The 120,949-nt window shown below is 41.2% G+C and overlaps 6 protein-coding genes across 7 annotated transcripts; 5 read left to right on the plus strand and 1 right to left on the minus strand.

Annotated features, from left to right (window-relative positions):
• Positions 1-7,192: 7,192 nt before the first annotated feature.
• fabp3 (fatty acid binding protein 3, muscle and heart) lies at positions 7,193-11,936 on the plus strand. The gene is made up of 4 exons (XM_053334897.1): positions 7,193-7,407; positions 9,279-9,451; positions 10,578-10,679; positions 10,784-11,936. The coding sequence occupies exons 1-4, from the start codon at positions 7,335-7,337 to the stop codon at positions 10,835-10,837; spliced, it is 402 nt and encodes a 133-aa protein (XP_053190872.1). The 5' UTR covers positions 7,193-7,334; the 3' UTR covers positions 10,838-11,936.
• Positions 11,937-14,145: 2,209 nt separating this feature from the next.
• Positions 14,146-19,090, minus strand: zcchc17 (zinc finger, CCHC domain containing 17). Its single transcript, XM_053334895.1, has 7 exons — positions 19,054-19,090; positions 17,636-17,814; positions 16,331-16,431; positions 16,154-16,245; positions 15,959-16,059; positions 15,683-15,825; positions 14,146-15,347 (listed from the first exon to the last, which is right to left on the minus strand). The coding sequence occupies exons 2-7, from the start codon at positions 17,772-17,774 to the stop codon at positions 15,177-15,179; spliced, it is 747 nt and encodes a 248-aa protein (XP_053190870.1). The 5' UTR covers positions 17,775-17,814; positions 19,054-19,090; the 3' UTR covers positions 14,146-15,176.
• Positions 19,091-19,255: 165 nt separating this feature from the next.
• snrnp40 (small nuclear ribonucleoprotein 40 (U5)) lies at positions 19,256-27,523 on the plus strand. Its single transcript, XM_053334892.1, has 10 exons — positions 19,256-19,464; positions 21,710-21,839; positions 21,967-22,060; positions 22,835-23,000; positions 23,221-23,343; positions 24,226-24,346; positions 24,497-24,579; positions 24,860-24,921; positions 26,814-26,917; positions 27,227-27,523. The coding sequence occupies exons 1-10, from the start codon at positions 19,354-19,356 to the stop codon at positions 27,274-27,276; spliced, it is 1,044 nt and encodes a 347-aa protein (XP_053190867.1). The 5' UTR covers positions 19,256-19,353; the 3' UTR covers positions 27,277-27,523.
• A 1,773-nt stretch (positions 27,524-29,296) lies between these two features.
• On the plus strand, positions 29,297-35,118 carry nkain1 (sodium/potassium transporting ATPase interacting 1). The gene is made up of 8 exons (XM_053334896.1): positions 29,297-29,364; positions 29,694-30,097; positions 30,927-31,064; positions 31,179-31,259; positions 31,871-32,068; positions 32,286-32,346; positions 34,101-34,182; positions 34,726-35,118. Exons 2-8 carry the CDS (start codon positions 30,044-30,046, stop codon positions 34,733-34,735), a joined length of 624 nt encoding a protein of 207 aa, XP_053190871.1. The 5' UTR covers positions 29,297-29,364; positions 29,694-30,043; the 3' UTR covers positions 34,736-35,118.
• A 3,392-nt stretch (positions 35,119-38,510) lies between these two features.
• Positions 38,511-68,991, plus strand: pum1 (pumilio RNA-binding family member 1). Of its 2 annotated transcripts, none has more exons than XM_053334865.1 (23): positions 38,511-38,627; positions 44,466-44,638; positions 49,875-49,997; positions 50,466-50,534; positions 51,759-51,864; positions 53,133-53,326; positions 53,680-53,852; positions 54,047-54,311; positions 54,402-54,495; positions 55,099-55,197; positions 55,368-55,510; positions 55,893-56,031; positions 56,285-56,419; positions 56,888-57,187; positions 57,417-57,659; positions 59,237-59,507; positions 62,211-62,340; positions 62,541-62,675; positions 63,704-63,841; positions 64,596-64,721; positions 64,925-65,046; positions 65,189-65,381; positions 67,180-68,991. In XM_053334865.1, the coding sequence occupies exons 2-23, from the start codon at positions 44,477-44,479 to the stop codon at positions 67,309-67,311; spliced, it is 3,492 nt and encodes a 1,163-aa protein (XP_053190840.1). In that variant the 5' UTR covers positions 38,511-38,627; positions 44,466-44,476; the 3' UTR covers positions 67,312-68,991. The 2 variants fall into 2 exon arrangements, with proteins under 2 accessions (XP_053190840.1, XP_053190841.1); XM_053334866.1 differs by having other exon boundaries at positions 51,762-51,864.
• Positions 68,992-71,517: 2,526 nt separating this feature from the next.
• sdc3 (syndecan 3) lies at positions 71,518-107,666 on the plus strand. The gene is made up of 5 exons (XM_053334887.1): positions 71,518-71,920; positions 98,207-98,300; positions 100,339-101,126; positions 102,793-102,994; positions 105,742-107,666. The coding sequence occupies exons 1-5, from the start codon at positions 71,867-71,869 to the stop codon at positions 105,906-105,908; spliced, it is 1,305 nt and encodes a 434-aa protein (XP_053190862.1). The 5' UTR covers positions 71,518-71,866; the 3' UTR covers positions 105,909-107,666.
• Positions 107,667-120,949: the final 13,283 nt, after the last annotated feature.

The following is a 120,949-nucleotide window of genomic DNA, read 5'->3' on the forward strand; positions in this document are numbered from 1 at the left end:
TATTTTTAATTATATTTAAATGTCTTTTTATAATGTGCTCCTTTTGCATTAAAAAAATCTTATCTCTTTTGGATCAGTGGTTAAGGTTACGGTAGGAAGTAGGCTAGTGGTTATGGTTAGGGGTAGGGTAAGTCTCAAGGAACTGTATGTACCTAAAAGTGACCTAGGACAACACTCGTGTGTGTGCGTGTAGGGGGTGTGGTGAGGAACAGGTAGCCTATTGTAATATCCCCATATAGGGCCACAGCTTTGTATTTTTTGTTTTTTTTAAAGTTTGAATGCCCTCAGTCTTGTTGTTATTATAGGCTATCAAATCTATCTATAACTTACAGACAATTATAAAAGTAATGTGTATACAAAAAAAGTGTGTATCAATTTTTATTGACTCTTGACAGCAAAAATCTGCAATTTTACTAAAAATCCATTCCCTGAGACTCACCTGCAGTTCTCCATTTACGCGCCGCTTCACACCCGTACCGGACTTTTTGTGATGACGTCATGTGTCTCCAAAACGACACTGACACTGAAAAAAGTGTGACACTTTATTTCTTCATTCAGTTTTACTCCTCAGTCAGCTGCTGTGTTTATTCCCTCTGCTGCCAGCCTACAGGAAAAGTAACGGGATGCGGCTGAGAGGAGCTGACCGGACCTGGTGTACAGTGGTTGTCATGGATACACGTCAAGTTAAAGGCTGTAGGGGGGGACAAATGACCGGAAGCTACGTTTGCATTCAAAGTAAAGCATTTATGATAACTTAATACTGTGCTTTGGGTGGCTTAGCTACCAGACAGGACACTTTTTAATGCGTTTAATGTTCCTCAATTGCAGAGTTTAATGACAGAATCACCTGCACCATTTTCAAGATGGTTGACGATGCTCATTAATAAGGGTTTTATTTATTTTATTTTTTATAAATTATGACCGGAATGTGTTTATTGTGTAAACGTTTTCAAAACAGTCCACACAGCCTTAAGGATGCTTCTACCCTTAATTTAAAAAACATTATCTGCAGGCAAGCTTTGTCAGATCATGTGACTAGGTTGATTTGATTTGATGAAACATTTGCAGCTACCCTATGCGGCCAGAAAGCCACAATAACTACAGCACCTCGCTTGTGTGTCTAGCCTCCCTGAGATATTAGGCTATATTAACCAATTCTAAAGTGCAAAAAAGGAAATTCAAAAAAGTTAGAGACAAATACTCCTGTTAAGCACCATATGCACTATGGGTTATTTAAAAAAAAAAGTGGACTGCTCCCATGCAATATCCCACATCTCTATTATGAGAAAATATGATTGCTTTGCTTATTTCAAAAAGCAAATCAGACCACAACTAAAGTGTTATTAATTATATTATATTATTATTAATATTAGCCTATACTAATTTCAGGAGATTCTCCTGTACCCCTGTCTGTGAACTATCTTATGTTTACAACTACCAACACAACCTACAACAGAAACCTAAAATAACTGACTGGTTATATTGCTAGTTAGTTGTGTTACTCAATCAGGTCTGTTGAAGAGATACTCCATATGTATATAGCCAGGGATTAAAATGCTGAAGTCAGCTGTCCAAATTCACCACCTCACCCCTACCTATTTTACAAGTTGCCTAAAAGACACACTGCAGTTATATTTTCTGCCTAAGTTTCTCTCCTTTAAGTGATAGGTAACTTCAAACTCCATTGTAAGGCATTTTACCACAAAATAAACTTTACATTACTTTTTTAAAATGTTATTATAATTTTACTTTATTTGACCTAGAGCACTCAAATTCAGAGATTTGATCTTTAAAAGAACATGAGGTGGCATCCCTGCGAACCCTGGGGGTTCAATATGCTGACAGTTTGACAGTAACAGTTAACTGGGGACCTTTGTTGCATGTCATAACCTATCTCTCTTGCTCCTCTCTTTTCTTTTTAGCATTCCACTGCAACTATCAAAGGTAAAATGCCCACTCAAAATACTTGGAAGGCGAATATAAGCAAATGCAAAAGCGTGAGGCTTAAAAACCCATAATATGTCTATAATTGTAAAAAATAAACTCCTTGTTGTGTCTTAAAAAATCTCCAAATTCCCAGAAACAATGCCCACACCGTGATTCTGGCGACATCTCTGGTTGACACTTTTTATGTATTAGTGTAAAACATCACTGAATGCCTGCACAAAACACTCTAAATGGCAATGACCGGAAGTGAAAAAATACACAGACAAGAGGGGGAGGGACCACCAGAGACAGTTACCATAGTTTCATTGATGGAATCTAATACGCGGCCTCAAACACTCACTGATCTGTTAATACACTGCCCCCCATGGTGCTGTCTCCAAGGATACAGTTAATATTGGATCAGGAAATTTGTCCGGCTCCATATCCTGGTCTCACTGCTGAGACCCAAATGTTGTTTATCATCAGTCAACTAATCATACCTTTTTTCCTTATAGTTTAAAGTGTTTTTTTCCTTTTTTCAAGTATTTTATATCTTTATTAGAAAGTGATAGTAGGAAAGTCGGGGAATGACATGCAACAAAAGGTCCCCAGCTAAATTTGAACCAGGGTTATAGCAATAACATACCAACACCTGAAACTCTTTAATTACCAGTGTGCCCAGTTTCTTCTTCTTTATAAGCTCATAGTAAATATAATTAAGACTTCAGGTGTATTAATATTGATTATTATGTCATATGTTTGGGGGTCTTTTTTTGTAATTTTGAATCACTTTTCAAACTTGTGAACACAGTTGTGATAGCATTGACTCTGTTTTGAAGTAGAAACACTGACTAAATAATAACTCATCAATTTGATCAGTGATGATTTAATTATTTCAGTATCTTGTCCACCACTGCCAAGTGATTATGTGGCCTGTATGCAGTACCAGTGTTTGGCCAGCAGAGGAGGAAAGTGTACATCCCAGCACCCAGACAGGAGTTGCAACCAGGAAAAAGCTGGAAGAACTTTCTGTCATGAGTCAATTTATATTTTGAGATTAAGTTCATATCCCAAAAAAAGGAAATCTGACTCACTTTGGTGCCCTTCAGTAACTCTTTTTGTTTATGTCTTCCTCTTTTCGTACTTGCTGATGGCCCACCGGGGGATTAATGGAACAAATCAAGAAGTGCTGTCTTTTGCCCCTCTGCAGAAGTAACACAAAATGCAAACAAATAAAGACGACTCTGCAGCTGCTCAGTGTATGTCAGCAACTGCTGCAATACAGTAAGTGATACCATTTTGGAATAGAGCAACCTATATAAAAGTTGTAATGGAAGGCTTAATCAATGGTAAATAAATGCTTTATAAATCAGTTATAAGACATAATATGAACAACTTTTGGGTTGCCAGGTTGTGTAAAAATCCTTTAGGCTGGTATCTACCCTCTTCAAGCATGACTTATTTGTCTTTTAACAAGCTCTTTAAACAAATAGCTTGACATGTTTTGAAATATGTTGGGCTAAAAGAATTTTTCCCAAAATGTTGCACTATTCCTTTAATTAATCAGAAAGCCTCTCTGCAATGAACCACCAACTTATTTACATACTGACATTAATGGACTAGTCTAAGTGGTCATCAATCATTAATAAAGCCATGGTGTTACAATAAATAAATGCATGTTTGAAACTCTACCATTCATCCTTTAAGCTGAGTCATGCAGACTCGTGATGCCATCCAAGCTTTCATGCCTTCATTCATGTAATCAACTCCTTGTTTAATTACACATGCTGATATAGATAGGGGAGAGTGAGTGAGTGCACATAAGTGTGTTATGATATGTGAGCACAGCTTGACAAATAGCAAAGGGAAGCTGCTGAAGGAAAGAAATAATTAATTAATGAATGAGTGCTGAAGGGAGTGGCAATGTCCAGCTGTTTAAGTAGTTGTATTTCTCATCCACATGAAAGGCCTTCGAGAGCTGGAAGACAGATCAACATTCCTTAGTTTATAGCTTTCCCATTCTTTTAACCTTTTGCGGAATGGGGGTCAAAAGTGTGTGTGTGTGTGTGTGTGTGTGTGTGTGTGTGTGTGTGTGTGTGTGTGTGTGTGTGTGGTAAAGACAAACATACATGCTGCATTTCCCTGGACAGTAACAGGCTCTTGTGTACACACAGATCTGAGAAGTTGAACTCAATAAAAAGAGAGATGAGATAATTACATTCTGCACAAACAGCATGAAGACGTATCATGTAATTGCTAATACATCAGTGTTAATTCACGTGATAGATGGAGCTTATTTAGCACCGCAGTTCAGGGTTTTATCGAGCCTAGCTAAAACATTCTTCACGCATGCTTTATAAATGTGCCGAAGAGGGTGTGTGCAGGGGGTTTCAACTGAAAAAGTGTCAAAGAAAATCCAACTTTATGTGAGTTATGACCACACTGGCATCGCAGAACATTATATTACAGGATTGCATAAGATCAAACACACACCCACATACTGAAACACACTTGCACAGCCACAGGCAACTTGTGGATATATTCTAGGCCAGAGATGAACGATTTCAACCTTTCCCCTCCTCTCTCTCTCTCTCTCTCTCTCTCTCTCTCTCTCTCTCTCTCTCCCTCCCCCCGTCTCTCTTTTTCCATGTGTCTCTCTCACACCTGTTTATGTCAAATATCAGAGTAAAGCACACCACAGGTTTGATCCATCACATGTGTCAGTTTAGGCATGCTGCACTATAAGAAGGAATGGAGGCCATTGGGGGACAAGGGCAGTGGCACAGTATGTAACATGATGGGGTGTGATGTAACAGCGTTCGCTATTGACCCCCCTCTCCCCCACACACATCTTTTTTTTTAAGAGCAAAAGAGTGTGTATGAGTGTGTGTGTTTGTGGTGGGACAGGGTGTTTTATGTGTGTTTGAGTTATTACACAACTTCCAAAGATCATCTGACCATCTGCAGATAGGGGAATTCATCAGACGGGGAGTCAGACGGACCTAAAGTCAACATTTGTGCTTTTGAATGAATGCTGTGTGTGTGTGTGTGTGTGTGTGTGTGTGTGGGTCTGTGTGATTGTGTGTGTACGTGCTCTTGTACATCTGTGCTTGTGATGACCATTTTGAGTTTCAACCCCTGAGAGAATAAGAAATCTTTTGCAAGTGAGGACATGTTAGTCTGGCCTCACTTCTACAAAGAGCTCTGGAAAGTTTGCGTTTGGCTTTAGGGTTAAAGTAATTAGTTTACAGGAAAGATTTGCAGGAGAGTTAGATGAGAAGGCTGATAATACTCTCCTGTTTGTATGCTAAATATGGAGCTACAGGTATCAGCTGGTTACTTTGACTTAGCATTAGCAAAGGGATTGGAAAATTACTGCACTCAGCCAAGAAATTGAAGAATAAACAGTAACATGTAATTTTTTCTTGTATTTTATTTCTTTTTGTATAACATGTTATTTAGAGGGCTTTAGATTTGTATTTGTATTTACCTTTTGACAGACCAGGCTCTTTATGCTAAGCTAAGCTAATCAGGCCAGAGATGAACGACACTCTGGAAGTGAAAAAGCATATTTCCCAAAATTTCTAACTTTTCTTTTAAGATAAGGTTTAGAGTACTTCACCACTACTGTGACTGACACAAAAAACCCAGTTGCAATATGTGCAAGAGTGTGGTTCAATGGTGTAATATGTGTAATACTGTAATAGTTTTTGGGCAATAATTGAGCTCTAAGTCACAGAGGAATTACTGTTGATATTTCAGGCTTATAATTTTTGTTCAGCAACTCATAGATTATTTTAGTCATTTTATAATAGAATAACGCCAGTCTTGTCCTTTAATTCAAACTTTTTCTTTTTGGTTGAGGTTATGGTAAGTACCCAGGGAATTAGTCAAGCCAAAGAAATGTTCTCCTTAAATGACATATCGTCCTTAAAAACAGGTTGATGTGTGCCAAATCATTGTAGCAATACCCTTTAACCTTCCAACACCCTTATCTCCACACTCATGACTGTAGCTCACTCGGCTATCATGTGCATGTGTGTTTACAAGTGGGAACACACACACACACACACACACACACACACACACACACACACACACACACAGGGTTTCTGCCACCATCTTTCTCCTCAGTAGGCCAGCTTCATGTCATTAAAGGTCAAACAACTACAAAACTGGAGCACAGAGGCGAAACGACGTGAGGGCTACCATGACATTCTCTTCAACTTTCTGCCCCCACCCCTCACAAAAAAATCAATCAACCCCCCTCCCCCCTCAGGCTCAATCTGTTTTTCTTCTCTTTCTCTCTGTCTGACAGTGGGGGCCTGTTCATCAACCGCTCCCTGCTCTTCCTCCGCCTCGTCCTCCCCCTCCCCCCCTATTTTCTTTACTCTGCCTTTTATTCTCTTTAAGCCAGGGTTTCTATACTGAGGCCCTGTTGCTCTTTGTGATCCTCCCTCTCTCACTCTTTCTCAGCATTTCTCAAATGCTCAAGCTTAAAGTCTACAAATGGTTAACACACAGTACTACATACAATCACATTACTATACTCAGGGTGGGAAGGTTACTTTGGAAATGTAATCAGTTACAGATCAAAATGTAATAAGTAATGTCATTATTTCAATTATTTAATCAAAGTTATGTAACTTATAACATTTCAAAATTTCCAACAAATGTTTTCAACTGTCAGGGTAAGTGTTCCCATTAAGCTCACCAAAATCGAACTGCAGGTATCTTTTATGGATATTGACATGATGTATAAGGGAGATAATTTATGTGAAAAACAAGATTTACCTCTCATTTGAAAATGTATTAATGTATTTTTGAATATAAAATTTAAAAAAGACAAAAGTCTGGCATGGGTTTAACTGGTACTGTGACATCATTTAAGCCCATGTTATTACTTATTTATAACATTTAAACATGTTGATTTCAAATAATCAAAAATAGCAATATAGCTAGCATATGTATTCAGTAACATATTAAATATTAAATAAAGAGGAAACCCTTCTCCCTAGCACTACAACACTGACAATAATACATAGAATAAAACAACTAAATCATTCAAAAACTTCACATTCAAATACACTTCATTTGAACGGTAGCTTTTTTGTTGTTGCTCCATGAAATCAAGTATATCACTCCCTCTCCATCTCGCCCCCACTTCATCCCCCCCCCCCCGCACTGCCTGATGACATCACGAACAGCCGGTATAAATCCAGCCAGTAGGATCACAGCACAGCGTGGTGGTGCTGCTGACTACACTCTCTCTCTCCCTCTCTCCCTCTCTCTCTCTCTCTCTGCCGCTCTCCCTCTTCTGTGGCTCCCTCGCTTTTCCAGCCTCACTCAGTCTCACACACCCTCACACACAGTCTCTCGCACCTTCATTCCTCCACACCACTGCAGATATGGCCGAGTCTTTCGTTGGCACATGGAACCTCAAGGAGTCCGAAAAATTTGATGAGTACATGAAGGAGCTGGGTAAGTGTGCTTTCTTTTCTTTTTTTTTTTTTTACAGTGTGAGCGTTGGAGTGAAGTGCGCATGCGTGTGTAAGAGGAGAGGATGCAGTGGTGCCAGTGCTGCATGTGAGCACATGTGAATATGGGGTTGAAAGGATTTAAAAAAAAAAAAAAAAAAAAAGGCGTGTGTGTTTAAACAGTTTAAGTAGCTGCTACTGCAGGGCGGGGGAAAAAGTAAAAAGGCAAACAGAGAGAGAGAGACAATGGAGGGGTAAATAAGGGAGGAATCAAGATGAAGAATGAACAACACTTAGAAGGAGGGTGGGAAAAGGGGGAAAAGAGACAGGAAGAAAGCTAGAGAAGATGGGAACAGGAAGGGGGAGGAATAAAAGAAGAGTGGTTGACCGCATGGCCCAAGTGCTGAACAAGAGGGAGGGGCTCTTTCTTAGCGGAGGAATGAAAATCAACCCTACTGTGAGAAACTCTGAATGGTCGGCAGCTGGCACACACACACACACTTGAGTGTAATGTGGGTGACCTTAGCTGAAAGCTGGTCATTGTTTGCGGCCATGGGAGAGGTTGAATGTTACGATGGTCTGGATGCTAGTGGGAAAAGAATGTGCAGATAAAGTGAGTTTCAAAATATCTCACACACACACACACACACACACACATACTGCAGTCTGTATATGAGTGTGTGTGATGGGGGCAGGTGTAGGGATTTTTACAGCTGTGAGGAATGACACTTAACTATTTGACTTTATGAGCTTGTGTGTGTGTGTGTATATGTGTGTGTGTGTGTGTGTGTGTGAGTGTGTGAGAGAGAGAGAGAGATTCACACCCAGTGACCTTAGAGACATATTACCTTTGACCTGTCTGCTCTGGTCACCATAGAAACCAGAGACCCTTTAACCTCTAACCCCAATCTTCTTGATCAATGAGGCATTTGCACACACACACACACACACACACACACACACACACACACACACACACAAAGTGGTTTTCGCAGTATTGATTGTGGGGAAAGAAGCTATCAGCCTGAGAAAGAGCAGATTATTTGCTTGCTTGTCTAAGAAAGGGTGTGAGTCACTGTTAGCCAATGAAATTAGCTCTTGATCAAATCTCTTGATCCCTCATGAAGTCATACACATGTGAGCGCGCACACACATATATACACACCCACCCTTTAAGGAAAGCCAGTTATAATTTTCATGACATGCATGCCCAGACACGCAGTCAGGTCAACGAGACCCTGCATTGTTTGAAGAACATGCTGCAGGTTTGGACAGTCGACAAATAGAGATTAGAGTGTGTGACAGTTGAAGGAGACCTAAAGGGCAAATCCATTAGTACTGTTCACAACTTTTCTCAATATACACCATTTAATACCTCCCCTCTGGTAATATTAATCATGGAGACATTTACAGTAATTTATGAATGAATGAGACCCTTCAACAGCCGTTTAACACATATATAAATGAAAGACTCGAGGGATGTTGGTTGCACCGCTTGTTATAGAGTTAATATCTCTGCAGTTTTTAGATGGATTATTATCAAATTTTGTGCATACATTCACACATCTCAGAGCATGATTCTTACCGACTTTGTTGATCCTCTGACTTATCATCCAGCGCCACCAGCAGGTCAGCGTTGTATTAGTCTAATGTGAACAAATACCTGCAAAACAAATGACATTCCCATCATCCTCAGGTGTTTAGTGTGTTTACTGCTAACTTGCATTTAGCTTAGTTTAGCTACGTGCAGTTGACAGAAGGCGTCGTCAGTTTGTTTGATTTGTTCATCTGTTCAAGACAGCAGTATACCCACCCCACCCCAACCCGTCCAAACACATTACAATACTCATGTGTCTTTTTTTTTTTTTTCTCCAGGTGTTGGTTTTGCTACACGTAAGGTGGGCAACCTGACCAAGCCCACCACTATTATCGCAGTGGACGGTGACAAGGTGACAGTGAAGACTCAGAGCACCATTAAGAACACAGAGCTCAACTTCACGCTGGGAGAGGAGTTCGACGAGACCACCGCTGATGACAGGAAGGTCAAGGTGAGAAGTCAGGGTCTTTGAGGAACTGGAGGGGCAAAACCTCCAGTTATAATTTAATAATGTTTCCTCTTTAATAAAGAAGGTTTAAATGGTCTTTTTAAAGAACATCAGTCACCTCAAAACCTACTAATACACTTTAAAAAAAATACAAAAGTGTCAACAGTCATGAGGATGATGGATGGCCATTCTTGTTTCGAATTTTCAGAGGTGAAGGTGGGTCAGTGAGGAATCGGGGGTGAGAGGTGATTGTCAGACAAGATGGATTTGTCATAATGTGGAAACAAAATTAGATCAGAGCCACAGCAACCTCAGAAAAATGAGATCAGCTGATGCCTCACTTATTGGAAACAAGCCGCAGAGGGGAAATGTACTCGTTTCTGGGTCATTGAGAGTCAAATCAATTCTCACTAAGTCACAACTCTCCACACACAGAACATGTGGGGAGCCCATACAAAACCACTTCAAGAAGATGTTTCTTTGGTAGTACAGATATAAAAAGTACTTTTTATAAAGAAAATGGCCCACATGAATATTATTATTATATTATTATTATTATTATTATTATATACTGCCTTAAAGTGACACTATGCACATTTTGAAAGAAGAAGTAACACATTGTTCCTCTTATATATGAAAGCTGCATTTACAACAAATCAAACTCACCATTACTCACTTTAATACATTCGGGGTTTTTTGCTGATACAGCCTCACTTGGTCTGATATGACTAATGGCAAATGTTAATAAAGTTTAGATTAGATAGATTAACTTCTCTACTTATGCTACATTTTTAGCATTTTCCTTCATCTTGTAAATGCTACTAGCTGAAAAAAGTATTTCTTTAAGGTCATCATCTGTTTTACATATGAAAAACAAAAGCTGCCGTGTAACTATAGCTGTTAAATAAACTCAGTGGAGTAAAAGATACAGAATTAGTCTCTGAAAAGTAGAAAGTATGAGCATAATAACCAGTAAAATACAAGTACTATGATATTGTACTTACTGTAAATACAGATCTTGAGTAATATACCTACATTCCACCAGTGCACCAAACATTGTTCACTGATATGATCTAGTATGTAAACTTGACTGTAATTCATTCCCTTTGTGTCTCTCTTTTTGCTTCAGTCCCTTGTGACAATAGATGGTGGGAAGATGGTGCACGTACAGAAGTGGGACGGCAAAGAGACCAGTCTGGTCCGGGAAGTCAGCGGAAACGCTCTCACACTGGTCAGTGCTCAGTTAAAACACATTCATACTTACATGTGTGCCTGCTTTCATGCATCTGTGTGCATTTTTGTTGTATTTGAACTTTTCTTCTCTCTCCATCACAGACACTCACAATGGGAAATGTCGTATGCACACGTCGCTACGAGAAGGCAGAGTAAAACAACACTGAGCCCCCTCCCCTCTCCAACTTACATCAGCTGAAGCCCTCCACCCCCTAACTACTATAACACCATCTCAGAGCCACACTAAGCAAACCCCGTGTAAGGGTGTTGATTCCTTCAATGTTCCTTCTTCCTCTATGTTCAGTATTAACGTTACTGTTGACTGTGGCCCCTTCCCTACAGCCACCTTTTCTCCCTTTCTTTCTCTTTATACTGTTGTTCATTCTACTGTAAGAAACACTGAATAAATTCCAATGATTTGTTGTTGTTTTCTCTCAAGGGGCCACATGCGTAAAACTCTGTATATTCATGACTAAATCTGTGTGTGCGCACAAAACCACAAACACGCATACGCATTCTTTTCTTTACGCATGCTTGTGTTTTATAAAGCTCAGTCATCGAGGGCGCATGTGCACAAGCCTCATTTTCCACTCTCACAATTAGTCATCATAAGTGGATTAAGACACACCTTTTAACCAACTGTTTTCATATCAACATGCTCCACCTCTTTACAAATGAGAAAGGAGATGTGTAGTTTCAGATTGTGTTTCGTTGGTGAGGTTCTGCAACAGCTCAACAGCTGTCATAACCCATGACCATTATGCACAGCTGTGTGGTTCTTATAGCGTCCATATGGACCTGTAAACCATCTCAGAAATGTGATCTGTGATCTGTTTACGGCTCTCATATCTGAACCGATTTTACACGGTGTGTCACGACTATAGATAAAATAAAAGGAATATAAACAGCAAAATACAATGTTGGCAATGAGTGCAGCTGGTTGTCACTGGCGTCTCATCAAGCTCAGATTGCTTTAGAAAAACGTGTATGTCTGGTCTGAAGAATGTGTGAGGTGAGCACGCTTAGCTTTTATAAATACCAGTTTATGTGCAGGAATGGCGTATGCATGGTTTTTGTGCGTACTCATTGTTTATGCATGTGGCTCCAGGATTACTTTTTTTGTCTTATTTAGAAAATGAGATATGCATGGTGCCAATGATGAGCCTGGAACAGTGTTTGTTTGACTTTTAAAGTTTGACTATTGAGACCTTAAAAATAACAATAAAAATGTCCTGTTGGACGAGATGAAAAAAAATGGCTCCAGCTTGTTTCCTCTCCCCCTCCATTTGTTAACATTGACCCTGAAGTCTACAAACACAGAAATCAACAAATATCCACACACACACCACATCATTCTTAACTATTTAAGTTTAGTTCAGGCTTTGGCCAAAGGGCGTTTCAAAGCCTACAGTCTTAAATTCAGAGGTGAACTTTGTGAGTTTGGGGTTTCTGAAACAGTTCCAGCCAGAGCCATCATCGGTTGTGTTTGGCTAAAGGGTTCATAAGTGCAACTCAATTGTACACATCGGAATAGATCCAAAGAGTGAGACCACAGTTTCCATCACAGCCGGTGTCACAGGGACTCACAGAAAGGTTTAATTATAACTCTGGTGGGTGTTTATATAAATGTGTGTCTTACTTGTGCCCTGGCTAGGTGAGGGGAAAGTTTCGTTTAAGCTTGAACTAGGTGTGCAGCTACTGTGTCCTGTACTTGTGTGTATGACGTGTGTGTTTCTAAATTCGGATCATTCCTTCCCACAGGAGATGGGTGTCATATGTTAGCAACAGACTGCCAAGTAGAGGCAGGGTGAAGAGGTTAAAGTCCCAGGATGAGATGGGGTGCCTTTGAAATCACCTTAAACTGATATGATACACAATCCAAAACAAACAGAAATTATAAATAGCCTTATTGTATCATAACTACTGTATATCCACATGGTTTGTGTTTAGGAGCAAAGTAAATGCACTAATAGCAAGCAAAGAGAAAAAGCTGAAGTACACACAGTATAAATAGATCATATTAATGGATTAACTGTTGAAATGTCCAGCTTCTGCCATGCCAAGAGTTATTATACCAAACCACTTTAAACAAAGAAACAAAGCATGAACATCAATAATTCCAGGATATCCTTCATGTATCTGAGAGGAAAATCATAACACATTTCCTCAAAGCCAGTCGCATCTATTGAAGGAGTATGAGGAGGATGTACTTGAGCTGCAGTTATTGGAGAATGTCCAACAAAAAAAGTTGTCAGAGTCATTCCTACAGGTGTTGTTAAAAAAGATATTTATACTCTAAAAATGTGAGTCCACTCTTATTTCAAGAAGACATTATCGTATAAACATCAAACACATCACACACCTTCAATAATTATTTAATTTGAAAGTTATTTCCAGACATTTTTAAGTCTAAACGGTAAAAGTCAAGGGACACTTACTAGCATTTTCGAGAGCTTTCAACTACATGTCACAGTCTTTATCAGAAGAAGATGGAATTTGCAGAAGTTTATGAGGTTTAGTGGAAAGATTTGGAAAGAAAAGAGAAAATGGATCTTTATGATCTTTTGGGCCCAAACCACAAATTCATCTAATCAAGTGAAAATGTTTAAAAAGGTAAAACTCCAAATACAATGTGTGTGGGAACAAGTATTAGCCTTCCTTACGCAATGTGATGCATTTCAAATATTCAATCCTGACTTCTGAAATCAACTCCTCTACACTCTGTAAAAGAAATTGTTTGATTATCTTGAGAAACGTGCTTTTTCGTGCTCTGGCAACATCTTGCATCAAACAAACATGATGCAACATCTTAATATGTGTGCTTTAGAGATGCTACTAGCTATTTTGTGTTTACAGTCATTATGCTAAACTAAGCTAACTGTCTCATAATTAACAGACAAATACAGACTGGTATTGCTTCATCAACAAAGCAAACTCATAGCCTGGAGGCCAATAAGCGTACCTCACAAAAGATCACACCATCTTCAGGTTTCCACCCCCCCCCCCCCTCCAAATCCTTCCAACACAATCTACAAAGACTGATAAATTATGGCAGCAGAAAGTTCACATTTTTCAAGGATATACAGTAAAAAACCTTTCAGATCCCTCAAGGTCAAATTAAACATTGTAATACAAGCTGAACAAGTAGATCCCATTTTAACATTTTCTGTTCTGTAGTTATATTCACATAATTGCAAGCTTCAGGGTCACGCTGAATGTTCAACAGGCCATATTAAAGTCATCTTGTACATTTACTGGATCCAACTTTTCTTTTGTTTTTTTTATTAGGAGAAATTACCAATTGAAGAAAAATGCAAACGAGTCCTGACACTGACCAAAGAAGCAGAAGCACTGCCAGGGGAATGCACTGAATTCATGCCAAACCACTACAGCTGGAAAACATTTCTGCACACACTAGCAAGTAGATGCGTCACCTTATCTTGTCTTCCATTGACGAGGGGGTTATCTCTTAAAAAGAAAAAAAACATGCTTTTCTGTCTGTTTTTGTGTCAACTTCGACCTTGTGGGACATAACCCTGCCACGAGACACTTTCCTCATTTGAAAACATTAACTTAATATGACCCCGTGGTGGAGCAGACCCCCCACCTGAGAATTTTTGATGTACGTGAGTATGTGTGTGTGTGTGTGTTTCATGATCCCCCAGGGGCTGACTGTTACAGAAAGAGTTCAAGGTCCAGGAACAAAGACATCAAGAGGCGTTTTTTTTTTTTTTAACCTTTACAAATATAAACATGCTTTAATGAAATTAACAGTTGACATGCAGGAAGAGGTGTGTGTGTGTGTGTGTGTGTGTGCTGTGAGCAGACCCCGGAGGCAAGATACACAAACACACACATGTATGTACACTGAAAAGCACAATAAGCGGCAGAGAACTTCAGGATATCACCATAGCTTGAGCTTCCCGTCACGCTTATGTGTGCGGCATTACACTTCCTGTTTGTGTCTTTACTATTTCCTATGTGTGTGTGTGTGTGTGTGTGTGTGTGTGTGTGTATTTTTCTTCATTCAATATTTCAAGGATTTCATGTCTGAGTCCCCCAGAGCCAGCTTTACTGTCCTCACGTCTGTTTAACTGATTCCCCAGATCGTAAGAAACTGGATAGCTGTAAACAATATCTGGGTCTCAGGAGGGATAGCTGCTTGCAGCCATATAGCTTACACCTCTCTGGTTACGTATGATCATGTGTAAACTCCTTCTTCTGTGAGAGAGCTAAATGTTATTTCAGGGCAAGTGTCTCCTGATTTATTTTACATCACTTTTGGACTATTTTCCCTTTGTTAAAAGTTGTGGACTTGATGTATTTCTAATTATACTTAAATGGATAAAGTTTCTATAATGGGATGATTGATGGAGCATGTATTAAAAGATGTACAACTGGAAGTCCATCTGTTGCCAACCACTTCCTGTTGTGTGTGTCTGATAGCTGCACTGTGTGTGTGTAACTACAGAAGTGGGGTTGGTTTGTGTGGCTATCAGCTGTGTCTGTGAGATTTGTGTTTCTTGTGTTTCTTCTTCTTTTTGTCCTCGCTGTCATGAGTGTGGTCGCGGCGTCTCTTCTTGGATTTGCACTCGTCACTGCTGCTGTTGGTGTCGCTCGCCGAATCCTTTTTCTCCCTCTTCCTCTTCTTCTTCATTTTCTTCTCCTGGGGGATAAACACATGGAAAGAAAAAAAAAACAAAACGTGTCAATGAAGAGTTTGTGTGTGTGTGTGTCTGTCCCAAGAAGAGTAAACTTGAACAATGATGCTGAAAAAAAGGCATTAAAGAAACAAACATTATTTTTCATTACACTGGCTCATTTGACAGCTCTGATAAAGCTCCCCTGTATCTCTCTGTGTTAGGCAACCACACATATACTGTCATTCTGATAGGATATGTGTGGGTTGTGCATCAGATGACTCACAGTCACAAAGAGCAAGGCACACCAACAAAATAAGGAAGTGACGACTTCTTGGGACATTAACTGTCAAACCTTCACCTTCTTTTTCTTTTTCTTTTTCTCTGAGTCTAGCTGTGGTGCGACTGACGGTGTCTGCTGTTGACGTGGCTCTTCATTGTCCTCTTCTGGCAGAAGAGCGTACTGCAAGCCCGGAGCAGAGAAACAATCCTTTGTAAAGTGACCTGAAAAGAATCATGATTTATTCAAACAACTGCATGTATTCAAAGTGATTTCAAACATCCCGGTACGTTCTGCCTCTCTTGTATTTTGTTGTTTCAATACTTAAAAGTTTTATTGCTCATATTGTTGTCGTACCCCTGCAGCCGCACTTTGAGCATGTTGTGTTGAGTACAGCATCCAGTGTGATCCTGTTGCCTGTGTGGTCTCTAAAATTCCTTCGTCGCCTTGCATCCTGCCTACAAACACACACACAGGTGATAAGAACACACACACACACACACACACATACATGCACAGACACATATTAATATTAATACGGTAAGCACTTACTCTGCCATAACGTTGTTGGGGTCCAAGTCCCGCCCTGTTCCCTGATTGACAGCTTTCATTGAGAAGGACAACTTTATCTTTTCTCCTTGAATCTGAGAGGCAGAGGGCAAAGATTCAGTAATCCATACTGAGTGTTACATACGTATATACTTTGTGTGTGTCTGCGTGTGTCAGTACCTCTCTCCCAATGACTTTAATCCACACCTGTTCCCCGACATCGACAATCTCTGAGGCATTCTCAACCCGTGAGGCTGACATCTCACTCACATGTACCAGGCCTGTAAGTGTCAGGAAGGGGAGTTAAGATATTAAGCTACAAACAACACAACTTTTTGTTTTTAATTATCGGCAAAAGATTTAGACAAACACATTTTTAAAGTGAAATTCATTAAAAAATGAAATTAATACCCTCATTCTGTCAAAACCCTAAGACGGCAATGTTCTGCTTTCTGACATTAAAAACTCATGCAAAATGTTACTGCCAGAATATCAGCTGAACGGAGGAAATTTGTTCACGACTCCCAATTCAAGAGATATAGCTTTCAAAATTAATTTCTAGATAAACTCCATCTTTAAATCAAAAACTAGTTCTGTCATACAGCAATATTAAAAAATACACAAGAATGCCATCTGCTTCTCAGCATTTCAGGCGTTGATTTATCCTGTTAAACTTGACTCAGTTTGCCCTCCAGTGGTTAAAATGAGTATTATGTACTATGTCAGTTTCATTCTCGGTCTTCATTTTATCAACTCAGCCCAACCTCAAACCTTTCCTACTCTCTCCTTCTCTACATGCACAATATCTTAGATTTTTGACACAGTATCCTGGAAAAAAAACTCAAACCAGGTGCAAAATTAAGCTTAACAGTGATTAAGTTTAGAAGACACACGTTTACATATTAAAAATCTTTAGCTTGCATTATAATATTTATCCTCTCAGATCATCTGCTCAATGTTGCCTCATCCCCTCAATTTGCAGGATGTTGTTACAGTCTCTTAAACAATCGGAGGAGGAATTGCTGTGGAGATGTTAAAATCCAAACTCAAGACCTGCCTGTTCCTTCTCTCATACAACTGAGTCATCAAGCACTATATTTCATCATCATCATCATGGCTGCCAGCTGTTTCCTGCTTCTCTTGCACTCAGTCTGAATTGCTTTCGACTCTGGTCAATAATTGGCAGTGAACCAGTTGCTGACTTAACATCTCTGTGCCGATGTGTGTTCCTCTGGCTTATAGTTTTGTTTTATCATTACCCATGATACATTAGATTTTACTGTTTTGTGCCAACACCTATTACACATCCTCCTATTTTTGCCTCAGTAGCATTTTCTTGGGTTATGCTCCTACTACATACTAATCTGTCTTGTGTTCTTTTGGACTTACTCAGTTTTCTTTTGTGACCATTTCCTTCTGATAAGTGAGATACATTTAAGTAAATTCTTTCAATATACAGAAAACTGAATTTCATCTCCCACTCACCTTCCTTTTTGTATCCTGGAAGGCGCACAAAAGCTCCATAGGTCTGCACAGAGACCACCTCTCCCTTGCAAATAAGTAACAGTGGCGGCAGACCGTCCAGTCCAGCAGGCTCCGGTGGAGGACCATCACTGTCAGACATTGTCTCAATGACCACTGGTATCTTTAGGTGAATCTAGATGCTTGATGATGAAATATATTTCATTATTAATAGTCCTGTATGTTGAATATAAAATAATCCACTTTATACAACCTTAAATGAACAGGCATATAAGAAACTTATTTAAATTCATTTTTTACATTTTATATTGTGCAAATCTACTAGAGAACCAGTCAAAAGTCTGGACTGTTACAGTATGTATTTGTACTTTTATTTTTAGAATAAAAACTTGGGAAGAAAATCAGGCACCATAAACTCATATTTTGTAAGTTGTTTAAGAAAACAAAGTATCCTACTTAAAATGGTTTTGAGACTTTTATGTTTATTATTTTAACTTGAAAATATATTTTTGTATTATTGATAGTTGTCACATCCAAAAAAGAAAAGAAAAATTGTGTATCAATATATATTCATGTATGTATATGTATCTATTTATCTATGGAGCAGATTGTTCAGATATCAACATTGAATACACTGAATTCTGACATCCATGAACAACCATGGACCTTTCAACCGCAGCAGTATGCACCTGACCATCCCATTTACTTTTGTTTATATTTGAGTTAGTTTATTTGGTTATTGTGTATAATTTAGCTTTTAATTGCATTTGTGTCTTCTACGTTTTTTTAACCTCATTGTTGGCTGCTGTAACCTTTTAATTTCCCTTTGGTTATCTACTTTACATTCATAGTGAAACTCAAAGTGTTACAGTATTAATAACATAGAACACACACCACTAATAATAATAATAATAATGATAAAAAATTATAATGATGATAGAAAGAAGAAAAAAAGAGTTAAGCTGAACCTTTTTTATCTTTTGTGATTTTATTATAAATTCTAAATACGTTGTGTTATGTTTCTGCTGTATTTATTTGAATTCGTTTAAGTATAAAACATTACAAAATACATCAAAACTTTAACTTTAGAGGGACCTCAACAACATGAACAGATATTTAATTTATAATTTTCATACTTTTTGCTATTTCAGAAAAATCTGATTAAATTACTACTCTCTTCTGCAATGGTATTCTTTCACATGAGGCGCACATTAGTTTGAGATTAAGACCATATCGCATCGAGGCTAATGTTAGCTACATTAAAGCATTGTGCGTCAATTTACAGACAAGGTTCAAACAACAAAAACACATAAACGGAATAATTGATCAGCATATTAAATCTAAATTAGAGTGTATGAAGGACAAACATTGCACAGGGTAACAAAAGGTCATAAGGAAATATAAAATAAACATGTTATTACCTTTCGTATTTGCAGGACTAGCGTAGCTTTCACATCCGGTTCACCTCAGTTCAACAACAACAACCCGAGTAGCCAATCACAGGAGCCGGTATGAACCTCGACCAATCAGACTCCCCATAGCAGCTGCTGTAAACCTCGACCAATCAGAGTCCTGATTGCTAGCGGAAGTAGTTCGTCTGTGTTCTCCCTCGCTTAACGACGTGCCACTGTGAAAGACGTCCGTTCATTCCTATTTTTTACTTTTGTAAATTAAACCAGCAATATTCATCGCGTTGGCTGCTGGTTTTCGAAAACGTCGGAATGATTGAACCCAAAAAGAGGGCGGCGGACATGGCGGTGATTCCAGCTGCCGTGAAGCGGCCGCGGACGGAGCTGGTGGCGGCGGCTCAGTCCCAGCAGCTCGTGGCCTCGGTACGTAGACTCAGCTGCTGAAAGGAGCAGTGCAGTGTTTCAGTGTTAAAAACAAATACATGTTTAGTTTAGGGCTCTAAAGTACATACAAGTGGCCCGGAAAGTACTTTTAAGTGTATACACTGGTGCATCAGTGCTAAACGGATGAGTAGGAAATGAAAGTAACATTACAATGACTCACAATTAGTTTGCAAACATACAAAGATGGTGTCATTACCTTTTCTTTCTACAAATGCAACATAGAATAATACAAATATCACAAAAGTAACGTAATGATAACAATGCCCAATTTCCACCAATGTGATGAAAACAAAAGATCCAGTAACTCCAAATATTGACTTAATAACTCAAAAAAATGACATGTAAATAAGTCATAATAACATCACAGTCATTATTTTGAGATAGCTTCTCATTATAATGACTTTGACTTTGACTTTTTTTCCATCACATTGGCGAAAATGGGCTTCCATACATTAATAACAAAGTAATGTTTGAAGTTAAATGATTTTTTACAGAATGGGCTTATAATATTTTTTATTAATATAGAACTGAAATATTGACTGTACAAAGGAAATGTACAAATTAACTATGAAATATATGAAGAGGACAACAAAAACAATGAAATGTGACATACGCAATAAATAATGAAAGTAAATATGAACTTCTTGGTAATTGAACTGTACCTATATAGCACTTTTCTAGTCTTTTTGACCACTCAAAGCACTTTTACACTATATGTCACATTCACCCATTCACACATGTTCATACACTGATGACAGGGGCTACCTAACAGGGTGCCAACCTGCTCATCAGATGGAAACTAACTATTCCCACACACATTCATTCACGGTTGGTGCAGCCATCGGGAGCAACTTGGGCTTAAGTATCTTGTGCTAGGATGCATCAACCTGTGGACTGGAGGACCCGGGACTTTGAACTGCCGATCTTCCAATTGGTGGATGACTGGTCTACCTAGATACATAGATAAAGCCTGTATGAGTGAGAACGGGATGGATCGGAGATGATCTTGCTTGCACACTGCCTGGCTCTGGAGGAGTACAGCTGATCAGTGAGGGGGAAATTTCAGTCGATGGTCTTCTCGGCTGAGTAAATGATGCGCTGCAGCCTCTAAACATCCTGTTTGTGATTGATGATGTGAGAATAGACTCAACGTGGCAGTGTAAAACTGGATGCTGGAGCTTCATCAGCTGCCTCAGGAAGAGCATCCTCTGTTGGGCCTTCTCGGTTATATAGCTGATGTTGATAGCAATGCTCAGTGAGGATGGAATAATATTTACAATATAATGATTTGATATCGTGGTAGGTTTCTGGTGGGACTTTTGTTCTTTTATTCACATCATTTTCTGAATGAAAATGTTTGTCATGAATACAAACTAAAAGAGATACTGTGAAACACTACAGATTTAGAAAAAAATGAAGGTGATAATGTTCAGGCTGTATTGACACGAGCAACATTGATTCAACCTTATTGTCATTTTGCGGAGAGAAGATTGCATTAGTTTAGCTGGGTGCACTGAACTTACTACTGAGTGTACATTGCTCTTATGAAAGTGTATCGTTATAATTGGCTGGTGGGTTTTTGTCCTTCACCATTAATGTCATCTTCCAACTCAAATTTCTTCCACAATGATTTTACAGTTCCTTAAAATGCAAAAAGCCTTGTTTGACTTCTTATTTCCATGCTGCCCGCTGTAATTAACATCAACTGAACAACTTACTTTGCCTAAGGCGAAACTGCAAAACTCTACTGAGATTCAAAATAGACTAGCTGATAGCGGATTCTTTTTGACCTATAATAATATTTAAGATTTACAGAATCCTACAAGAAATGATAAATATTAGTTTTTTAACATTATGACACAAAATGAACAAATATTTTTGATGAGCATCCCTTAAATCAGGTGATAAAAGATGAAAATATGAACTAAGCTGAACATGTCACAGTTAGTGAATAAACTTGTCAGAGCTCTGTCACGGGCTGTTTCTAAATGACCTCATAACATATTTTTGGCATTTCTGTACCACAGTTTCTTGTTACTTACTGCAGGCAGCAGGTATCAGTATAAAATTGATCAAACTAATATTGAGCTGTCAGGCTCTAATAATAAACAACAGTCTTTGTTATTTGTTTAAACCTGTTTTGTACTGTACACATCACCCAGTCCTGGTCTCAGTTTTCACGCACTATATTTGACCTTTGGTGATGTCACGTCTCTCCATTTAGGGACCCCCACGGACCTCCAGCCTGCAGGCTCCCATCATGCTGATGTCTGGCCATGATGGTGAGGTCTACTGCTGCAAGTTTCACCCCAACGGAGCCACTCTGGCCTCATCAGGATTTGACAGGCTCATATGTAAGTAATTAACACTTATGATTAAACTACATCAGACAAACCCACTGGTCTCACAGCTTTGTGAAAACGTATTATTACTCCAAGTTACAGTCCATAATATGTTGTACACTGTGTTTCTTTGCTGCAGTGATGTGGAATGTATATGGAGATTGTGAAAATTATGCAACTCTGAAGGGTCACAGCGGAGCAGTGATGGAGCTGCACTACAACACAGACGGCAGGTAAGAACAAAACACTGATGAAATTCATTCTGCTGGACAAAACTTCAGTATAAATAAATTAGCTTTGTTCACCAAAATCAAGACGGATAAACACACAGGATGGGAGAGATAAAAACAAACATATTTTTTTGGTCACAAAATCTGATATCAGAGCACCTTGGTAGTCAAGTGGTTACTGCACATGCCACATAATGGCAGCGTCTCTGGTTCAATTCTGGCAAAGGGACCTTTGCTGTAGGTCCCTTCTTTCTCTGACTGTTTCCTGTTGGACTCTATGCCATTTACTTTCAAATAAAAGGCAAAAAATCGGATATCATTTAGTTTGTACTGAATATGAATGGATATCTTCCTGATTTTCTTTGTAATCAAACCTCTGCCATCCAATTATCTGCTAATGTTATCTGTAAGCCCCCCTCCCCCCCAAAATATTCAGTTTCAGCAGTAATTACAATCTGTACACCTTCAATTCAAACAGAGATTGCTTTTGATATGATGGTGAAATTGTTATTTTTTGTCCATTCAACAATTCAGAAATTAGTACAGAATCCTGGAGAGGTTTGATATCTGTAACATTATCAGGCATCTAACAACATATTGGTCTAAACCAAGGAAGTTTTTATAGTCAATGGAGATCAACATGCCAGGAGACATTTTAAACTTCCTCCTGCTTCTGAGTTCATGGATGAATCTATCTAGTATAAACACCATGTATTTTTGTTGTTGAGGTACACATGTAGAAAGGACTTGCTAACTGTTTCTTGCTGTGTGTTTCAGTACCCTGTTCTCAGCAAGCACAGACAAGACTGTAGGTGTGTGGGACAGCGAAACAGGTGAGAGGATCAAGCGTCTGAAGGGTCACACCTCCTTCGTTAACACCTGCTACCCGGCCCGCCGAGGGCCCCAACTGGTCTGCACCGGCAGTGATGACGGGACAGTGAAGGTGAGCTTTTCAGCTGCTAATTAGCATAATTTTATTCATTTTTAGGAGACTTGACCTCTCATTGCTCTGTAGGCACAGGTAAGAATGATGTTTTGGGAAGTAAGTGGTTCGTTGATACCAATATTTGTCTTAACCATCACTCTCTATAGTTTCATTGTTGTGGTGAAAGCTCTATATTGGTCTGATAATGGTTTTGTGTATGTGTTTGTCACTGTGGTAGCTGTGGGACGTCCGCAAGAAAGGGGCAATCCACACTTTCCAAAATACCTATCAGGTGCTGGCCGTCACCTTCAACGACACCAGTGATCAGATTCTGTCTGGAGGCATCGACAACGACATCAAGGTACCAGCAGGTCTCCAGCATACACAGAAAACCCTGGAAATAATGTGCATTCAAAATGACTATGAACATTTTGTTAAAAACTAATTCAAGCTAGTTTTTAAAACTGCAAACCATGCATACTTTAAATGCTGAATATGTTGTGGGCAGTTTAAATAAAATCAGACATCAACAGTAAATTGTGAATAGTAATTTCTTTTTTGAAAGCACTTGAGAAAACTTAACTTACTTAATTATTATAGCCACATTACTGATGATTGCTTATCACAAATCTCATTGTGTAAACATTTTGTGAATGCTTTTGTGGCTCAACTCAAACTTCTGATGAAGCGAATGAGTTCAGTCCTGTAGGATAGTGTCACTATAAAGCCACAGACTAATATCTGTAGGTGGTGAGAAACAGTGCATTTTTCATTCGGGCATGAGTAAAATAAGGCGTTTGAATACAGTATTATTATTTTCATCACCTGAGGGAGGATGGTTCACAGCATGCTGACTCATGCTGTGAACCATCTTCCCTCAGGTGCTGCAAAACACTTACACATAAAACAACAAATTCATTGCTTCCTGTTCTCTTGCATTTTGTTAAATAATGATGTGCAAGGATCATACTTGTGTTTTATGTGCCTGACTCTGGTACTTAATTATAGTTAAAAACTCTGCTGCAAGGTCCTCTTTGATTGCTTAGCTGACAGTCGTTGTCAAGTTGTATTGTGGTCATGCTCTGTAAGAACATCACTTTACTCTTTTTATCCCCATGGCTCCAAACAAAATGACAGATTCTTGGCCTCTGGATTTAGATACAGACAAGAATGACATACCAGCATACTCTTATCTCTATATGTTATCCTTTTGTAAGACACTGTTGCTGTGTATGTTGTGCAGGTGTGGGACCTGAGGCAGAATAAGCTGATCTACAGTATGCATGGGCACAGTGACTCAGTTACTGGACTCAGTCTGAGCTCTGAGGGATCTTATCTTCTTTCCAACTCCATGGACAACACAGGTAATGTGTGTGTGTGTCTGTGTCTGTGTCTGTGTCTGTGTGTGTGTGTGTGTGTGTGTGTGTGTGTCTGTCTGTGCAAAAAATCAGTTTTTAGATAATAACAGTGGATTTTATGAGTTCTGTTCGACTTTTATTTGTGTCTCTGTGTAGTGCGTATTTGGGATGTTCGACCATTTGCACCCAAGGAGAGATGTGTGAAGATTTTCCAAGGCAACGTTCACAACTTTGAAAAGGTATTTTTTATATATGTATGTATGTGTGTATTTATATATATATATAATGCAAAGACAGTTCAAACAAAATGTATTCCTAAAAGTGACTAACAGCTGCAGTCCTGCTGGCGGTGTTTACGCATGTTGTTGACCACGGTTATGTGACATGGTCTTTCATCCTCTCTCGCCTTTCCCATCACTCTCTGCTGTCTTTTCTAACGACATGCAATAGTAGCTCACATATAGAAATGTTTGTGTCATGTTGCTAACACAGCGTCAAACATCTGCTCCTGTCTTTCAGAATTTGCTGAGGTGCTCCTGGTCTACTGACGGCAGTAAGATAGCTGCAGGCTCGGCTGACAGGTGAGAAGAATCCGGTGAAGGGAAATTCTTCAGTGACTGTAAAGAGCTGAGGTCCTGATGTTCCCTCTGGGCTAGCTGCAGTTCTGCTAGCGTCTGTAATTCAATGCAATGCCCTACCGCACAAATCTTTCATTAGTCTTTCTGAAAAAGTGAAACACGATCTGCGGTTTACTATCCATGTTCATTGGTATGTGTAGAAGGAATGTATTAGAGTAAGACACCTCAGTGATTTTGACAAAGTTAAACAATTCATTTGATCGTAGGAGAATGATTATTTTCATCATCAATTAATATACAGATTATTTGATTTATCGCTTTATTTATAAAATGTTTAAAAAAAACCTACTGTATTATAATTTCTTGGAACCCATGGAGACACCCTCAAATGTCTGATTAACAGTCAAAAATCTAAAGATATTCATTTTATTATCATGTATGACACAAAAAAAGTATTAAATCATCACATGTAGGAGGCTGCACACAGCAAATTTGATATTTTTCATCAAATACTAAAACGATGATTCAGTTTTTATTCAAAATAATTACTGATTCATTTTCTGTCGATCGATTACTTGACTAATGGTTGCAGCTTCATTTATTGCATATACAAAAAAACGTGCATACTTGTGTCATCGTAACTTTGTTTCTTCCATATCTACCAACACCTACTATTAAAGGAGCAGTGTGTAGAATTTACTGCCATCCAGTGGAAGGGACTTGGCAGAAATTGTATATATGTAGTAATATATTTTAATTTGTGTAAAATAATCGTGTTTTTATTACTTTAGAATGAGCCCTTCATATCTGCATAGGGAGCGAGCCTAGACTGTAAAAAAAGAAAAAGAAAAGGATGTACCCACCGTGATGTCACCCATTAGTTTGTTGACTCATGTTTTGAAGCCATCTTGGATTTTTGGAGCCAGATGTGACCATATTTGGATGAGAGGGTGGAGCTAACCCTGACACTGCTAGCTGGGTTAGCACAGTGTCTATGGTTAACTGTGATAATACTAATGCTAATTTGAAAAACAAGCTTAAAACCATTAAAACAAAATATATTAACTGAAAAAACTGAACGTCTGAGTCCTTGTAGGATGTTTTGGTACAACCAGACACTGAACAAAACTTTTTTAGGCAACCAAAGAGTTTAATTAACTAGCTTATTTAACTTTCATGAACTAAAAACAGTGAAATAGCAATGCCCACTGTGTTGCACTGGCATGTTTTTTCAGGAGGCCAGAACAGACAAACAAACACTGGCTCTAGTGAACGCATTTGCAGTTATCGTAGATTCTCCTACATGCTTGAAAGGGGAGGATGAGGGGTATACAGCTGGTTGCAATCTGCAGCCTCACCACTAGATGTCATTACATTCTACACACTGCTCCTTTAATTTATAATTTTCCCCAATGTTTAAGCTGTAATCTCTGCTGTCTAAAAAAACAAAAATGAGGCAAGTCCATGGGTGAACTGGTGTTCATGAAAGGCAATTAAAAACATATATTAACATTCTTAAAAAAACAACAACTTTTAATCATCTCTGTGTTAATGGCTATGTTCAGGGCTAGATTTTTATTAACTTGCATTATTACAAATTTTTATGTGATTAGGGTGATTTAGAATAAAGTTTTCCTCTTTCACTTTGCTCTCTGAAACATTTTCTGTCTGTAAACCACAAACCGCTTACAGCCACCAACCACAAACCAAGTCCCCCATGAACAGTGTGGCAGCTTGCATAATTGTGTCATTGTAACTTTGTTTCTTCCATATCTATCATAACAGCTTAATTCACAACAAAAAAAGTACAATAAATAAAATAATCATCCTGTTTGACATGTCTCAGATTTGCATCAGGAGCTGTACTAACCATTTATGTTTGGCTGTCTTTTTAGGTTTGTGTATATTTGGGACACAACATCCCGTAGGATCCTGTACAAGCTGCCAGGCCACGCCGGTTCTGTTAATGAAGTGGCCTTTCACCCAGAGGAGCCAATAGGTGAGTGGCACTACTGCTTTAGTCTCAGATTACGAGCTGTTATACATGTTAGAAGAATAGAACAGAGATATTTGAAGACTCGAGGAACAGGTTCGTTTTTTAAGATGTAAAGAACATAAAGAAAAGCTAATGTGAGAGGAGAGTGAAGGGTATGTTAAGGAACAGGGTTTTCATATCCAGAACTCCTACTTTTGGCTTTATTTAACATTATCAATTGATCTTGTTAGTTCACCTTAAGTATACTCACAAAACGTGACTAACAATCAGAGTTTAATCATGTTTTTTTTTTTTGTTTGTCTCCTTGAACAGTGCTGTCTGGCGGCAGTGATAAACGGCTCTACATGGGTGAAATTCAGTAGGATGTGTGTATACTCTTGGATGTGTGCGTGTGCGTTAGTATGTTTGTGTGTCCTGCAAAAGAGGGTCCAACCCGTGGAAGTGGGTGGTGTTAAAGACCAGGTTAGGAGTCTCTAATGTGCTAATCTCATGTGCTTCAGCTTGTCACAACAACCTCAGGACGTGTGTTTGAAGTCTGTGATACACGACAAAACCTACAAAATGATTTGTTTTTTATGCTGATTTTCTTTTTAATAAACTTTAGTATTCTGTAAAAAAGAGTGTCTCAGATCCTTTTTGTCATTTTGATGCTTTTCTGTCTCCACATGTAACCTGTTTTTGGTTTTATCCTCCAAACCTGAGTAAAAACAGCGTGGCCTGTTTTATTTTATACCATCCATCCTCTGCTGCTTCAAAATGAAAATATGAATCCTTCTACCCCACTACTTCTTTTTTCTGATAAATCATATAGAAAGCAAAATCCACTTCTAGGCTGTTTTCTTTTGAATGAATCTGACAGCACCCCCTCTGGTCAGAGATACGGGTTTAAATCACGTTAAATTATTTGCATATCACAAATTAGCCTGGGAGCTTTACAATCTATACAGCAATATAACATCCTCTCTCCTTACACCTCTAGTTCACCACTCAAAGCGCTTTATGCTGCATGCCAACATTCACCCATTCACATACTCATGGCAGGGGAAACACTCACTCCCACACTGACGCCACAGCCTTTGGGAGCAATTTAGGTTTCAGTATCTCACCCAAGGACACTTTGACATGAGGACCAGAGGAGCCAGGGGTTGAACTGCCAATCTTCAGATTAGTGGGCAACTCGGTCTACCTCCTGAGCCACTGCGGCCCCCTAAATAAAGACACTTCAAATAAACTTATTCTAAATATATATACTTCTATTCAAATATACATCTTAATTCCCCAAACTAACTATTTATCTTTGCTACAGTTTTTAAATAAACCTTTTCCAGTTTACCCTCTATGGTGTATAATTAACATACTTTTAGTGCTGTGTTATGTTGTTTTGCTGTTTTTGTTGGTTTTTAAAATTGCTTTGCTGCAAAATGATTCCCTTATGTGTGACAAACAATGAGCTGAAATGAAGATTCAACTCTGAAAGGAGCCTGAAGAGTGTCTGCAATTACTGATACTTTTAACAGCTTGTATTTTCTTTTAAAATGAATGAAGAGCAGAGCTGAGATTGTTCAACCTCTGGATTAGTCAATCTATAGTGAGATTATATGAATTAGGTCAATTTAGTTTGCACTATATTGAGTTACTATGTGACTGCAGCTGTACTAAGATTTTCTCCCAACTGATTTTGGGTCACCATCTAATCTATTACAATCAGATATTTCTTGTATGAGTAATGCACTGTAGCAAGACACTATAAAATATTGCAGCTCTTTACTAACAGCACAGTTCTGGTAATACACGTTTTATTTGGGACACGAGGAGAAAAAAAAATCGCTGGTAGAGATTGTAGTAAACTGAATATTAAATGGTTTGTTTTCCATTGATTGTGACTGGGCTGCGATAAACAACAAGGCTTGCATTATCTTCCTTTCCAAGTAGTTTATCTTTATTGCTCACTTTATTGCTGATGGTGAGTAGATGAGATTAAACAGGGTTGTTAATTGTGTTTCACCCCCTCCCCTCCTTCCCGCTCTGGATAACCGCAGGCCAAGAAGAGAGCAGCACCGCGGGCCAGAGCTGCTCTCTTCTCGGCCTCTCTCTCTCTCCCGGAGGTGCGGAGCGAGCAGACTTTATTATTTTCGCCTGTCTGAGCCTCCTCCTCCTCCTCGAGCCCCCCAGTTTCTTTTGTGCTCCTTTTCTCGGGGCGCGCGCACGCACGCAAAGCAATCACGCACGCGGGTTTGCAGAATCCATGCAGCTCCTCCTCGCGGGGGTCGCGGTGACTGAGAGCCCCCACCCCCTCCTCTTTCTCTCTCTCTCTGTCTCTCTCCTTCTCTCCCTCCCTCTCTCTCTCTCTCTCTCTCTCTCCCCCCCGGCTCCTCCTGCGCACGCCCCGGCACCGATTGTTGACAAAAGACGCTGCGAGACGGAGCGAAGGAGCCCGTTCCCCGGTACCGGTGAGCAGATCTGCCCGTTAACTTGACTTCTTTCCTTGAACAGCTCGAGGAGAAGAGGATCGGGGCGACTGGAGGGGGGTTTGTGGTGGTGGTAGACGATTACTCTTCCGCTCCTAGAAAACCGTGAGTCACAACGGGCTGCTTTGTGTCCATAGCGGATTGCAAGTAGCCCGACGTTAGCCGTAGTAACACTGCGGGGTCGGCCCCCTCCTCCCCGCCGCCCCCGTGTGATCCGGTATCATATGATGTTCATTTCTGTCTGTAGCCTCGGGCGGATTATGACAGCCTTCCGTCTCTCTTTGTGCCTTTGTGTGTCCCCTCTCCGGAAGGTGTGGCCGAGGTGAATCGGTTGTCGGTGGTGGTCGGACCGCAGCAGGCCGGTGTGAAGTGGACGCCCCCTCCTCCTCCTCCTCCGCCTCCTCTTCCTCTCCCTCTCCTCTTGCCTTCCTAAAAAAGAAAAACACCCGTTATTGGTATTTACCGACAAAACCAAAAGATGGGTCACCCAGTGTGAGTGGACGCGCCGGACCAGCGTTTCAGGAGGAGGCGGCGGCCTTGGGCAGGTCTATTCAGCCGGGAATGGTGTGAGCTGAGACAGTTAGGCAGTCTGGATCTGACCGGGGACCCGTCATTCCCCCGGAGCCTCCGCGGCTCCAAGCCGCGTCCTGAGCCCTCCAAGATGGGGAAGTGCGATGGAAGATGCACGCTGCTGGTGATATGTTCACTGCAGTTGGTGAGTGTGTGTGTGTGTGTGTGTGTATGTGTTGCCTCTCTCCTCACTCAGCATGAAGATATAATTACAGACCCGCACGTTGTAATCAGACATTTTTTTGTCCAGCCTATCTGTACAGTCTCACCAAAAAAGCTTTGAGCTGCAGCTGCCGGGGTGCCATGCCACATTACAGGCGAGGGTGTGTGTCTTTGAAGCAGGGGCAGCAGGGCAGGGGGGTGTCAGGGTGGTCTATAGAGAGAAAGGGGGTGATAGGCCCAATCTGGCAAAACCATGTGAATGTTAAGCACAGGAGGGACAATGTTCACCATCTGGTCTCCATTCTCAAGTTAAAGTTAGCTGCTCCTTGTGTCTACAAATAGCTTGAGACTGTTGCTCTAAAATGTAATAAGAGTGTAATATGAGACTCTATCAGTTATTCCTGTAGTGAGTATGATGCAGGCATGAGCAGCAGCAGTGTGAGGGCTGTTGTTTGCAGGGCTGATGAGTTGTTGTTGCAGGGGGATCCGGCCCATAGATTCTCATTAGTTTGGGGGAGCTTTTGGGGGGGTGCTCCTCTTTTACAGTCACTGGACTGGCTGGTGCTCCAGGCAGTTACCATGGAAACAACTGCGGCAGATGTATGTGTGTCCCTGTCACTGTCTGTGTGTGTGTATGTGTGTGTGTATGTGTGTGTGTGTGTGTGTGTGTGTGTGTGTGTGTGTGTGTGTGTGTGTGTGTGTGTGTGTGTAAAACCTTGATTACCCGTGTGTGTTGTTTTTGTGTATATGTGTGTTTGTCCGTATTCTAATGTGTGTGTTTGCATGTGACCCCCCCTCTCCATGTCCCATAGGTGGCAGCCCTGCAAAGGCAGGTGTTTGATTTTCTGGGCTACCAGTGGGCTCCCATCCTGGCCAACTTCCTGCACATCATGGCCGTCATCCTGGGCATGTTCGGCACCGTGCAGTTCCGTTTCAGATACCTCATCTTTGTGAGTTAATTCATCAATCACTTCTACTGATGCCTGAAATGGATAGAGCACAAATACAGTATATATGAGTGTGAGTCACTTTGAAATCAACACTGATTTGTGTGTGTTTGGCAGTATGCAGTATGGCTGGTCCTCTGGGTGGGCTGGAACTCCTTCATCATCTGTTTCTACCTGGAAGTTGGAAACCTGTCTCAGGTACGTTACTTGTGGTTGTGGAGGCACCTTGAAAAACTTGGATATTTGCTCTAATACAAAACACTGTCTTCTTCAGTGCTTAGACTATTATTTTATTAATCAGTTAATGATTTTGATAATTATTAGTTTTAGTCACTCGTTTCCAACTTTTATGGCGTATGACCCCTTAAATAAAGCAGTGTCTATTTGCAACTTCTCAGATCAGTCTGTATATACAGAATCTACAGGGTGTTACCCGTTTACTTAATGAGTGATTATTTCTTCTCCAATAGTTTTAACTGAATAGTTTTTAGAGGCCTAAATATGTAAAAGTATCCAGTAAGTTGTGAGAAAAAGAAGATTTGAGGAAAGTCTGAAAAATCAACCTAATTTCATGTAGCTGAATTTTTTTTTGTTTATTTGTTTTTTATACTGTCTGATCATTATAATCATGTAGCCACTGCTACTGCACTGCATGTATCAAGCAATAATGTCTAACAGTCTCTGGGCTCATTTTGGGACATTTTGTGGACTAAACAATTCATTGATTAATTGAAAACATAATTCTCAAAGGAATTAATAATGAGAGTAATAAGTGGTTGCAGCCTGATTTTCTGTTTGGGTGTGTTCAGGACAAGGACTTGCTCATGACGTTCAACACGTCACTTCATCGCTCATGGTGGATGGAGCATGGTCCTGGTTGCCTGGTAACGCCAGTGCTGGACTCTCACATGGCCCCTGATGACCACCATGTCATCACTGTCTCTGGGTGTCTCCTTGACTACCAGTACATCGAGGTGTTGAGCTCAGCCATTCAGGTCCTATTGGCTGTAAGTATCTTGAAGAGTTTGGCAGATCCTAATACACACACCCACACATTTAATCACACACTGTGTATTGTTTCATTCATTTGGCTTTAGTACACCACAAACACATAAACACATATTATAAAGCAATTATGAACCCTCATTCTTCTGCTATAAGTCAGCAGTGATTCAGTCAATGCAACAAAAGTCACTTTCTCACTAATCATTTCTTCTTTAACAGCTCTTTGGCTTTGTATATGCCTGCTACGTGAGCAAAGTCTTCCAGGATGACGAGGACAGCTGTGAGTGTTTTTGTCTTCTCCTAAAGTAGTGTTTATCCTCTCTGAGCGCCTTGCTCAGCCGATTAGGTCTACTGATTAGGTGCTGTTAGTTCATTGTTTTCTCCGCCCAAATCACACTGAGCGATATCGTGGCAGAGGATTCCCTCTGAGTGAACTTAGCGCTCCATCTGTGGGGAGTATTACAGACGTCTGCCAGAGTATTCCCGTCGTCAGGGTGTCCGGCTGTCTGCTGGCTAGTGCTTGTCTGTTAGCTTGGCTTTGCCATCTGTGTGTCTGAGTGATACTTCTCCTCATGTGCCTCTTGTGGGTGTTTAACTCTCACTCAGCAAAGGAGATTACTTCCTGTAGTGGAAATATGACATCATAAGCCTGATTTCCTGGAAAAGGAAAGGCATGCTGTACTTAATGAAGTCTGATCTGTATGCCTTGTCATAACATTGTGGTAATGATCAAAACACTGACACGCATCATCATTACCTTGTATTTGTGAGGCATTATTACTATAGCCTGACTATTACGGGATTTGGAAGCTGGTACAGTATTGATATGAGATAAGATAAAAACAACATAAACCAATGTTTTATTAATTCTTTAAAGAATTGTGAGTGACCAACTTACATTCACCAAGCACTTTTTTAGGAACACCTGGGCAATCAAATGCAATCCAATACATCAATTCTGTCATGTAATTTTAATGATATAATAAGAATCCTAATTTTAAAAAAAAAGCGTTTATGTTTTCTGTTTTTGTTGATATTATCAGAAAGGTAATAATGCGATTTTATGTTTATTATTGAGGTTGTAGTGTGCAGTTGTAAAGTGTTCCTTATATATTGCTCCCCCTCGTGTAATGGAATGGACGTATTAGGAACACTTTTCAATGTAATGCACTCCAGTATACCATCACCACCTGCTACGATCTCAATAATCAACATTAAGTAGAATGATCAACTACCTGAAAATGTCAACAAAAACTGTAAATGTATAAGCTTCATAAAAGTAGAATTTGAAGATTTGTTGTTTTGGATGCTATTAAATTGTACAGGTGTTCCTAATAAAGTGCTCGATGAGTGTACTCAGTGGGAAACTTTACAGTTAAAAAAATTTACTTACATTTAGCATTCCTGTTTTGCAGTTTCTTGATACTTGTATCTGTATATACTGTGATACCGATATATCTGCAATATTCATACTAATTAATTAATTAATTCTGCCAGCTGTTTATTTGGTTACATGTAAAACATTTTGTAAGTAAAAGAAAATCATGGTGGTTTTCTACCTTGTTCATGCCTTACCTTAAACCTAAACACGAAAGAATTGCAACAGTACAATGTCAAAGGAATATTATAGATTTTGCCTTTGGAGAAAAGACAATGTTGTTATCTTTGTCCACAGAAGTCTAACCTGTGGTCCACATTTATACTGATGCTGAAATCTAGGGATTAGTTTCTTTATCAGCTGACACCACATAAGTGTGTTCCTCTGAATCGATGGAGAAAGATAAGAACAATGTATCAGTGACATAGAGATAGTGGGACTGATGATGTATTTGTGCATCTATACAGATACTGATGTCACAATGGGTTTATAGTGTTATAAAAAAGTTTGCTGAAAGCTTTCTGATATAATCTGATGCCTTAATAGATTTAGATGTCAAACAGAATATGATCTTGAAAAACAACACTTGTTTAAAAAAAACTAATTTCAGAAAAAGTGGAATGATGTCATTCTTTTCTTTCTCTTTCCTTTTGAAGTTGATTTCATTGGTGGCTTTGACTCTTACGGCTACCAGCCTCCTCAGAAGTCTTCTCATCTGCAACTGCAGCCTCTCTACACGTGAGTCACAAATATATCCTAACATACTCCAGCTTTTTCTACTTCTTATTTTTCATCTTATTGTTGAACATTCATTTTTCAAGGGGCACTCCAACACATTTTTGTTGCACTGCCATAAAACTGAGGGACTAACAAGAGACAGATTTAAAAAATAATGGTCAAGATCAAAGCAGCAGTAGCTGAGATAGCCCCACTTTAGTCTGTAGTATGAATCAAGCTTCAGAAACACTGCCCATATTTATCTCAATAGCATCTTTATTTAGACACCCTGCATCCTAAATGCCCTCTTTCACACCAAACACCTTCAAGCTTTCTGTTAAAATGTTAAGTCTCAAGATCAAGCTGAATTTTTTTTTAAACTGTGGAAAGCTCTTCCAGAACTAAAGAAGGCACAACACAGCTGTTGTATTACTGCTCAGGATGAGTAAACTGAACATGTGTAAAACTGGTGGAGTGCCCCTTTCATGCAATTATAACAGAGTCCACTATGACTTATGTCTGACTATGTGATTCTCCGGCTCTTGTCCCCTTTCTGCATCCCAGGGCTGGTTAACTGTTGGTAGCGCGCCCTTCAGGCCAAACCCTGACAGTGTCACTGTGGATGGAACGCGGCAGTCGCCCTGATTACACTCACTCTGTGTGTCACAGTTTACCCGAGGAATGGACTTAACCCCACCCAGAGGGAGATCGAAATGTCTGTGTGTGCGCGTGTGTGTGTGCATGTGTGTGTGTGTCTGAGTATACAGCCCTGAATAGAATGTACAGAGCTCAGGGAAGAACCAGCATGCCAGGTGGTACGATACGATCAACGAGAAGGAGGAGACAGGGGAGGGACAGGAGAAATACAACAAACAAGAGCTGGGGACACCTCTGTCAAATCACCGAAGACACACTTCACGAAACTGCCAGCTCTCAACACTCCCACAAGTGTGTATGTGTGTGTGTGTGTGTGTGTGTATGTGTGTAATATGTATGTGTGACTGTGTACCTTCACAGGACTAGCTGGTGCTTTATGGTTGCACCCTGGACTCTTACCACTCAGTGCCCCTGTGAATTTTTTTTGGGGGTGCTTATATGTGTGTGTGCGTGTGTGAGCGCGAGTGGGGGTGGAAATGTGGGTGGGGTCACATAATAAAAAGAGGCACGGCTCGTACCTGTTGTCGTTTTAGAATGTGGTGATGTCAAACTAGAGCAGTCTTACGATTCCTGATCCTAAAGCCATCTCTCCCTCTTCCGTCGCAGTTAAACCCACTACTGACATTCAAGCTTTGTAACTTACAGCCCGGACCTGTTGAGGTAATAAAGCAGAGTCACTGGAGCACAAAGGAGGAACTGCTTTAAGGATTAAACTGGCAATATGTTTTTTTTTTGTCATTGTCAAAAAAAAAAAGAAAAGAAAAAAAAGAAATCCCATGAAAAACCAAAACTAAGAAAGCGTTCATCTGTAAACTTTCCAAACCCATTTGTTCCTGGAGGGATGTCACAGATATATGCTTACTAAATAAATTCCCCAAACTTCCAGGCACTGTAGATTTTTAGCAAATGTCACTTAAACTGTTTAAACTGATTTGGTGTTCTAGTGAGTTATTTACAGCAGCAGGATGATGTGGGATTGACTTAAATGAAACTACAATTCCTATGTTCACCATAATGAAGGACCACATAGTACAACAGTGTGGCTCACAAATGTGTTTTTAATTGAGTTTGGATTGATTTATTTGTGTGTTGGGTCTTAGGATTTATTTGTCAGTAAGACAAATGTAGGATATCAATTTCAGAATTGCTGTAAAAACAACAAATCAAATGTCAAATGCCAGACTATCTTATTTCAACAGTCTTCAGTGTTTATTTAGGAAAATGACGCGATCTTACACTTAATGCTGTTGATTAGGGATACAGATGGCTTTGGGATCAGGCATTAGTGTGTCTATGGGGGTGGGGGTAGGGTGGAGGGGAGGGTTGGGGGGGGGCAGTGGGGATACTGTGCATGTAAATAACCAGCCAATGATTGTTTTGTTGGTTCCATTTAGAAAAAGGGGGATTGCATTAGGGGATGGGTGGGTCTGGGGGAGAGGGGTAAAGCTTTTCTTCATACATGTTTCTCTGGTTCTCTCTCTTGGATATCCTGACGCTGCCCTCTTATAACCCATCTGTAGCTAATTCTCCTGGTCACCTTTCTCACTAGTGAGAAGAAGCAGAGGGAAAGAGGGAGACAGGTATGAGGCAAATACCTTATTGGATGTAAGGTGAAGTTTGAAATAATAAAAATACACTTTCTACATTAAATATGACTTCTGTTCTCATCTGTGAACATACATGTGACTCACCTAGAGTGGCCACAGGTTTAATAAATTGAGTGCTTTCACCCCTAGCTGTGACTACATTATATTAAAATTGGGATTAGGGGGCACAGAATTATATTTTTGTCAGATTAGTTTGGAAGATTACACAAATATGCACCCTGGTGAGCTGATATTTTACACTGAGGTTTTGATGAAAATAATATGATGCATTTGATAGAAAGGCGGCCTACTATTACAAAAATAGCACTATGATATTCAAAAAGTGATTTACTGGATGTCTGCAGTGTTAAATAGTGAGTTCACTGACCATTTCATTTCAATTAATTTTATTCTGAATTACGAAGAGATAACATTACATAGGTTCTTAAAATGCTATAGCACATTGTTATTGAATTTATGGCTCAGATGTAATTAAAATGCAATTTGTTATAATTAGCTTTGGGCACATTTATCTGTCAGCATTTAAAAAAAACAAAATAACATCTGAACTGACTAATAGCAAAATATCCCTCATATGTCATATATGTGATTTTTGCTAAAGCAAAGCAACCCTTATAGATAGCTTATTGGCTCTGACATGAAGAATAATCTCAACATATGCTTTTTTTGTATTTAGTAACACTAGCATGCGTGTGTTTAGTAACATATCCTAAACATTTATGAGTATCATAGATTTCCTCAAAGAGCAACTTGCATGATTGAGTTTCTTTCTGAATTTACAGTTTATGTAGGCAATGTGTGAAACTATCCTGTAAAAGATTAATGTATGATTTTATTAGTTTAAACGAGACATAGCCTGAAGGCAGAAATTCAGACGGATAAGGAGGCATCCTAAGCAGCCATAATGTATCTGCATTACGTCATCTTCACAGCGGTTTGGTACGGTCTCCTCTACAGTGTGTCTGGAGCCCTCGGCCGGGGTCGCCACTGGCACATCTCCAAAGACCCACTGGCCGGGATGTGTTTGTGTTTATTTGGGCCACACGCTCCCCTTTTCACACCGTCCCCTTAGATTCCGGAGGTGTAACGGAGCGTCCAGCCAGCCACACACTGGCTGACCAAGCGGCGCAGCACGTTGCCATGGCTGCGAGTCACCCCTGTTACCATAGAGACCCATTGTGTACAGTCCATATCTATTATAGCCTATGTAACCGCTTTTTTAAAACTGTAAACATGTTTATCTGCTATCTACGACCGAGTATTGAAGCCATATTGAGAGAAAATATATATTTTTTGAGATGGGGAGAATAGAGTGCTAGTTCTAAGAGAAAAATGTCATAATATTACGAATATTAAGTCTTAATTCTACGAGAAAAGGGTCGTAATGTCAACTCCTAACCACGGGTAGCCTTGCAGTCGAGCATCCAGCCATTTCCTTTTCCGTAAAAAGAGGCAATATCCTCCAAGTCTGTGTGGTTCGTTCTTCGGAATAGGTAGGCTTCCATCGTTTCAAAGACTCATGAATATCTGGTGCTGATGAGACAATGAAGTAGGCTATTTTGTTAAGTATAACTTCACACGATGCTCCAGTTCCCTTAAAATTGGCTAATTTAATTTTCTCGTAATAAGTTACAATCCCATACAATTGTGACCTTTTTTGACGTAAAATCAGCGTAAAATGAATAATTTATTGTCGTAATATTATTCTCGAAATCTCAATGTGGCTCTAAAACTCTTTCGTGGCTATCTCCTCTTGTTAAAAATGCTAAAGAAACATATTTTTATCAATACATTTGTAGTCCAGTTTCTACATTTTGTAGGATAGTTGTAGTTTTTTGTGTTTTTGTAGTTTTTGTTTTAGTGTCGCCATCGTTCCTGTTGCACACACGGACGTACAGCCAACAAACACTGAGGTAATATTTTCTTCTGTTGACAAATAATGTGAATGAGGTCAAAAGCAAATGAAGTATCAATACAAATGTAGACGACACACACACACGTCTCCACAAAGCACCGGGCCGGTAGCTCCCTCCCCTCCCGGTTGGCGCAATGAACCGCACGCTCCCTCTCATCCCTTCCCGTCATGCAGCGCTCTTGCCTGCTCCTCCGCCGAGCCGCCATGTTGTCGGAGTGAAAGCCTGGGGTGTCAAGAGAGAGAGAGAAACTGGGGCCGAAATCCGCGACCATCCACCCTCTCCGCCGGTGAGTATCACCGTTTCCGTGGCGGCGGTAGCACGGGTCGCTGCTTATTCACGCCCCGGTGCCGGTATTGTCGCAATGGCGGCTCTGAGCGCGGTTAAACCGAGGGGGGTGTTTTGTGAGGCTGAAGCGTCCCTTTCTGCTACCTCCTTCCTCCCGTTGTGTCGGTCTTCCGTTCCAGACAGCTCTCGGGCCTTTGTTAGCATCCGCGTCCCGGGGAGCCTGAGCGGCTGCCGGCTCGGCAGACAGGTAGAGAGCCCCGGCACTTTTATTAATAACAACATTATGGTGTGATACGGTAGCTGCCGCCGTTACAAAAGATTGTACGGAGCTCATGTTTTGGCCACCGGTTCACCCGGGCGGAGCTTGTGTCGCGGAGGCCGTGTTATTGTTGGTGGACACGGGCAGTGAACCGTCCATAACAGACCGGAGACTGGCGCGAGTGGACGTTGATGCGTGAAAATAAATTAAAAAAAACACCCGGTAAATGTCACGTAGCTTTGTGCACTCTCTGTTTCGTTTTGATGTGTCACGTCTGCCAGGAGACAGAAATGTATGGTCTGTGTTGAGACACCTAGCTGCAGGTTGCCTGCTTGTATTGTCACACCCCTGTCTGTGCCCGGTATGCGGTGGATTGATCCCCGGTATTGAATAATGATTAACCCAGTTAGATTATGGGACACAGTGCCTGTTTCCGGGTGCCAAGTTAAACTTCGCTTTGGGGGAATGGCCTCAGTGTTGTGGATTTCCGGGTGTTTCTCTCTACCTGACTTCGAGCTGTGTAGCAAAGGAATAAAGAGCTCACATTTCCTTGTTGCTGAATGAAAGAGTGAGCGAGGGAAAACAAATACACAAGACTGCATTAAGAAAAAAAAAAAAAAAAAAAGCATAGAAACCTTTCTATTCAGGGAGCCCTTTTCATCATAACACTTTTCTTTATGTTGTATGTTTTATGGGTTTGAATGCTGCAGTACTTTGAGTTTCACCACCAATGAAAAGTACAGTATTATTATTATATGTAAATGATCACTTGGCAAGCAGGTTTGTTTTTATCTTTTAGGGGTTGTTTAACAGGTTTTTGTCTGTGTGGAGGGGGTGTGTTAGGTGCAACAGAGGTTTCAGCAGACATGAGAGAAAGCTGCGTGCATTAAAAGATCCGTAGTCTCTTGCAAAGGTAATTACTGTATGTGGCTCAGTGTAAAAAAGTACTGCTTGCAATTTCCTCATGGCCTGTAGGGACACTAATGTGAAACTGGTAATTTTACCAGAGATTAGAGCTTCTTGGATAAGGAGAGGTTGTAAAAGACAAATTATATCTCTGTGACTGCTGTTGTGCCCACTGGTGACCACGACCACCAATTAGATTGGTTTATACATGTCGTATGTTCCTTGGGTTTGTCACTGCATACATAATGATTACCTGCCCACCATCATTTCCCTGAGTTAAATGTCAGGGCCCCTCCGATATTACTGGTTCCTTTTCAACCTTTAATTAATAAATAAAAATACCAACCTCACAACGTACAAAGACCATTATTTGTTAAGTTGTTCCCATTGATGCAATGCACACAGCTTCCAGTTTATTAGTTACATCTAGATATAACTAACACAGTTCAATGCTACAGTTAAGTGTTTGAGAGGCTGTGATTCTATTATATAGTCACTTTGGAAGCTGTGGGTTTAAGCCTCATTCACACACAGCTCCCACTAAATTACTGGGATAACCTTTCAGGTACTGCTAGTGATTTTCACTATTCACACATGCAGCTATGTTCATGAACATTTCGGTCTTGTGCCTTTTTACACATGCCACGGCAATGCCACGGCAGTGCCTGAATACATGTGTCAGGGGACAGTCCAGTAGATGGTGGTAATGCAGTATTTCCTTATTTCTGAATCTGTCCAGTTTCCAGTCATTCTTGAGAAAAGGAGCTTGCTTGCAAACAAAAGAACTTGTATTGCTCATTGGTTATCAAACCAACCACGAAAGCTTTGGCAAGGCAACTGTTAAGATTCAAATACGTACTTGTGATTGGTTCGCTCATTCCACCTAAAAGCGTCTTTCGTCAGACGAAGCGTAACCCTTTATGTTCTTGACCCTGCAGGGTTAGTACAGTCCCAACACAGTCGTGCCGGCATTTTCCCCCGAAATGTTAGTAGATCATCATTGAAATGGGAAATTGGCGGTACAGATTTCCCTGAATGTCGATCCCTGCTCCCATTCACAAAGGACCCTGACCAGGAAATGGTCCTGAACATTTCAGGAACAGACTGCATGTGTGAAAGAGGTTTTAATATTTAGACTCCCCTCACTGATAGAAATTAGCTGTACATATTAGCTACAAAACACCACAAACTACGGCCTCCAAAATGGCCAAAAGCTCTCCAAACATGTCTAAAAAAGTTTCAACAAAAGTGAACAGTTCAACCCTCACAAAGGAAAGATGTACTTCACACAGCTGACCACAGAATAAGTACTCTCAACTGAAGTTTATTTATTTGTATAGTGGTTGTATCATACATGGACAATCCTGCACCTTACTGTGGTGTTATCCACCCGACTTACACTAATGTAGAGAATATTAATATCATTGAACAGTTCATAATTATCAAATAGTATATTCTAGTCATTTATATTTAAGTAAGTTTAGTTTTTGTACATAATTTATCCTTTATATGTTTTTTACCTACCTCATTGTTTTTTTTAAATGTATTGTTATGTTAAGTGTCTGCTGTGACATTGTAATTTCCCTCTGGGATTAATAAAGTACTCTTAACTCAAGATGCTGCACACATAAGGAAAACATTAAAAATTACAATCAGGTATTAAAAAATATGGATGGAAATGAGGACATCAAAGTGCGCTTGTACAGTAAACATATATATTTATAAATGTTGGGGAGGAAGTTAATTGAAGGCCAGGTTTTTACTCAGCGTTCAGGTGGAGGAGCTTCAGTGAATTCTTGTGTTGGGAACTTTTCTCGCCGTGGTTCGTTTCTTTGTGTTTGAGCCCAGCGGAGTTACAGGAAAGTTTCCAGTATGTACTTTTTTTTTTGAATCACCTGCCTCAGAGGCCGGACAGTAAAGTGATTCTCAGGCTTTAATGGGACTTGACACTTTGCCCCAATAATGCCCTGACTGTATGAATAATATGAGCTGCAACCTAAAAACTTAATGATGTATTTAGAATCAGGGGCCTTCTTCAGGGGAATTGAAGTAATTACATTTTAACATATATTAAAGTGTATTAAACCGTTTTCTATTAAAGCTACGCAGGAATCTGATTACCTCCAAACTAGACATTAAACCAGTTAATTTCACTAATTAGAGCATTTTTAACCAAATAGAAGGTATTGTTTTGGTTGGGATGAAGTCCTGTGTGGCAGTAACAGACACAGCCAGTGTAGTGGGAACTTCGCTAACTGTGCAGCAAACACTTCATTGCCAGTTTTTTTTTAAGGTATGACAAGATAAAACTGAAACAGCCCTGCAGTAAATCCCAGGTTGTAATGTTCAGTTTTAGATGAAACAGTTCTCTAAGAGGTGTTGACTGAGCTTTGTGAGCGTTTTGAAGACTCTGAGTTATTAGAGAGATGTTTCTAATATTTAGTCTAACTTTATTGATATAAAAAGGGTGTAGAAAAAATACAACATTGTTTTATAATAAATGATTGCAGGGGAGTTACATTAGACTAGAAAAGTTTTAGCAACCGATTTGGTTTTAAGCTAATTTTGCTGCATGTCAGACGAATGGAGACTGTAACTGTGTCCTAAAACAGCACATTTTTAAAAAAGTCTCTCACACATGCTGGCTGATACCACTTAATTTTCACAATTAATTAAATCAGGACAAAGACAAACTGAGTCTTGTACACTTCTTAAAAAAAGAGATGACAGCAGTCAATTATGGAGTAAAAATAAATCGGTCATCTCATCATTTGCCTGACATGTTCCTGTTCTAAAGGCTGAAGATCAAAGTTCACAAAGTCAGTGTCGTTATAAGGCAGTGTTCAGACCAAATAGGGCATGAAGGCGTGCGTGCGGGGGGGCAGAGGTTGGGGCATGTTGTTTGAGGTAACAGTGAGACAATGAAATACGATCCAGGAAGTCAAGTTGGAGTTACAGATTAATGCATTTAGGGTCTTATCAGGAGCCAAAACCACATGCAGCGGTTTATAACACTCACAGACAAGATTTTATGAAGTTATCATCGTGGCGACTTTTTTACTTTTTAAAAAATCTTTTGTCATGATGATCAGGAGGTGAATGGCCAAGTTCAGTGCTCACGTTACTAAGTAATCCATGAGGAATGTGTGCTGGCATGTGTGACGTCAGGTTGTGTTCGTGTGCAACTTTTTGCCGGACAACCGCAGAGTTTCTTAGCTGAGCCCTTTGTGGTCACTGCTCCCACGGTGTAAACGAACTGCCCCTATTCAAATGATCGGTAGGGCCGCTGTTTTTCATGTATGAATGTGGCCAAAATACAAAATACCCAGGTCGTCAATGAATGAGAAATGTGAGCCAGTTTATCTCTGTCATTTGTGATTAAGTGTGGACCGCAGACATTTGACAACTTTAGCCCACATCAGAGATGCAAAAATATCTCAACACATATTGTGGTCTGAACTGGTTTCAAGCTACACTGTCGTCAGTTTATTAGATACACAGAGATAAAAATTGCACAGTCTGATACAAACCCTGCAATACAATCCAACTTGTTTTTGTTGAAACTGTTAGACACACATCAATATAACACAAAACAGGTCAACAGCACCACAAAGCACCTCCGAAAAGTTGAATCATCACAAGAAGATTTTATTTTTATTTATAATTAAATATATGATCTATTATTGGAGCTGAAGGCGAAAAATAATGATGGGCAACTAATTAATCTGCATTATTTTGATGATTGAATGATTTTAAGAAGTTTATCAAACATCCTCCGGTTTCAGCCTCTTAAAAGTCAAAATTTTCAGCCATTTTTTTCCCCATTTTTTGTATCAGTGAAATTGTGAAAATCATTTGTGTTTTGGACTGTTTGATTGAAGGAGAACAATGTGGAGATGTGACAACAGGCATTTTCTGAAGTTTTTTAGATGTAAAGATTAGTCAAGTTTCATTTTTAAAAAATAGTCAAAATTCAACATAATCATTTGCTGTAGCCTTTAGGCTTTACACGATCAGGATTTTTGGGGCGATCACAGATTAGTGAGTTTAAATAAACCGATCACCGATCCGATCAGGTCTTCTTTCTCCACGCTCCGTTTCTTAAACTCGGCATGCTCCTCCTCGTGTTCCCTATCCAGGTAAATTTGTGGTGTTGAAACATTTTGCAGATGCTTCCCCACGAGGTACTTCAGTGTTGCACAGATTGCAAATAGCTTGTGTTTTATCTGTCTGCCCTTACCACCGACATGTTTGTTTGAATCCGACAGCTAATGATTCAAGATTCAAAAAACTTTATTGTCCGTCACATCGTGACAGGGCTCAAAACTAGCTGTCGGATTCAAACAAACATGTTGGTGGTGTAGAACATCTTTTGGAGTAAATGAGACAGATAAAACACAAGCCATCTGCAATCTATGCAACAGGAGCATCTGCAAAAAGTTTCAACATGACGACATTGATCGGACCGGCGAATTAAGACATTACAGCCGATCTTGCATAAAATGCAAAATATCGGCCGATCCGATATAGCCGATCAGATCGGCGTAAAACCTAGTAGCCTTTAACTTTATAACTTACGTGTGAGTATGATTTTATTGAAGTGAAGTCATATTTATTAAACGTTGTGTTTGTTGAACATATTGATGCAGACTCTTCACATGTTTCTCTGCACAGGCTGTGGTGGAATGAGCAGTGTGTGTGTGTTGAAGAGGAAAGCAGTGCTCTGGCAGGATTCATTCAGCCCCCACCATAGAACTACATCTCCCAGCATGCCCGTGGTGCTGAGCAGCGGAGGACATGCCCCTCCAACTGGGCAGACCCCTCAGGCCACTCCCCCAAGCCAGCAGGTAATTCCCGCCACCTTCATACCTTTTAAACACGTTTCATTCATTCATGCACAGATGTGTTAAATATGTGACTGTCCATCCCGCACTGTAACAGTGTAATTGTCCTTCATATTGATGAGTTCTCCTGCTGTTACCAGCTATCTCATAATCCCGACATTAAGTAATACGTGTTTAAAGGTTAGCCTCACAAAAGTGCTGCCAATCTAAACGCTGATGAAGGTTTTGCTCGCTGTAATCGTCACTCTTGCTCATACTGGCCATTGGAAGATTCCCTCCAAATGTGTTTCACAATGTAACTGATGAAGGATAAAATCCACCGCCCTCGTTTTGAGCAAGAATTTATTTGAAAGTTTATCTGAAGATGCTACGAGGCTTCAACTGTCTGAGTTAGTCTACAGTTCTAAATTTACTGTCTCTTCAGTAAAAAAAAAAAATCCCTCTCCCTCTTGACGGATGGTGTTTGACTGTTCTGCTGCTGTGGGAGGATAGTAACCAAAATGGTTAGTTAGAGTTTGGCGCTTAAGAGGCGATAACTAAATATTGAAGTGATTTGTGTCATTTAGAAGGCTGAAGCTTCATAATAGCTAAAGTAAACTTTAAATACATCTTTGTGTGGAAGGAGGGAGATAGTCCCCCATCATTCACAATGAAAAAGCGTTTGGAAGGGATCCTCTAATCTAATAATTGTTTTAGGACAGACTTGAAAAAGTGTGAACCTGTCCTTTAAGACCACACTAACTTACTTTGGTCTGAGCATGTTTACCTTGTTATAAAAATGCTCCTCATCATGTCACCACTTTGCTTGTGTAACAGATCTGTCAGTACAGTACAAAACAAGCAAACACTGGTTATATCATTGCAGTGGCATAGTCGGTTAAACAGTAAATGATCATACATTACACACTCACTGAGAACTCACTGACGACTTGTACAATCTAATGCAATCCAACGCATTAGATTTACAATATATTCAACTTTTGTGAAGTTGATACATTTTACATTTTTATTTAAATTGTCAGAAAGGTGATCATTTTACTTTTATGTTTATTTACTGAGGTTGAAGCTGCCACTTGAAATGGGATCACCAGAGAGCGGCTGTTAGTAGAGCGATGCAAAAAACGGACTCGGATGCAAGTCCTTATCCCCGTAGTGTCGAAGCAGCATGTGACTGGGAATTCAGGTCGGAACAAAGTAACAAACCACATCACAAGAGGGTTTATTGCTGCAGAACTGAGACCCTGTTTGGTCATAGTCAGTAAAAGTAATGCCTGCTGGCTCTGACAGCCGACTGTTTGACTTTTAAGTTGGTTAAAAATATTACACGGATATTTTTAGAATATCATGTTGTTTTTGTATTTGAGAAATGCAGATTAGATTTCCTTAAGACTTAATTAATTAATCAGTGTTAAGTAGGGATGAGTGTCAGGATTTTATTGATTATACAACTCTGAAGAATTGTTAGTTCAGCACAGGATTAGGATTGATTTATATTTTAAATAAACAAACTATTGTTTATAGAGCAGCAACAGTAGTATTTACAACAGCAAAGTCGCAGCATAAACTCAATATCTCACTGGAAACCAAAACTTCAATAAAATAAATGATTCCTATAATCAAAATGCTGAGTGAAGTATGAAGAACACAGCCATCAGTCAGTATCATTAATCCTTTCCTCCTCCTGCTGATGTGGTTTCACTGCTTCTAGGCCCTGCTGGTAGAGAGAAAGGGGAGCTGGTTTAGGAGGAGGGGCTGCCGTCTCGCCCAGTAGCTTCGTTTACAAGAATTTGACTTGTATTAAGATACGTGGCAAACGAAGCAGACAGTTGGGCTACATACAGACGACTTTTGGTTTAGCTTCTTTGTAACAATGAGTTATTAGTCTAACTGGTGCTCTGTGGTTGTGTAAAACAAACCATGTAATTTATGGTAGGGACAGCGGGGATATATCCATACCACTTCTCTTACCTCAAATTGTCCCCACCACTTATATGATATTAATTACATGTGCGTTTAAACCAAATACGATTTCCAAAGGCTCTACGGAAGTTGTATTCCCTCGTGTCCCCACCGAATTAGTTTCTATAGGTGTTGGTTCAGTTTGTTCCCGCCTCCTTTACATGCAGCGATGTGATTGCTTGAGTGCATTTTTGGATGAATCAGACACAGTACAGCGTCGTCAGTCAGAGGAAAGAGCTCGATAATAGAGTACAAGACAATCCAGGCTGGCTTTGCCCTCTAGTCATAACGTTATATTACAGCTATCAAATTAATCACATTGATTATTCATTGATATGAAACACAGCTGTCCTGTGATGGCTAACTCACTACAGACCAGGAGTTGTAGTAATCTTCCTAAGGTTAACACTGTACAAACAAAAATAGTTAGATATATAAACATTATGAATATTATATTATTACATATTAACGTAGTTAGCTAGCAAAGTAAATGTTGTGACAAGATGTGCAGTAGGGTGAATTTGGCTAACATTCTATTCTTCTTCTCATGTTGGTGTTTATACTTGTGGGACAAACAAGAGAAGCATTATTAATTCTTCCAGGATTGCAAGTTTGCTATTCTGTTTTTCCAACAGTTTCAAATCCCATCTGTGTGGCAACAGTTACTGTAACCTTACTTGATTTTTGTCTGATTGAACCTCCTACAATATTTCCTCTTAATTCAGCAGTCTGAATTAGCATTATGGGTGTCAAGAAAAGGAGACATAAGGTCTTATTTCTTTGTAATGGACGTAGCTGCTGTATGTAGTAAAAGTTGTATTGCAACTCTGAATTTACTTTCTTTTTCATAACTTGTATGGCAAGTTATTTATATTTAGCCTGGTTGTTAAATACCTATCAGAGAGAGAGAGAGAAAGAGAGAGAAAGAGAGAAGGCCAGGCAGGGAAAGAAAATAATTTGCACTATGAGCTATAACGTCACCTCAGAGGGCACATCCCTCTGATTTGAGCATTGTATTAAACCAGTTTCTTGAATCGCTCATTCTGAGGGCATGAACAGAGTGGCTGTTGTTTTAAATTGAGGTGTATCACTTAGTAGTTGTCAATATTGGCATCAAAGCGAGAGAGAGAGAGAGAGAGAGAGAGAGAGAGAGAGCCCAGTCCAGGTAGAGGGAGGAGAAGGGGTTGAACTGTGAGCTTTGGTGTCGTCTGAGAGGGTATTCCTGCCTCATATATTTATAATGCATACATTAATATGATTAATAAATCATAAAAGCTTATTGTACTTAGTGTCACAACACATTTAAATGTTTATAGAAAACACAGATAATGTACCGTATACACTCGGCCTCTTTATTAGGTACACCTGTTCAATGGCTCGTTAATGCAAATATCTAATCAGCCAATCACGTGGCAGCAACTCAATGCATTCAGGCATGTAGACACACAGGTGGAGGTTTGACTTCACTAATCAAATGTAGAGATACATAGATAGATCCTTTTTATTGTCATTGTCACAAGTACAACAAACTTTTAAAGTGCTCACTAATCTAACTTACACTCTTGTCAGCGGTGGATGTGAGACTGCAGGCAAAGCAGATGAGAATATCGCTCCTCCACATGTTTGTGCTTGTTGAACAGGTGGTTTTATTGCACTTCCAGTAACGGGCGTACTTGTCGTCAACTTGAGTAAAATTTCACCTGGTTGACTGTCTCCACCGTGCCCTCTCTGCTCTGCTGTCCACTCCCCCTGTGTGTGTGTGTGTGTGGTCCAGAGAAGCTGCAGCGCGTCCAGTTCACCAAAACATAAAAACTACTGACCTTAAAAATACCTCAGGTTCATAAAATGATAGAACCGGTTTCAATTAAGTGCAGCATTTTGAGTTTCATCCCTAGTGTTATCTGATGAAATGAGGAGTTGATTGACTTCTTGATTAGTCAGCCGACCACTTTAATAATTAATTTTTTATTGTCATTTATCCAATAAAAGCATTAAACATCTTATGATTACAGCTTCTCAAATGTTGCTGCTGCTTTTCCCTTTTTTTACATGTTAATTGATTTCTTTTCTTTTCTGTAGTCATCACCTTGGGCTCTGATCATTTGTGATGGGATATCAACATTACCTTTTAGACATTTTATAGACTTAAAAGATTCATTTAAAAATAACTAATGCATCAGCAGAATGAAAATGATTGTTAGTTTCACAGCTGATAAGATCTCTAAAGCTCTGTCCTGTATCCGATGCTGTGGGTAGGATAGCTGTTGGCCTTTCTGGGTAACTGCTGCTGTAAGTTATATTAAACAAGTCTGTGATGTCATTTTGGTAGTTACAAGTCAAGTTGTTTGGCAGTCAGTGAAATATAATCCCTGACTCTGTAAACACGGCAGAGGAAACGGTGTGAGACCTTAAGATGATGTCATCTGTTAAGTTTACTAAGTTGTTATGACCCAATCGCATGTTTAGATTTTAATCCTTATAACCCTGAAAAAAAAAACAGCACTCCGACACATCTGATAAGCAACAGTTTAGTTTGATTGAATGATGTCTCAGTAACTTATTGCACTCAAAGTTTTGCGTGTACATTAAGTTACTGAGCCCAGCTGTTTATAATACATGTCGACTGATTCTTTGATGAGTGTCTCGTGGGGAATTTAGTGTTTACCCTCAAAATGAGTAACACAGGAAACCAGTTTAAGTTTTGCTAGTGAAAAGAAATCCTGCCTCCTGTTTTTGAAAGTGTTTTTTAGAAAGAGAGGATGTGGTTCAAAATGCCTCAAACTTAAGATGATGCTGTGATGTGATGTGAAAATGACACATTTGGAGTCCTTGTAGTTATAAGGTTGAAAATGATTTTGCTTTAATTTCTTTCAGAAACCTGGTCTAAATCTTTATTATTCCTGCCAGGGCTTTTTTTTATTGCCTAGCACTTGTATTACTGCACTACTGATAGAGATAAAAGAACCTGTAGCCATGGATAGACTAGCTAAGAAGTTTTATTCTTATCTATTTCACCCCTGATATTTCTACTACAGTGTGTATATTTTGGATATTCAGTTACTGTATATTGATGTTGAATATGATCTATGTATTTGAAGCATGTTCAGTATGTTCTCTTCCTGCATTCTTTTTCTTTTCTTTAATATAATAAGCTCTGTAAAGCACCGGTAAATCCTGGTTATGTCTGTGTCTCCAGGTTTTGCTCTGACACATTCTGCTTGTTACTGTTGCCAGTCATTCCAGGATAATAATATGCGTGTGTGTGTGTGTGTTTCTGCAGGGTGTGGCTGGTGCTGGACGTTCCCAGGATGATGCCATGGTAGACTATTTCTTCCAGCGGCAGCACGGTGAACAGCCCGGCAAACATCGCTGGCCCACTGGAGACAACATTCATGACAGCCAGGTGTGTGTGTGTGTGTGTGTCTGTGTGTCTGTGTGTGTGTCTGTGTCTGTGTGTCTGTGTGTCTGTGTGTATGTTGCACAAGTGGTAATGCACTATTTTGCGTAACCAGAGCTGTTATCGTATCATATCATATTTTGAAATTCAGATTGTTGTTACCATTAAATAATCCTCTAGACAAAAAAATAATAAGTCTTTTTTTAAGCCTGGAAGGTTAGGAAAACAATTTTTGTAGTTTCAGCGTGTACTTGTAAAAACACAGCAAGTGACATTTAATTTAAGACAAAAGCAACACTAAGTGCCGGTTTCACTTGGTGTTAAGTGCTTTAGACTGTTTCAAAAACCTGTTTTTACTTTTGGCTGCTGTACTACTTCAAGTAAATCATTCATTTAGGTAATTACTAATTAAAGGTAATTAAAGTTTGTGTTTAGTGTTGGCAACATAAATTAACTTTTTTTTTCTATATGTAGGTGCGATCTATGGACGAGCTGAACCATGACTTTCAGGCTCTGGCATTGGAGGGCCGCGCCATGGGAGAGGTGAGGCATCAGGGAGGATGGTTTGGGTGGTTTTGTCTAGAACGAGGTGACATAGCTCAGCAATAAAGATGTCATATGTGCAAAGTGCTTCACCTTTATACAGCTAATGTTAGTGGCTTAAATCCTTCAGCTGATAATGGAGGTTTTAAGTTTTTTGTTTTCACTTATTTAAACTTTGGTCTCTGGATCTGATGAGGTCAGATATCGTCTGGCAGCACTTGACGTGAAAATGGCTGCTCTGTATTTTGTGACTCGGCTGAATAGACACATGATGGATCACCTTTCAGAGACTCAAACTTAAATAACAGGAAATCCAAAGGGAAAAAGGATCAGTTACTCCATGGAAGGCCTTAGAGCAAAAAGCAGTGTGGACATTGTGCATTGAGCATTGTTTTCCCACAGTGAAAAGCTCTGAAAGAGACGAGACTGAGCAGAGATATTTTTTCAAGTGAGCTGGTTTGACTGGCTGTTGGCATTTATAAACACTTGTCTACCCTGAGTGATTCTGTCATGTTGGGCCAGTGCCTACAATTAGTTTTGGCTTAGTGATCATAGTGCTGATGGATGTTTGTTTTTGTTTGAATCTCATATTGGCCAAGTATAGTTTTGCAGTTATAGACTGTAACCAAGCTGTAATATAAAGCAAAATTATATATTTCTTTTACCATGAAGTATCAATTTCTTTTAAAATAGCAGATTTTAAACTCTTAATGCAAGATATTGATCACATTAATTTACCCCAGACAAGGTCCCTTTTAAGAAAAGTGCTGAATGTAATAGACGAAATAGTGGATATGGAGAAGGACAAACACTTAATTAGTTAAAACCATTATTCAAAATAACATGACATTTTAAAAATTAAAATAATGAGGCATAATTGTTTTCTGGTTGCTCTCAGGCACTGTGTGTAATTATGGTGTTATTTTGTTTTTGCCGCACTCATCCAGTGAGAATAAACTGTACTTGTTTGTTTGGGGTGTAGTCAGGGGTCAAAGTACTTCAAACACATGAGTGTATTGCTGGAAATTGCAGCACAAAATATCTCAGCACTGATTGCGTGATACTAAAAAAGTATATACTATCCCATTAAATAAGTTTGGTTATTGTGCTCAGCGACATGCTCATTTATCACGTGTTTATAGATGTTTTTGTTTTTTTCTTGCAATATCTCTGTAATCATTTTCTATCTTTCTGTCTCTTCTCTGTCGTCCTGTGCCTCTGCAGCAGCTGCTAACTGGTAAGAAGTTCTGGGAGACCGATGACTCTGGGAAGGATGGACCAAAAGGGATCTTCCTGGACCAGTGGAGAGACAGTGCATGGGGTGCCTCAGGTATTTACTGATCTGACTCGTTCTGGCTGGTTTGTGATAAGGTGACGGAGTGCACGCTGTTATGAATGCAGGAACGTTTGTGAAACACGGCAGAACAATCACTGTCTTGTATTAGAAAATATATATTTAGATTCTGTCAGAATCAAAAGCTGATGTCAGTGTGAAATCACCCTGATGTTTCTGGTGTATCATCACAATGCAGTTATTTCTGTAAGCACAGTGGCAAAAGAAACACACCTGCATTTCAGAAGCAGTCTAACTCCGCACTTGTGGTGAGAGTGGTGATATTAAATTGAGCATAGACGACATGTTTGTTGCAGGCAGTCGTGCTCTCACAGTATCATTATCATGTAATCTGCATTTGGCTGTATTGCTTAAAGAGAAATATCACACCCAGTTAACAGTTTGTGACCCATTCTGATTTCCCTAAGCCAGTGGTTCTCAAATGTTTTCACATCAAGGACCCCTAAACTGACACAAACTAGACCATGGACCCCCTTTCTGATAAGATTTTCGGTGATAAAATGTTTTATTACCCAAAGTGTTTGAAAGTCATAGACCAAAATAGTCATATATATTCTTTTATTGTGTTACTTATTGATAGAATTATAGGAAAAAATAAATTCTTCTCCTTTTTGCTGGGGACCTCCTGGAACCCTCTTAAGGGTACCTGGATCCCACCTTCAGAACCACCACTCTAAGAAGACAAGAAAATTGTCTCAAAAACTAAATCTTTGTGAAAAATTAAGAGACTTCAGTAGATGCAGTTTCTACAGCCTGGAGTGCAAGGCAGCCCTCGGTGGGAAAAAGACAATTATAAAGAAATGAAAGGAAAGTTAGTAGAAATTTAAAACCTGAGGGGTGAGATAAAAATAAGAACTGTGTATTAATCAAACAAATCCTATGAAAGTCCAGTAAATTAAGTCCAACAAGTAGGTCCAGTGAAATCTGTTAAATGGAAAAGATTCCTTAATAGGCCCAATAGCCAGTCTTCATTTAGATTTGTCTTTTCCAGTGAAGATATCTGGAGTAATTGGGCTCCTGGCATCTCCGTCTGAGCAAAGTTTTGTGAAGACCGATTGTTCTAATTAATGCAGTATGGCATGTTGGGATGTAAAAACCCTGTATTCACTGTTTCTTTGTGAGAGAGAGAGTAAGTATGGAATCACACATTGCCCTGTTAATGTTACCTATGTATGGGAAGCATGTGTGGGGTGTTTTTCCTCTATATGGATCTTATTTAACAGTGCCTCTACCCCTCATTGCAGATCACTCGGTGTCTCAGCCAATCATGGTGTCCCGTCGGCCAGGGCAGGGTTTCCATGGTGGTGGTGAAGTTGGGGTTGGTTCAGTGATGTCCCCGCGGTCTGAGAGTGGAGGGCTTGGAGTAAGCATGGTGGAGTACGTCCTCTCCTCCTCACCGGCTGACAAACTGGATTCCTGCCTCCGGAAAGGACCTTACGTGAGTGTTGAATCTATTCTCTCTCTTTCTGTCCATCAGTCTCATCACTTGGGTTTTTACATTTACTTTAATTCTTTTCTACAGCTCTGTTTTTGAAAATCACAGTAATATTAGATTTTTGGGTAACTAACAGGCAACCAAAACACCCTATCTGTCATTTTTGCCCACTGTCTGTCCTATGTCAGCCAGTGATTGCCAAATGGTGTACTGTTGTCTCTCACCTTGTCCATGCTCGTCTCCTCCAATCATTTTGACCTAATTGTTTTTGTCAGGCTATCAGCACCTCTGTCTTTCTGGTTTTCACGATCAGTCTGTGCTTATCTGTTATATTTCTTTTCTCTCCCATCGCACAGGGGCAGAGGGACGGAGAGGTGGAGGAGGAGAAGAGGGAGAAGCCAAAGGCAACGTTTGAGGGAGAGAAACTGAAAGAGTTGACAGAAGGTGAAGCTGATGTCATTAACGACGTCATCAACCCCAATGGGCTGCCTGTGCAGAATGGCCTCGATGTTGACGTCAAAGAGTTCGGGTACGACTCGCTAAGACGGAAAACACACACACACGAAAACACACACACACACACACACACACACACACACACACACACACACACACACACACACACACCAGCAGCAGCAGCAGCTTCCTGTTCAAATGTTTATTTCGCTCTATAAACAGCCTCCAGGTGTAAACTGATCTACTGCTGCTTTCTCACCCCTGCAGTCGTCCCCCAGGCAACATGCCGGCCCCTGGCCCCGAGGGTGACCTGCTCGGGGGTCCCGGGGGTGTAGGGGCAGAGGGCCTGACAGCCCTGGGAGGTGGTGGTGGCCCCAAACCCCCTGAGGACTTCTCTGGTGTAGAACAAGGTGGTGTCACCATGGACCCCATGGAGTCAGTGATGGAGCCGCTTCAGTTTGACTACAACTCCCAGATGCCCATGGACTCTGCGCCCACTGTGGGCCTGTTTGATTACACTAACCAGCAGCAGGTATGAACAAGCCGAGAGTCATATATAAACACTCATCATCAGTTTTTTAGGAGGCATTAAGCTGTGATTCACCTGTGGTGTTGTGTGCAGCTGTTCCAGAGAAACAACGCCCTGGCAGTGCAGCAGTTAACAGCAGCCCAGCAGCAGCAGTACGCCCTGGCAGCAGCACAGCAGCCTCACATTGGTAAGATAAGTGTATTATTTTATAGTTTTGCCATCATTCTTATCAATTTAGTTTTTATTCACAAGTTAAATTGAAAGTGATGCAACAACACTGCTATATCCTTCCATGCACCACTACATTCAGTTTTACAACATAATGGAAAGCACAACCACACATGATCCCAAACTAACCAGATTATCATAAACAAATTATTTAAAAGTGAAAACAAAGATAACATCACTCGTAAAGTTGGACCCGTATCTGCAAGGCTTTATATGTTTGTTGATCAGTGACTCTGATTTACTTCTGCAAGAGCAACAATGTCAGTTTTCTTTTGGTTTTTTTTTTGGGGGGCAAAAGAACACAGTGTAGTTATTAAAAACTACCTGTTGTAATCCCATGGTAACAAATTAGTGTCAGGTTAATATTTCTTAGGTTTACTCAATGCCTCTTTAGTGGAGTTTAAGTAATGCGTAACAAGCCTCAAGTCTTGAAGAAGTGTTGTGGTTATGCACTAACTTTTTATGTGCTGAAGCTTCATTACTGGATTTGCTATGAGTTAACTCCAGGTATGATGTAAAAACCTTTGGACCTGCTTCACCTTTTCCCTCCATGTGTTATCAGGTCTGGCCCCAGCATTTGTGCCCAATCCTTACATCATCAGTGCTGCTCCACCAGGGACAGACCCCTACGCAGCCGGACTAGCAGCAGCAGCTACACTCGGTGAGACCTGCATGTTATTGAAACACACCCACTGCTTTGTTTAATGCTGCCGAATGAGTGTTGAAACCATTCATAAACATTAGGATACTTACTAACTTATTTTCCACAGTTTATGAGATGCATAATCACAGTTGTCTTATCTCACCAATTTGTTTTGTGTTTGTGCCTAGGTCCAGCAGTGATGCCACCCCAATACTATGGTGTTACCCCCTGGGGAGTCTACCCTGCCAACCTATTCCAACAGCAGGCGGCTGCAGCCAACAACTCGGCCAATCAGCAGGCAGCAGGCCAAGGCCAGCAGAACCAACAGCAGGTCAGTCGGCTGCTTGCCAAAAATACTGGCACGCTGGTTGCCACTGGCTCAAGATGTGTCTGTCAGAGCTCTCCTTATGTGCCATCTGAAATGTGACTTCACTCTTACTGCGGCTCTACGTGGATCTATAAGCAGCAAACTGCACACTGTGTAGATTATAAACCAGTCAGCAAAACATGTTTTATCCCACTGTTTCGGCTTATCATTAACCAGACCTCCTGCACACATTGGTGTAAACACAGAAACAGCAAGAACTGTAAATATACATTTACACCACAGGTTCCCTCCTTTGGAATAGATTTTTAAAGATCTTTTTAAGCTTTACAAGTGTTTATATGGTTAATAACAATTCAATTACTGCTTTTTTGCTTACTTTATAAAGGTGATGCGTGCTGGGGGCAATCAGCGACCTCTGACCCCCAGCCAAGGGCAGCAGGGGCAGCAGAATGACCAGCTGGTTGCAGCAGCAGCAGTCAACTCAGCTCTAGCCTTTGGGCAGGGTCTAGCAGCAGGAGTCCCTGGTGAGTGCTACACTCTACAAGCTGGTTTTATGGCTTTGGCAACAGCCCAAACAAGCCTAATTACATCTGCTATTAGAGCTCAATTTCCTGAAATCTTAGTTAGAAATATCCAAACATGGGTCGTTGTTGTAAACTGATGTTAAAATGTCATAAAGAACTACAATTACCCATAACTACTGTCATCTACATTAAAGTAACACAGCATGCTAAATTCAGTAAAAGTACACTGAATATTTTGTTGTCTCCTTCCCAGGCTACCCAGTCCTAGCCCCCGCAGCCTATTACGATCAGACGGGGGCCCTGGTGGTCAACACTGGAGCTAGGAGTGGCCCTGTCCGCCTCATGGCCCCCGCCTCTGTCATCATTTCTCCTTCCGCAGCACAAGCAGGTAAGACAGTAATTAATGTAAAGCCTCAGTCACATGTTTATCCTGCCTCTGCTGCTCTCTGCAGGCAACGGGGCAAACATGGGTGTCGTGAACACAAAACAAGCATTAAGGATTGTGTTGTTTTAAAAACATGTTCTGAATGCCCCATTCATCCAGAACATGCCATTAAGAGATTATGAGACTGTGCCATCAAGTTTCATATGAGATTTTTGCAAGAAGTTCCCACGAGTCAATATTGTTTATTTGAATATAGACACTAGTATTGAGTGGGATTTGGGTTTACATCATTGGTGTTAATTTGAAGAGTTGTTGGGGATGTAAAAATTCTCCTCAAGTATCTAATTAGTGGTTTCTTGTTGCATAAAATGAATTATGACTGTTGACTTTTAAATTAACAGACACAGCCTGCAGAATTATTTCAACCTCTCACTTAACTCCCCCATCCTCTCTGGCTATCTACCCCACCAGTTGCAGCAGCAGCAGCCTCCGCAGGTGGTGCCAACGGTGGTCTGGGTGGCGGGGCCAACGGTCCATTCCGTGCCATGACATCCCAGCAGGCTCAGCAGCAGGGCGGCCCTGGCGGGGCTCTGGGTGGGAGCTCCTTCTACGGCTCGTCCTCCCTCAGCTCCTCCTCCCAGAGCTCCTCTCTTTTCTCACAGGGCTCTGCCCAGCCTGGTCCAGGATCTGCTTCCTTGGGCTTCAGCCAGCCCACCTCCTCCTCCCTCGGTGCCACACTGGGGGCCACACTGGGAGGCTTTGGCACTGCAGGTATGGATGAATCTACATACAGTGCTTGTTTATGTGTGCTGTCTGTCTGCTGAGACGTCTTTCATCATTTCAAATTCTATTAAGACGTTGAGCTCCATAAAGTGTCAAATTTGTCAGATTGATCAGTTGATGTTCTTTTACTGAACCTTTTGATTATGGCATCCCACAATAGTACAAGTTCTTCCAGTTTCTACAGATGAATGAAAGTTTTGTCTTTGTCTCCCTCTAGTGGCGAACTCGAGCGGGGGCAGCGGCTCCAGGCGGGACTCTCTGACAGGCAACAATGAGCTGTATAAACGCACGCCCTCCAGCCTCACCCCGATTGGCCACGGAGGCTTCTACAACGGCACCTTGGGCTTCAGTCCTTCCCCTGGTCCAGTGGGTATGCCCCTACCCAACCAGGGCCCCTCCCATTCCCTCACACCCCCACCCTCCCTGTCCAATCACAGCTCCTCGTCCAACCTCAATCTTGGTAAGTGGTTTTCCTTTGATTCAAGTGAGCGAGATTTAACCACTGTCATTGAGAGTGTTTTGTTTCACATGAATGCCTCTCGAGGAGCTATTTTGATGCTTGTGACTGTGGAAACAATGCTAGAGCTCTTTTTGATAAACACAAAGCACTGTTTACACAGAAGAATTAACCAGTTACTGTTGGTATTATACTTTTAGCATGCTTTGGATTTTAGTAATCACTGACAATTGGTATAAAAATAAACCCTTCTTTGGTTGGTCCCACGATTTTCAAAAAAATAAAGACGTGTTGGACACGGCTGTGAAGATTCATTGAGCCTGACTGCTATATCAGCTTGAGTTTAGTTTCATATTATTTGACAATTAACACACACGTTTTATGTCCATGTCCGGACTAAAGGCAATATGGGGTTTTTAATACACACACACATATAAATATATTGGGGCTTAACAGAGGTGTCCTGTCTTTATCTTTAACATATCAACACTTATTTTTAAAATTCCAAATACCAAAGACTTCTGGAAATAAAATGCTGTTCCAGGTAATAAGATTTTTAAAAATCTAAATCACGTTTGTAAGGCTGCATGTTTTGAGGGAGTAATTACTGATGGAGACTTTTTATTGCCGTGTGTGTGTGTGTGTGTGTGTGTGTGTGTGTGTGTGTGTGTGTGTGTGTGTGTGTGTGTGTGTGTGTGTGTGTGTGTGTGTGTGTGTGTGTGTGTGTGTGTGTGTGTGTGTGTGTGTGTGTGTGTGTGTGTGTGTGTGTGTGTGTGTGTGTGTGTGTGTGTGAGAGTGATTGACAGCTGGCAGAGCTATAATGCAAACACTCCTCTCAAAGTGTGATGAAACGACAATAAAACAAACTGACAGAGCCAAGTTGAAGCTTCAAAATGACTGTGATGGATTACCTTAGCTTTGGCAATTTTAAAGCCTTTTGGAGATGTCATACTACCTGGAGTCCTTAACTGCACTGTGTGCAAACACCACGTTGTATATGTTGTCAGTTTTTAATTGTAATAGTCCACCAGCAATAGTATTTATGACAAGTATTCACCAGCTATTTGATACAGATGTGGTTTGAGTATATTTAAAATTTAAATACTTACCTGTGTAATCTAATGATGTCTTTGAAAAGTTTGTTGAGGCTGGATTGGTGTCAGTCAGTATTGATTTAATTGTTTTTGAGACAATAGTTTGCAATTTCACCTGATTTGGTTGTAATACTTGTTCTATGGACGGGAAATGTCCCTTTTCTTGGTGTAGAGCAGCTTCATATTGCAGTCAGTGCCGCCACCCAGCGCTGTGTGTTTGTGCTGCAAAGCTGAAATGAAGTTTTCATGATGCTGTTGAAGATATCTATACTGCAGTGTTAATTTATGAATAGAAAATTAGTATGTTAATTCATGCAAGTAATCATTTAAGTATTTAATATCCAGGGCAGTAAGTCAGAGAGAAATAAAATGACTTGCTTTTAAAATTGACGTACTGTGGCCAACAAATATGCAAATGTCTTCAGTTCAGTTTTAATTATACTATATAGTTCTAGCAATGACCCTCTTTTCTCTCTGACCCCACAGGAGGCCTGACCAACGGCAGCGGGCGTTTCATCTCTGCAGCCCCAGGAGCAGAAGCCAAGTACCGCAGCGCCGCCAGTTCAGGCTCCTCCCTCTTTTCACCCAGCAGCCAGCTGTTCCCGTCGTCACGGCTACGCTACGGCATGTCGGACGTAATGCCGTCAGGCCGAAGCCGCCTGCTGGAAGACTTCAGGAACAACCGCTACCCCAACCTGCAGCTCAGAGACATCGCGGGCCACATCATGGAGTTCAGCCAGGATCAGCACGGCAGCAGGTACCAAATACAAAGCACTGAAAAACCAACACTGCCCTACAAGCCATGTTAGATGGTATAAAATATGCATTGCAGTCTGTGTCAGATAGATAGATAGATAGTACAGCATACAATCGTCAGATAAATACACATATAAAAAAACAAAGATCCACTAGACATACCAACAACAACAAACAACAACAGATTTCATATAAAATGCAACATTTTTCCCATAGAGGTTCAGTTACTGATTTAACTGTTTATTCATCAGTAAAATACTGGTCACAAATGATCTGTAAGCACTACTGGTTCGGAGTGATGGTACCCTGTACCGTCTGCCTGATGGTAACGGCTCACAAGCACTAACCAGGAGATGTAATTTTAAATGTATTTATTTTTAAAAGATTTGGTTGGCATAGACGCCTTTATTGATCAGTAGACCAACTAGAAACAAGGGAGGTAGAGGAGGGTGTGACATGCAGCAAAGGCTCTCTGATCGGGATTCGAACCAGGGTCGGCTGCGTATATGGCATGTGCTCTAACCACTTGACCACCTGTGGGCCCCTTCATTTTCTATTCTGATTGGTTAGTTTGTAATCTCGGATCATAGCAGCATTTTAATGCAGGCTGTCTTTGCTCTCTGAATCTCTAAATCATATGTTGTTGGAAGTGTTTTATAGTGAGATGAGAGAGCACCACATTGTTTAGTACACAACTGAAGATTTCACCACATTTCTGTCTTGTCACTTTTGTGTGAGACGGTCTATACAGTAGGAGTGTGAATCTTTGAGAATCTTATGATTTGATTCTGATTCATGGGTCTCTGATTTGATTCAGAATCGTTTCCCCATTTTAAAGTGGAGTCTCAATTGAATGAATAGAAAAGGATATACAATTTTCAGTCTCTTACTCCAGTATATTGTGTGCCAAACCATTCAGTGGTGTCCTGATTCCACTGAAATACAGTATGAAATGTAACTGGCAATTAAGATAAATGATCTGCAGCTTTTTTATTAATAAAAAATGAACACAGCCAGAGCACAGAGTTATTGGTTGGTTTAAGTTGTTTAATGCTGCAGTGTGTGTTGGTCAGTTGGTCTTGTTTATTACTGCTGGAGTTCACTGCTCTGCCAACGTTAGTCTCTGGGCGATGGCATAGAAAGTTCATAATATACTTCATGTTCATCTCGCAAAGGTAATTTAGTCATTAAATCAAAAATTCCTGCAACTGCTGCCTTTTTTAAGCTTTACTAGATACTTGTAGATAATTCTAGCTTTTGTGTGTTGTAGACTGTCCGTGTGCTGCACTACTCCGACTCTTTCATTCCATCAATGTTACGTTATTAATAGGGTTGCACATCTCTCTGTGATAAACGTTTCGATATGTATCTAGATACACAGGTTACGATTCGATTCAAAAACGATATCCTTTTATTACAGTTCAATTCGATACGCTGGCGTGTGTGTGATGCCGCCAACTGATTCCAAGTCTCGCGATACCTGATCCATGACTCTACAACCGATTCATCTAGGAATTCATGGATAATTCGTATCGATTGAGGAGGCTGCTACCGATGCAGCCGTATCTCTCACTTGTTGAACCGAATATCCGGTCGCATCGTTCACAACCCTAGTTATTAATGAACATTTGGATAATCTATTTTTGATAAGTGTGAATCGATGCAGTCGTCCACATCCGCACTGTGCTGAATCTTGGGATCTGGAAATTTCCACACCTTCGCTCATCCTTGTCTCAGTGTTTTGGGACCTTAAGGCAGAACTGGAAAACCACCTTGGTCAAATTCACAGTTGAAAGTACTCCTGTTTCTCTTCATGTTCAACACACACAGGTTGGGTTTGCTCATGTTTCAGTGTGACAGCCCTCAGGACAGGTGTGTGTGTTAGTCTTCAAGTAGACTAAATGTTTATACAGTCGTGTTTCAGGTTCATGCTCAGTGTTGGTACAGACCCCTGTGACACCCTGCGACTCTCAATAGAAATGAGATTTAAAGACTGTGGATGTGACATGAATATTTCACACTGCCTCTTTCTACAAACAGTCTGGTCTGTGTTATGTCGCTGCTTTAGGCTGTGTATACTTCAGTAGTTTTATTGATAACAGAACATAAAGTTTCATTGATATGTTACATCTTTACTCTGCTCTGTCACACAGTCCACAGAGTTACTAATTTGGGGCCAACGGCCCGGGAGGCCACTCCAGCTCCTGGTTTCTGGGTCTGTTTGGGTTGAACCAGCCATGCCTTAGATGCAGACTTTTCCACTGAAACTATCTATTAATACACCATGACGTCCAGTCTGCACATTCCAGACATTTTCTTTCCTCAGCTGCTTCAACATCACTGTCCTTTTATCTCTGCCTCTGCCTGGCAGTCATCACTTCACCTCACATGCTGCTTGCTTCTTTCAGCTCCCTCTTTGTCTTTTCTCCACTCAGCTTTATCTCCTTGTGTCTGTCTGTTCCCTCAGGTTAAAGATATAGGAGCGGCTCTCTCACTATCTTTGTACTTATCTCACTTTATTGCTCTGTCATTCAACCATTTACTCATTTATTTTAAAGCTCATCCAACATTTTTAAAATCACCTTCATGTATTTAGAGGTTTTTACAAAAGAATTGACAAAATAAGAGAATACAATGAACATCATACAGAATTTTCCAGTAAAAGGTGTCCTGAGTGCAAATTCTCTCTTTCTGTCTCTTATAGGTTTATCCAGTTGAAGTTGGAGCGAGCCAGTCCAGCAGAGCGCCAGCTTGTCTTTAGTGAGATACTCCAGGCGGCCTACCAGCTCATGGTGGACGTCTTTGGAAATTACGTCATCCAGAAATTCTTTGAGGTGCGTAGACAAGCAAGTCATCATCGCTGAAGTGTACTTTGAGTCACCAAGATTGAATTCGCAGGAAGATCGCACCTGCTGTTTATTTGCTTTGTAATCAGTGTAAATGTGAAATGTGTGCGGTATTGTGTCGTCTATTACCAAACGGATTACTGGATTTACAGGCTTATATTGTGTGTGTGTGTCTGTGTGTGTTTTAGTTTGGCAGCCTGGACCAGAAGCTGGCTCTGGCTGAGAGGATCCGAGGTCACGTGCTGTCTTTGGCCCTGCAGATGTACGGCTGTAGAGTCATTCAGAAAGCTCTGGAGTTCATCCCCTCGGATCAGCAGGTCATTGTAAGTATACTAGTTCCCTCTGGACTGTGTGGGAGTGTGAACAAGGGAAACACACCATATGTGTTAAAACTGTTGTTCGTTGTCCTTTTTTCCCTCTGCACTAAAATGACCTTAAATAATCGTATCCTGCTGTCACCCTGCTGTGATGTAGTGGTTGTTACTGTAACAAGTGGCAAAACAACCCAGTGTCCTAATTTCAAAGAATATTTGCTCTCCATGTGCTCATAATTTAGGTGTGAATGAGAGCACATTGTTCATAAATAACTAATTCCTGTTTATATATAGTTGAATGCATGATGGATAAAGAGGTGCGCTCACATTGAAATAGCATCTTTCATTTACATTATGGTTTTTATGTTGGAGCTGTCTCGTGTAGCAGCAGGTTTCTCACACATACTCCATCATGTACGATGAATGAAGCTAATGATACCACGGTTTATATGCAAATTCTCACCTGCAGGTGTTAAGATAAAAAAAAGAGATGAATATCTAAAGGAAATCATTTTTCTTAACCATAGTCGTTTAGGAAAAGTAAGATTGCGTTTGTGTGTGTGTGTGTGTTTGTGAGAGAGATTTATACATTCATAATTTTCACTTATTTGTATTTCTCTAACTCTTAATTTTTCTGTTTTACTTTATTTTTAACTGTCTGTATATAAACATATATTTCTAACAGCAAAATAGTGATATTGCTGTTAGAAAAGAAAGTTTATGTACATTTTGTAGTTTTTTTATTTCCCTCTTGCTTTAGTAATGTAAACATCTGCGTCCCATGCCAATAAAAAACCCCTTTGAATTGAACTGAAGATTGAGAGAAATGTGTCGTCTCTCCTTAATGGACCTCAGTAGATTTCTCCAGGGCAGCTGTTCAAACCTCTCACATTATTTGTTGACTACAGCCAGCCACTGTGAAAAATGATGGAGAGTTTGGGAAATGTTTTCAGGCAATATTTCATGTCTTACAAACAATTACTTGTCTCGCTGTTTCTTCCTCTTGCTCTGCCCCATCGTCATCCTCCTCCCTGTAGAGCGAGATGGTGCGGGAGCTGGACGGCCATGTGTTGAAGTGTGTGAAGGATCAGAACGGTAACCACGTGGTGCAGAAGTGTATCGAGTGTGTCCAGCCTCATGCGCTGCACTTCATCATAGACGCCTTCAAGGGACAGGTGGGTCCCCTCTGTGCGCACACACAATATTTCCACATTCAATCACTGAAGTCTGCCGGCGCCCGGCTGACCCACACATAGGCTCACTTGTGTGCACACATACACCGGTGCTGCCTGAAGGCAGCAGCATATTGTCACCACCAAAGTACAGAGACACATGTTTTCAGTCCTTTCCAGGGACAGGGTACGTTTCCATGGCAACAGAAACCTCAGCCCAGTGGCAACAGCCATCTTCTATCTGCTAGCTAAATGTGACATTAGCATAAAGTGTTCAAAAGGAAGATTTTGTGTTTTCATGCATGTGCCTTTCGTGACATACAAATGAAGGGGGTTTCAGTTTTGACTGTGACAGTAAATCTCAGTTTGTTTTTAGTGTTTTGCTTTTCACATATTTGCATGTTGTGTAACTGCATGTTCTCTACTCAATGGCTTGTTTGTGTAGCTGACAGCATGTCAGGAATTTGCTTTCACCTTCCCTGCAGGGGTGGGCTGGGTGCATGAAAATATGCCAATGATTTACCCACAAAATAAGTATGTCTTCTCTCTGTCTTCGTTCGTCTTAAACATAGACTGCATACAAAGTCTTTGGTCTTGGACACTTCAAACATCACTGTATAATGAGGTTTTCATTGTAATACAAAGTGAAAAACTGCTTGAGAAAAGGTAAATCGTTGCCATTCTCAAGTCACTGAGCTCAAGGGCAGCTTGGTGTGTGTGTGGAATGAATAACTGTATAATTATGTGCGTCTTGTAGGTCTTCGCCCTCTCTACTCACCCTTACGGCTGCCGAGTCATCCAGCGCATTCTCGAACACTGCCTTCCTGAACAGACGCTGCCTATACTAGAGGAGCTCCATCAACATACAGAGCAGCTTGTGCAGGTAAAACACAAACACACACATACCCACTCCATTTGCACCAGTTATGTTTTCCAGGATTATTAACACCTTAAATTGGCTTAAATAAAGCTCCTCTCAGAGCCTCCAGATTTTTGAAGCTGGCTAATTGTTTGATCTGACGTCAGAGCCACCAGCTGGTGTCCTCACGTTTTATTTAATGTGTCTGTATGGTTTATTGTATTTAGGACCAGTATGGCAACTATGTGATCCAGCACGTTTTGGAGCACGGCCGAGCTGAGGATAAGAGCAAGATAGTGGCTGAGATTAGAGGCAACGTACTGGGGCTCAGCCAGCACAAGTTTGCCAGGTAAAATCCAACACAAACAAGTTTTTCAGATTTTTTTTTTTTTTCATTTCTACACAATCGCAAGAAGGAACCAGCTTTTTGTTTCTTTTATAGTCCCCTTCACCATCACTCACCCCATTTTCTTTCTTTTTTTTTGGTCCAGTAATGTGGTGGAGAAGTGTGTGACCCACGCATCGCGGGCGGAACGAGCAATGCTGATAGACGAGGTGTGCAGCCTGACTGAGGGCCCCCACAGTGCCTTATATACCATGATGAAGGACCAGTACGCCAACTATGTGGTGCAGAAGATGATCGACGTGGCCGAGCCCACCCAGCGCAAAATAGTAATGCACAAGGTAGGTTGTCTGTTTTTGAATCATGTTCATCCCTGATGGATGACATTAACCCAGACAGATGTGTGCCGACAGGGTGACGGACAGCACTGCCATAATCCACTTCGATCATGTACGAGGAGTGGAGTTGACAGTACTTTGCCTGCAGTAACTGAATGTAGTGCTCATGTGATTAAAGGGTTGATGAGACAATCTTTTATATTACGGGGGAGATCCTGTATTATTACACATGCACCTTTAGTGGCCTATTGAGAGTGCAAATAATCATTTTTCCACAGAAAATTACACATGTAGGACTACAACTGGCATTTTATCAATCTAGAAGATTGTCTTTATTGTTTCATATAAAATGTCAGAGGCTATCAAAAGCTTACTAAAACATCCCAAAGCTTGACAGACATAAAACAGAAGTAAATGAATTATAATGATACAAAATGGACTGGCAAGATAATTCCCGGATTGCAAACCTGTAAAAAGAAAATGATCAAATGAGTAAAACAATTATCACAGCTGTCATTGATAAGTTTTGTTCTGATTGGCTGTTGCACACATTGACATCACTAAATACCAAATGTCTGGCTGAAAAAAGCTTTTGTGGATGTCAGTGGAGGAAAAAAAGCATGTCTTTATTGACCCTCCAACCAAACCCCTCATTTACCCGCACATCAATATCTTGCACAGGTCACTGGTGTCAGTGGTTTCCCAGGCAACAACACTGAGGCTGAATGAAAAAACACTGCTGTGAATGTGATTTCTTAAAAAGAAAAAAAATGTAGAAATGTCCAATTATTTTTCAAACTGGTGATGACTATAATAAACTGAGCAAAAGGACTGTAGATTCCTCACACCGCTCTCAGGGCAAATCCTACAACAACTGACTCTACTGTCGATGTGTTCATATTCAACAGAGCAACAAAGTTAGTGAACAGCAGCAGTATATCTCCTCACTGAGGCACTGCAAACTTTGTCACAGCAGAGTGTCCGTTCTGATGATCATCACTGGGCAGTGGTTGATGGTGCCAACGCTGGTGCCATCCTTCATACTCTGTTTAGTCTGCTTCCACAGCACTTTAATCAGCCTCATAAGTTGTAATAGTAACGCCACATCTGCGCTCTCACACTATATTATAGAGCCAGTTGTTTTTGTTTTCCTGTTAGGATCACAGAAACTCAGTGGCTGAAGTCAGGCTGTGGGTGTAACACCGCTCTGACGGTTGTCTCCTCTTCCAGACTCTGTCTCTGATTCAGCAGCTCAAGATTCAGCCTCCTATCATGACACTAGTTTTCATCCAGATATACTGATATTTCAAAGTAACATGATATTTCAGTGTCTGCTTGTTCCTATTGTAAGCGTAACATGGTAGATGGGAGTGTTCTGAGGGACCCACATTTAACCGTCCTTGAAGGCACCGCTGCTGAAAATGAGGCAACGTAGTTTGTAGTCTAATGCAGATCTCAGAGGTCTGCTGTCTGACTTGCCGGCTAATGAGCAGGGAGCCCTGGGTGCAGGCAACATGGTGGGAAGTTAAACATTATTCATTTGCTTTTCCTACCGGCATTGTAATGACACAAAGCTGGTTGAAAATCAGCAAAGTTTCCCTTTAAGCACCAGTGATGATTGATTTCCAGATTAAATGCATTTTGCTGTTTGATGTTGGCCTAACAGATCTAAATTCTAAAATGTAAATTTTCCTTCCTTTTTGTGTTGTGTTGATGTTGTGTATGAAACACTGAAATGTGTGTGAAGTAAGTAACTGTCTATTCAATGTGTCAAACATCTGTGTGTGTGTTTCCCTCACAGATCCGGCCCCACATCTCCACCCTGAGGAAGTACACGTATGGAAAACACATCCTGGCCAAGCTGGAGAAGTACTACATGAAGAATGGCGTTGACCTGGGTCCTCTCTGCGGGCCCCCTAATGGCATCATGTAAACCGACTCCCCCTACCCCTGAAATCATGTCATGTCTACCACCTGATCTACCCCCCCCCACACTCCCCCCGCCCTTCACTTCACCCCTCCAATGCGGTCATGTCTACCAGCCCCACCCTCCTGTCCCAGTCTGACCCTTCTGAAGGCATCAGCCCCCCCCCAACCCTCTGAATCTTACTCACCAAGGACGTTGAGTACCCCTCGTACCCCTGTTTCCATGACAACCCTTTCAGGAGGAGCCTGTTGCTACAGGCAGCCTTAGTTAAGATTTTGTCGCCCCCTCCCCCACCTGAGCCAAGGCCTGCTGAACTCGGGGAGGGAGGGAAGGAGGGCAGGGAGTGGCGAGCGAGGTGAAACCTGTTCCCCTCATCGCTTTCACTCCCTCCCTTTATTTTTTCGTTTGTTCTTTCTATTCATTTCCTCTTTCGTCGTTTTTCAGATAAACTCGGAAAAAAAAAAATCATTTCACTTTTTGCTACTGCTGCACACACAATCCTAGTGTCCCTTCCTCCCATCCTAGCTATTTACCACTATGAGATGGAACGAGTATTTAATTTTGTCTGTCACAGAATCATAGACGAATACACACATGCCATCAGCTAACCAGCAGACAGATCATTTAGCATGGGAGATTCGTTTTCTGGTCTTGCTTCTATAAATATAACGTGTATACTTGGTGTAGACCTTTGCATATATATATAAATATATATATAAAACTTTGTAGTTTTTCTGGTTTTTGATGTTGAATCTGTATCTATAATGTATCCTAGTAGTGACCACATACTTCTGACTGTATAATTGTACATTTGTAAACCCTTGTAATGTAAAAGTGCTTTACCACCCTTTTTGGTATGAGAAGAAAAAGAAAAAAAAGCTCACTCTGGAAAAAAAAAAAATCTTAGAAAAAAAAAACCTGTGCATTTCAGTGTATATTCTCACCTCCTTGGTTGTGACATATGAGTTGTTGTATATTGTAAATTGTAATATCAAATTTTTGTTTTGAAAAGCCCTTTCTATACAGCGTAGTACTTGTACAAAGATTCGCCACGCTTGGTTTTATCTTTATCTTGTCACTGCTTAACTTAAGACGTCGATCTCCCACTGACTCCCAATTGGACATGTTCTGTTAGACTTAGTGGTGTCTTCTTGGTTTATGTTGAAGGTTTTTTTTTTCTTTTTTTCCGTTTGTTATTGACCTTTTTTTAAGACCTTTTTATAGGAATGCTTTACCCCATGAAATGTGTCATGTGTATGGGTATGCTGGCAGGGCGGGAGAAAAAAAAGTTTACTCATTTAAATCCCCCCCCCACCCCACCCACACACCCCCTCCGAAACCCCTCAATTACCCATGACTGTTTTCAGAGGGATAAAACCCATGGATTGTACAGATGAGATTCTTGTGTTTTTTGGCATTTCTCTAGTGCTGTAAGTGCTGTATCATACTGTCCATGTCCTTTTGGGTGAGAGAGGCAGCCCGCCACAACGCGGTGTACATTTGGAGCAGCCTTGTGTATATTTACTACGAGCACACCTGTAACCATATGTGTATAGTTAACAGAACCTGTGTATGCTTATTGCCTGGGCAACTATTTTTTGTAACTCCTGTTGTAGATTGTCTCTAAACAATTGTGTGATCTTTATTTTGAAACCAAACTGAACAAAAAAAACTTTGAAAATTTAACTGTCTCGAGTGTGATTCATTGTATGTGGGATATACACGCGGGAGTCGACAAACTGCTTCTTTTTTTTTTTTTTTTGCAGCTAAATTTAAGCATCTGGTATAAAAACAGTTTGTTTCTGTTGTGGCCTTCTGAATGAATCTGCATCGATACGACTGTAACTACACAGCATGAGTCAGAGAAGCGACAGGGAAGCTTCGGTCCTGATGCTCCACTTTCTTTCTATATGTGACTGATTAATGGGCCTGGCGTCTTAATGTGGCGTGGCTCTGACTAATGACAAGTGTTGATCAGTGGCATGTTACGGTAATGACTGCTCCCAGCGTGGAATAAGTTTCAGAAGTGGTTACCGATAACGGCGGTTATTACTTTAGCTTGAAAACTATCCCAGGATTCATTATCCAATATAATTGCTTATTATATCAAGACTCTGAGTAATATCAGAGGCCGTCTTGCATCACACTATACGCTGAAGTGAAAGACAGTTGATGTTTGAGGGAGAACACAAAAAAGTAAATCCACTCAGTAGCCAAACACATTGATAATGAACTGATTATTACACTTTTGACATGAGTAATGAGCTCAAGGTTTTGTAACAAGAGATTATCAGACTACCACTGCTGTGCTGAGCAGGTGTCCTCGCAGTCTTACAACAGTGTTTTTCAAGTAGACAGGAGGACAAAGTAAACCAGCCTTCACCTGTCCAACCGATGGATAAAACATGCTGAGTCTGAACAGAAACAGAAAGTCACATTGGGTGTGATGTTGGTGACAGTAATCCTCTATTTTATTTCTTAAGGCTGACAATAGTATGCAGTGATCTTCAAACCACCTGGAAGGCACTGTGTACTGTGGTAGGCTAGTTTGGCCCAGAGGCTGTTTGTTTTATGCAGGACTGGATTATCAAGCAGGTAACGGTGTGCAGCGGCGTGTATTCGAGACATTTTGTGGTAATTTCACTCACTGCAAAATAGTTTGGGAATATAATGCACCACTGAAGTACAAGCTCTCTACATGGGTCCTGCATTATTACCAGTATTATTTACCAGTCTGGCAGAGGGCCACTGTGCCAAAGTTCACATGCTGCCCATTCCTAAAGAAATATGAGTGAAATAAAATCATAGACGGGGCAAAAGGGGCTTATAATGGGTAAGCCTAGCCATGATTTGTAAAATAAATAAATAAATAAAATAAAAAGGCAGTGGATTTAAAAAAGTATTAAGGTATTTAAATGCTTAGTAATGAAATTGATTATATATTTTTTTTATTATAATCAGCTAAATTAAATGTGAAAAGTTGTAGAAGATGGACAGAAGGCACAAATCAAAGCCTTTGATTAGTATCTAATCAAAGGCTTGTTTTACTGTGGTGTTTTAGCTGTTATAATGTTGACCTTGATTCAAGATTATTTCTGACCAACTTGGCCTCCTGCCAAAGTCAATAATGAACCTTCAAGCTTCATTCAGAAAGTTGCCACACAGTGTTTGCAGCTATTAGCTTTAAAAAAAAAAAAAGAAAAAAAAAAGTGTCGATCAGTTTCAGGATTCAGGTCAGAGTCTTGGATGGTTGCCCTGCTAGATGACGGATTGTGTCTTTAAAACAGTAATAAAAAGACTGCATCGCTCTGATGGTCTTTGAATAGAAGCTAGACTGAACAGCTGCAGTGGTTCTCAAAGTAGGGTCCTTGAGAGGGGGGGGGGGGGGGGGGTAGCAGGGGGTCCCCAGCAGAAAGGGGAATCATTTATTTTAATTATAATTCATCCATAAGTAACACAGTGACAGAGTGTATGACTGTTTTGGTCCTGAGTTTCAAACACTTCCTGTAATTGTTTATGTAAATGTTTTATTACAGGCTGTAATAAAACATCTAAAAGCAGTAATCGTATCAGATCTGGGTCCCTGGTCTAATCTGTGTCAGTTTAGGGGTTAGTTTGAGTACCACTGTGCTTGGACACACACACACATACACACACTATGGCTACAGTGTGAGAGACGCATAAATATTAATTCTTATTACGCAGACACAGGTGTGAGCTCATCGGATTTAAACAAAAACAGCCCGCTTGACCGTGACTCAGCCAATTAGAGCGGAACACCGGAGCTGTCCGTTAAAGGTGTGTAGTTATGGCGCGCAGCCAACCGGAACCACCTGAGAGCGAAACAAGGGCACAACTCTAGAGCGGCCATGAGTGCCCCGCGGTGCGTAATGCGCCAGGCTGCTTAACCATGTATGAATGTGTCTGTGTGCTGAAGGGCTACTTTAGGGGCTGCGGGTGCATAAACGTGCTGCAGGGGGCATCCTCGCCCTTGCTCGCGGAGATCCCCCCCCCATCTCTCTCTCTCTCTCTCTCTCTATACACACACACACACACACACACACATACATACATACACACACCCCTCCTCCTGCCAGACTCCCAAGCTAAGCAGCGTCGCCATACGGAACATCCTGCCCTCACCGGAGAGAGAGGGGGAGGAGAGAGAGAGAGAGAGAGAGAGAGAGAGATAGAGTGAGAGAGAGAGAAAAAGAAAGAAAGGTCTGGCGTCTCCCGGTAGTAAATCTATCCTGGTCTCGAGCACAAAAAGTCGGAGAAACAGACAGGGAGAAGGGAGAAGAGGCCTCGCAGAAATCTCTGGTTTACTGGTGACCGGGACCAGCATCAGAGCAGCGCGTGAAGCCTTGGATTAAAAAACCCGACTAGAAGGACGGATGGTCGCGCGGACGGGCAGCGCGCTCTGAAGTTGGATAGGCTAGAGAGACACCGAGACGGATCAGCAGCAGCAGCAGAATAAGCAGCAGCAGCAGCTTTTGTTCCCCCACCTCCCCGAACCCCCTGTGAAGGCAGCGGCGGCACCGGGAGGCTGCGCACCCCGACCATGAAGCTGCCTTGTCTATTGGCGCTGACGGCGCTGGTCGCTCACGCCACCACGGTAAGCACGAGCCACAGATCCCTTTGTTAACCGGGTTGAGCTCTTGTGCACACACAGGACCACAGGCATTTTTTTAGTGCGTGTGCATGTACATGTGTGTGAGTGCGCTGCGCATGAATGACGGTGATCGGAAGGTAGGATATCCTGCGCTCTACCTAGGCTTCATATCAGCCCTTATTGAGCGTCCGTGACTCTCTTGGGCTGGCGGCTCCCCTGCACCCCCCCCCCCCCGATCCCCTTCCACCTCCTCCACCCCCGCCCCCCGCTTTTACGCACACACAGACACACACACACACAGACATGAGCCTTTGTGTCTCTGTCGGGGGTTTATTGTGGCCTGTGTGTCCCCTCGAGTCAGGGAGGTGTGTGTGCGTGTGTGTGTGTGTGCGTGTGTTTGTGTGTGTGTGTGTGTGTGTGTGTGTGTGTGTGTCTCAGTAATTAGCGGGTAATCTCTAATTGAGCTTGATTACGGGTCTTTGTGCGGTGCCTCGGTATGTGGTGTCTGTGTCCCCAGCTCACATCCTGCTGTTAATTTGGGGCTCCAGTCATACTGCGGCTTTAACGACTTTATTGCCGGGTAGTCGCGCTGCAGGACTTGTGTGTGTGTGTGAGAGAGAGAAAGAGAGTGTGTATGTGTGTAAAGGGGCGGGGGAGGGGGGGGGGTTGGATGTCCGATCTCTAACCTGTGAGGTGCTCATTCCCTTAATTGCCAAATGACGGCGGCGGTTTGATTGTCTGGATTGTCCGGTAGCATCCTCCCGCTGGAACCGGAGATCCGTGTGTGTGTGTGTGTGTGTGTGTGTGTGCAGCAGTGTGTGTATGTGGCAAAAAGTGGGTGGGGTAACGGGGAAGTTAACGGCGATGCGGTGAGCGAACGGAGGCTTTGGATATATGATGTCATCGGGAATCGCGAGCAGGGGAGCTGATTAGGAATGCGCGAGCTTCCACACCCCCCTCCTCTCCACTCACACCTCCTCTCCGGAACTATCCACGGCGAGCTTCACGGCCTCCCCCCCCCTTCCTCTTCCCCATAGCACGCCCACACCTTCCGCTACCGATTAATCCAGATTTATCCTATGAGGAGGAGGAGGTGGAGGAAGAGGAGGGAGGAAGCTCATCGAATCATTGAGAGAAAAAGGAAACAGGCACCAAAAATAATCAAAAGGCAGATCTAGGCCTACTTTTGAACGTGACATCCTCAAAATACATCCCTGTAGCAGCCTACCTCTGCTGCTGAATAGCGAGTTCATGTGTTGTGTCCTCTATGTTTTTCCTTCATTCAGTGCCACAAAAATACTGTTTGATTTCTCCTGACACCCAACCTACAACCTTCTGTACATATACTGATGATTCCATGTCCTCCATTAAGACCAGTGCAACCTGACCTAGAGCATAGGTTCAAGTCTGTTTCAAACAACAGTCAGACGCCCATATGAGCACTGAAAGAGGTTTTTCCTCACTGTGATAATTCCTCCTGTTCATACTGACTATTAAAAGATCTTCAAATGTGCTTTCAGTGGAAGTGATGGAGGCCAAAATCCACATTTAAAAGTAGATGTGAAGCTTAAATGAGGCTTCAGCAGTCTGGGTTAGTCATATCAAGTGGATATCTGCCACCGTCAAACAGTCTTTTTGGTTTCAAATGTCCTCTTTGTGTTTCCCCGATGAGCTGTGGTAGAAGTATAGTAACAAAAAAAGGGACTCAGGCACTAAAAAGACTGTAACGTTGAAAGATATCTACTTGATTTGACTCATTTGGTCAGCTGAAGCTTCATATTAGCATCAGAAACTTTTAAATACATTTTTGCACAGAAGAGGGCTGTGGATTTTGGCCACCCTTAACTTACATTGTACGTGCATTATGAAGGGCTTTTCTACTGGCCAGTATGAACAGGAGGAATGATTACAGCAGTAAATAAAACTGTTTCAGTGTTATTTGGGCACCTGACTGTTGTTTCAAGAAAAACTGGGAGAACTGGGAGAACTGTGAACCGGCTCTTTTTAAGTTATGTTAGTTTTTGACACAGCTTTACTCAGAAATATGCACCACATGAGCACAATCTAAACCAAAATATTAAAGCTCTCTGAACTAGCTTTTAGAGCCTTTGGGCAGTAGACACTGAGATACAGAGATACAGTCTGTACAGTCCACTGCTCTGAATGTTGTTCCAATCGGCTGCTCCTACAGTGATGCTGCGCTGGTTTTGGCCTTGGTTTTCAACACTAGAGACACTCATACACACACACACACACACACACACACACTGAATATTACTGGGTCAGTCGGTTGCAATGCTTGCCAAAGGTCCTTGGCCTCGAGCTGACCTAATCTGTCTTTAAGTGTACAGATGGAGACAGGTGTGACACACATATACACTCGCACACACACACACACACACAAACACACTTAAAGATACACTGTTAGGAGTAGAGCACAGATGGGTGCAGGTGTTATAAGACACACACACACACTGCACACACACACACACACACACAGACACACACACGCACACACGTCAACACTCTTATAATTGCAAGGTTCACCTCAAGCAACCCAGGCCTTGAATTCATGTACACACACGACCCACAGTCACATGCATTTGCTGACGAGATCTTTCTTTAGATGCCCCCCCCCGGCTTCTAGCCTACTGACTGCGTGTGTCTGTGTTTCTTCAGATGAGTAGTCCTTGTTTTGTGTCTCAGGGGATATTTCCTGTTATTGGAGTTGTGACATCATATCCGGACAGCTATATTTTACATGGGAGACTGATTTTCCCACAGACATCTGTTGTGTCCCATGGATAGCCACTGTGTGTGTGTGTGTGTGTGTGTGTGTGTGTGTATGTGTGTGCGCATCCGTCTGCCTTCATGAGAGCACTGACTGTCCATCTGTCTGTGTGTAGGCTCAAAAATAGTGAATCTCCGCTGCCAAAAACTTGTTCTCGCCAGCCCTCGCTCCTTGAAGAGTGTATGTGAGAGAGTGTGCGTGCGTGTGTGTGAGGCGGAAAAGCGTTGTGTTCTTGAGGATCATGTTTAACTCGTGGAATGAATCAGTGTTTTGTGCCTCTTATAGCAGACAAAGCCCCCCATAGAGAGGTGTAGAAAGAGAGAAGGAGCAAGAAAGAGGAAAAAATAGCCTGAGCGAGGCGGATTGAGGCAGAGTGTGGAATGTTAGAGGCAATTTGACACAGGAAGTGGGTCCTTCTCACTCTCCTGGAGGACAAAGTCCCCCCTCACACACACACACACACACACACACACACACACACACACACACACACACACACACACACACACAAGCTGGCAGGCAGAAAACACTCTGGTGGTGGCGGTATTTCAGGTGTGTGTGTGTGTGAGAGAGAGAGGGGATGGGTGGGTGGGTGTATGGGGGTCACCTTCCAGTGGATTCAGGAAATGAAAGAGATCATGGTTCATATCCGGTGTTACATTCAGAAAAAGCGACGTCTGGAGGGGAGAACGGACAGAGAACGGGAGAATAATGATAGCTTTCAGTGAGAAAAACAACCCCCCCCCTTCCTCTCCTCATCTCCTCCCTTCAGTTATTTGTGTGTGTGTGTGTGTGTCGGATGTGTACACACACTGCTCACTCATATCTGAAAGTAATTTCTTATCACATGGGCCTGGGTTGGCAGATGCGCCACATTTGACTGAAAATTAGTTTTTCTTTCTCGTGGATAAAGTTTTAGTGTCTGATTCAACTCAGAAGGAATGGAATTTCCCATTTCCCATTAGACTGATAACAGATTGTGGGGACGGAGAAACTTGCTTTCACAATACCTGTTATTTCAGTCTGTGCTCCCTCTGCGGCCAAAACAACAATGACAGCTCAGAATTTCCAAAAAAATTTAAAAAAAGAGTTTTTTAAGCTAACGAGGAACTCTGTATAGAAAACTTTCTTGATTGGAGTGAAGATTAAACAGAGGCCTTCATTTTTGGCCCCCAGAGTTTGATTTCAGAAGTTGTGAGTCTTTAACTGATAATGAAAGGAAAAAAAGGGTGTTTCTTTAGATATACATTCACACCAATCTAGCAGATAACTCAACAAAAGCTTTTACACATTCCTGAGTAGAGTCTGTAGCTCTTCCTGTCAGTACTGATTGTGTGGGGCCTCAACAGCCTTAGGGCCTCAGAGCCAAAAACATCAACAGAGCTCTCATAAAGCTCATGGTGACAAAATAAAGGCGACTCGGATGGATATCGACATTTTCTTCACCTCCTCTCTTCTCCCTGGATTTTGATAGCTGAAGAGTCTATGAAAGATTTCCAGTGAGTAAATCAAAGTAAAGTCTCTAGTAGACAAGTACCCCCGTTTTTCCAATTTATAAATATGATTAATCCATGTGTGTGTGTGTGTGTGTGTTTCTGTCTTCAGGATTACATTATTATAGTTAATTAACTAAGGGAGCTGTGGCTCATCTACAGATGGTTGAAAATGCTCCAACCCAGAACATTTCTCTAGTCCAGTCTCGCTTTTGTTGCGGTCATTAGAGTTTAAAATTCAGCGTCAAATTTCAGTTGCTCTCTATCATGCGCTATGTGTCGAAGCTTCCCGAGAACATTTCAAGTGTCAGCTGGATGTTCCCAGAGCTCGGATTAAAGTGGAGACCCGACATTAACTGCCTTTTCCCTTTAAACTTTGAAAACAGTTGACTTCTCTCCATCAGACCATCCAGTTAGCTTGAAATATTTAACTACACTAGCAGCAGACTGATGAGTTACTGACTTCTCACTGATCATTTCACTTTGTCCAATATTCTACATATAAAAAAAGCTTATTTGATTTATTTCCTCACGTTTGTTAACTGGTGTTTTGCCTTTTAAACATTATTTCATTGTTGTTAATTATATTTTATTGTCCATTACTATCCTTCTTTTTTGTTATTTCACACTTAGGGCTAATATAATCTTGCTAATGCCACATAAATACATATTATTTACTTGCACCCAGGCTGAGCTCTGTCTAATCACTGTGAAATCTCTGCCAGTCACGGTTCAGAAAGTACCTGATTTCTTCAATCATTTGGCTCCACACAACGTTGTGAAACACTAAACTTTGCCCGAGGAATGTATTCAAGTCATCCCACGTATGTGAAAGAATGCAGTTATTGCCTGAATTCATCTAGCTGGAAACTTTCGGCTCCTCGCATCATGACCAGCAACCTGCACAAGTGTGGACATGTGCTAGCTCACATACATGCACCGATGCACATTAACATTAACGTTCTGATTAGCTTTACACACACACACACACAAACACGCACACGTACGCTGCACTGGCTGCATTGGTGAATAGTGTGGTGTGCGGCAGTTTTGTTGATTCAGTGAGTCAGAGGGAGACGGGGAATGCTGGAGGTGTTTTTTAGGTAGGTCAAAACAGGCTGGAAACACAGCTCGAGTAGATACTAAACACACAGTCTCCCTTGCAGTAATTGGGCAGCACTGCGCAGACATACTCACATACATATCCTCTGGAGAGGGAGGTTAGATGAATATAGAGACAACAGGAGGGAGGGAGAGGAGACGAGTGGAAAAAAGGGAGGTGTATAGACCACAAGATAATGAGAAAGAGGGAAGAAGGAGTGGAGGATGGAAAAAGAGTTAAGGTAATGGTGAGATGGGGATACTAGATGAGAGAGAAGGATGGAAAGAGCGGTGAGTGATCAAAAGATGACGGGAAAAGAGGTGGTAGAGTCCAGAAATTGAGGGAAAGGAAAGGGACCAGGAGTAGAAGAAGGAAGGAGTGTGAGGCGAGGGGAAAGAAGGAAGGAGAAGATGGGGGATCTCGGGACATAGAGACGAACGATGAATGGAAGGAAGAAAGGGGAAATGAGGGCTGGATGACAGCGAGGGGATGGAGTGAGGCCAGAAAGATGGAGATGAAGGGATGGTAACGGAGCCAGGATGGAGGGATGTCGAGAAAGAGAGAGAAAGAGGGTGGGGGAGGGAGGCACACACTGCTCACTCCCAGGAGACTGTGCTCTACCTGCTCTCCGTGGCCGTCGCCATGACAACCAGCATGGCTGCCGCTGTCACGGCTTTATCGCCCCTCTCCGTTCCCTCCCCTCCCTTCTCTCTTCCTTTTTTTTCATTCTGTTGCTCATTGTTTTTTTTACCTTCTGTTGCTTCTCTCATTCATAGCTTTTCATATCTCATTCTCTATTTTCTGATTCAACTCTTTTCCTTTTTTCCCCCTCACCTTTGTTTTTTTCTTTCTTAACTCTGCTCCCCCTCCTCTGCCTTTTTTCCTCCTCTTCTTCCTCCAATCCCTCTTCTCCTCTCTTGCCCATCTGTTCCACTACAATAAATTAAAAACTAGAGCCGCAGTTGTGTCTCACTTTTACAGTAGTGTGTGTGTGTGTGTTTGTGCTATTACAGGACTTTAAATTAGAGAGCATAAACGCAGTGCCGGCTCAAAAAACCACAAAGCATTCTGGGATCTCTGTGTGTTAGAGCCTTCGCTATAAATAAAAACCCCAGAAACAGGGCGCCTCCTTCCCACTACCAAACCTGTTATGTGTGTGTGTGTGTGTGTGTGCGTGTGTGTGTGTGTGTGTGTGTGTGTGTGTGTGTGTGTGTTTGACGGAATGAAAATCACAGATGCCTTCCACCAGCATATTAATGCTGCTGAGATGGATTTGAATGTTATTATCATTTTTCACTCATATTATCAGTGTGTGCGTTTGTTCGAAAGCAAGTACGTGTGTCCCTGCATCTCTTCTTATGTGTTTCCGTAACAACGGGGTAATTATGTTAATGAAGGGCCGGATGGGTGGGGTCACGCAGAGCTGAAGCACACTGTGGTCCAACGGGACTGCTGGAATGTGTAGTTCTTGGCAGGCGGCTGATAAGAGCAGGCTGAGACTGCGATAAAGCCGGCCTTCACACTCCCGACTGGACCCTGTGTGTCATCACTCAGAGTCTGGCCTCCATCTGACCCCCAGCAAACGCCTCCCTCCATCTCCCTCTCCATCTGTTGGCCTGTTTGTTTGTCTAATTGGAATCATCATCGCAGCTATTTTACATTTGCAAATTTTTGTCTGTGGAAACAAGAAGTTTGACAAACTCATTTCTAAGTTGAGGTCCAGTTTCTAGCATATTCATGAGCTTTCAACAGGGTCTTCTTCGGGCGGGGGTTCACTCAGATGTCATGAAGGTGGATCCGTTAACATGTGAGCTCAGTGCCTGTTGTGATTTCATCTAAAGCAGTTACTGAGATGGCATGTCAACAGATACATCTCCATGACAATTTAGCAAACTGGTAGTAAGGCGACCTTGAGTTTGGATCATTTTGTCAAAGAAGCAACAATTTTGATAACTGTTTAATGGTTTAACTAATTTCACTGGAGGATTTACTGTTTTCCTAGTTCCTTTTCTTTTTTTGAATCCTCATGATTGATATATTTTTTTTACTATTTTTCACATTTTATAGAATAACTGTCTGAAACCAAGCCCCACTCACTACTCTCTGTATAATAGACACTAAAGAGCAGTCAATTCATATTTGGACACTTACTCATCATGTTTGTTGTGGCTCACTGTCAGATGTAGAATCATACAGCTGGCGTTTACAGCTATAAAATGTGACTCATTGCAAAAAAAAGTATAAAGCTTTGAAACAACACTGTATATTATACTCCTGTTGGCCATAAATGGTATCAGAGCTCCTCTGCTATAACATGCTCTGTGCAAGGAACCTGTTTCCTTGGCTTCTTCTCATTGATAGAGACATTTTTGATTTGCTCTGACTGGAAATCGTATCACTGTTCCTCTGGGAGTGCCCAGCTGTGAAAATGCCCCCTCAAAGTGCGGTAAGTTTGTCTGCACGTAATAGTGATAGAGAGAGCTTGTAAACGAAGACTCAGTGGAGGTTAGAGAGAGCGTCATCTCAGGGGAACGTCTTTAAGGCCGCGCAAGAAGACGTAAAGATCAAGTAAAATGGGGATGAGTTTTATATCAGCCTGAAACTCTGAATGGCTCATAGTAGAGTGATGCAACCATTTGTCATCTAACAGGATTCATGTCTTTTAGAGTGCTGAAGGTTGCAGAGAAACACGCTCAGGTCAGCACCAGAAGGAGAAAAGTTCAATAAAAAAAGACAGATTTAACACGCATGATTGGCTATTCGTTTTTGACACTCAATTCGTCATCGCCTCATATTTTCTTGTCTTTAATCTGTCAGTTACAGGCTCTATTTTCCAACTATCTTCATCTTTTTCTTTGATAACAAAGAGATTTTGTCACTTTTAATTTACAGATGTCTACTGTTTTTTTTTGCATGTTTTTCATTAAGGAGGATAGATAATTAATCACTCCTTTCATTTTTAGAGATTAATTTAACCTTATCTGTGTTGTTTTTATCAAGATAAAAAAAAGTTTTTTGATGCTCATATTTAATCACAATTTCATTAACATTAATGCAGAGCTTCAGTTTCTGTGTGAGTGGGTGACAGACTTGTTTGCATACTGCTGTGTGTGTGTGTGAGTGGGTGGGTGGGTGGGGGAGTAGAGGGTGGTGTCTGTCATAGGCTACTTTCGAGGACAAATTTCAGATTTAAGACCAGTTAATTGGGGACGACTTGTCCAATTAGGGACAAAAGCCGTGTCCCCAATTTGTAAAACGCTGCTTTTTGGGTCAGTGCTTAAGGTTTAGGTTTGGGTAAGTCTCCGGGAAATGAATGTAAGTCTATATAATGTCCACAAAAGTGACCTAAGGCAATTAGTGTATGTGTGTGTATGTTTCAATGAAAGAGATTGACTTGTTTGTTGACTGGTGTGTGTGTGTGCATGCGCGTGTGTACTTAATTGGTCACGGGGTTATAGGATGGACACAGGAAGTATAGTGTTTATGGATCCGGCCTACAAGCTTCAAATACAGAGAGCTTCCTGAGCGGTGTTCAAAGGGGGATTTTATATAGGTGTGTGTTTTTACATGTGCGCCTGTGTTTACATGTGAAATGAAGGCAGAGAAGGCGAAGAGGGAGCACAGGGAGGCTGTCTGTGCGAACGAGAGCGAGAAATACTGTGTGCGAGAGGCATGTGACTGTGTACGTGTGTGTTTGAATTATTTAGCCAACGTCCCGACAGAGGAGTGAACGAGGTCAGGAGCTCATTGCTGCAACGTTTTTCCTCTCTCCATCCATCCATCCATCTCCACAGCCCCCCCAACCCGCCAGCCCTCGTCGTCGTTCTCCTTCTTTCTCCTCCTCCTCCTCCTCCGCCGGCCCCGCAGAGCTCCTCGTTTATACTGCCTGTCTTAATAAACAGGAACTTAGTAACAAAAGGCTTCCCACATGTTACTCACGTCCCCTCAATTATTGGCAAGCCATGAGGGAAGAACATCGATCCAATTAAATACAGACACTGAAACCCGCTGTGTGGTGTGTGTGTGTATGTGTATGTGTGTGTGTGTGTGTGTACAAGTAGGCATGTGTAGACCCTCTCAAGTAAACCTTTGAACCCCAGTGCTTTAAAGGGCTCTTTCAAAGGCATTTGCAGTTTCAACAAGCCACCAAAGCTAATGAGCTGTGTGTGTGTGTGTATGTGTCTGTGTGCGTGCGTGTGTGCGTGTGTGTGTGTGTGGTTGGGGAGGGTTGGGATTCTGTAATATCGCTTAGAGGGTTGCAGAGGGTCTCTTTCCCATTAAGGCCTTTCTCTTAACACTTACATGCACACACAAACACACAACACCGCCCCCCCCCCCCCGCCCCCCACACACACACACCTTTGCGGCAGCAGGTGATTCATTCTTAATCTTTCATTCCAACAGTTGTGGATTATCCCTAATCTTGGCCACCAGAGACACAGGTCTAAAAGGCTGACTGACACCCTGACTTCATGTGTGTGTATGTGTTTATCGGAGTGTGTGTCCTCAAGTGTATTGTGTGTGTGTGTGATATGATAATTGTTTCCCTTGTTGGACTGATAGGGGGTATCTGTGTGACAGGACATGATATGAATGAGGCAGATACACGTGATAGATTGACAGGTCACACAAACACTGAAACATGATACACCGCAGGAGGAAGAGGAGGAGGAGGAGGAGGAAGCACTGACAGAGGACAAGTAGGGTTTCTTTTGACACTATTTATTGTTTTGACAAATTGCAGTAGTTGATCTATAGTTTGCTTTAGGGCTGCGACTAATGAGTGTTTTCCTAATTAATGGATGAACTTAAATGTTATCAATGTCTTGCTTTGTCCAACCAACAGTTGGCAACCAAAACATTCTCAATTTGAAACTGACTTAAACAACAAATCAATGATCAAAATAGTTTCCCTGGTTTACTTAAATTAAAATTGATGGTGATTTTTTATTTGATACTTTAATCAGATAAAGTAGGGTCCTGAAGGCTGAGACCACTTTGAAAAGGACATATAAATGTTTCTTTACTTTTATTTTGTTTCACCGCCAAATTTCTCAAATGTTCAGTGTGTTTGTCCAAATAAAATAAAATCTAAAACCATCAAAATTTGGAATTAAATATATGAAAACATCTGATTAAAGAATAGGATAGATACAATCAGATATCTGACGGCAACTTTCAGTGTTTAACAGTTTTCAAAACTCAATTGATGCATTTTGGTCGGTACAGAAGAGACGTTGAGGCCTAGTTTCAAAATGATAAACGAGATGAACGGTGAAAAAATGCTTGCGTTCTTGCAGCGTTCTCTCTTGATGCGTGATGCTACTACTTATTGGTACTGACACTTTTCTCTTAGTTGGGGAAAAGTATTGAAGTTTAGGTAGTCTCACAATACCAGCCTGCGGATCGTCTGGGGATTTCTAATTGCACAGTATTTGCTTGAACAGCAGCCACTTACAAACCTTTGCCTCTTAAATTTTGTCAAGGGCACACCTTATGGGAAATGATGCTCCCACCATTCTCCTTTGAAGTGAACTGCATGTCACCCCCTCAATGTGAAGGGTCGTCCTAAAGACTTTGGATTGGTCCTACAATGCAGGGTTTTTAAAACTCTCTAATTGTTTCCACCCAGTTTTTACAATGATAGCTGGGATATTGTGCTCAGTCTCTAATTGAGCAAAACATTTAGAGACTGGCCTGTAATAAGATTTGGGTGGCATATGCCATAACATGACCAAAGACCTTTGTTCTCCCTTCATATCCTGTCATGTCTTACTGTTTACTTTCAAATAAAGGCATACAAATACTTCACCAGGCCTCCACAGAGAAGTTAGTTGAGTTTTGTTATTTCTGAACAGAAATTGTATCCTAGCAGCGCTTCAGTACTATTGTTGGTAAAACTGGACAAAGCAGAAAGGTGTGGCAACAGGTTTGAAGTGATTAGATCTTGTGTGGAGATTGAAGGAGTGGAGATTTGAAGAGAATGAAAGGGGAATGAGGTCAGAGGCAATCACAGACAAAAGTGATATAAAAGGAGGGGTTGGACTCAGGATGGGGGAAAAAAAGCAGATTGCAGAAAAGAACAAAATGCTGCCGACGGAAAGGAAAAGGAAGAGGAGACAGAGAACAGAATTTGTTAAAATGTGGCGGTGGTAAAAAGGATGTGAGGAGCTCATCAGAAAATAGCAGGAGGAATGAACAGGGAGGGACTGGCTTTAGGTAAAGCAAAATGATAAAAGAGCAAAGGAGCTGACGAGGGGGAAAAAAAAGAGAAAATGAAAGGGAGATGGATGGGGTGGATTGGTAGCAGCAGCAGAGAGAGAGAGAGAGAGAGAGAGACGTGGTGGTTAACGTAGGCCTGTAAAGAGCTTAGGACAGCTGAGACGGATTGAATGGAGAGAACAACCTGGACAGGATTACACACAAGCAGAAGAGAGGGGAAGGCTGTAAGAGCAAGATCGTATCATAACCCATATATTTCCCTGTCCTCCACTAACACTTTTCCACTCGTTTACACCGACGCTGACCATTTCCACCACTCACAAGCCCCACAATCACTCTTTGATTAAACGAGGCCTCTACTACCAACGAATTAACGATCACCGATTGTTACACTGAGCCCTAATCTCCGTTAGACAATCATTCTCGAGCCATTAGTTACTTAAATATACCTCCTAATTAATTAGTCAGTGAGTAATGTTGCCTGCGGAGGGATGAAGCTATCTTTAACCATACCGTTAAAGAACAGTTAAAGATGAATGAACGTTTTCTCACCTGAAGAGAGAGAGAATAATATTTATTTTTGAGCTGTGAAATGATCACACTTGTCTGAGCAGTAACAGGGAATTCCTACAAGAGTAATATCTAACACTGTTCTGCACATTTTACCTGTTAATCCTCTATCTATGTGCTTATGTCTACCTAGAGAATGCATTTGATAGCATTGCTTAATAATCCATGTAGCAGCGTGTTTCCTGATCCATTTAGTTTATAGCTCTTTAAAGGGACAGTTCAACATTTTGGGGGAAAGATGCTGCTGTGCAAGTGTTTGTGCATCAGTTAGGGAGCCGGCTTAGAATAAAGACTGGAAGAAGAGTGTGGGAGAAATATAAAACCAACACCAGTAAAGCAGATTTACATTATGTATCTTGTTTGTTTAACCTGTATAAACAGAATTATAGAGATACAATATGTGGTTTTAAAGGAAGTTAACATGCTGGATTTTTTGATTAACAAGACCTTATCTACTTCTATGCAGCAACTCAAGTTAAAGAAAACTTGGTTGGTGAGCACATTTTGCTGTTGCTCCCCAAACCTGGCAAACACACTGTGGCGACAAGACTCTTGATGCTGCATGTGACAGCAAATAGGCATATTTCTCCAAAAGTTGAAGTATTCCTTTAAAATGTGACCCTGAGGTGGACTCTTTGAGTTATAAGGATTGATAATCCTGTCCTGGATGATTTCATTTGAACATTTTAAAAAGTGAAGATCGAAATGAACAAACAACATTCAAGAGTCTACTATGGTGTCTTTTCGATCTTTTTAACTTTTTACCTCCCATTATTCCACTAGATAGATAGATAGATAGATAGATAGATAGATAGATAGATAGATAGATAGATAGATAGATAGATAGATAGATAGATAGATAGATAGATAGATAGATAGATAGATAGATAGATAGATAGATAGATAGATAGATAGATCTGTTAAACTCTGTCATACATCTGCATGTCCTCTGAGGCAACACAATCAGGATAAATAAATGTCCCTTACCAGATTCTCATGTTGGCTCATGATTCACTCAAGTCTTCTGACATTGATTTGTTAGAGTTAATCAGTATCTCATGATAAATATCTGATTAGGTCACAAGCATTCAGTCTGCGCAGCCCATTAAGACAGACCATATGCTGCTCTCGCCTTATCTCGAGTTCAGTCTGCTGCCAGATCTCGCAACCTGTGTAATTAGTGTTCGATATCAAGGGCTGTTATGATACATGAAAAATCAATCAGTTATCTGGCTGTGCTGACAGTCCCTTGGCCTGCAGTCATTGGCTGCTGGAGTGACCTGAAAACTGCTCCAAGGGATGCGGTTGGGTGCCATTTTGCCAAAGTCAGTCAACCAATGGGAAGGAGCCAAGAGAGCGTAGCAAGGTCAGCTGCTCAGGATGCCCCTGGAGCAGCAATTTGTTTACCTCCTCTTTGTCTTTGTATGTGTGTTTGTGTGTGTGTGTGTGTGTATGAAGAGAGGTATGGCATGATAATAATACGCATCATGCCCTGTGCTCACACACGCACACACACACTCACGAAGGTGCATCTTTCCATTCCAGATTGAATTACACAGGGCTGATTGGATTTTTCTCCCCTGCATCAAAGACAAAAACATTCATTTCTGCTTCTCCAACCCCAACACAACCACCCACCCACCCTGCCTTTGGGTCCATCCATACTATCATGCCCCCCCTCAAGTATTCTCCATTTGTACCTCGCCCTCTCTAAAATTCTGCCTTTTATGCATCGATTTTCCTCCCTCTCCCTGTCGTTTCTTCCTCGGGGTCTGTAAAGTCGCATGACTGTCATTAGCCTGATTGCACAAGCTGTAATTATATGAACACACGCGCAGATGAAGAAGCCTTGTGATTCACATCACTGTATATGGGCAGAAATGTGATTCTCATCATCAGCATTTTTCTTGTGTAAGTGTGTATGTGTCGAGGTTTTTTCCGATTTGGGGCTGAGAAGAGACCATTGATTACCGTTTCTGAGTGTACTCTGAGTGCCCCTCTTTCTGGGCTACACAAAGGCCTCATGGTCCATGGGGTGCTCTCTCTCACACGCAGCCACATTTCTGAGCCCTTTTGAAAAGTTCCTTAGAAACACGAGAAAAGTTCCAGCCACAGGCGCCACGCCCTCCCACTGGCCCTGCAGAAATAGGCCCATTGAGCCAGGCTATAATCACACACACATACACACACACATGCACACATATAAATCCGCATTCAGCTTCGCTCCTTCTCCTCTCTCCAGCACTTCATAGAAGCAGTGACAAAAATGCAGTCATTGAACCACCAGCCAACCAGTAGCATTCACTACTCACTGCGACATTTTACCAACCGAACATCAATATGCTCACCAACACACATACATACACACACACACACACACACACACACACACACACACACACACACACACACACACACACACACACACACACACACACACACACACACACACACACACACACACACACACACACACACACACACACACACACACACACACAGGCACTGCCTAAACACCATGAACAAAACTTCTAATACACACAAACACACTGACGCTGATGAGCACACACATACACAGCATATTGTGGAGTGTGGGAGCAGCAGTTGTGTCAGACTCTCAAGGCATTTCTGGCAGCAGGATAGTGACACACACTCACTCACTCGCTCACTCAGAGATGCATGTTTCATAAGGTCATTTATAATAGAGGAGGATTCCACGCAGAGAGGCCTCGTGTGTGTGTGTCCGTGTGTGTTTCTGTATATATGTGTGTGTGTGAGGTAGCCTTGACATGTGGTCTTTAATCCTGTTGGATTGTCAGATTAGTGTAACAGCTGGGTCCTACATACAGATATACATCTCTCTGCCTCTCTGTCGCTGTTTCACCCCTCCTCCCATCATACTGCTCCTCTATGCTCTGCCAAGAGATGAGTGGATCTATGCATTAGTGTATCTGTATGTGTGTAACTATGTGTATGTGTGTGGTGGTCTCACAGCTCCAGTCCATTACACGGTTTCAAGCCAGTTGATGTGTCACTACACAGTCATGTGACCCCTACAGAGTGTGCGGCTTCAGTGTCAGCTGCTCACTTTGTCACAAGCACAGACTTTACAGGTTAAACTCACTTGGGGCCTGAATCGCTGCTCTTTCAGTGTGGATCAGCTGATCATGCTCACTTCAAGCATGAAACAATATATATTAAGTGTTTTAAAAATATTTTGTCGATTAATGTATCCTTCATGTAACAGTGCATACAACAACAGAGAAAAATATACATTAACGGAAGCATTTAACAGTATAGTACATAAAGCCTGTCCAGACATTTCAATATCATTGTATTGCTGTGGGCCTTAGTTATTAAAATACATATTTTAATGGAGTTAATGTAATTTTGCAGAAACGCAGCAACAGTTGAAGTCAGTTTACATTAAGTCTGAGTGAAAATTAAGTTGAAGTTTGAGCGTTGAAAGGAGTTGAAGTGCACATCTTAGTATAGTTGATACATTGAGCTGAAGTTGAACGAATGAATTAGCCCTGGCTCAAAAATAAAATACAAAATAATATATCAGTTAAAATTTCCTTTTAACTATAAGGACTGAAAGCAGTTGTGGAGTAAACTGAACAGTGAAAGTTATTAGAAATATAAGGGTTAAAAGAAGAAATGTCCTTTTTCCTCCTCCTCCATTTGATGCAGCTCCTCTCTGTGTTCGCTCTGTTGGAATAAATACAATTGGCCATCAAAGTTAATTGAGGCATAACAGTCTTCACAATAGTACGTGGGATAATCGCTGACAGCATTTAGTTTTTTGAGTTTCCTTAGAGTACAGTAACCATACATGTAAACAAATAGATGAAAAGGCACCGTGATTTAGTCAGCCAGCAAACTTCCCTGGATATACCGTAGGGCTCTATGCAATTAGCCACAGACAAGAGACAAATGTTTAAAATGATTCACACAGAAATCATGTTTATTAGGAAGTTGTATATCTTTTTTAGTGAGTCCTTTTCACCCGGATCTCTATAACCGAGCTGTTGAGAGCAAAGGTATCAAGACTCACAGAGCTACAGCAGCCACATTTATGGGAAATACATCCGGTTGAAATGAACCACAATTTCCCTTTTAAGCTCAAGAGACGACACATCAATTTAAAGTAAAGATGAAGAGGCAGTTTGAAGAGTCAGTTAGCATATGAGTGGTAAAAAAAGATGAAATTTCACACACATGGAAGCATAGAAAAAGGTCAAAATGTTTGCTTGTACATGTATATGTACATTTTTAGAAATGATTCATTTAAATGTGAAGCTAAATTTGAACACTCTTAACTTCCTAATCCAATGTATGAAAGAGAATGCAGACTACACTACTCATTGCTATAAATGGATTTCAATTTGGGGCTATGGCTTTGTACTCATGTATGAGATAAATGTTGAAAGTCTGTGTTCATGAAGATGGATAAAATTACCTTTCAGTGATCCAGATGCCTGATTTTTCTCCACCGTGCACCTGTTCTGTCCCTGCAGCTCTTGGACCAAACCATTCACTGTACCATATACCATATTTAGCAAATGCATGACTCTCCATAAGGGCATTCATCACTTAGATCATCTTTGTCCCTACACCTCAGTGGAGAGAGATAATATTAGAAAGTAATATTAGTGCTCGGATGTTTTTCAGCTGTGGTTTCGGTGCAGCTCTGAGAGAGCTTTAGGGCTAGAGCGAGCTGGAATAACAAACTAGAGCCAATGTAATGCCATCCTCCCACAGGTTTTGTACAGGGGAATTAATACAGCCAATGTGGCTGTGATTTGGATCAGCCATGGTAGTGCTATCAGGAACCTGATCAGCAGAAAGGACTAAAAATAGTGGCAGCAGAAAAAGTGTTTCACTCATTTCCTGGCTGTTGTACATGAACATGTTTACAGTTTTCGCTCGGTGATTCACATTCATTGGTCACAGGGAGCAGCCATGTGTGAAAAGCTGAGACAAACATGCAGGAAAAGATCAGAATGTGTTTGGCTGGGGACTAAATTGATATTTTCTTCCCACTCAGTGCTACATGCAGCATCATGTCCACCAGGACCTCTCTGGTGCTGAATAGCAGTTTTAGACTATTACTTATTTAAAATGACACAAGCAGCTATGAATGTCAAACTTAAGTTTTGTTGTAAACCTCAGATTAGTGTGAAATATTGACACCTAACACACGTTTTCTCTTAATCCCTGTGTAGTCTGATTTTATCCAAGACATCCAGAACCACCTCCTATTTTTTTAAACAGCTAATCAGTGTAAAATTGCTCAGTGGGTGCCTTCTCCCAAACACACAAGTGATGCCTGCTTATGACCCCCTGCTGCAGCTGTTACTGTTAATAATCTCTTGACACTAAGTGATAATTTAACTTAAAATTACAAAAAAAACAACAGAGCTTTAACTTGGCATACTGCCAAAAGCAGGCCTGGCAGCTGAAATGATTATTTCACAGGAGGAGACACTCATCACGCACATTACAAGTTATGACAATAAATGTGTTTGCATGGAAAGTAGTTGGGAAATCATTGTGCTGGCTGCTGAGTGGTTTCAACCTACAGGATGAGGGTTTTGGCATAAGGCGGGGCATCAAAGCATAAACAGTGAGCTGGGAGGAAAAGTTTTAATTTAGGGGGGCCAATTAAACACTTTAACAAAATGAAATCATTACTATACTGGTTCAGAAAGTGGTTCATTGGTAAGTTTAGTCTCACATAGGGATGTCCAGATCATGTTTTTTGACTCTGATCCTAATATTAAGTATTTCCTGTGTTGAATCTGATATATCAATGCACTTCCCCTAATACAGCTGCACAGAGCATACTGAGGCTACATGAAGTCTATATTAAACCTAGTGAAGCAGTTTAAATATATTTAACAGCAGAATCATCACAGGTTTTCTATGATGGTTTGCTATGATACGTAATATTGCTACATTAGTATGTTGTATGATTTCTGTTTGGAGGAGTATCAGTGTGCATCTGCAAAAATTTGGAGGGGATTTAATCATACTCTCTTCATCCCAAGCATCAACAAAATAGTTTCAACCATAAACAAAACTTTAGAATTAGAATGAACTTGTGAAACACCACTGAGAAACATGCAAAACAGCCGCCAACAACATGAGGAGGTAGACTGAGACCTAGATAGACTGAGACGGGATTACTTTGACCCCTTTGACTGTAGCGTGCAGGTGTTAGGTGTTTTTCGGTTCACAGCATTGCCCCTGACGTCACCGCTACAAAGATCCTGTCTCAACATTCGACCGTCTGTTTGTGTGTGTTAGAAGGTGTCAATGTGTGTGTGTGAGCAGTGTGATCGCGCAGAGGCTTTCTGTGCTAATCTCTGCTGAAGGTGGCAGGTGTCTTAACCGGGCCGTCACCTGGTAACCCACTCACACACCAACACACACACACACACACACACACACACACACACACACACACACTGCCTGCCCTCATTCTCTCACATCTCCTTGTCTGACTGTTAAGTGCGTTAGCGTCCAGGTTGGCGGCCGTCCAACTTGCCCAGCTGGTGAGAGAGGAAGTGCAGGGCGGTGAGTGGACATGAGGCGGAAAAGCAAAAGATGGAGGGAGATTAGAGGTCACTGCTGACAGGGTCGGGGATCCACGCCGGAAAGAAAGATGGGCGTGGAACAAACACTAAACAGGCCGCAGTTTTTCCTGCAGGCGCACAAGTAGTTTTAGGGTATGCACCTATCTGTCTGACCCATTAAAGGTGAGTTATCAACAGTCCACTTCTGTCAGAGAGCAGTGTGGCTCAACCCCACCAACTCTTATCAGTGTGGGTCAGACAGCTCCGGAAAGTAGCAGAGACACAGACAACCGTGAATCAGCAGCCACTTTACGAGGCATGAGCACTCCACCTACGGTGAATTACGCAGCAGGGAGGATAGAAATGTGGTCCATAAAGATCATTTTACCTCGTTCTGGCTCTCCAATTTCTGCCAGATGATTATTGTATTTTAGCCAGGACTATCGTGCTGTATTCATGTGTAAACCTGCACTTTAGTTCAGTCAGGACACCCACGTCAAGGTTTCAGCCATTCATTGCATCAAATAATACAAATTCAGTTTGGAGATGTGTCCCTGAACAAGCCTGACACACAGTGTCCATGAACAGAGCTTGAAACACACAGTATTAATGTGTTAAAAGCAACATTTACAATTTTATGGGGCGAGAACAGCAACAGTTATATTTTGGCATTGAAGATAAAATTTGGCATTTAAAACAAAACCTGAACTGTAAAAGGAAACATTGGCATTGAAACACTTGTGCTGGAAAAAGTTGTATTGGCACTGAAACAAGTATTGGCACTGAAAAAAGGGCATTGAAAAAAAAGAATCTTCTACAAGGTGTTATTTGGATAAACTGACCACATATTGGGAATCTACATGGTTACTTTCTCATTTGGTAAAAAAAATTAAATATATTTAAAGCGACATATTAGCGAAAATTACAACAGTCTGGCTCAAAATCTCCAACGTGGTGCCATCGCTCTTGGATATCTTTGTTGGACTGCAAGGCAAACTGGGTAATGTAGGCTCAGCAAAGGCCCTTTTTTCTAGGCCAAGATGGTGAGAGAAAGCTGAAACTCAAAACCAGTACTACTGAAAAAAAGACAAAAATTGAAGGTCTACATTGAAAAACATATTGCCATCGAAAAAAAACCCATCCAAATGAAATAAAATAAGATTGTAATTCTTAAATGCCCTTTGTTCAGTGCCAGAACTTGTTTCAGTGCCAATACAGCTTTTTCCAAATACATGTGTTTCAACGCCAATGTTTCTTCTTTCAGTTCAGGTTTTGTTTTCAGGCCAAATTTTATTCTCTGTGCCAAAATTGAACTGTTCTGGCCCCATAAAACTCACATGCACCCAAATGCTAGGTTAGTTAAATTGCTGAAGGTTGAGCTCAACCACTGTGTATGAATGCCAAATGTTTCTATAGACCGCCAAACATTACAGAGACATGCCATCAACATACGATTGGATGGAATATCAAACATGTGCCATACAGTTTGTAAAGCAGCTTCCGTGCACACTGGCAACCAGAAAAACATATAATAAGGTTTCATTCTTTCTGACTTTTTCCTTCAGTTTGGCTTATTTCTATTTCCAGTGGTGAAATTACTCACAACTCATTGACATAAACAACCTGGTACACCAGCAAAGACTGAGTCATTTTGAGGACTTACGGATCAAAAAGGTCAGGAACCACTGGTGAACCACTGGTGGTGACGTTTAGTGTTTGCATTTTAAGATGCAAATGATGTAATGCCTCCAGATCTTTTGAGAAGATGAGAAATTGATTTGCTGCATTCCTAAATAAAAAAACAACACAGTGGACATGGCCTCAGTATCCTTAGCTGTATTTCAGGCCATGCTTATCCCTCAACTCCTTTATCAGTCTGTCCGTTTATTGCCTCGGTAAACAAGGGGGGACAGATAGAGAAGTGGGAATCACAGATGGTGCCAGTATTCAAATTATTCTTCGCAGTTTCAGAGCTCAGAGATGCCGCAGCTGCTGAGAACATTCGCTCAGATAAAATCTCATATATTAAAAAACACAATTAACGATTAATTTTCTATAGCAGAGCGGCGTTGCGTCTAATGTATCGGGAGCTTTATATACTTGTGTGTGCGTGTATGCATTATGTGTGTGTGTTTGCCAGGCATTGTGCAGCAGCAGCAGCCTCTCGGGTTACTGAGGAATGCATTTGAAGTCAATCACAATGAAGCTCTCTATCTGCCTAGCTAGCCAGAAGGGGATCTCTTCTGAGCTGAGCTGGACCAGCTAGAAAATCAACAAAAAAAGTCATCTTTCTGTCACACACATCTTGGCTAATCTTCCACCAGCACCAGTGTGTGCATGTGTGTTTGTGCATGAGAATTAGTGTGTCTATATAACTACCTCTGTCTCCCATTGTTATGGCTTCCTGCATCTTAGTGTTAGTTGCTCACATTCATTGTGATCTCTCTGACACATCATGATCTCTTTCCCTTACACATATGCGGCTAATTGTCAGATAACCTTCACAAATGCGCCTTCTTGTCGTCAGGTTGCTGCAGTGCTGCCACTTAAATATCATACATTTATAATCTTGCAGTTTTTTTCTCTCCTTACTCTGATCCCGAATTAAAATCTGGAACAAATCAGCTCCTGTGGAATATTAATATCTGTGAATCCACAGTGTTTTTGGCTCAGGTGTAAAATCTGGGCTCTGTGTCTGTAAAATGAGCTGATACACATCCACACCCTCGGAGAGTGGCGGACAGAGTGTATAGGATCAGATGTTTAATGCAAAGCCTGATGTCAGCTTTAGATCAGGTTTCGACCTGAGTCACTGGAAATGTTGCAGACTCCCTCGGAGGACGCACCTGTGCTTGCTTTGTCCGAACATGACACTACCCCAAACTACAACCACCCTATATTTGTCTGCTCTTATGCTTTCTGTCCCTCGATTTGATGTTTTCCCCTTCTCTTTTTACTCAAGTATACATAATTATATCTTCCACGCTCCCAGATTGTTTTAAAAGGACTCCAACTGGCAGTGCTTGTCTTACAATGGCAGGGCTTCATATGTTGCCAAAAACCAGGATTGCATTCACTCCCACAGCTCCGGCAGAATATGGCTGTCATCTTACAGTTTCCTTTTATAACGAATGGGAACAAAATGCAGTGGTGAAGGGAAATTGAGGGCAACGTACAGATGATTTTGGCCCCGGGTTATGCGTGCGGTGGAGGAGAACTCGTTGCGTCTCGCTGTGGTTAGTTAGCTATGTGGCACAGGCAAAAAATACAGCTGTTTATAGGTCCTGAAACAGAGGCAAAATGCAGAGCTGGCCCTATTCAACTCCGCCAAAATCACATAAAACACACACACACCCACACAGGCAGGGCTGCTGGATACATACACACACAGGCACCACAAACAAAACCTCTGATTATACCCACTGAGACACACACACGCTGTAATTAGATATAGTGACGCACTACTGCCCGCCATACCGTGGATTCACACTTATAATATCGGTTCATAAATTTAACATGTTGAGGCACAGAGGGTGATTACATACGACTGTTAAAGGTTAGGATAAACATAGATGATGCACATTTAATCTCATACACCACTTTCAAGACTGAAAATAGATGAACGGGAGATGATCCTCCTCAGCTACAGTGTGTCCGGGAGGTTGTTGTGTATGTTAAATGTGTGTATAGGGGACTAGTAAAAGGGGCCCCTGGGGTGGGCTCTGGAGCTGCCTTGGGGGTTGGGTGTGTGTTTATTTAAGTGTGTGTGTGTGTGTGTGTTTTGGAGTCACGCTGAATTGAGGGGTCTAGCCTTGAGATAAGAAATGGAGTTTAAGATGAAAGGAAAATGGGGCGAGGACGGGGATACACTGGCATAGAGTTTGTGGATCCAGGGGCGAGACAAGGGGAGGCAGAGAGGGAGGGACTGACGGGAAGCGGGGGGCAGGGGGGTAGACAGTTTTGATGTTGTTTTTTAAGGTTGTTTATTGGGCGTTACATAACACCTTTGCTTATGTAGTTACAGCCCTTATGTATGTGAGAGACTGTGTGTGTATGTGTGTGTGTGTCTGGTAGCTTCTCCCTAGGAGATGGGAATTTCTGTGAAAGGCAAAGGTTGCCCATAGCAACGGCCTTCATTGTAAAACCCTTGGAATACAGCACACACACACACACACACACACACACACACACACACACACACACACACACACACACACACACTCGCACCAAGCTCTCGCTGAGATGTCTTTTCAGTACTTTTCGGCACTTTCAGGGTTTGAGATCACCAGACCTTCTCTCACTCACACACACACACACACACACACACACACACACACACACACACACTTAACACTCAAAGCGTGAAGCACACACTCTCAGCCATCCACTTTGTGTAGCATATATCCTCGGCGTGTCGAGACTCCAAACAACTTCAAGTCAATTTCATTTCAGGAGGTACATATAGTGTTTCAGCTCTACCTCATGCTGGGATGTGATGGACTGAGATGCTCGGGTTTCTAGATTCCATTATGCTTTTATTGGCTTTTAAAGGCATCAGGTTTCCTCTGTCTGGAGCCGGGGAGGAGCTTCTGTTTCGTGTGTGCACAATTAGCATCACACAGGCTAGCAAGGAGAGCACTCTGCAGGCCCTCCGGATGGGCTTTAGATTTCTGGGGAGATAAGTTTGCTTTGGTCACATTTTCAGCTGTGGATCGACTGTTTTCCAACACCTGGAGCAAAACTGAGCCCTTTGTTATTTGGGGGTTGTTTTTGGCAGCGGAACATTGTACTACTTAATGTGTGCTGAGCTGCATAGGTACAAAATATAAGATGCAGTGATGCATGAAAAATTTGGATGATTATGTAAAAGTAGCAATACCACTCTGTCAAAATGCCTGAATACAAATGAAAGTACATAAGTATTAAGCTGCTCTGGTCTATATATTTTTATAATAACAGTAGATCTAATTACGACTTCTTTGTAAAAGGTGACACTTGTAGTGATGAACCCACAGAAATGACCACCCAACAACACTCAACACTATGCACCTTTCAGTTTGTTGTTTTGGTTTTACAGCCTGTTAATGTAATGTTTTGGTTCATTCTGACCGTTATCATCAATGTTGTATCTGGCAGTAACAGGAAGCTCCGTTCAGCTAAAAAGCACTGATAAACTTTGTGTACGCTCCTCAGCCTGGTGCCAAACAGCAGACAGACAAAATTAACATCTAGCTGGTGAACATAGTGGAACACTGAGGTTATTTTCAGGAGATGGTGGAGAGCAAAACAGAGCTAAAAGAGGGAATAGTGGATTTACATTCATCAGGTCAACAGATGCACAACGCCTAATGCTAATGTTGCTCCATGTCTACTTCATAAGTAAATGTTTAATAATTAGTTTGACTTATTAAAAGGTGACAGGATGTTACTGCTATACAGCGTGCTGCTGCCCGTAAGTTTCCAAAAAGCAATTAAGGCAGCTTTAAAGTAGAGTTTTATAATACTATATGTATTATAACACTCTGAATGTGGTCATTCTACAAAATAAGTAATGAGTAATGAATTATCACTGACATGTATGTAAGCAGCATTTTGGAGTAAAAAGTAAAATACAATCCTAATTGTGTGCTTGAGTAAAGGCACATAGTCACATCCATCAATGACATAATAGCAGAAAAAACATTTAACATTTTGGATGATATTAATTAAGAGACACTGTATTTACAGTGCATTATTTATAAATTTGAATGTATTTTGAGTGGCCAAAATGGGTATTAGTTTAGATATATCAGAATATGAAAGTGTCTGCAGTATAAATGAAATTAAATCTACAAACACAATGACATTACTGCTCATTGAAATCTATCTTAAACCATTCAGTGGTACGTATTATAGTTAGGATGTATCTATGTACTTCAGCACAGGTGGTGTCTCTTAAGTGCAGGAATTTGATAGCAGTATTATTTGACCTTGTGTGATGGGAAAAGCCTCTGAGTGCTAAAGTGTGTGTTTAAACATCACAGTGATGTGGGATCGAGGTCAAGAGAAAGAGAGAGCTGAATGAAGAGAGAGGAGGGATCAGCCTTAAAGTGACCGGAGGCTGAGGTCATTTAGCTCCTGAACGGTCACACACTAATCTACCTGACCCTGACAGAGGTCGCCAGGCAAACTCACGCTTTCCCCTCACAGATAAACATGAAGTAGGTCTGGATTAAGGTGGAATGATGGTGATCAGGGAGGATGCTGTGAAATGACCCGTGACAGACAGTTACAGTCCTATTACAGACCCTCTAAGTGAGGCTGTAAAAGTACAGTACCAGTGACTCAAAAGAAGTGATATTCTTCCACTCAAAGCCCTCACAGTTTTCAACATAGCTCTTAAAGGATTTACCAACAGCAATTTTGATAATACATTTATCTTATAAGTAATTCACAAAGCAGAACATTTGCTCGTTCAGCTTTTCTAAATGTGGATTTGCCCAGTTTTGTATCTCTGTAAACGGAACATATTTGGACAAAACAAGACATTTTAAGATGTCAACTTGTGCTCTCGGAAATTGTGATGAGCATTTTAGCCATGCTGGGAATGTAGTAGTGATCCCCTGACTGACATGTAATTTGCCTCGAGACTTTTATCTGACAAAATACCTGTAAAACTAGTGATATTCATATCGGCCTCAGCTGCTGTGTTTAGTGCAGTTGCTAATGCACAAAATGTTCTTGTTAGTATGTTGGCATTGTCATTGTGCAGTATGTTGGCATTAGCTTAAAGTACCCCTTTGCCTAAATACAGCCTCACAGAGCTGTGAGCATGGCTGTATACTATTAGTCTTGTTGACTATTTTCTGGCATTTTATCGATATAAATGCTAAAACAAGACGTAAGTAGCCTAATTGATGTGTTGATATTGACAATTTGACAACTATCTAGACATTCTCTTGTTTCAGCTCCTCAAATGTGAAGATTTGTTGCTCTTCTCTGTTTTCTATCAGTGTAAACTGAATCTGGGTTTTGTATTTTTGGCCCGGACAAACAAGACACCACCTTTGGGACTTTGAAATGGCCATCATAGCACTATTTTCTAACATTTTACAGACTAAATGATTCATCATCAGTTAAAAAACAATTTACAGATTAATCCTTTTAAATTATTGTTACTTGCAGCCTGAGTTCAAAAGTTAACAGCTTCCCTGTGCTGTGCTGCTTTACAAGCTGAGCATCACTTGTAATTGACACGGAGCAGAAACTAAATGAAACCTTTCTCCTTAAAGGCTTTGATGTTCTCCTGCCAAAATCCCAGCTTTAGATCATCTCATTAACTATGCGCCTCCATAGAGTCACAGACAGACAGATGTTACCCTGTCCATCATAATGCCTCCTCTCTGCCTGTGCCTCCTCTCAGACAGTAGTGTGCGTGCCTGTGTGTGCATGTAATCTGCCAAAGTGGTTTCTCCATCAAATGAAATGACAAAGGGATGAATAACTCTAATGTCTGACATCTGCGCCTCCCCCTCTCTGTCTCTTACACAGGGACAGACTTGGTCGCCGTCTATCGATGACGAAGGCTCGACGAGAGACGAGTTCTACGACGATGAGGACCTGTACTCAGGCTCCGGCTCTGGCTGTAAGTATGTGTGTGTGTGTGTGTGTGTGTATCACAGTGTGTGTTTGAGGGCACTCACTCACGCCCTGGTTCTTAAAAGCTCGACAGCTGCTGGGTTTCAATCTGCTGACCCTGACGCTCCCACATCCTCCCCTCCCTGCCTTCCAGATATGGTGGCTCTATTCACCGGCCTCTCATGCATGAACGCCACACACTCACACTTAACACATGTACAATCACACAATACACAATTTGGCTCAACTGATATATATCTTATAGAATACCATTTAACACAGACACACCCTCCTGCAAACAAGCAGTAACTCAAACTCGATTCTGCTAGATCTTATTTACTCTAATCAGATTACAGTCCGTGCAGATTAGACGATCACAAGCACACCAGCAGTTGTTGTGCACCTATCTGTGAGCGTATGTCTGCATTTGAGTGAGCTGGCTGTCTGGTGTGTGTAGGAATTACCTACTTAACGTAAATCACATTGGTGTTATTCAGGCTGATTTTCTGATCTGGCTGTTGGTGCTTCACCGGGGCTCTTCTTATTAAGCATGACTCATTGAGTCCTGCCCTCGGTTCAGGCTCTGCGCTAGTGGCGAACACGCTCCAAATAAATTACAATTCAGAGCAGGCTAGTGCAGCAGAGGCCCCCCCTGTGGTTGAAACAGCAACCTGGCAAATTGCTTTATCTCAAACCATGATACGGAGCTGTCTGATTCCAAAGGAAAAGGGCTCATTTTCAACAGACGGACGTGCATTTTGCACCGCTGCTTGCTCAGAGCTTGGCATTTTAGTGGCGTCTGATGTGTTTGACAGAAGCTGCATTGTTGAAGTCCATATTTTGATATCCTCTCCAGCTCCTCTGTCAGCCTTCATGTCTTTGTGCCCGTAAATTCAATTTGTTTCTCTTTCAACCCAGGGAGCTGCACAGCTATAACAAAATGAAAGGTGGTTTAATACTATTATGAGATTTAAGAAGAAAACGAATCGCTCAGCACCATCATCTCCTCTTTCCTTTCTTTTCTTCTCTTCTTTCTCTTCTCTTCTGTCAGATGATGTTCACACTAAAACATCGAATCAAAAGGAAAACCATTAAATCTCTTCTTCCCCATCTTTATTACCCTCCGCTCTGTCCTCTCCTGCTCTCCATGGTTTAATACAGCTGATCTCCCATTTTTATTCCCATTTACATAAATTTCTGTTTCTGTTGTCAGCGAAACAAGCAGAACACAGCTATTGGCCAATTGCTTCACTGAGATCAAATCACTTTTTTTATGTTTTGTCTTGATGAAATTAAACTGTGCTGTGTGATTGGTTATAATGACATTAAAAATTGTGATTGCAGAGAAAGTTAGAGGCCACAGAAAGTTGTTTAAGGAGCACTCCAGTTCATTATCAAGGGTAGTACTATTCAGTCATGTGAAAACAGCTGATTGATGTCCTCTGTGGCTCTGCAGGGCACTTGGAGAGCGTGAGAAATTCACCAGAGTAGCGTCATTGTGCTTTTCTTTGCTTGACCTGAACGGAAAGTATACAAATTTGTGCTTTTAGCAGACAGGGAGGGTCAAACAAGAAGATGGCATTCAGCTGCATCAACAGAAATATAGGATCTAGTGTTTTTGAGTGAACCATTCTAGGGGCTAAAAGTGAGGATATCTCAGCCTCTGCTGCATCCATCTGATCATTCTTTTAAAAATATGTCTCTTGTGACTCACTCCGACTAAATGGAAGCAGATAATAAAATCACTGGAGTGCCCCTTTGACACTGACCAGACTTATGTCATTCTTCCTCTCTAAAGCTCAGTTTTTCCCATCTGGCTTTGTTATATTTCTTCCCTCTGCTCTTTGCCCTCACATTTCCTGTTTAAAACAGTATCCAATCAAATGCTCCAAAAATAGCTGATTTAATGTGGACATATAGGTATATAGAACAAAATCTCAATTTACTGTGTCTATCATATGGCAGGTAGTGAATAAGTGAATTTACTGTTATTGTAGTGTGAGTGTATGGGTGAGGTATGGCTGACTTGTTTTTTTTCTCTTCAGTTCCTGATATCAGCAAGAGGCCGACATCAGTGGCCGTGTCCTTCACCACAGAAGAGCCCCTCCTGCTCTCCACCACCCAGGCCACCGGCCCCGCCCCGTCCGCCTCACCTGCGGCTGAGCCGAGCCCCAACCCAGACCCCACCTCCACCCCGCTGCCCACCGAGGCCGACGGAGAGAGTGGTGCGTTCTGGGAGCGCGAAAGAGAGCTGGAGAAGGAGGCCGAGAAAGAGCGAGAGAGGCAGTTGGAGAGAGAGCGAGAGCGGGAGAGAGAGAGGGAGCGGGTCCGAGAGATGGAGAGAGAGCGGGAGAGGGAGCGAGAGAGGGAGCGGGAGAGAGAGAGAGAGCGGGAGAGAGAGAGGCAGCGAGAGCGCGACAGAGAGAGAGAGCTGGAGAGAATCAGAGCTGCCGCAGCCGACCAGACCACTGCCGCCCCGAGGTCCCCTGCTGCTGTTCCTATGGTGACCACCAACCCGGCAACAAGCCCTGCGGAAAGTGCAGCACCCTCAGCTGGTTCGGATGACCTGAGCACCACAGAAGAAGAAGAGGATGTCTACCTGTCGCCTGAGCCCACATTGTTTTATCCAGGCTTCGACATGGAGACCACCACAGAGGAAGACATGCCCACCACAGCAGAGGCCACCCCAGAGCCCACGACAGCAGCACCTACTACCACCACTGCTGTCAGGAGGACCAAGATCCCCTTCAGACCCAGGTTTCCCATGACAACAGCCACTCAGACAGTGCCAACAGAGAGAAGCACACGCCCATCGCAGCCCACTACGACACAGGTGAGATTCATAGTTTTGGGTAAAGGGATGGTTGCTGCCCCCCCCCCCCCCTCATATAAGTGTTAATTGATGGACTGGATTCAATTTTTTCAAGTCGCTCTCAGAAAGAAAAAGGTGAAAGGAAAAGGTGAACTATTCCTTTCACCAGCTAATAGCAAAGTTTTGACTAAAAATTGAAATTGAAGAAAATTTGAATTGTGCTGATAAGAGACTTGAGTCATGAGGTCCATATTTACTTATTCATTATTCATCATTAACTGTAGCTAGCTAGCAACACTCACCAGGAGCCCAAGTCCTCTTTCTGTTATTTTCCTGCAGCCTCTCCTTTCTCTCTCAGCTCTGTCTCTTCATGAAGTACATTCATAAGACTCAAGATAACACACATTTTTCATTCACACATATGCATAGGCGTGTCTTCGCCTCAGTTTGCATCGCCTCAAGCAAATTCTATCTCTTCGCACCTGCTTGAGTCCTTCCATTTGCTTTTTATTGAAGTAAATTCACTTAGTGTTCTGTCAAACTAATCCAAAACCTCCCATTATCACGTATTTTACTTATTTTCAACAATGAATGAATCAATGAAAAGGCCCAAACCAACAATGCATCAGTCCATCTGCGCTCTCCAATACTTTTATTCTGCAGAGCTATACGCCAATTTGATCCTAATTAAGATGTAAACTTTATAAACAGGCCTTAAATATGTTGTTTCATCATCAAAAAAGGCTCTGTAATTCCCTTAAACAGCTGGGAACTGCAGTTTTTAACAGAAAATACTCAGATGGGAGTAAGTAGTGCATTTGTTGAGGACTATTTACATCCACAAATGGTTACAAATTTGGCACGCCACTGAGTGTTTAGAGCAGCAGGATGATGTATGTGGGATTGACTCAAAATAAGCTACGGTGCCCACGTTCATCTTAATGAACAAATGTCAGCCGGTGCAACAGTCTGGCTTATTGATGTGTTTTTAATCATTTTTGAACAATAGAGCTCTATGGCACAGAAGAAGAATGTGATACATCAGGATTTGGATACAGAGACAATACTTCTTACAGGACTTTCATCGGATTTGTTGACAATAAGAAAAATAGAGAATAATGTTTATTGTCTCCTTTTAATGTCATCTCATCATTAGCAGCCATGCTGCAATGTTGCCTAAATAAATATAGACTTTTGTTTAGTGGGAAAGTTCTCAATTACAACAACAAATTAGGAAGAATCTGACCAGTGATTCATGTACCATCTTTTTCAATACTATGTGCTTACGGACACATTTTGGTTGGTACCAATAAAGTATTTAGGTCCGATACCCAGGCCTTTCTGACTGCCTCTTTTAACAGCTTAATTATTTACAGACAAAAGTCAGCTTCTATTTATTTGCAGCAACTCTGCATTAAAACATGATGCTTTTAGATTTGTCTGGTTTTCCGCATTGTAATTAAGCTGCCAGATTTTATGAAGTGTGTATATGTGTTGGACAATATGCAACTTTCCACTAATCAGTCCATACAGAGACTCATTGTTTCAAATGTGAGCATGTGCCATGGAAAGTTCTGTGTTTGGGTTGGTCTGGATACGTTTCAGTGTAGCGACTCCATGGAACCAATGTGATTACATTGAATGTAAATTTCCTGTAATTAGTCTCACTTTTCTCTCTCTGTCTCAGGTCCGTGCAGAGGAGGGTAACAACGAGCTGGGCCCTGTGGGACCAAGTGGAGATTTTGAGATCCATGAGGATCAACGCAATGATCTCGGTCAAGGTATAGTGCCAATGGATCCTGATCTGATGAGCAACACAGTGGATGCAGGAAGTTCTGCTGCCCAGCTGCCACAGAAGAACATTCTGGAGAGAAAAGAAGTGTTGATAGGTAGGCAAATCTATCAATAGTTAATATGAATTATATTTTATTTATGTTTTTGATATATTTGTCATGTTTCGTCATCCCAGTCAGTGTCTGTCTGTCTCACTGTATGTCCGTCCGATCCCGTCTCTGTGTTATTCTGCTGTTCTGTCAAATAAACAACTTGGTAATCGCTTCTTAGATCAACAGATCACATTTCCCTGTTGCCTCCTGTATTCTTTCCCTGCTTTCTGGAAGCTGTTGAGATAAACTGGCATTACCCTGCATTCACGTAGTGTGGATTCATCACGATAAGTGAATGTGCTACTTAGCCCCGTTTGACCCGTTGAGAACAAGCAATCCTTTTCTTGGGTTATCCAACCCTCCCTTCTCCCCTCTTTTTCTCATCTTTTTCCCTCGGGGTAAATCCAATTTCTTTTCAAGTGCCCCACTCTCCTTATCCCAAAGAGCTGTTGTAGAAAGTGAGGGAGCAGCCAACTTGCCTGACCTGACCGGCTCTCTGTCTCTCCTTCAGCTGTTCTGATTGGTGGACTGCTGGCGGTGGTTTTCGCTGATTTCCTGGTCATCGGTAAAGAGCAGGAGGCAACAGACTTTAGACTAGACTGTCTCTGTGATAGAACAAAATTGTAAAAACCCTTCAGGCTCAAAGATTCATATGTAGTGCTGTTGTATGTATAGTCACTTTATTCACCTCAGTCTGTGGTAGTAACATGGTGAAGAACATGCAGGTATTTAACATATTTGACTTTCACACTGATTCAGAAGACTTTTGGGTTTTGATTGTCATGATTGAAGATCATGACAGTGTTCATTAATGCTTTAAAGGAGCAATTCAGAGATTGCAAAAAGACACATTAAAAAAACAAATGATCAAAATCGAAATATAACCCTAACCCTTTTATTCGTATAATACAACAAAGTCACATTTTTCTGTAGACTTTCTCTGTCTAGTGAAATAAAACTTCTTTCTCTTTGATCCAGTTCCAGATTCAAGTTTTCTATTAAAAAAGGAGTACTTGTCTCAGAGCCCAAACCAAGATAATAAAAAGATGACATTTTTACAGATTGACTAGTATCACTAAACCGAAACTCGTGTAAAATTGGTGGAGTGCTCCTTTATGGTGCAACTATAAACTCTGTATTTTTTTAGTATTGGTAAATCACCAAAAACATGTACTAACCTTCTTCAGATATACCTGAAGTCTTTGACAAAAAGCATTTTATTGAGTTTGTTTACAGAGTAAGTGAAGACATTGTGCGGGTGTCCCTTCCTTATTTTAATACTGCCAAATATAAAAGTAAAATTCCCATTTCAGTCAGGCTTGTTTTTGCCTCAGCCAGATATTTTCAGATCATATGGCACTTAACAGATTGCAGTCGTGTTGCCTGCGCAGGCCATTGTTTTTCATTCAAAACTCAGGTCTGGCATTCACCCAAATCTGAGCAATATTTCATGGCACTGTGGCAGGCGAGTCATAAATTTAATATCAGTAAACCTAAGAATATTATAACGAGACAGCCCAGTGAGGCTGTACCACAGTACTTTGAGCTAAATGCTAACACGCTCATGCAGACAGTGTTAAGATGCTTATACAAGTGGCAGGTAGCAGGTAAAATGTTTACCATGCTCACCATCTTAGTTTAGATAGTTAGCATGCTAACATTTGCTAATTAGCACAAAGACAATCTGAGGGTAGTGTATTTATTTTTGTGGGTATTTAGTCATGAACTAAAGTAATAGACATGTATTTATCTGATGATGGTGCTGGGGGGAAGCCATAAGATCATTAAAGTTATTGCAGATAATCCTGAGGGGGACATGAATGTCTGCACCGAATTTCTGCCAAACTGCTAAACTGGACCAATTGACACTCTAAGTGTGGCCGAAATCTTTTCTTTAGTTAGTGATGGTAATGAAGATTGGGATATTATGGATTCAAGGAAAAGTAGTTTATCACCTCCTTTTTTATTAGAAACACTCAAAACATGCAAAATGTGCTCATGCAGTTTTATGTAAATCCTGACTGAAAAGTCCAAACAGTCTAATTTATATTAGATTTAAATACAAGAAATGGTGTGAAAAGTCAACAAAGGTAAATACTTTTGCAGTGACCATGCATGGTAGAAAGTTGTGTTATTTCAGATACCCCAGTCTGTGCACTCTGATATTGGCACTAATGGAACAAACAAAGTAAACACCTCCCACACAATGAATGGAAACAAAGTGTTTCTCAAGTGTTTTGGAAAATAACAAAGAGTCTGTTCTGTGTTTTGGCATCGATACCAATTAGTTTAATGAGGGAAAGTTTTTTTTCCCATTTGATAACCACACATTAATCTGTCGCACGCAGCAAAGAGTTCATTACTGATGTGTCAAGAACAAGGCTAAAAAATGCAGCTGCTGCCGATTGGTTACACCAACCCCATCAGGCTTAAGTATGATGTGGCACAGCAGGGCTGTGATTTAGCACAAAACTGTTGGCAACACAGAACGTATGTTGGCACATTCAGGCTCATCAGTCTTCACTTAACAGCTAGGTGATAGTGACGCATGGTAGCTTTGCTCTGCTTTCAGAGGCAGTGTGTGTTTGTAGTACTGTAGTCTGCTGCAGGATGTAACAGTGGCTGTAATGGCATTTTAGTGTTTATGTGTGTTTGTGATTGTTTGTAGGATTTAATCCACAGTTATGAAACATCTCAAATGTACAGAGAAGTTTTTAAGATGTTGTCTCTCTCTTTTTGTCTTTCTTCAGCGGTGATAGTGGGAGGCGTGGTGGGCGCCTTGTTTGCTGCCTTCTTGGTGATGCTGTTGGTGTACAGGATGAAGAAGAAGGACGAGGGCAGCTACACGCTGGAGGAACCAAAACAAGCCACCGTCACCTACCAGAAACCAGACAAGCAGGAAGAGTTTTACGCATAACACTCGTACGCTGGAGAGACACCGCACACCAAGGGAGAGAGAAAGAGCGAGAAGAGAGAAAGATACTCTAAGCCCCGTCCTTCTCCTCCTCATCCTACTCCTCTTCCTCCTTGTTGCTTCCCCCTCATCTGCTCGCCTCTCCTCATCCCTTTCTCCTCTTGTCTCCAAAACACTTGAGAGCGCCTTTCTCTCTGCGAACTTAGAACTTTCTTTTCAATGAAAACAAAAAAGAGGACAAAAAAAAAACAAAAAAAACTCAAATATATTCTGAAAAAATAACACATACACACGAGATGTTTTTAAAGTAAATGTTGTTATTAATATTCTACAGATTCTCTTGTTCTGTATGTAATGATATGATTATTTTGTAAAAAAAAACAAAACAAAACAAAACACAAGCTCTTAACCTGTGTTTTCCAGCACAAAAAGTTCCTCTTCTGTTTTTATGGAGCGAATTAAAAGCCTAAAAGGAAGAGGAGAGGGGAGGAAAGGAGAGGGGCGGAGCGAGTAGAGCGAAAAACACAAAAGAAAAAGAGAGTGGTGGGCTCGACTCTGCCCCTCACCCCCAGAAAAACACATAGAGCGGCTGGTTGGCCGCACAGAGCCTAGGGTCAAAGGTGAGAGGAAAGGTCTCTTTTGTGCCTTCTGATGCTCAAAGATACACACATGCATACAGCCACAAAAGTCACACACACACACACACACACACACACACACACACATGCACACACATTCATCTCTGTGTGAAGGTGGCTCTGACCTCTCTCTCTGTGCTTGGCCAACCAGAAAACGATGCTCAACCCTCGGCGTGTTTCACAACGAGGAGCCGCTGTGGAAACGCTGGCTGGTTGTATCAGGGTGTGCTTGTGCTCTCGCTGAGCCGGCGGCCCGTCTGCTCCTCTAAGCTGTACAAAGACTAGTTACGGATAGTAATAATAATCAATAATATATCAATGTTTTGGGCTGGATGGTAAATAATAATAATGCCGTAATAATAATAATAATACTTAAACCGGGAGGATGTGTATTTAGCAGTTTAAAAAAAAAGTTTATATGTAAATATCAGCGTATCCTTTCTGGCATCACTAACCATCTGCATGACCATGAAGAGTTTTTATTCATCACGTCCGTCATCACTTTAGATGAGCTGTGCTCTCGTCAACCACACGCACAAACACATGCACGCTCACACACACATAGACACACATATACACACACACACATACATATGTGCAGACGTGTAATTTTCTGGGCAATTAAATACAACACAACACTCTTACTATACTGTAAATCATATCATTCAGTCAACATATCAAACCCATCGTCATCATCAACATCATCGTCATTGTGATAGTCATCACTTGTGATACGAGCGAGGTCAGGTGGTTTCAGTATGTTATTGATTAGTTATCGATCAGTTGCCGGTTGGTTTAGAGTTTGGTCTGTTTGTGTAAAAGCACAACTATGTGTCCAGTCATCACGCCATCTGATACCCTCCTCACCCACCCACCCGTCCACCTTTTGCATGCCTCACTTTCTTTTTCCTTCCACACCATTGGCTCTCTGTATGGGGTGGGAGGGGCCTTTGGGAAGCGTGAAGGGGCTTTAACTGAAAAACGCTGAAAGTGTGAAGCGGCGCAGGACGTTGATCCTACATGCTCTAATTCAGTCAACATCATAACTTTTGTTATTACAGCTTTGGTTATGAAAAGAAAATTAAGTTAGTGCTTGTGGGGTCAAGTTCAACCTGCTGTCAGACTCTTTGTTTTTTTGGGGGGGGCGGGGAGGGGGGGGCGCGAAGGCACAGGGGTTAGGATTTGGTTCGGGGAAGGGTGAGGAGACAGGAGGGCTGTGCTTCTATCTAAGAGATTGTAACAATAACCACACCAGTGCGACTGGGCTAGTAGCTTCTATTATACTCAGTACTGTAGAACAAAAATGCATGGGAGTCAAAACTATACTAGTCTGGTTGTGTGCGGATGCCCGTGTGTGTGTGTGTGTGTGTGTGTGTGTGTGTGTGTTTTAGAGAAGAAGAGGGGTGAGTTAAAGATGGAATGTACTGTGGTCGAGTGTGTGTTTACCTACTCCAGCAGTTCTCACGCTCTTCCACAGGCAGGTAACACACCTCTTCCACTCCTGTGTGTGTACTTCACCTGCCCCCCTCACCAGTGTGTGTGTTTGTGTGTGTGTTGACACCTCATCTAAACCCGCCACCTGTGTGTGTGTGTGTGTGTGTGTGTGTGTGTGTGTGTGTGTGTGTGCGCTTCACCGTGGTATTTCACAGCAGACTCTTGTGTGCACTGACTAGCCTGTCGACGTGCGTGTGTGTGTGCGTGCGTGCGTGTCTGCGTGTGTTTCGTCTGTTCACTGCTGAATGTGGGGGCAGCTGGTCCCTCTCAGTGGCTTTCACACACACTGACTGTGTCTTTTCACTGTCTGCCTGTCTGTCTCTCTGCCGTAGGACAGACGGACAGACAACATGCCACTTTCTCACAGGCAGGAATGATCTTAACACGTACTGTCTTTTCTAAAGTGACTGTCAAAGTGTAAACATGTGTGTTTGTACCCATCTAAGCCTGCGTAGCCAAATAAGACGTTTGTGTCTGTGTGTGCGTGTGAGAGAGCGAGGGTGAATTTGTACGTGTGTGTGTGAGAGAGAGTGTGTGGAGGTACGCATGTGTGTGTGTGTGTGTGTGTGAAGCCCAATGGAGGCTACACTACTCTATGTTTGCTGTTCCCATTCCTGTTTTTATACATTTGCATTTTTTTAAGGCTGAGTTTCTGTCATTGGCTGAGTGAGCGAGAGGAGGCGGATCCTCCACGCCACCGCCCTGTCACTAATCTGCCACTCTGTTCCAAATTAAAAAAATCCTGATTGGGTAAATCTGTCCTCTGTTGTCTTTTTTACGTGGAAAGAAATGTCAGTTTATGCTTTTGGTGTCCAATCTGTTCTCAATAATACATGATGGACTTCTATTAACTTGGTTTGCCCTAATTAATGACTTCCTAATATGCACTCATCTTAAATTGGCACACATTGGCATTTTCACAATGTGACCAAACAACTAATCCAAATTCCTTTTGAGTAATATTTATTAAAGACCCCCTCCACTCAAGACTTGGATGTTTGTGTTTCACTGTTGAGCGTTTGATACTCAAAGACTGTTTCCACATCCATCCACTGAAGGAGGAAGCTTTTAAGTTTAAGGTTTTTTCATGTTTGGGTAATATTTTGTTATGTCAATCGCAAATGTTGTGTGGAAACTTGGAGCGTCCAGTGCACATATGAACGTATTAGAATGAACTTTCTCAGTGAGTCAGGAGACATTTGATGTTCAGCAATTAAACTTTTGAAACTAAAATATTTTAAATATTCACAGTTTCTGGATTTTTTAACAAAGGAGAAGGAGGAAGTGTCATTAAAGGATTTTAACTCAGTAATTGATTTTTTTGGGGGGTGGATAAACATATTTAACACAAATGATTAGCATTTGTATTCATATTTTTTATGTCTTAAAACATGTGTGGAGAGGATCTTTGATGTTATAAATAATATTCTTTCCAACACTAATTAAAACATGTCTGCATAAATAAATGTGATTTGAATGACTTAAAGGATCTGTTCACCCAAATTAATGCAAAAAAATGCATGTTTTCCTACTTACTTCACCTCGAGTGATGTCTGTCTCCATTTGCCCAGTTGTTGAACTATATTATTTATCTGTCTGAGACTTTTTCTTCCACTCAAACATAATGGAAGTGAATGATATTTCATTCATGGTGCTCACAGTATTGATCAGTTAATTTAAAAACTCTACCTCTCTCTTTTTTTCTAGAAATAGTGTCCCTGTTGCCTAAAATAATCCACAGAATAGACGGTCAATATTTTAACAATTTCTCTAGTAGCATGTATTGTACTTGTATTGTACAATGAAAAATGTTCACAGTGAGTAACCAGGACATTGTTGCTGGAAAGACTTGCTGCTGTTGAATTATTTAAAAGCAATATTTCTAGTTTTTCAATGCTGTAATCTCACAGAAAACTTGGGTTAACCCCCCCCCCCACCCCCAACCCAACAAAACAATCTGCATACTAGATACCAATAGAAGTAAGTGAGAAAATATGTTTTTTTAATAGTTTTGGAGAGCCGACCCCTTAAATTCTTGCTGTTAACCATTATGACTCAACTCCCCCCTGGTGCTGGATTCAACTCAAACACCAAGCCTGGGTTTTGTTCACTGGTTTTCTTTGGACTCAGCAGTGCACATATGAAACAGTGGATAAAACAGTCTGCTCACAGTGGAAATAACACACATGAAAAAGAGCTTGCATGGAGACACAAAGTCTCACTCTGCTGTTATCACACACCAACATTAGCTTGGCCTACATACCATTACTGACTCAGTGACATTACACGCAACCATGATCGCCTCAATGCCACATCTGACGGAGCCACCGACATGTATACGTATGATCACAGCCGCTTACCAGTCTATTTACACTTCCTGAACCCCGTGGAGCCGCAAGGGAGAGAAAAGAGCTAGAGATGTTATTATTCTTGAGTCATCACATAAAAATGTACTCATGAAATGATTAGATAAACTGTCCATGGGGATTCATGAGCACAAAGGAGAGGAAAATATTCTAAATGAGTGTTTAGTTTGCATCAAACTGATTGAGACCGAGGTCAGCTGATGTGGAGGAAACTGCAGATGGCCTTCCTTGATACCAGAGAGCACAACAAGCCCTCCCTGACCTTGTATAGTGGGGCTGCTGATATGGATAATATGCCTCACACCGAGGCTGAAGGGGAAATTGTATATGAGCCGTCTTCTGTTCGGGAGGGGTGGTATATACAAGTAAAAGCTCCAGCAGCTGAACAGCAGAGTTGAGGTAGACAGAAGCAGGTTTTAGTGCCTGGGGTCCAGCCAGTACCCCATCTGGTGGGTGATAAAGGAACAACTGCAATTAAGATAAACTGACTGAAGACCTGCAGGCAATAATCAGGCTTGGGAGCTCCATATAGCATATATATAACTGAATAAAAGATAGTGAGCTGGTATATATTTATTTCAATTTACTGAAGACCTTTTCACTTTTTCGAGACCAACACCTGAACAGATAAAGAAGCTCAATGTCAGCATTATTCACCCTCCATAATTTCCATCACTTTTCTGCATGATCATAGCAACCACTGAAGACACTGAGGTCATGTCCTCAGAGCTTCAGTGTATTTTATATGAATCCGAGCTTATTTTACAATTAAAAACTCATCTGTACTTTATAGGCTCATTCCAGCATTTTGCAGACTAAATACGTTTATAATTGGACTACTTAGAGTGCTGGAATTAAATGAATATATTCCCGAAAAATGTATTGTGTTTTTGTATGATTCAGTTTTCTAGCTTTTTAGCTCCTTATTTCTACTATTCCTTAATATCAGACATTGCATGTAGGGCTGCAACTAACAATTATTTAAATTATTGATTAACATGTCCATTATTTTCTAGATGAATTGATTATTTGTTTGGTCTATAAAGGGACAAGAAAAGTGAAAGATTGCAATTTCACAGAGCTCAAGGTGATATATTTGAATGTCTTGCTTAGTCTGAGCTACAGAATAAATACCCAAAACAATGTTAATTATTTTACAGTCAATGATCATATAAAACAGAAAAAGAGAAACGAATAATCCACAACCTGGAGAAGCTGGATCCAGCAAATTTTCTGTTGATAGACTAATTGTTAAATCAATTAATTGCTCTAATTTTATGTCAACCTCTTGACACAGGCTGATGAACCAGGAACAATAAAGGAAAAGGAAAAGGACTTAATAATTGTCTGACAAAGTGTGGTCTGCTATATTTTATTTAATGTACAAGAATATTTCCAACAAACCAAATATTAAACTAAACAGTTAACTAAGTAAATAAAATATGAAGGTCATCAATTTCAGGGGGCAGATATATCGAGAGAATTTGGATTCATGATCTGAGTATTTCTGCTTTACAGTTCCGCTATTCTAATGTTTTAGGATATTAGGAAATATTAATTTCAGTATTGCAAAGAATAATCTGGAAAAACTGCATTAAATTAGTGTTTAAAGGCTGAGTCATCCATCAGAAAACTCAAAACACATTACAATGGATCGAAAGCACTCAAGTTTTATAATAATCTGGTCTTTTAACCACTTAACGCACGCTGTTCCGTCTACGGGACGGGACGGATGTTAGGATGTAGCCACACGTTCTTCTGAATGTTTTAAACACCAACCCTTAAACATATATATTCATGCCGTACATTGTTGGAAAGCTTAGATTGTCCTGATTCATTCAAGACCACTCACGACTCATATGGTTGCTCACAGCCGTAATAGTATTAGCGATTAGCTCGGCTAGCCCCTGAGCTAAGTAAGAAAAGCTATAATGCCTACATACCTTCAAAGTCTTCCCTTTATCCACAACGATCATCTTATGACTCAGCACTTTCTGTACAGCTCGCCAAATATCCATTCTTGTGAAATATGAAATCCGTTTCCATAAAACCGGAATATTTTCCTCAATATGTCCATGTATTTAGTCCAACACGTAATGTAATAACACAAATAACAAACCATATACGGTCCGTTTACGTCATTTCCTGACCTGCACGTCCATCTCAGAGTACACGTGACTAGATGTTTACGACCGTGAGCCTCTCCTGCTTCTGACGACACCACACACAAGCCAATCGGTGTTTAGGATTAGCCAGTACATGTCTCCAAAGCCAATGAGGACATGTGACCGACAACAATGACGACATGGCTTTGATTGACTGCTGTTCTAGCCTATGGAAATATTCGGTGAAATGAAGTTGATAACCTGTTAGCCAATAGTCAGAGGTTTCCAACGGTGTATGACACTAAGCTATTACGTTTGGCTGTCCATAAACAAACTCCAAGCGTAACCGGCGTGCGGCCTGGGGCCCGTTTCAGAAAGCAGGTTTAGTGAGAACTCTGAGTTAGTTAACCCTGAGATGAGGGAAACTCTGGTTCAGCTTAACTCTGAGTCAGTTACTCTGGCAACTTACTCCGTGAACCTAACCTGCTCGCTAGCAGGTTTTCTTCAACTAACCCTGAGTTTCTCCTGCTTTTTAGTTGAAGCCCGCAGACTGAAGGAGATGTCAGACATGGTGTGTCCTTTTCTTAAAGAGTTAGTTAATATTGGAGAGAGGGCAGGCTCAATTTGCGGCAGCGGCATCTTCCGCGGCATTTCTTGCGGCACCCAGAGATGCCGCAGAAAGTGCCGCTGCCGGCGGCAGCCAGCGGCACTTTCCGCGGCATTTCTTGCGGCACCCAGAGATGCCGCAGCTAGATGTCGCTTGTAGGCACTTTCCGTGGCATTTTTTGCGGCATTTTCTGCGGCATTTCTTGTTGTGTGGGTGATTTTGCGTTAGTTTCTTTTTGTGTCTGTGTTCCTTTTTTGTATGTTTTAGCTTTCTGGACTGTTTTTTGTTTGTTTGTTTGTTTGTTTGTTTGTATGTATGTATGTATGTATGTATGTATGTATGTTTTCCAAGTTCATTTTAATAATAATACTAGCCTACTACTAGTATTAGAGTACTGTATTATTATTAAGTTAGCTATACTTATTTTTTTTTTTAAATTGCTGTCCTGATTTTTTTCTTTTTGTTTACTTAAAAATAAAATAAATACTATGCAACTTATTTTGTCCTTTATTATATGAATATCACAAAGTTTTATTTGTTTTATTCGGTGGGTTACAATGCCATAGTTGCCTGATGACACTGTTTGGGAGGATAGGTTTAATGTTAACAATTTTCAAGTTTGAATTAGAGTGGGACTACAGGTATAATTTTTCTTTTTACATTTTTTGTGGCACAGACGCCTTTATTAAACAGTTGGTAGACAGGACATATGGGAGAGAGATGGGGGAGTGACATGCAGTAAATGACCGCACCGGTCGGGATTCGAACCAGGGGTCAGCTGCGTCAGTTGTGTAAGCTAGGCATGCGGCATGCGCTCTAACCACGACACTACTCTACTGTACTCAATTCTACTATACTATACTATACTATACTATACTATACTATACTATACTATACTATACTATACTACACTACATATACCATAATCATATACTAATCTACATAGACTATTTCTAAAATCCAATTATTGAGCGATTTTATAACTGTATTTTTTGGAAATGTTTGTATGCATATCAAACAGCATTTTGCTAATGTTGTTGCCCTCTCATATTGTATATTTATCCTCGGATGATTTTATTGCATAAAACTTTGTTTTTTCTCAGGATTCATGTTGTTAAGTGCTATTACCATGTTATGCCACATATGCCTACATAAAATTTCCTTTGGGTTATAATAAATAACCGCAGACTAGACTATCAGACTTCATTAAAAATGATTTCATGACTGTGGCATGGTTTTAGGCTTTAGATGGCAATTTACAGACATGTCAACGTTAGAAAATAATTATGTTTTGATGCCACACATGTTAAACGTAGCCTAAAGAATACATATAGAATGGTTGCCATGTTTGGGTTTCCCTGTCCTCATCTTTCTTTATCCACTATAACTAAAATGGACGTGTGCTAAGGCAATACTTACAATAAGATTTGTGACACTTTATGACACAATGAGACTGCGTCACATTTTTAACATCAGCTTTTTAGGCAATTGGTCTATAATACTGATAAACGGATTTGTGTATTTTTGTTATAGTGTTGGAGATATGTGACATAATAAGAGGCAAGGCCTACTAAAATAGCCTATACTTAATTTTTATGAGAGATTTTTTTTTTAATTATGGAAAATTGTGTATAAAACCGCATTTTTAAATATCATAACCTACTTTGGAGAGTTACCTGTCACACCTGGCAACCCGAGAGCGTGTCAAATCATTTTGACGACTGCCCACTCATTTGTCACATCAGCGTACGACTGTCAGTCCTGTATTTCAAATCCCTAAAGAGACATTGACGACTGGAGAAACATAGGTAAGTCATAATCAATTTAGTCAAATGTGTGCCTTGATTTTAGTTGTATAATTTAAAGCGTCTGCTATTTCCACTCAAGTAATTTGAAGTGCCTACTAGCGACATCTAGCCGCGGCATCTGTGGGTGCCGCAAGAAATTCCGCAGAAAATGCCGCAAAAAATGCCACGGAAAGTGCCTACTAGCGACATCTAGCTGCGGCATCTCTGGGTGCCGCAAGAAATGCCGCGGAAAGTGCCGCTGCCGGCGGCAGCCAGCGGCACTTTCTGCGGCATCTCTGGGTGCCGCAAGAAATGCCGCGGAAGATGCCGCTGCCGGCGGCAGCCAGCGGCACTTTCTGCGGCATCTCTGGGTGCCGCAAGAAATGCCGCGGAAGATGCCGCTGCCGCAAATTGAGCCAGCCCCTACTGGAATATTGAAGCACAAATACGAAGCATAAATCTCCGTCAGGGTGATCGGACCCTGCTAGAATGTTTTATCATTCTCCGATGATGTTCTGTTTGAGTGTTTCCATTTTTTTGTACAATCAATAATTTATCTGAACAATATTCTCAGCCCTCGTATCGTCTGTACGACACCACATGGACATGTTCTCAGTTCAGAATACGTTCTCTGTTCAAGTTCATGTTTCCAAGTCAATCGTCTGTCGGGCTGTCACAAAGGCAGGTGATTGATAGCCAAGTGGTTACTGCGCATGCTTCATAGTGGCAATGTCGCTGGTTCGCTACCAGCGAGGAACTTTCTCTCTCCATACCAGGTACTGTTAAATTATGGTGCAAGTGCCCAAACATAAAACTAAATTTGACTATTACACTTAAACGTTTACTTTTTTAGTGTTGTATGTATAAAGGCGTGTAGATGTTGCTTTCAAATAGACAATATTAAATACTGGCAGTGTTGGGATGGCTGAAAAATTGACTTTCTTCTTTCCTTAGAAGATTTCATCAACTACTGATATATATAACATGTTGAATGTAGCATTTAAATGCTGTTTAATGAGGGCAGGCTAAACAACACCACAAATGTTTGTAATCAATACCTTACTTGTTTGAGCTATATTTTTATATTTCATATTCAGTTGCTGCCAAGTAGGCCTATGTTTTGTACCTGTTGGGGTCTGCATGAATGTTAAATGTGCCACACACACACACACATACACAGAATATAAATGTTGAATAAGTCGACCACTCGAGACAAAATGTTTCTCTTTTTTTCATTAATACTTTTCTTAAATATACTCGTCATCTGCATGTATTCATTAATATTTCTAAATCCTTTGGGGAGAAGTGGGAGGACTGAGCCCTTTGTTTCTCCTGTTGTCATGGTGAATCATATTATCTGTGCTCCATTGATGAGGGCTTGGTATCTCCTCATGCAGAAGCTTCACTCAGAGTTACTTTGACTCAGAGTTGATTGAACTAACTGTTAACCCTTGTTCTGAAACCCAAAACTCTGAGTTTGACAGCTCAGAGTTGGTCAACCTAGAGTTAAGGTTTTAACTCAGAGTTAGTTAAACCTGCTTCCTGAAACAGGCCCCTGTGCGTAAAAGAGTTGAACCATATATCATTACGCACACAGCATTTTGGTACACGGTTGGTTCTTCTTCGACTTGACATATGACTTATACCAAAATAAACAGATAGATAGATAGATAGATATGGCCAAACAAAAAAATATGGTTATATGTAATAATAATAATAATAATAATAATAATAATAATATGGCGTCAGCTTTCATTAGAGACCGAGATTTTGATTGTAGGCAAAGGGGTTGTGAAGTTATAGGTGTTTGATTGTGGTTATACAGCTTTGGTAACCAAGTGTCCATTTGGAGTCTCCAAAAAGGACCTAAGGAAAAATAATTCAGAACAATTCATCTTTTGGTCTTTTGACTCCAAATTTGGACTGCATGAAGCCAAGACATGTGGCTGTGGCCTCATTGTGTCTACATCCTGCTGAGAGGTCCCTGAATGTCTGTACACATGTCATTGTAAAGGCAAACCTATGGGCGAGTAAACAACCCCATCATTGTAACCTCTGCCACTCTTTGTCAGTAAGTCACAGAATCACACAGACACTTTTACAAGAATCCTGAGAGTGTTTCCTTTCCAATGATACCAGATACATCTCTGAGTCTCAAACTATGTGGGATCTGTGCTGCTCACAACTTGGGCATGTCGTTTAGGCTAACAGCATAAAAAACAGGGGCGTGTGTTAAGTGGTTAATAACCTTCAAATGTGATATTATGATAACAAGATTTACAAGAGTATGGTTATTTTTAATCAGAGTCCACACAGTTTTTTTCCTTGCATACCCATCTTTCATTAAATAACTGCAATTATACAACAGATAGTCTAGACAGATATCATCAGGATTATTACCACTATTGCACAAATAGTTATGCAACAGAAGTTATGAGAAGATCATTTAGATTCACTTCTGACCATCACAGATGCACCATGAATATACATATCACGTGCTCTTCTTGCTTCATACGGCATCTCTTATTTCTCGTATAAACCACTGAATAAAATATGACAAATTTACTGCAAGTAACCAACAGTATAACTATAGATTAAATCATTGTTTGACATAATTGATCAGCACAGACACGTTTATCTTCTTGCTTTTACATTTTGATTTATGAAAAACAAATGAGGTCAAAATAACACAAATTCATCAGGCAAAACTGAGAGACACAGAGTCAAGATTCAAAATCCAGACACTATTAAACTGAGGGTACAAACGATAATCAATAAGTGGTGTCAGTGTATCTGTGCCTTCAATCTGTATCTAGTCAATGATTGGCTGCTTCAGTCTCACCCTTCACGCGATAATTCTCCGTCATACTGCAGAGGGAGGCTAATCAATCAATCAACCCCACGAGCAATTCGCCTCGTGACAGTGCTTGACTTAATTGATTATTAGCGCAAATTTGTTGGTTTTGACGACGGGCCGAGTCGCTATGGATGGAGATTGTGATTTAGCTGCAGATTTTGGTAAGGTCGTGCTGTCATGTAATTATTTGGCTTGTTATTGGCTTGTTTTGACTAATGAACAATGAATGGTAATTGTCACCTTGCAGCTCAAGTAATGTCATTTGATAAACTTTGGAAGGCTTCTTAAAGTTATATTTTATTTTATTATTTTATTATTTTAAGCTTATAATCTTTCCTGTGAGGTGCAGTTCCCTGTGCTGCGGGGCTCCACAGAGACCCTTGAAGAATTTAAAACTTGGTTATTAACATTCACGACCCGGTGTTTGTACATGGGGGCAGGTTGGCTAGTCTTAGCTGCAGCTAGCCGGCCTGTGTTAATTAACGGCCAGGTGAGTTGGCACGAGGCGCTGCACAGCTGGGACACTAATTAAGTCACTGCAGGCAGCAGGTCCTCCTGAGGATGACTTATCAGGTTTTATTCAACCTGCAGGTCACCAGATGATTCATGAAATAGGAAAGAAATACTGTCATTCTTCTAACATTATCAAGTTATTTCTAAATATTGACACTATTTACACACTTAATTTAGTATTTAAAGTGAAATGGACAGTTATGAAATAACTGTTATCCTGAAATATCAACATGTATAAAAACAGTTGCAAACAGACCCATAGCCAAGAGTCCAGATACTGTATACCAAAGTCGTAGACCCCCTCAACATATAAACTACCACCACTCAGGAACTGTTGATCCATGAATGTTATGTTATCTGTCTAATATGGCTACTCCACTATAGCAAAAATCATCATCACAATTATTCAATGTTGAGATCAGGTTATCTAACATGAGTATTCATTGGCTTTGGAAACATCATGCATTTATTAAACTTTAAAAGGATTTTCTTGATTTTCTGTAATGGTACAGATAGACACTCACATGACAGTAGTGAGCAGAACTGAATATCTAAGCAAACTGCTGTCTGGCTGAGAGTGAGTTTGGGCTTTTAGGGATGAGACTAAAGGGATGGGGTGCTCTGGATTTATAATACAAGACAAAACCAAGGCCTAATGTCTAATTATATTTTCTGAATATGTTTAACAGTTGGACCCAACATGGTCTAAGAACTAGTTCAATGTAGAGCTGAACTTATTTTTGTTCAACCAATTTGCAACCAAAATCTCCACACTGCCAGGACTACAATTCTGGTATGGAAATACTGAACCCTTTATTTATTTTGGTCTATCAATCAATCTTTATTTGTATAGCGCCAAATCAAAACAAAGTCATCTCAAGGCACTTTACACACAGAGCAGGTTCTAAATGTTACTCTTCAGGTTCTAATTTTAAAGAGACCCAACATTCTCACATGAGCAAGCACTTGGCAACAGTAGCAAGAAAAAACTCTCTTTTAACAGGAAGAAACCTCAGGCAGAACTAGACTCAGAGTGGTCGGCCATCTGCCTCGACCGGTTGGTTAGAGAGAGGAAGGATAGGAGAGAGAAGCACATTGAAAATCAACATTGAAGCTAGTAGGTCCGGGACTGGAATCTGTCATCCGGACGTCTACAGGCCCAGATTACCTGTGACTATGCCTAAAACTTATTAAATATTAAAAAATATAGAGTCTTAACATATTCAGTTGTGTCTTCCATAGTAATATATGATTCCCCCAAGTTGTTTAAAAAAACCCCAAAAAATGACACCAGTGTCCCCCTTTTTGCCTTTATAACTGCCTTAGATTCCACAAACTCATGGCATAGATTCCACAAGGTCCTCAGAGATTCTGCTCCATGTTGATATGATGGCATGACACAGTTGCTGCAGATTTGTCGGCTGCACATCCGTGATGCGACTTTGCCGTTCCACCACATCTCAAAGGTGCTCTATTATCCTGTGGTGATAAAGGTATGAATATGGTCAGCAACAATAGGCTGTGACGTCTGAATGATGCCTAGTTGGTACTTAGGGACCCAGAGTGTGCCAAGAAAATATCCCCCACACCATTACACCACCAACACCCGTCTGAGCAGTTTATACAGTACATGGCAGGATAGATTGATACTTTTGTGTTGTTGACACCAAATTCTGACCCTACCATCTGAATGTCATAGCAGACACTGAGATTGTCTTGACCATGTCTACATGTCTAAATGCATTGAGTTGGTGCCACGTGATTGGCTTGTGTTAACGAGCAGGTGAACAGGTGTATCTCACAATAAAGTGGCCCCTGAGTATATACCTGTGCCACATTTTATCTTGTGAAAGTGAAAGTGGTGCAGACCTGAAGCGACCTGCACAATACTAAAACTTCTCAATATGCTCTGTTACAGACTGCCCAAGTCTACTGTGTGAGGAACTGGAAGATATGGAAACAAAAAAAGACCAAGGGAGGATGCAGATGAGGAGGAGTGATGGAGAGGAGGAAATGTTTAGTCAGGGTGAGGATGAAGAGCCAGGAGAAGAGACAGAGAGAGAAGAGAAGAAGGAGGAAGCGGAGGAAGAAAAGAAAGTTGTTGCGTCAGAAAGGGATGTGATGGCAACAGAGGGAGAAGAGGAGGAGCAGGTGAAGCCCGAGAGTGGGCTGGAGGTGGAGGAGGTGCAGATGGAAAGCAACACAGTCGGAAACAAGAATGAATCAATCGCTGATAAGCAAGAGGAAACACAGAGTTTCGAAGAGAAAGATGAGCAGAAGAAGAACAGGAAAAGACGAGTTAAGAAGCAAACTGAGCGAGTGAGAAACAAGAGAGGTTTAAAAGAGGTGAGTGACAAGTTTGAGGAGGAAATGAAGAGTCAGACACAGCAGGTGTCAGGGATGAGCTCAGAGGAGAGCTCGGCTTTGTCGGAGCCTCACATTGGACTGATGAACAGCTGCGACCTGTCTGACCCAATCTACCTGGGCTGTGGTGGGACAGGGCTGTGTTGCCCCCCAGTTCCCATCCCTCTGCTGTACTCTTCACAGCCCCCAGGCCCGATCCAGCCTGCACCTCCTCAGCCCCGTGGGACAAAAAGGCCTCACAGCCCCGTTCCACCTCACAATGTCCCCCAGCAGGGCCCACAGCCTCTCGAGGTGAGAATAGACTCTGTCACAG

Source organism: Scomber japonicus, chromosome 15 (genome assembly GCF_027409825.1).
Source record: "Scomber japonicus isolate fScoJap1 chromosome 15, fScoJap1.pri, whole genome shotgun sequence".
NCBI lineage: Eukaryota > Metazoa > Chordata > Actinopteri > Scombriformes > Scombridae > Scomber > Scomber japonicus.

Excerpts from the sequence above, each read along its gene's own strand:
- fabp3 (XM_053334897.1), top strand. The coding sequence starts at position 7,335 with ATGGCCGAGTCTTTCGTTGGCACATGGAACCTCAAGGAGTCCGAAAAA. Across the intron at positions 9,452-10,577 it reads CTGATGACAGGAAGGTCAAG|TCCCTTGTGACAATAGATGG; the intron begins GTGAGAAGTCAG and ends TTTTTGCTTCAG. Across the intron at positions 10,680-10,783 it reads GCGGAAACGCTCTCACACTG|ACACTCACAATGGGAAATGT; the intron begins GTCAGTGCTCAG and ends TCTCCATCACAG.
- zcchc17 (XM_053334895.1), bottom strand. The coding sequence starts at position 17,774 with ATGTCTGACAGTGATGGTCCTCCACCGGAGCCTGCTGGACTGGACGGT. Across the intron at positions 16,246-16,330 it reads TTAAAGTCATTGGGAGAGAG|ATTCAAGGAGAAAAGATAAA; the intron begins GTACTGACACAC and ends TCTGCCTCTCAG. Across the intron at positions 15,826-15,958 it reads CTCAAAGTGCGGCTGCAGGG|GTCACTTTACAAAGGATTGT; the intron begins GTACGACAACAA and ends GATTCTTTTCAG.
- snrnp40 (XM_053334892.1), top strand. The coding sequence starts at position 19,354 with ATGATTGAACCCAAAAAGAGGGCGGCGGACATGGCGGTGATTCCAGCT. Across the intron at positions 22,061-22,834 it reads CACTACAACACAGACGGCAG|TACCCTGTTCTCAGCAAGCA; the intron begins GTAAGAACAAAA and ends TGTGTGTTTCAG. Across the intron at positions 23,001-23,220 it reads GTGATGACGGGACAGTGAAG|CTGTGGGACGTCCGCAAGAA; the intron begins GTGAGCTTTTCA and ends TCACTGTGGTAG.
- nkain1 (XM_053334896.1), top strand. The coding sequence starts at position 30,044 with ATGGGGAAGTGCGATGGAAGATGCACGCTGCTGGTGATATGTTCACTG. Across the intron at positions 31,260-31,870 it reads AAGTTGGAAACCTGTCTCAG|GACAAGGACTTGCTCATGAC; the intron begins GTACGTTACTTG and ends GGGTGTGTTCAG. Across the intron at positions 32,347-34,100 it reads CCAGGATGACGAGGACAGCT|TTGATTTCATTGGTGGCTTT; the intron begins GTGAGTGTTTTT and ends TTCCTTTTGAAG.
- pum1 (XM_053334865.1), top strand. The coding sequence starts at position 44,477 with ATGAGCAGTGTGTGTGTGTTGAAGAGGAAAGCAGTGCTCTGGCAGGAT. Across the intron at positions 63,842-64,595 it reads TAGACGCCTTCAAGGGACAG|GTCTTCGCCCTCTCTACTCA; the intron begins GTGGGTCCCCTC and ends TGCGTCTTGTAG. Across the intron at positions 65,382-67,179 it reads GCAAAATAGTAATGCACAAG|ATCCGGCCCCACATCTCCAC; the intron begins GTAGGTTGTCTG and ends TTTCCCTCACAG.
- sdc3 (XM_053334887.1), top strand. The coding sequence starts at position 71,867 with ATGAAGCTGCCTTGTCTATTGGCGCTGACGGCGCTGGTCGCTCACGCC. Across the intron at positions 101,127-102,792 it reads CGCAGCCCACTACGACACAG|GTCCGTGCAGAGGAGGGTAA; the intron begins GTGAGATTCATA and ends TCTCTGTCTCAG. Across the intron at positions 102,995-105,741 it reads GAGAAAAGAAGTGTTGATAG|CGGTGATAGTGGGAGGCGTG; the intron begins GTAGGCAAATCT and ends GTCTTTCTTCAG.